We start from the raw sequence: 144179 nt of genomic DNA on the forward strand, positions 1-144179 counted from the left end.
AAAGCACTCATAGCTAAAGCTTTAAAATGGTAGACAGAAATCCACCCAAACGCACAGGAACATTTCGAGAGAGAATGAGCACGCTAATGAAAATGAAGTGGTAAGTCCCTGAACCTCGTACTTTAGGACTGGAGCGCGCGCCTTTGGCCAATGGCACGTGCGCAAGAGTGAGAGAGTGTGAGTGTGTTTGGATGAGGGAGACCGAAGGGGAGGAGGTGAACATAAACACTATACTTGTGTCTTAATTTTCCATTCATTTATTATTACATTCTGTTAAGATTCGAATCATTTCACGATGTTGTTGGGGTTTTGTTTATCTACCACCGCCATTACGTAAACAAAAAAAAGTACATTTAAACGTATAATTTCAATATATATAGGCTATATATATATATATATATATATATATATATATATATATATATATATATATATATATATATATATATATATATATATATATATATATATATATATATATATATATATATATATATATATGTGTGTGTGTGTGTGTGTGTGTGTGTGCGCGTGATATGGCTTGTAATATTACTCCCATTTGCCTGATATTACCCATAATTATGAACAGTTACATTCGTTTTACTGAATGGTGCCCATCTTTTTTTCCAAAGACCTCGTTTTTATAATTGGGTCATTCCTGGGATTCAATGCCTTTATGTGTCCCCTTACTGCCTTAAAATGTTGAACAATATACATTTTAACCACGTCTTAGTCATATATTAACACAATTTGAATTCTAAGCATATGAAGTTGTTAAAATATATATATATATTTTCGAGACATTTTACAGCATTTTGAACCATATATCACAATGTTTCCAATGTCCCCTGGCCAATTGGTAAATAAAACACTTACTATAGGTGTTTTTATTTATTTAGTACATTGTTGGTTATATCAGTAAAGCTTCTCTCTAATGTTCATAATCTTTTCAATTATTACATTTATTTGAGCAATTATAATTACACTTGTCCCTCAATTTATTGTCCATCCTGTTATTTTTGAATACTTTCCCTTTAAATGAAAGTTGGAAAAAAAATCATATCACATCATATCATAAAGCTGTCACTTCTTTGGAGGGAAAACAACTTAGGAAAGTGATTGAGATCCTCTATTTCCTTTATTTATCTTTCAAATGTGATGAAAAAAGCTAGTAGAAAAATTACAAATTTAAACACCACGCAATTGGTTATTACATAAACCTTCTGTTATACACTCTAAAAAAAATAAGGTTGGCACCAAAAATGGTTCTTGGCTCATAATCATAGGGGAACCTTTTTTAGTGCTATATAGCACCAATTTTGGTGCTTCAGTGGTTCTTCAGCGGTTCTTCAGAGGTGCTATATAACACCTTAGTTAAAGAACCGGTGAAGAACCTCTGAAGAACCGCTGAAGAACCACTGAAGCACCAAAATTGGTGCTATATAGCACTAAAAAAGGTTCCCCTATGATTACGAGCCAAGAACCATTTTTGGTGCCATATAGAACCTTTTTTTTTTAGAGTGTAGCCTCTTTTTGCTCAGACGTGGTGCAGTGGCAGATTTTAGTTTTAGATTTAGATTTTAGTATGTCCACTCTGTTAGTGTCCACCCTGTTAAATAAGAAGACCTCACAGAGTGGACACTGAGAGTGTACATATGTAATTGTGAAAGTAATTTATGTATAAAGTTGAAGAAGTAGTGTATTTAACATTCTTTGGTAATGTTTTACATATTGTTCCCCATCTAAGTCCAGTTCAAACTAAAGCAATAATGTAACTGGTTGTATGTGAGAGATAGAAAAATCATCCATCCATCCATTCTTGACCACTTGTCCAACCTGTTTTTTTTTTGTCCACTCTTATATCACTTTGTCCACCCTGTTATTATTACTTTAATAGTATTATTATTCTTTATATTACTCTGCAAATAGCTTACTAATAATTCAGGGGAAAAGAAAATTTACTACAGTATCAATAATGCATTAGCCTACTTTAAAAAGTAAACAAAAACGCCTTTTAGGAATTTGTGAGAAAGTAAGTAATTCATACACAATATTAATAATTTATTAACTGATATGGTTTTAAATTGACAAAGCATGAGTTGTCAAAGATAATGTACATAGTGCCCATAAATTAGAATCATAATTATTTGAAACTGTTGTTCATTTGTCCCTAACAGGGTGGACATTTTTGATCTTCCATTTCATTTATTTTGTTAAATGAAATGTATTTACCCGAGCTTGACCAAAATCATTTTTCAAATGTTTTACATCACCCTATCATGACTACACAAAAATTTGGAGTTGGATTTTCTACATTTTACGATTGTCATTTTGTAAGTTACCTTGAAAAATTTGAATACCAACCCTAATACCACATCTTTAAATGCTTAAAACCCTCAATCAAAAATGTATGTATCCTAAATGAGGGGGGAAAGCTGAGCCAACAAGCCGCCATTATAGACCTTATGTGCCAGAGAAAGAAGTTAAATTTCCTTATTGTAGAGTTAACACAAGTTATCATGAGCATTGTAATGTTTGAAGCCGGTGTTTTAAAATGAGCGGCTCATTCATAAATCCGTAAGATCTTTCCTTCATGTTGTGGAAATACAAACCGGAAGACCGGAGCACATTGCAGAAAAGGGGCGGGGCTAAATATGGTATCTAACACGCAACATAAAATAGGCCTAATCTTAAAGTCCCTGTAAAGTCAAAATTAAACGTGTTCTGAGTTTGTCACACCATAGAAAAATGTGTTATCAACACGCCTTTCCTTCCCGGATATATAAGCGAAAAACTGAAATGTGTTATTATATTGTAACAAAACAAATCTCAGAATTGCCTTTACAGGGACTTTAAACAGTTCATATATAAAAAGTGAGAATTAGACCTTTAATATTCAGACTAACATTTAGCATTGGGCTATTATTATTATTATTATTATTACTATTATTATTATGTGGTGGTTTACAAAAGCAAGCAACGAAGCTGAGACAAAGAGTTTTCACCGCATTTTAAAATAACTCTAGTTTCTTCCCCGTGTAATTCCCGCAGTCTTATCCCATTCTCATCCTGCCTTCCCTGACAAGTAAAGAAATTCTGTTTTAAATAAGCACCAAACACAATCTGTCTGTGGAATGAAACCGCAGCAGATGGCACGATCTTCCAAGGGCTCGTGCTCTTTTTAATTAATGTAGTGGGGATTAAAGGGCCGCGGGTCCGGATCATTAGTGAACAGAGGTATTAAAAGGTTTTGTGAGGCATAATCCAGCCGCTCGGATTGGTTGAGCAGCAGACTACAGGGTTCCCATGATATTCTCCTGCTTTCCATTACCTTAAGTGCATACTAAATGGCATGGAGCCGAGTCGGAAATAAAGCAACTTAAATCAACCTACCAAACAAACACATTTACTCTCATTAATGGCCAAAAAGAGGACACGGATGTGGAGTGGTGTAAACAGTTTTTCTTCATGGTCGTTGTCATTAAGGTCAAGTGGAAAGGAAGTCAGTGATTTTTCACGCCGCTAGTGAATAAGTATTACAGTGATATATAATAATTCATGGTAGTAGCTATTTATATTTTATACAAAATATTGTAAGCGTTACTGTTGCTTACCTTCTAACGCAAACGTGAGTTCCGACTAACTTTTTATTGTTCATAAAGCATTTGAAAATTCTGATATACTGTATCAGGAGGGGATTTAAATTTAATTAGGGGGCTCGGATCCCCCTCCCCCAACCCCCCTTCGCTGCACCCTGTTTAGGGCATTTTAACGCTGAAACAATGCATATAAAACACATTTTGTGAATATTGTTCTTTTTTACTGCAAAAAGCCTAAAAATCTCAATTTGAACTGAGACATACACCTGTATGGGATAAAATGACATTAACAATGTAACCACCCCCACTAATTTTATGGTGTCATGTGGTCCAGACATTAGACTGACACTAATTAAAGGCTCATTTTCTTTCTATCTCTGAATTGATTTTAGGAGAGTGGTTTAATGATTTTAGATTAGTCTGTAGCCTACATTAGCCTTCAGTGAACTCCATAAATGCGGATTGACCTACAACAGCATTAGGCTACACAACCGGGCCACTGTTTGTAATCCAAATAGTCTGAGAAATTGACAATTGAATAAATAGATAGGCTATTTATAGATATTATACATTCAAATAGTCAATAACTTATACTCACCAGACACTATTTAGGTACTCCTGTTCAACTGCTCATTAACGCAAATATCGAATCAGTCAATCACATGACAGCAACTCAATGCATTTTAGGGGCATGGTCAAGAGCAGCGGTTCTCAAATGGGGGTACGCGTACCCCTGGGGGTACGTGAAGGCACTCCAGGGGGTACGTGAGATTTTAAAATATAGCCTACATATATTTAAAAAAATATAAGAAAATATAAGTATAAGTTCATAAAATGTATTTTATATTCAGTAGGCTATTCAATTTCATTATCCTAAAAACCCAGAGTCTCCCCATACCAGGATGGTTTGACCCAACCTGTCATGTGCCGCCTGGCATCACCTGTCAATCACTTTGATCAACGATAGGGTGACCAGCAGACGTCCCCGTTTCCCGGGGACAGTCCCGGTTTTTAATGTTCTGTCCCCGACTGGAGTTGTCCCTGGAAATGTCCCTGTTTTAACAGCTCGTTCCAAACAACCTGCAGATATATAGGAAAAATGCGCCCAACCAACATACAGCTGCTACGCTGACTACTTGGTAGCGCGCGCGAACCGCTACTACTTCATGAAGAACGCACCGAGGCGAGAGCAGACAGAGCGCCATTATCGTCAAATATCAAAAGAAACCTCGTTGTCGCTTTCAAGGTAGTAACATACTAACTATTCGTTTTTAATTTAAAGTAATATTGTATGTGCTTTATAACGGAGCCTCAACAAGGTGCGGGATTGTTTTGTCCCCAAAAGTTCTGCAGTCACAACGCAGTGATTATCATACACATCTGAACTATAACTTAAATATAAAAACCTTAACCCTAACCCCAAACAATTGCACTTGCAACCAATACATGTGCAGAATACATAAACTTTCTGCTTAAAATAATCCTAAAATACTAAATAACAAGACCAATTAAGGACAGTAAGAATTATTTACATAAACGTAACAAAACATCCATCCATCCATCCATCCATCCATCATCTTCCGCTTATCCGGGGCCGGGTCGCGGGGGCAACAGTCTAAGCAGAGACGCCCAGACTTCCCTCTCCCTAGCCACTTCCTCTAGCTCTTCCGGGGGAACCCCGAGGCGTTCCCAGGCCAGCCGGGAGACATAGTCCCTCCAGCGTGTCCTAGGTCTTCCCCGGGGCCTCCTCCCGGTGGGACGTGCCTGGAACACCTCCCTGGGAAGGCGTCCAGGAGGCATCCGAAATAGATGCCCGAGCCACCTCAGCTGGTCCCTCTCGATGTGGAGGAGCAGCGGCTCTACTCCGAGTTCCTCCCGAGTGACTGAGCTCCTCACCCTATCTCTAAGGGAGCGCCCAGCCACCCTGCGGAGAAAGCTCATTTCGGCCGCCTGTATCCGGGATCTTGTCCTTTCGGTCATGACCCACAGCTCATGACCATAGGTGAGGGTAGGAACGTAGATTGACCGGTAAATCGAGAGCTTTGCCTTGCAGCTCAGCTCCTTCTTCACCATGACAGACCGGTACATCGACCGCATTACTGCAGAAGCTGCACCGATCCGTCTGTCAATCTCCCGTTCCATCCTTCCCTCACTCGTGAACAAGACCCCAAGATACCTGAACTCCTCCACTTGAGGCAGGAACTCTCCACCCACCTGAAGCGGGCAAGCCACCCTTTTCCGACTGAGAACCATGGCCTCGGATTTGGAGGTGCTGATTCTCATCCCAGCCGCTTCACACTCGGCCGCAAACCATCCCAGTGCATGCTGAAGGTCCTGGTTAGAGGAAGCCAACACGACAACATCATCTGCAAAAAGCAGTGACGAAATCGTGTGGTTCCCAAACCGGACACTCTCCGGCCCTTGGCTGCGCCTAGAAATTCTGTCCATAAAAATTATGAACAGAACCGGTGACAAAGGGCAGCCCTGCCGGAGTCCAACATGCACCGGGAACAAGTCTGACTTACTGCCGGCAATGCGGACCAAGCTCCTGCTCTGGTTGTACAGGGACTGAACAGCCCTAAGCAGGGGGCCGCCGACCCCATACTCCCAGAGCACCCACCGTAACAAAACATTTGAAGTAAAACAAGTAATTTATATAGTATAAACTTAAAAACAATGATAAAATGTTACAATATTTGTTGAATAGTTTTATTTATCATATTTATGTTTTATTTTTGCAATGTGTTTTTGTTAAGTCATGTTACAATATTGTTTTGAACTGCTTATTTACAATGGTTAGCTTACCAATAACTGCATTGTTTGTTTGTTTTTTGTGTTTTTTTATTGTATTAAAACCAGACCAAAAATCCTAATAATCAAACTAAATCATAATACTTATTTATGTTAATAATAATATACTAATATAATAGGACTCCACAACAACAACAAAAACATTCAAAAATGTATTGTCCCTGTTTTTTAATTAAAATATAATAACAAATGAGATTTGAGTGATATTTTGACCACTCAAATAGGAAATGTCCTCGGTTTCCATTTCAGAAATCTGGTCACTGTTTTCACTACATTAGTTTGAATCACTACATTTTAGTGATGAGAAATATTTGCAATAAATTTAGTCATGGATTATTATCATTTAAAATGTTCAAAATAGTTTTTTTTTTTCAAATGTTTGAATTTTGTATGTTTATCTGTTCCAAAGTTTAATAAATCAGACACTGATGGCACAGTGCTCTGTTTTAAGTATTTTTTTTTTTCAACCAAAAATGCTTTGCGCTGGTTAGGGGGTACTTGGCTGAAAAAATATTTCACAGGGGGTACATCACTGAAAAAAGGTTGAGAACCACTGGCATAGATCATTGAATCGGATTAGACCATTAGCATCGCGCTCAAAAATGACCAAAGACTTTCAATATTTTTCCTATTTAAAACTTTACTCTTATGTAGTTACATCGCGTATTAAGACCGACAGAAAATGAAAAGTTGCGATTTTCTAGACTGATATGGCTAGGAACTATTCTCTCATTCCTGCGTAATAATCAGAAAACTTTGCTGCCGTACCATTGGTTGCAGCGGCGCAATGATATTACGCAGTGCCTGAAAATAGGTTAACTTCCGTCAACATAACCAGCGTGACAACCTGCTTGCACAGAGAGCGTGCCTTGTAACCATGGAGACATTTGTGACAGACTATTCAGAAGATATTTACTTTGGGGCAGATCATGAACCTTATATAATTGAACCGGAATACACTGAAGATGAGCTTTTGGAATGTGAAAGGCAAGAAAGTGTGGCTGAACAGACTGGGGCAGAAGGGAGGAGGAGAGCAGATTCGAACTGGTGAGTCAGAGAAAAGGGTCAACGTTTTTTGAGCGCAAAGCCACGTGCAACATGGATTCGGTCTTCCGACCTTTTGATTTTGATTAACGTAATATGTGAAATATGAGAAAAGTGCTTATTTTGAAGACGGAGAGAGTGCGCGCGTTCTCTCTGTCACTTTCTGCGCCCTGTCACAAGCGCAGCAGTCATCTACATCACTCATAAATCACAATAGCAGATCAAATAAGGCTTTGGCTGGACAAAAATTTGTTTTTCAAAAATCAATGCAGGAAAAAAACCTGCACACGCTCCGAAGCCTCGGCACAGAACGTAACATCACTAGTATTTTTTACCATAGAAACTGTAGATAAACAATACCGACAATTCCACAAGCTTATTTTAATCAAACTATACCTCACCAGAACTCTATAACACAACTACTAACGTTATATACTGTATAAACCAAATGGTTGAGCAAACTACACTCAGTGATTGCATTTCACAGGTAGCTAAAGACAACAGCAGTTCTTTTTCAATCTTGTCGTTCAAGCGAAAAATAATAATGTTATACGTACACCCATGGGTGATGATACACTTGGTCCTGTCTGTCCTCTGAATATTGTTGGGATGACCATATCCTTTAGACGCCGTACCAGGGTACGGGTAACTGTCCATGTTTTCCAAATAGTCATCTGGTCCAAAATGCTTTGAGCAAACACGCAGTTTCTTGATTGAATCTACCAGTGTTTTGATATCCATGTTCAGAGCAGCCAAGTGTCAGTCACATTGGAATTTACCTAGCTGGGGACTACTTTCAGGCGCTGTGTAATATCATTGCGCCGCTGCACTCATGGTACAGCAGCAAAGCTCCTTGATCATTACGCAGGAATGAGAGAATAGTTCCTAGCCATATCTGTCTAGAAAATCACAACTTTTCATTTTCTGTCAGTCCTAGTACACGATGTAACTACAGAAGAGTCAAGTTTTAAACAGGAAAAATATCGAAAGAATGCTAATGGTCTAATCCGATTCAATGATGTATGCTAAGCTATGCTAAAAGTGCTACCGCCAGATAAAGAGATCGGCTGAATGGATTTAAAAACGGTAAAACTCAACTGTTTAACTCTAATGAACTTGGAAAATGAGACTATTTTTAAAAAAAGTGGAGTTTTCCTTTAAGGTTAGGAATAAGCTGGTGTGCTCCAAAACAATGACAAAATTCACATTTAAGAGATATAAGCATTCAAAACTAACAGTCTCTCACTTCCGTTAAAATGGCTCACAGATTTTGATGACATAGTCGCAGACTTCATTTTCTCATCACATCTTCTGTCCAATCAAATGGTCTCTAGAATCTGAAGCATCCCGCCCCCTACACTATAAATAGATGCTAAAGCTGCGGCTGAAATCCGTCAGCACACATTTACTAATTTCTACATGGTGAATGGTACCACTATATATGCGATAGGAAACAATTCAGACAGTGTAAATATGCTTTCAGTTGAGGTGAAAGAAGTCTGTGTAAATATGCTTTCAGTTGAGGTGAAAGAAGTCTGGTTTCAAGTTAGTTTCATGCGCACCGCCGCAGTGCACACACATAGTCTAGACCAGAGCCGTTGACTAGAGACTCGAGAGCGCAGCGCGGATCATGCGCGAGTCGGCGCAGACAACAAAACATATCGGACCCATTTAAATTCTGCACAGAATGCTGTATTTCAAAGCGATATGGAGGAGATTATGATGATAAACGGTTAGAGATTAGGAGGAAACTGTGGCTTTACCAAACATAAAGGTTTTAGTCAAACTGTGATATTAAGGAAACGCTATTGGTTGTTTAAAAAAAGGGGAGGAGCTGCTAACAGCTGGAGCCGTTTCAGGGGAAATTACGTCAACACATTAAATAATGCTGAGCGTTTAAGGCACTTCAGTGGGCCTTTAAAAATGAAAATGTCCTGATAATTTACTCAACCCCATGCCATCCAAGATGTTCATGTCTTTCCTTCTTCAGTGGCAAAGAAATTAAGTTTTTTGAGGAAAACATTTCAGGATTTTTCTCCAGACAATGGACTTAAATGGCAACCAAAATGTTGAAGGTCCAAATCAATGCAGTTTCAAAGCGTTTCGAAGGGCTTCAGAGGCTCTGCACGATCCCAGCTGAATAATAGGGTTTCATCTAGCCCAAACCATCAGTCATTTTCTAAAAATATATATATATATATTGTTTTAACCTAAATTGCTCATCTTGCACTGCTCTGCGACACACCACGGATTGCGCAATTACGTCGGAAAGGTCACACTAGACGTAGGCAGAAGTACCGCCCTGTGTTTACAAAGCGCACATGCGAAGACTAATACAAACACCCTTTAGCAAAAAAAGGTTAAACAACGATGAAGTTGGAGATGGAGTTTTTTTTGTAAAGGGCGTTTGTATTAGTCTTCGCACGTTCGCTTGGGGCGGTACTTCCGTCTACGTCTAGCGTGACCTTTTTCGACGTGATTGCGCAATCCGTGGCACATAGCAGAGTAGCGCAAGAATAGCAATTTAAGTTAAAACATATAAATAAATGTTTTTTTTTTCTTGAAAATGTCCGATGGTTTCGCTAGATAAGATCTCAGCTGGGATCGTGCAGAGCCTCTGAAGCCCTTCGAAGCGCTTTGAAACTGCATTGATTTGGACCTTCAACATATTGGTTGCCATTGAGGTCCATTGTGTGAAGAAAAATCCTGCAATGTTCTCCTCAAAAACTCACAAACATCTTGGATGAGATGGGGGAGAGGAAATTATCAGGAAATGTTCATTTTAAAGTGAACTAATCCTCTAAGTGACTTTGAACAAGGCACGGTTGTTGGTGCCAGACGGGCTGGTCTGAGTCTTTCAGAAACTGCTGATCTATTGGGAATTTCACGCGCAACCATCTGTAAGGTATACAGAGAATGGTCAGAAAAAGAGAAAATATCCAGTGGGTGGCAGTTCTGCAGCCGAAAATGCCTTGTTGAGGTCAGAGGAGGATGACCAGACTGGTTCCAGCTGATAAAAAGGCAACAGTAACTCAAATAACCACTCGTTACAACCGAGGTCTGCAGAAGAGCATCTCTGAATGCACAACAAGTCAAACCTTGAAGCAGAAGAAGAACACACCGGGTGCCACTTCTGTCAGTTAAGAACAGGAAACTGAGGCTACAATTTGCCCAAAATTGGACAATAGAAGATTGGAAAAATGTTACCAGGTCTGATGAGTCTCAATTTCTGCTGCCACTTTCAGATGGTAGGGTCATAATTTGGCATAAATGATATGAACGCATGGAGCCATCCTGCCTTTTATCAACAGTTCAGGCTGCTGGTGGTGTAATGGTGTGAAGGATATTTTCTTGGCACACTTTGGGCCCCTTAGTACCAATTGAACCACGTTTAAACGCCACAGTCTGAGTATTACTGCTGACCATGTCCATCCCTTTATGATCACAGTGCACCCATCTTCTGATGACTACTTCCAGCAGAATAATGCACCATGTTACAAGGCTCTTTTTCAAGGCACCTTTCCAGCACCTTGTTAAATCTATGCCACAAAAAAAACTGGGGCAGGCAAAAGGGGGTAAAAAAAAATCCCCGTAAAATTTACGGTAAAAAAACGGCAGCTGTGGTTGCCAGAACTTTACCGTAAAAAATGCGATAGCAACCTTTTAGGTTTAACGGGACAGCACTTAGTTTACTGTCTATTTTACAGTTCAAAACCGTATAATTTAAAGGTTTATACTGTAATAATTACGTGTACACTGTAAAAATTCATGTTAAATTTACGGTTAAAAAAAACAAATTTTATTAACTGAAATAGTGTTACATTACCAACCTATTGAAATACTAATATCTGTTATGTACCTTTGATATATACTGACAACCACCAAACAGTGGTGATAAGAGTCACATGATGAATCAAAGCTCATCACAAGCAGCTTTTAGGAGAACAACAATAATATATGGAAGGTGTCATTAACACAAACACTAAACACCATCATGGTAACATATTGATGACAATTTAAAAATGCAATAAACATGAATTTAACAACATTAGATATAACACAAAACCGTAATGTACATAACTGATTAGAAAAAAATAAGAGGAAACCGTTATTTCAATGGAAATACATTGAATGTGAAGTGTCACGAAGGGAATTCGGGGAATTTCAATTTACATTTTTTCACTGTAAATTACACAATGACTTGTTCTTTTTCACTTCCAAAAACTGTACATTTTACAGTATTTTAATGTAAAATTAAATTAAATGTAAGACACGATCTATTACAATTATTCACTTAGTACGGAAACTTTCTGTTAAAGGTCCCATGGCATGAAATTTTCATTTTATGAGGTTTTTCAACATGAATATGAGTTCCCCTATCCTGAATATTGTCCCCAAGTGGCTATAAATTTTAATTGGTGTAAACAGAGTTCTGGGTGTCTTTCTCTGCCTTTGAGAAAATGACAGCTCAGACGAGCTGATCTTGAATTTTCCTGTTATGACGTTATAACAGGAACGGTTACCTCCCTTTCCTCCGCCCAGAGAATTTGGCACGCCCATGCAAGCGCTATATTTGTTTGTCCTCGAGAGATCATGGCTTGTGAACGAGTGAATGCTGGCAGTTTCTCAGTGTTTGGATGTACAAATGAAAACAGAAGTCTTTTTTCAGTTCCTTCTGATCTGTGATCAGTGATTTCTGATGTGTAGCTAATTATTCAAGTTCACACAGAACTTTATTATTTCGTGCACACTCTGCGGCTTCTCTCTCTCCCGACACAGCAGGGCCGGCGTTTGCTATAGGTGAGCTAGGCGGTTGCCTAGGGCGACAAATGTGTTGGGGGCGCAGCCAGGCGCCCTCTAGTGGCGCCCTTAAACTTACTTCCCATTAAGCATAGAATTAAAACAAGCGAAATAAAACATACTGTTTATTAAACATGATCATCCTTGGGCGCCCCCTCAGCCGCACGTTTAATTACTTAACCTGATTATTAGATTGAGTTGATAGTGAGTATTGTCGAGCACAGGCATTCAGGCGTTAGGTCAGGCATGTGCTCAGCACTGGCGCGTTCTTTAAAAATGAAGCGTCTAAACCCTCGAGTGCACAGGGATGGAAAAAGAGAAAGGCAGACGATCACAAGAAAGCCCAGTATAGAGGTAAGTCTTCTCATCTCAGCCATAAAGGTGTCAAACGAAATAAATGTACTTTGTATTATCGATATTATCAACTAATATTGGACGGCATTGGACGTTTTATTGCTGTCACTAAGCTATCACTAGCTAGCTGGTTATCTACATATTACTACGCATTTCACTGTCAATAAGGAAATCCAGACGAGCCAAATTTTAATGCTGCGTCAATTTTGAAGGTGAATAGAAATGCCAGAAACAACTGTTCATCTTTTATTATTTAAGATAGGGATAGAGCTACAAGAACTTATATATTTTAATTTTGTAGTGGTAAGTACAGTGTATCAATAATAGCACTTTTGTTTGTAGAGGGTATAGTTAATCCAGTTTATGGGTCATAATTTTCTTAAGTGTCTTTACAGGTGCTTAAGAGAGTTTTTGCACAGTTTATGGAGTTAATATTTGGTAAATATCCTTGAACATTCGTTCTAGCATTTGTGTATGACCAATTTATTGCAGTTGATCCTTTAAGTCTTAATTTTCTTGATTAAGTGTTGGAGTGACTATAAAAGCATTTTTGTTTGTTCATCCATAGTTTGAGTCTTAATTTGTTAAATATCCTCCAACGTTCTTTGTAGCATTTTTGTATGTGCAATTTATTAGAGTGTATCATTTAAGTCATAATTAGCTTTTTAAGTCTTGGAGTAACTAGGAGCATTTTTGTTTGTATAGTTTTTATAAATACTTAACCCATTTGTGCCCAATATTTTCTGAAAAGCATGTTCTGCATTTATTTTCCCAAGGTTTTTGTATTTTTTCTTGAAAATCGTATTTGAATCTGTGGCAGCTATAGTTGCCGGTGGGCAAATATGTTGTATCCACCCCTTCAATGTCAAATATGAATAAGAGGAGAACATTTAGCATCTAACTCAAAATAACTGCTTTCAACAGATCAATCTTTATTCATAATCAAATGTATTATGTTTGACTAAGTATACTAAAAACTATAGATCTGTTGTAAGATTTGTTTTGTTTGGATGATTCTAGAGACCTTCATGATTATGTTGATATATATATGTCAACAAAAAATACTTATTAGTAACATGAAAATAACCTTTCTTTGGGAGGGTTTGCCTTCGTTGTGCTCCCTGGAAGTTAATACTTTTTTTCTTTTCTTGAAATCCTTTATTTGGTTGTCTGCTTGTGTGTCATTAAGATATAAAACATGGATAATATCTAGAAAAATACTTACAGAAGGAAAATGACAAAATGACAACTATACACTGGAAACTATAGTTGCCGGTGGGCTTAACAATTAAGGGGGGGCGCAAAACTTAATCTCGCCTAGGGCAACCAAAGAGCTAGAGCCGGCCCTGCGACACAGAATGGTGTTTTTGTGTTTTCTATCTTGTGAGTCAGTGTTTTTGTCTGTCCTCATCGCGTCTATCTGTTCTATAATGTGCATACAGTCGTGAGTTTCTGCTCAACATCGGCAGAGCCACATCTTTAGTGATAAACCTCACGCACGCCGAAGCTCGGGCTGCACTGACCGTTTCGGCCTTCAACATCACCGACCCCCAGTACTGCATCTGGCCCACAGCGGAGGCACCATGCGCGGCGCATGATTAAGCAGACGGGGGGTAAGCGTGAGGGTATCTGGGCTAGGCTAGCCAGCTATTCCCACAATAAACTGGATTACATCCGATTACTGCTGTTGTCTTTTTTTGTGCTGTGTACTCAATGCGCGTCACTGACGCTTTTCATATGACAGGAAAATTATCTAAAAATAATGCTATAATCAACACTTATTCGTAACTCATTCATCTCGACAGCTAAAATGGTATATTACATGTGTTACAAAGTTGGTAGAATAAGGAGGAAGACGGGCTCGGTGTGACTGGGACTCGTGTTTATTCAGAACTCTCAGATACAAAGCGCTGACAGCGCTCTCACAACTCAGTACAATATAACTTTGATAGCAATCGCTCCGTCTCTGGTCCATTGATGTCCGGTTCGCGAACGAATCGTTCTTTTGAGCCGGTTCTTTTTAGTGAACCGAACCAGTTCACCAAATCGGACTGAATCGTTCTAAACGGCTCGCGTCTCGAGTCAGCGCTGATCCATCATTTACTAAAGTTACTAACTTTCTGACATGAGTGACAGTCCCTCCGACTAGAAATAAACTAATAACCTGAAGTATATGCTAGTAACTACAATAGTTCACTGAACTGAGACGTTCTGAGAGAACTGATGAGAAGTGACATCCGTCTCTCTGGCAGGCTTGTGCCTCGTAGACCTCGTTAAACCACGCCCCCTCCGCTCAAAATTTAAAATGCAAAGATGTCAGCCAATTACAACAGTTTTTTAAAAACGATTCAATTAAAAACGTTTTTACTGAAGTTTCACAGCAGACACGCCTCTTGAAGCAGGGCATTCAGCCAGAGGGCAAACATCAGTATAGAAAAAATGCCTTTATTTCTAAATTATGACATTTTATGATGTTAAAATCATACTAACAATATAAGTACACCTCGAGATACATTATAAAATAAAATAAAAAACCCATGCCATGGGACCTTTAACATAAACTGTTTTTCACCGTAGCATTTTTACAGTCTTTAACCATTAAAATCACAATCATTTTTTACAGGTGTACCGATGTATATAAGGACCGATGACTGTTTGTGTGTGTGTGTTTTCATGTTTTTCTATCCCGGTGGGGACTCGTGACACTTTGGGACCAAAATTGAGGTTCCCATGAGGAAACAAGCTCATAAATCATATAGAATGAGTTTTTCTTCTTTTCTTTTTTTATGTAAAAATGCAAAACATTTGTGTGAAGGGTAGGTTTAGGTGTTAGGGTTAGTGTAGGGGGATAGAATACAGTTTGTACAGTATAAAAACCATTACGTCAATGGCAAGTCCCCACAAAGATAGTGAAGCAGACGTGTGTGTGTGTGTCTTTATTTACAAGACAAATCCCTTGTGTTTATACTTGGCAATAAGTCTCTGATTCTGATTCTAGTTAATGTCAATCACTATTTTCTTTGCTTTCATTGCTTTGCCTATCCATAAGGAAATAGGAGCCAGGACTTGGAGCCTTACAATGGTGAAAAAGAATACTGCAAGAAAAGATTAATCATGAATGCATATGAAATTAAAAATTTTAATCTTCCTTTTTTATAACTATAAGTATACATACATATATATATATATATCAAGAAATTCTAGCTTAAATATTCGCAGAATTTTACAAGAGGAATATCATTAGACATACGGTGTTGCCTTGCAAGCTCTAAATGCATAAACCGAAGCACTAAGCATGGTTCTGACTGCAGATGTAGACCTATATACTAATTGCACCTTCGTGAACTGCCACGGGGTGGAGGCAGAGTCTTCTGCTAATTACCCCATTCCTCTCCGCAGGCCTGCGGCGGCCAATCAGGAGAACAAAGTGTACATTTTCATTTACGCACCAAATCTCTCTCACACACACATACAGGCAGTGCGGAGATGGGGCAGAGTGCCACAGACGGGGAATGTCAAGAATGCTATAGGAATGCGGGCACTGCCCTCACCTCATTCTCACACACACACACACACACACACACATAAACATGCTCCCCCTCACACATTTACACAGATATGGACAAGGTTTGTCATTTTAACATGACTGGTAGAGGAGGATCACTCTGTACTGGTAGGCCTGTTGTATGTGGAGACTGGTGGTGGGGGACAAAAACAACAAGCAAAAGACACAAAATGAAGATAGATTGAAAGAGCAGCTGGAAGGACAGGACTCAGGAGTAGAGAAGACAGTGAAGATGAAGGGAATGGGGGACAGAGGGAGGGCCCATTGAATAACACCTGCTTCTCAGCTGTGTCAACTGAAGGATTCCCACAGAAGACAGACAGATATTTATGGAGTGGCTGAGGAAATTATCCAGCAGCCACACTGCTATTGACACACATGTGATGCTCTGAGCTGTTCCCATCCAAGCCCAACCAACTCACTAAATGCTAAATATGCCAAAAATTACCAAAATATATATTATTATTTTATATTATTTTCCATTTATATATATATATATATATATATATATATATATATATATATATATATATATATATATATATATATATATATATTATATATTTCTCAAACTAAATATATTTATATTTTTCAAAAATGTTTGCTGTTACCAATAATGAACCTTAAAAATGCATTTTCTTTCCCCTGAAGTACATTTTGTATTATTTTGCATTTGGAGGTTTAAACCAATATTTGAAATATATTTTGGCCATAAAAAAAATATGTTGAAAATATAAAATAAATAAACTGAAAATAAATAAACAAATAAATATATATATATTATTTTGTTCATTTTAAATGTATTATATATTTTCATTTCATAAATTATATTATACAAAATTATCTTAACATTTTATTTATACTAAAAATATTTATAATGTACTTTTTTTTTTTACTTTTACCAATAATTAATATTAAGATTTAAGAAATCATGCATTGTCTTTCCTCTTGAAGTACATTTTGTATTATATTTTGTCATTTGGAGGTTTAAACCAACATTTTCAATTATATATATTTTTTTCTCAACATGCTTATGCATATGTTATGTATATATGTGTGTGTGTGTGTGTGTGTGTGTGTGTGTGTGTGTGTGTGTGTGTGTGTGTGTGTGTGTGTGTGTGTGTGTGTGTGTGTGTGTGTGTGTGTGTGTGTGTGTGTGTGTGTGTGTGTGTGTGTGTGTGTGTGTGTGTGTGTGTGTGTGTGTGTGTGTGTGTGTGTGTGTGTGTATTAAATTAATACATTGAAAATAAATAAATAAATGTTATTTTTATTTATTTTAAATGTATTATATATTTAAATATTTAAAATGTTATTATAACTTAATTATTACATACTTAATTATTTATGTATTTGTGTATGCTGTATGGGAAAAAAACCCTTTGTAGATCAGAACGCAACAGTGACTTTCATGACAACAAAATTACAAAACATGTAACCTTTGGACAAACTTTTCCAGCACTTCTCTATACATCCGAAGGGGGGCAGCACTGCTCCTGGCTGAATCTTACTTATTATAAGTGAAAACAGATGAGGCACGTGGCAAAAAGCCACATGTAATGCATTTAAATCAGATTTTGCTCTCAAAATGCTTTAGAGCTAAATGACTATCATACAGTTGTAGTGCTAAACCACAAACTCAGCGAAATCTTATATAAAAATCAGCCTCTAACCCTATTTTATAAAAAATATATATAATTTAATTTAGGATCAAAACACTTGACTTCATGCTTAATTGCATATGAGAGAATTTAATATTGTAAATAGATACACTATCCTGATCTACTTTATTACAGATTAAGCCGTGTGGATTCTCTAATCCTCTAATGACAGGCCTCTAAATAGTTGGATGCATTTGTGAACTGTAGCTGTTTTGATTTACTCAGCTATTGTAAATCAGAATAACACTTACACGGAGTTGCCAGAATCTCTTTTATCTCACATATTTTCACAAAATAGTTGAACATCTCTTTGAACATTGTTTAACGGTGTCAAAACACGTTCTCTCTGAACACTAAATCTACATAATGTGGTGAAAAGCACTGGAAAAGACAACTTTAAGAGCATCGAGTGTTTACGCGCAACATCATCTGCAGGTGGAGCCCAGAGGAAAGCACCACAGACTGACAAATGCACAGCAGGTGCATTAGGATTGACCTTGATAGGGTTCACCGTGTGTGTGTGTGTGTGTGTGAGAGAGTGTGTCCGCAGGGCTGTGCATGCGTGTGTCCTCCCAACATCTGTCAAATGCATTATATTTCATCTATCAAGACTGCTCTACCTGCATAAAACACAACACTCCTACACTGATACTTTATTAAAATGCATTCTTTTTAGAAAACATGGAAGCTGTTTCACATCAAATGTTTCATCCGTTCAGTAGACCAGAGAAATTGCACATTTCTGGTTTCTGTTGTTAAACAGCTAACGACATATATTAGGTTCAAATTAATATCCCTTGTACTTGTTAATAATAATAATAATATATTTTAAAATGAATAATCACAGAAATTTCCGGGCACTTAAATGAGATAAATGTATTAAATTGACTATTTAATTTGAATAAATAATTAAAATACATTATATTTTAATATACTAAATGATTTATTACTGTATATTAAAACAATATTATTATATTATTAAAAAATATATAAATAATAACACTGGTGTCAGATTACGTGAACAGCTAACAACATTGTAAAGTTAAAATCTACATACCTTGTACTGAAATAAGATTTTGATTTCCCTGTAAATTATTATTGTTAATAATAATAAAGCATTTTAAAATTAATAATCACAGCAATTTCCAGGCACTTAAATGAGATAAATGTATTAAATTAACTATTTAATTTGAATAAATAATTAAAATACATTATATTTAATATATTAAATGATTTATTACTGTATATTAAAACAATATTATATTATTAAAAAATTATTATAAATAATAACACTGGTGTCAGATTACGTGAACAGCTAACAACATTGTAAAGTTAAAATCAACATGCCTTGCACTGAAATAAGATTTTGATTTCCCTGTAAATTATTATTGTTAATAATAATAATAATAATAATAATAATAATAATAATGCATTTTAAAATTAATATTCATAGGAATTTCCAGGCACTTAGATGAGGAAAAATGTACTAAAATGACCATTTAATTTAAATAAATAATTCAAATGTATTACATTTTAATATATTAAATTATTTATCATATTAAAACAACATTATGATATTATCAAAGAAATAATAAATAATAATGTGTCAGATTACGTGAACAACTAACAACATTGTAAAGTAAAAATCAACATGCCTTGTACTTAAATATGATTTTGATTTCCCCACATTATTATTATTAATAATACAATTATTAATCATACAAATTTCCAGGCACTTCAATGAGAAAAAAAGTACATAATGTATCATTATAATATGCATTATATAATTATATTATATGTATTATAAGATGTATTATAGAATTTTACAATAAATTAAAGTAAATACATTTAAAAATAATTTGACTGAATTAAATGGATTACATTATAATGTATTATATTTATTTAATAATGTTCAATAATAATAATAAAAGTATTCAAATAACACCTAATGTTATTAATGATAACATATATATGCACACTATGGCTCAGGCTTGCACCTGATCTAATTTTTGTTTATCCAGCTCATATTTCCTCTCGGCCTTCATTCCCTTGAATTCAGGGCAGTTAATCCTTCTGAGTCGACGTTGTTGCTCAAACCGCTGGGTTAAAACAACAGTTCCCCAAAATATACAGTCATACTCTGTAGAATAGCATGTTTGCTAAAGCACCTGGCAGCCGCACAGCTCTTGCAAAACTTGACGATAATGCAACCCAACATTCCAGCATCTGAAAAACACAAAAAACTGCTCCTCACAAGACAAGAAATTTTCCTTTTTTTTCATGCGTGTATGTTTATTTGCCAGGAGCCCTAAGGTCAATGATGTTGTAGCAAATTAAAGGTGAGTGACAGCTGGCTAGCATGGCTGACAGATTTGAGGAATTCGGGCAGTCTGTGAGGACGGCCCTGCCTGAATGTTAAACACTTTTTCCACAAAGCTCAAAGGAACAGTTCTACCTATTAGCAATTCAAACGCACACACATTCTTTTTCCTCTTGCTGCTAACAGAAATGGTTAGATCGAGTTGTTTAAGGCAGCGCCGGTATCATTTTTGCAGGCAGATTGGATTCATTATATGTTGAAAGCACATAATGCGACGATGAGATTCCCTTTTAACCAAAACATGCATAACAATGCATTACGCATATAAAAAGTGAGTATGTATCTATGTGGTTACAAGAGGCTTGTGGGCAGCCTAAAGCAAGCAAACTCATCTCCACTACGCAGAAAGGAGGTAGAGAATGTCCATTTACGTATGTGCAGTTCAGTGGCTGCGGTCATGTGCTTTCGCCAGCGCACAGAGAGAGGAGACCTGTGGTTTTAACCCAGCCAGCTCACACCAGAGAGGAGGGGAAAAGAGAGGGAAGGAGGGAAGGGGAGCGGAGCGATGACAGCTCATGATGTTATACATTGCAAATGCGAGCGGGGAAGTGACCGAGTACGGGTTAATAAGCCGTAGAATGAGGAAAGAGTCCAGAGATGACAATGCAGCGTATATGTAAGGACGCGGGGAAGCTAAAAACAGGCTCGCGAAAACACGCGAGGTATTTGGAAGGCGTTCGGGGGGCGCAATCACCAGCATGATGACATCCATCACAGCTGAGTTTCAAAAGAAATACGATTCGGCGTCGGGTGCGAGCCAAACAGCGTGTTTCTGTTACCTACAGTGACCTTCTTTTCCTTCTCTGTCATTCCACAATCCTCCTCTCCCCCCATTATTCAGCTCCTTGCTTCCTTTTTCCATCGCTCCGTCCCTTTCTTTTCACACTTCACTCCCTTTTACACCTTCTTCTCCCTTCGGTTTGCCGCCGCTTCCCCTTCCTCCCTGGCCTGCTAATCTATTCCAGAAGAAAGGCTACCATGGAGAACGCATAACAAGTGCTCATACTTCAGCACGGGCCAAGAGAGAAATAACACAGAGAAGGAAAAATGGGAGTGGGGTACAGACAGGCAGAAAAAGGAGAGAAAGTGTTTATTCAAACTCAAAGCTAACTCCTTTGTTGTGGTAAGGACCTGTCTTATATTAGAAGTCTGAACTCCCTTCAAAGTCTGGAAAGATGGAAGACGGGCCAAAAGGAAGAGAAAGAACGAGACAGAGGGAGACGAACAGAAGAAGGAGAAACTCCTATTTTGTCTGAAACTGGTAGAATTGGACATGAGAAATGAGTGGAGGATAAAAAAAGGAGCTTGGAGCTCCATTGAGAGAACAGATGAACTATGCTTGGTTTTGGACTGCGCGCACATTCAAACCATTCAGCCAGAGCTTTTACTGAGCCTTTGATTTCAAATATTGATATTCATAAGTAGAGATGCACCGATTGATCGGCCAGGGATCGGAATCGGCCGATTTTCTGCATGATCGGCCTGATCGGTAAAAAAGAGAAAAAGGTCAATTTATAATGTTTTGTTTCATAAAGCAACTGATTTTCAGTTATTTGTTATTTCTACTTCTTTCCAGGCACAGAACACTTATTTTTTGAGAGTAGTTTAAGTAAGAGAAGATCCTGTTGTAATGTTTAATAATTTATTTTAGAATAAAAACATTTTTGCTTTGAAGAAAAAGTGGATTTTTGTTTGTATGTTGTCAATTATAGTTCTTAGAAAGAAAATCGGAATCGGCAAAAATCGGTATCGGCCGATCGTATTAACAAAAAATCGGAAATCGGCCAAGAAAATTGCAATCGGTGCATCTCTATTCATAAGCATTATGGTATCTGAGAAATCGCATAATCGATCTACAGCACTTGTGGCATAATGTTGATGTCCACAAGAATTCATTTCTGGGTTGCAGTGAGGCATTTACAATGGGAGTGAATGGGGGCAATCCAACCTGTTCTCAAGAGAAAAATTGACCTATTATATGAGCTATCGGTTTCATTTTCATATTTTTCACAAAGTATTGACAGTACACCCCTTATGTTTATCATCAATTGGGTGTAAGCAGATTGTATGAATGAGATATGACTACGGATTTGCCACCATTTTAAAATAGTTACGAATTACCAATGTGTGAGTGTGTGGGCCAATCCGTAAATGTTAAAATGCTCACTGTTTCACTACAGCAACAATAGGGATAATTCACCCAAAAATGAAAATTCAAGTTGTTCCAAACCTGTATGAATTTCTTATTTTTCTGTTGAACACAAAAGAAGAACCTGACAGTTGACGGTAGCCATTGACGAGGGAAAAAAATACTATGGAAGTCAATGGCTACCGTCAACATTCTTCAAAATATCTTTTTTTATCATTTTTGGGCAAACTATCCCTTTAATCTGTTCTATGTAAAGTTATGTTCGATTTGTTACTATCGCATCGACAATGCAACGCCATAAACCCTAAAACCTTCAAACAAAAATGATTAATGAAATAGCTTTACAGCTCAAATAATACGCAAGTTTTAAGAGAAAAAAATACCTCAATTGTACACGCCTCTCAATAGAATTAAACGGGCCAATTCTTGAAGGATTTAGAACAGTATAACCTTGATTTTGTGTGTGTGTGTGTGTGTGTGTGTGTGTGTGTGTGTGTGTGTCTGTGTGATAATCAACAAAAATGTTCCTTTTAAAAAAACTAAAACAGAATATACTGAAATTCAAAGAGCTCTGAGAGAAAGTGCATTTGATACCCTTCACATGAAGATCTCTGGACTTCATCTAAAAATTCAATCTGGGTGGAGGGCCTGAAGTCCAGACACTGAAAGACAAAGAGCAGAGAAATGCCGGTAGGCTACAAAAGGTTATACAATCACAACCGTGATCCAGTCAACCAGGCTTTCTAATTCGGTCGAATTAAGCTGTTTGCACACGTTGAATATCAGGTCATTATGACCTGCTAATTGCTCAGTATACTCTCCAGTGGAGCTAAAATATCAAACCATTACACTAATCAAAAATGTTTGTTGTCTCTGGAAATGATGGGACTTTTCAAAAGTGAGAGGAAATGAGTTATAGTTTTTTTTGGAAGTGTGACACAGCTCATTTAGGATGCTCAAACTGCCAAGTGGCCCGTGACCTGTCTAGTTACCCGCTAATTTACATCTGTCTCCTTCACTTGCGCACATCTATTGCTCCTCACGGATGGGGCACAGGGGTGCTGGGGCGAGAAAAGGGGGGTTGAGGAGCATGCAGCGCTGGCGCTTGTTGGCTGACCCTGGTGTCTGCGGTTCTGTCGTGGTCAGAGGAGGGGGGGAAACGGGGCTGTGTTTCTGAAATCCCTGTGAAATGTTAATTTTGGAATGACTTGTTGCTTACATACCTCTCTCACACCCTCTCTTCTATTTTGAAGTGTTCAAATATGGGCTAATATTGCTCTGTACTGCTTTCAGGCTTTACAGAAATCACATTTGTAAAGGATGCGCTAAGTAAGTGTTTGTTTAGGTTTAGCTGGATTTGATTTGCCCCAACATTGCAGTGCGTGTTTTTGGACTTTATACTGACACCTGTTGGTGTGGATGCACGACTAGGTTTGTTTATCTTTATCGTTTTGTGCCTGCTCTGTTGTTTTTCTCTATCTTACACTACACATGTCCATAGTGGACATTCTAGATTTAATCACGACAGATTTTAACGATTGTATTCGCGGGTTGTGCAGTAATTGCATAACACGGCAATGTTGTCAACATGGCGGCGACCATGAGGGGGCGCCCCGCTCCATGTACAATAAACCCCCCCACACACCCCACACACACATGTCTGACAGGACTAGAGTCTCTATCGCACATGGTATTTCTCAAAACACCATTCACGTCGTTAAATTAGCAAACAAAAATATGACTGAATGCAGCCGGGACGTCCGCGAGCCATTTACGGTTCTCTTTAAAGGTCACTCAGTTTATGTAAGCAGTTTTAAAGTGCTGAAAGTTTTGAATTAGGGTATTACTGGAAGGTCGAACCGCTTCTCTTGCATCGCCCCACCTTGGTGATGATAAGTGAGCTTGAAACATCGTCCCATCACCATCCCTGCCCCTGCGCGCCGCGCACCCCGCCCATCTCCGTTCCACTTCAGCTGCGCTTCCTTCTCATTCAGCAAACGCACTGTCCTGTGGCGAGAGAGGGGTCCTTTCCACCCCACAGCCAAACAAAAGAAGCCTGGAAAAGGAGAAAATCTAGCAAAGACTTCTTAAAGGGCAGGAGGACCCCTGAATTCTGCGTTTTTGTGTGAAGATAGCAGCGTTAAGGACATTGCCAGAAGGAACACTGGGAAGCTTTTTAACATCCATCTATTGTCAGTGTGTCATGTGGAGTGTGGGGTCACACAGGAGGATGACCTGTTTTTCACCTGTCGTTCTCCAGTGTACGTCTAAACAGGTTTGCTTGCGAGAAGACTCTCTCTGAACAATCCTCCAACGCGCGCTCAGATGCTCACCTGGGTCTGTGTCCGGTTTTGGCTCCAGTTTTTAACACCATCGCCTCAAAGATCTCACTGTCCGGGGTGATTGAAGCGCTGGAGCGATGCAGTCCATCCTGTCCTCTGCTGTCGTGCTGTAAGTTTCACGTGTAAGATCGTTCAGTATGAGTTGAAGGCATTTTGTAGTTAGTCTCCATCTACTGATAGGTCCAGCCTGAGCATTTGTTGTGTTTCTCATCTCTGCCTCAGACGATATAGCCTCGGCAGATGCTGCGTTCTCATAATAACACGTCCCACCTCAGATAACTGGACTGATGATGATGATGATGATGATGATGATGAGACTTTCTATGTCTGTTCTATAGAAGTCCTGTGTCAGTCAATTAGGCCTACAAGGATGTCTTAAATTAATATAAATAATAAACAAATAAATACTAACATTTTACATAAATTCTTTTTAAAGTACAAAAAGTTATGAATATCACACTGGTTACTCCATTTGACCTGGAAAAATGTAAGTCTTAAATGTCAAAATTGCAACAACAAAAAAAAAAAAAAAAGTAAAACAAATGTTAATCGTGACACAGTAGTCCCTTCTGTTTTATGGTTTTCTTGACACATTGCAACAAAATGGCTTCCTGCATGTTGGTTACACCACAGTGACTTTAATTAAGTGGCCAGATGTTTTCCCCCCAATATTTTATGATAATTACTTTGCTTATTTAAAAAAAAAAATTCATAGTTATACCAAACATGCCAAAATTCTTCAAGTATTTCTGCTTTTTAAATCTCCAGACAGTTACATGACTTCAGAAATTGAAAACATGCTTATAGTTCCTCACAAAACATCGCATTTACCCATATATCAAAATCAGTAAAAATATTTTTTTGAGACCTAAATTGGTTGGATCAGGGTTCACTGATGGGTCATAATCAGGTGCTGTCACAAAATTGTGAAATTTGAGTGTTTGATCCACATTAATAGATTAAAACATGCGAAGGTGAGCGAAGGGTGCGGATTGTGAAATCCACTGCCGCTTCAACTTGTACGACTTTTCATGTCAAAACAAAATAATTAGAGAAAGATAAAATATATGAATGTTGGTTAATAAAGATCTGAGGCAATTTTATCATGGGATAAAATGTGGAGGCCTGTCATACATTATGATGCCTGGCTGACATCATTTAAGAAAAGAGAGTGAGTGAGCTCGGTTGGCATATGTATAAAGCATTATTAACAATTCATAACAGACCTGAACATTGATCTTTAAATACACGCAGACACTCACATGTGGTGTTAGTTTGGGTTAAAATAAACATTTTCATCTTTTTTTTCTTGTTGCCTCCCTCTCAAAACTGTAGTCTTTTAACACTGTGCTAACCAACCCTATAATAAATACATTTAAAAAGGGGGGTGGATTTTGTTTAACAATGTATTCATTCTTTTTTTACTTCAGGGCTTAAGCTTTGCATCTAGGGATATTATCTTAATGTTTGATTCACCAGAAATATCCAACAAAGAATGAAAAGTGTGCTAACCAAGCTTAATCTCCCCTAAAAAGCAACTAAAATGAATGCAAATGTCACAAAATCACATGTCTTTTCTATTTCTCTTTGGCCAGATGCTTCCAGGTCGTGTTACTGTTCTACAGCCCATTACAGGTGCTTATAGTCTGCAATTTGTTACAGATAATAAAACCATATATCAATTGATAGTTCATAAATCAATACAAGTGATTTGTGGCTGACTCCTGTGTTTGTGCAGGTGCTAGCAGTGGAAAATGTTAACTTTGGAGTTCACGTAGAGAATCAGACAGGGGTGCGGGATGGCCTGAGCCGGAAGCACCATCGGGTTTACCAACTATACAGCCGGACCAGCGGAAAACACATCCAGGTGCTCGGGAAGAAAATCACTGCCATGGGAGAGGATGGGGACAAATATGGTAAGAAATAATCTGAATGTGTCTGCTTACTTGTACATTTAGGATTACATTCAATTAACACTCTTTAATTAACCGACTGAATAAATCAAAAGATTATATATATATATATATATATATATATATATATATATATATATATATATATATATATATATATATATATATATATATATATATATATATATATATATATATATATATACACATGTACATGATGAAATAATATATTAATTATATTCTGAATTTAAGTAAAAAATATAATTTTTTTCTGTTCTACCGTTGAAAAGTTGTAAAAGATTAAAAAAAAAATTTTTAAAGTCTCTTCTGCTTATCAAGAAATAAATTATATTTTAAAACATATTCAGATAGAAAACAATTATTTGGAATTGTAAAAATATTTCACAATATTACAGTTTTTGCTGTATTTTGAATCAAATAAACGCAGATTTAGTAAGCACGAGACTTATTTTAAAAAACATAAAAAATCTTACTAATCTTTCTCTCTCTCTCTCTCTCTCTCTCTCTCTCTCTCTCTCTCTCTCTCTCTCTCTCTCTCTATATATATATATATATATATATATAAAATTTATATACGCTGATCGGGCATAACATTATGAAGAGAATAACACTTATCTCTTCATCACGGCACCTGTCAGTGGGTGGGATATATTAGGCAGCAAGTGAACATTTTGTCCTCAAAGTTGATGTGTTAGAACAAGGAAAAATGGGCAAGCGTAAGGATTTGAGCGAGTTTAACAAGAGCCAAATTGTGATGGCTAGACGACTGGGCTGCAGCTCTTGTCGGGTGTTCCCGGTCTGCATTAGTCAGTATCTATCAAAAGTGGTCCAAGGAAGGAACAGTGGCAAACTGGCGACAGGTGGCCAAGACTCATTGATGCACGTGGGGAGCGAAGGCTGGCTCATGTGGTCTGATCAAACAGACAAGCTACTGTAACTCAAATTGCTCAAGAAGTTAATGCTGGTTCTGATAGAAAGGAGTCAGAATACACAGTGCATCACAGTTTGTTGCATTTGGGGCTGCAAAGCCGCAGACCAGTCAGGGTGCCCATACTGACCCCTGTCCACTGCCGAAAGCGCCAACAGTGGGCACGTGAGAACAGGACCACGGAGCAATGTAAGAAGATGGCCTGGTCTGATGAATCACGTTTTCTTTTATATCACGTGGATGGCTGGGTAGTGTGCGTCGCTTACATGGGGAACGCATGGCACCAGGATGCACTATGGGAAGAAGGCAAGCTGGCGGAGGAAGTGTGATGCTTTGGGCTATGTTCTGCTGAGAAACCTTGGGTCCTGCCATCCATCCACCAATCGAGCATCTGTGAGATGTGCTAATCAAACAAGTCCGATCCATGGAGGCCCCACCTCGCAACTTACAGGACTTAAAGGATCTGCTGCTAACATCTTGATGACAGATACCACGGCTCAACATCAGGGGTCGAGTGGGGTCCATGCCTCGACTGGTCAGGGCTGTCTTGGCAGCAAAAGGGGGACCAACACAATATTAGGGACATAATGCCTGATCAGTGTATATAAATATATACTGTATATACATACACACATTTACCACTCTTGAAGTAGCAGCTTTGGATAGTGTCTACTAAATAAATACATCTGTAAATATAGCCTGTTTAAAAAATCCACAACCTTTGTACTACAACCTGAATAAAAAAATCATCTGCCAATTACAGCTGCCTTGCTAAACTCAGTTTCTATGACAATGCATCTGCTGCTTGTAAGTGTCATTTACGCCCTGTTTATATTCCTGTATGTCTGTCTTTTTGTGTTTCTTCACAAGCCCAGCTCGTGGTGGAGGCCGACACCTTTGGGAGTCAAGTTAGAATACGAGGGAAAGAGACGAACTACTACTTGTGCATGAACCGTAAGGGGAAGCTTGTGGGGAAGGTGAGTTAATGAAAAATAAGGGATAGTTCACCCGGAAATGAAAAATCTGTCGTCATTTATTGACCCTCAGGTTGTTCCAAACCTGTATGAATTTCTTTCACAAAAGAAGATGTTTTGAAGAATATGGGTAACCAAACATTTGTGGGGCAACATTGACTTTTATAGTATGGACCATATAGTATGGTCAAAAGAATGAAAAACATTCTTCAAAATATCTTCCTTTGTGTCCAGCAGAAGAAAGAAACTCATACAGGTTTGGAACAACTTGAGGGCGAGTAAATGATGACAGAATTTTCATTTTTGGGTTAACTGTGCCTTTTTGAAACAATTACCAGAAGTCACATGTGAAATCCCCACATCTTTGTTGGGAAAAGCTGGCAAAAACAAGCTTATTTCACAATGATTCCAGTGAAATTTTTTACCATTTCAGAAAGACAGCAGCATAAACGGAGGCTGCGTTTTCATCGAGATCATGCTTGAGAATAACTACACTGCTTGGATGTCGGCACGCTATGTGGGCTGGTACGTGGGCTTCACCAAAAGGGGGCGACCGCGCAGGGGCCCGAACACGTTACCCAACCAGCGGGACGTGCATTTCATGAAACGCTTTCCTCCAGGAGAGCAGCCCGACCTGCAGCCCTGCAGCTTCACCACGGTCAGCAAGAGGAGCAAAAGAGTCCAGCAGACCTCCACCGCTCCTCCACCACTCCCATAATACAACAAACACTTGTGCGCAAAGATCCCTTCCTCACAGAGGATCTAGAGACACTCTTCTTCGAAACGTAAGTAGGTTAGACTTTAGGACCGACCTCTCGGTGGAAGTCACAGTCAAAGGACGAGGTTGCTTAAACACTGTGTAATCATGCAAACATAACCAAAGACTCCTGGGCAAGTGTCCAGTCACTAAACCCTGTCAACAAGGGGACCAAGCACTTCAGAGGCCAAAGAATTCCCCTCTAATGTCCAGTGCCACAGACTTGTCCCGCCATAAAAGAGCAAAGCACTCTACCTGCGTGAAGTTGTATGGCTGGAACACTGGCAAGTGCACGTCATAATATGCATCAGCTGAGACTTGCAGACTTGGATGCTCATGACCAAAAGGGCAATTTAAGGACCTGCTACGTACTCATCAAAATGCCAGCCTTGGGCCTGTGAGGGCCATGAGATTGTAACCAAGAACCAAAGTATTTGTCAGGAAAAACAATATAAGACTCTCCTTTGGTTTTGCCTCAGATACTTTGCCTCGCGTAGCATTGAGAGGCTTTCATATTCATCAGCGTTAAAGGGTTAGTTCACCCAAAAATGAAAATTAGCCCATTTACTCTCCCTCAAGCCATCCTAGGTGTACATGACATTCTTCTTTCAGACGAATAAAATCGGAGTTATATTAAAAATGTCCTGGCTCTTCCAAGCTTTATAATGGCGGTCCTTTTTTAAGTCTATAAAAGGTGCATCTATCCATCATATAACTGCTCCACACGGCTCCCGGGAGTTAATAAAAGCCTTCTAAAGTGAAGTGACGCATTTGTGTAAGAAAAATATCCATATTTAAAACTGGTGGTACTTGAAAACAAAGAAGCTGGTGAACAGCGACCTTTCGAATCGGCTTTGGCCGCGACTCTGGAAGACTTTTTAGTCGAGCTTTTCTTTGAGAAAAGAACAAAGAACGGCACTGAAGTCATTCTTAAAAAAGGAAATTGTGTTCGGAGTTTTGCCGACCGGATACGGCAAAAGTTTAATCTATCAACTAGCTCAGCTTCACCTTCTTCGTTGCTCTGGTTGGTTGTAGCGCTATCCTATTGCGTGCAGAGGGAATTTGAAAGAAAACCGTTTATCCCGCCCCTCGGATTGAGCCCTGCCAATGGTGTGTTCCCAGACCCAACATCTTGATGTGGGTCTGGCTTGTCAGGCTAATGTATAGGAGCATCCCAAGCTTTGCTCTCGCGGATAGTGCTGGGCAACAAACTCAAGCCCCTCTTCTCTTATATCGAAATCCTCTGCCATTTCTCTCATTTTAGACTTCGAATTCATGACCGGTGTTTTGTTTTGCTCTATCCTCTGCTCTTCTGCGTTCGTCAATACGCATGCGTCAAGGGTTCAAGGGTCAAGGGTTACTCTTTCACTTGTGTACTGCTGACCGCCGGAAGCTAGTTATTTTAGTCTATAATGTTTTAAATTTGGATATTTTTCTTACACAAACGCGCCACTTCGCTTTAGAAGGCCATTATTAATCCCCCGGAGCCGTGTGGAGCAGTTATATGATCGATAGATGCCCTTTTATGGACTTCAAAAATGACCCAACAATTCCCTGCCATTATAATGCTTGGAAGAGCAAAGACATTTTTAATATAACTCCGGTTTTATTCATCTTAAAGAAGAATGTCATTTACACCTAGGATGACTTGAGGGTGAGTAAACCATTGGGTAATTTTCATTTTTGGGTGAACTATCCCTTTAAATGATCCAGCAACCAATTAAACAATGAAGTGTAATTTAAAGATAGTGTAATACACTACCATTCAAAAGTTTGGGGTTAAGTTTGAGGGGCTATTTACACAATGCTGTTTTCACAAAAACTTTCATTTACACAGCAACAGCATTTTTTTGCGGCCTTTTTGAAAACGATACCATTATCCTCTCTGACGCGACGTCATTAAGTGTGTCAGTCTGTAGGCACGTGTTTCTTTACAGAGTGATATCGCCAACTACTGGCCTGTCATGGATAATACAGCGTTTTTAGTCATTTTCGCAGATGTGTGTGAACAGGAATGGTTTTGACAGCAATGCTGTCTGTACACGGGAAAGGTCTTTTCTGTTTTTAGTACATCATTTCATGTAAACGTACCTTGAAAGAAGTCTTTTATGCTCACCAAGGCTATATTTGATAAAAAAATACAGTAAAATAGTTATAATTCACAAACTATTCAAATATTACAACTCAGAATAACCATTTTCATATTTAAAAAAAAAAACATTTAATCCTGTGACGTCAAAGCTGAATTTTCAGCACCGTTACTCCAGTCTAAACTTTCAAAAGGACAGCATTTATATGAAATAGAAATCTTTTGTTACAATATAAATGTTGTTATTGTCACTTTTGATCAATTTAATGCATATTTGCAGTATAAAATGTATATAAATATATTACTGACCCCAAACTTTTGAACAGTAGTATATTAGCAGCCCAGAAGGACATATTTAATATTTTGACCACTAAAAAGAGTATATCCATTAGACCATTAGGTATGAAAAAACTGCCTATACGAGACATTTGCCCAAACGTGGCTTTTTCAAAACAAAATATCCAATACAGGCCACAACGGGAGTTGGTTTTCACTCTAGATAGTTAAATGTATGTTATTCGAACTGACCCTGGAGCTTCCAGCCCTGCACGTGTTGTAATGCAAAATGTTGCTGTTACTGTTGCAAATTACTCTGTCCCTAAACCACTTGGGGCTGGTGAAATTGAGAGATATTTTGATACTATTCATGTTATTAAAATATTTATTTTGTGGACGCATTGATCAATGGCTGTTATCCTTCCATGACACCTTTAGCATTTTCTCGCTGCATCTACAACAGTTTTATTGCCACCTGGTGGACCCAGAGGATATAATCTACAGCCCTAATACTCAAACACAAGGTTTGTATAGAAACAGACTACGCAAACCATCTCGTATACACTAGAACTAGTTTAACTTGTCATAAGAAGAGCGCTAAACTCTGTACAGCATAACTGAGAAGTTAGTCAGACATTTTCTCAATAGTAAACACACGAGGACTGCTTTAAGGATTTTGTCTGCTACATTCTTGATTAGCCATATTGGGCACTAGTCATCTCTCTCTCTCCCCTTCTGCAGAATGACTTTGATCCTCCCTCTTTAGAACATCTCAATCTCTCTCACGTCCACCCTTGCATCTCACACTCTGACAGGAGCCCGCCATCATTCATACTAATGCCTTATTCCAATGGAATTCCATTCTGCAGTTTGCACAGGACGGAACTCTGCGATTCTTAAGATTTAAGACTAAAATATTGCTCTGCATTCAAACATTTTTACATCGTTACAGTGCTGAAATGATGTATTGCGGCTGTTGCCATGGTGGCGATCATAAGACGAAAATGACAGCACTGCCAATTTCCACATATTCGGAGCAGGAGGTAAACTTAAATATTTGAACAACGGCCCCGTGCTTTTGGAAGGTCTTGGCAGCCATCACGGCAGGTTACTGAAATTTGGGCCTGTTGGAAAGCCTTTATCTCAAAGGGGCGAATCATGCGTATGAACACACACACTAAAAACACGACGCACTTGTGCAAGCTTCTTAACACTCCTTCACAGTCAAGTACTTTATTCTTATTAATAACGCTTTTTTTTCTTTAAAAAAATCTTTTCAATATACAACACCATTTTAGACAAGACAATTCTGTTTACAACTAAATTCAGATCAGTTATGGGTCATTCAGAACCTAGACGAGCAGACAGTGAAAAGGGGAACGAGACGGACAGCGCTAAAAACGAGAAATGGAAGGACATATCAGAAGTCGAAAAACTACAATTATTCATACGATTTCACAAGAAAAGAAAATATGAAGTCAATTTCCCAACTTAAAAAAAAAAAAAAAAAAAAAAGTCTGACAAATCGAGGAGTTGACCAGCACACATTACACATCCCATCGCTCGCTCATTCATGCAGAACAGTCCTGAGGGAAGGAAGGCACTCAGACCTTGCCTTCTCTCTTTAGTTTTTCTTTTTTTAATCAAAACAAAACAAACAAAAAGATAGATACAGAGTTCATGGGCCCAGGGGGCGGAGCTGGGGCAGCCGTCACTCTGTACGCAGTGGCGGGGGTGAGAGGGGGGCTCCACGCCCACCCTCAGGTTCTCTGCTTAATGGCATTGCTCTCTCCATCTTTTCTCCACCTCCTCCTCCGCAGAGAGGGAGAAGAGAACTGACGCAGTTTGTGTGTCGTGGGGCGGCCCTCAGAATGACCGAAGAGGGGGAGAAATAAAACGGACAGATGGAGAGAGGAGGGTGAAGGGGAGGGGGGTGGTGGTGGCGTTCCTCGACCTTTGATCCTGGCACACTTCCACAGAGACTGGGTCACCCGAACAGTCCCCACACACACTCGCACACACTCCGCACGCCACCAGAGCTTCCCTGTCAAGAGATCACAAGCATACAAGTTAGAGTTTGTACTTTGACGCGTGTGAATTTGAATGAAATCGTACGGGTCAAAACGTGCGCTACCTGCTATCTGGATATATAGGTATACGTGCGGGACGGCGATCGTCCTTCCGTCTGACCGTTGGTTGACACGTTGAGGAAGTCCCAGATTAGGATAGTGTCATCGTGGGAGCTGCTGATGATCTGGAACTCATCGAATTGGAGCCGGAACACTCGGCCAGAATGTTCCTATACGCAGACATACTATTATTGAAGCGACATCGCTGCTGTGGATCAAAATCAGGCACAGACTGGGAATGACGTGATGCAGATCAAACTATCTATGGTGCTATAAATGCGTAACAATGCAGAGGGCTGATTACCTACACATAACAGGGATAATTCACTCCTAACATTCCCTGATCTGTAGAGCAGGTACGAATAAGACCTGGGCGATATGCCAAAAAAAAACAAAAAAAAAAATCATATCTGTATTTTTTTTTTAAATCGGCTTTTAAAAATATATATACATTGTCCATAAACAATGCTCATATTAAAGGCTATGAAAATAAAATGCTACCATGCTACACATTGTGTAAAAAAGGGTTAAAAACCACAATACAATCTAAAAAAAATAATGCTTTTTAAAGCAGAAGTTAAACTAAAAATGATAAATAAAAGCACAGTAAGTCTTCATTGGTAAGAGGAACACGTTGACTCCTCTGAGCTTAATTACATTAGTCCTCATATGAATAACTCATTACAATAGTAACTTTACAGTTATCATAAAAATACACTTACTTGTAGGTTTACAATTCTACATATAGCACATTTAACATCCAACTAATATTTCAGAATTACTGCGCTCCTGTTTTGTCGCGCTACATTGGTTCGACGCTCGTTCACTGAAGTCTGTGAAGTTTAGCGGAGACTCGCTTACATAATAAATCGCCCACTCATGACAACAAAATTGAAATATTTGCAAATTTAACATTTACAGATGGAGAACATACAGTTCTGCTCAAACGTTTACATAACTCCTTGCAGAATCTGTAAAATGGGAATAATTTTAACAAAATAAGAGGGATCATACAAAATGCATTTTTTATTTAGTACCGTCCTGAATAAGATTTTACATAAAAGATGTTTACATATAGTCCACAAGACAAAAATTGATGAATTTATACAAATTACCCCATTCAAAAGTTTATTTGAACTTTTTAGAGCAGAGACTGTATAATTTTGGAGATCCATCTTTTCACACTGAGGAAAGGAAAATACATTAAGAGCTGGGGGGTGAAAACTTTTTGAATTTGTAGATCAAGGTAAATTGTACTTAATTTGTCTTCCGGGAAACACGTATGTATCTTCTGTTGCTTCCGAAGGGCAGTACTAAATGAAAAAAATTGATATTTAAACAAAACAAAAAAAAATCTGACATCCTGTTCAAAAGTTCACCCCACGGCTCTTAATGCATCGTGTTTCTTTCTGGAGCATCAGTGAATGTTTGAACGTTTAACACTAGAATTACCGGAGCTCTATAACTACTAGAATGGCCATAGCAGTCATTCTAACCGCGCATACTGCATCGAATGTAATTGTCGTCATGTCATTTACATTTAACGCATCTATTGAGATTTTAGAATGAAGCTTTATATGCGTTGTCATATTTTATGACGGCATCACCCTAAACAAAATCAAAATCAAAATCCTCAATTTGAATAAAATCAAACAATATGGATTAAATGGAGCACCGATCGCCAAGCGAATGCAGATAGGTCTACATATTACAATCTTTTTTGTAATATATAATTGTGTAAGAGCTACTAGATCACGAGAGAGCAAAGTTCTCTCGCAGCAGTGGAAAATTTGTGAGATAAAAACTGAATTTAGAAACAATTGCCCATGCGGCCCACTTAAGGCAAAAAATCTTTTTTCAATACATTTTGACTTTTGGACTATGCAGCCACCAGCATCATCAAGGCTCTGAAGCAAGGCTAAAACCTCAATGTTAGTCAATCTGTCTTGCTGATATTTCAAAGGTAAAGCTATGTTTTAGCTTAGCAATAGCATATAAAAACAACTAGAAAGTTGCTAGGCAAAAGTGACGTGCATCTTCACTGGCGGGGAAAACTAGCAAACACTAAATTAATACGCAGTATACGGCGTCTGTAATGCATACGGTCAATTAGACTGTTATTATCATTCTAGGTAGAAATATTCAGAACTTGTGTTTTGTAAATAATAAAACAACAATATTAGAACAAAATACGCACATTTAGGAAAAGTCAGGGTACTATAGCTATATGGGTTTAATTTCAAGTTATGAACACAAATGACCGCCTTGGTAGTTCTAGTGTTAATAGTTGTGTTTGAGTCCCTCAATTATTCTGTGTGAAAAGATGGGATATCCAAAATCATACATCAACTATGCAAAAGAAGCTGGAAAACTGAAGAATGGAAGATTTTTATGAAGAACGCTGGGCAGTTTAACAGCTCAGGACAAACAAGGGACTCAAGAACAACCATCACAAAATAAAACAAAAACAGTTGTGGATCATCCAGGTAACGACAATATTAAGAATCAAGGGTTTATAAACTTTTGAACGGGGGTCATTTTTATAAATTAATTTTTTGTTTTGTGGACTATTTGTAAACATCTTTTATGTTAAATATCTCATTCAGGACAGTACTAAACAAAAACATCCCTCTTATTTTGTTAAAATTATTCACATTTACTGCAAAGGGTGTGTAAACTTATATACACACACACACACCAAGGAATTCAGAGTACCCATTTTGCTGTATTGTTTAGAGATAATGAATTGAGACCATACATGTTCTGAAGTGTTTTGTGTCAGGGGGTTGGGAACTCACCACTAGTGTACGTAGACACAGAGTGCTGGCTGGGGCTCGAGGATCGAGAGCAGCTTGTAGGTCCCATACTTTAATTTTACTGCGCACACACAAACATATTAAAGCACATTAGACGATGCATTAAAAATAAAATTACGTTCATAAATCCACAATACATTTGTTAAAAAAAAAAATCCCCCTCTCATTCTTATGTTGTAAAGCAGCTCTACAGCCGCATTTCACACATAATCTACAGATAATCTGTGATTCAATTGTGGGCTTTGTAGGATTAAAATGGACTGCTCCCTCGGCTGTGTGGGTATAGTGTACTGCTCAAGTATCAGATTAATGACTGGAGCACAGGGAGCAGACAAATGCAACTCCGCAATTAAAGATGTGAGAATAAAGAGATTATTCACATTAAGGCCAGGAATAAACCAGCCATAATCCAGACAAATAAAAAATCTGCTCAAAGTTAATCCTTTAGACTACAATGCATTTTTGCAATTGTAGAGCGAGGAGTTTAAGGAGAAAGTTTGCTAATAGATTTATTTTTAAAATGTGTATCTCAATTTATCAAGCCTTCATTTCTCCAACGCTACAAATTTGTAATTTATTTACAGGAACCTCCCCTCCCAATCTTTTTTGGCTGTCGGCAATTGCAAAAATTACTTTTTCCACATTCTGTTATTCTTCAATGCAATGCATTCCAAACAATAAAACTCTTTAACTTATATAGAATATAATATAATAAATCAGATTTGGGCATACCCGTCATACGCTCCGCTCACGATCCGCTTGTTATCAAACCGAATACAGCGAACAAGCTCCTCGTGTCCTTCCAAAACCCGCAAACATGCTCCACACTCAATATCCCACAGCCTGGAGAAAGAGATTAACAAAGATTGAGTGAAAATAAATCAAATGCAAGTAATACTGGGATGAATCTGGGTGAATCCAGGTCACATTATACCCTCCCAAAAAAAGAACAATTATACCAACAAGGAAAAGAAGAATTAGGTTATATTCAGCATTAAGAAAAAGTTTAATATCCTTACATTTTTTTTTTGCATATTTTCAGATGAATAAAGCTCATTTCATATAATTAAAAAATTGCATTTATGAAATAACATTACATTTAAAAAATAATTATACCTAAATTTAGTTAATAGATCATGGTAGCATTTGTTGCATTCTACTTTAATGAAATTGAAAGAATAAATACAAATATTTAAAGAAATTAAATGAGAAACAAAAAGAAAATATTAGGGTGGTAAAAGTGTACTTCAATTGACCCAGGGTAAAATGTGACCTGGATTATTATTTTTTTCACCCGATTACTGTTGCATGTAAACTCAAATTCTTATTTATTCACACACCTGATGGTGTTGTCTGAGGAGCCACTGACCACGAGTCGGTCTCTGTACTGTAGGCAGGCGATTCCTCGCTTATGACCGTTTAGTGTTCGAACAAACTCACAGGTGCTTGTACTCCACACCTGCAAAACGTTACATTACACATTAGATCACACAAAGTTTAAACATTAAACACTTTATGTATATTTTCTAAGCAGTGCCATTTTTTTCTTTAGAATAATCCATTGGCGGATTTATTAAAGTGCCAGTACATTCAAACTCAGGAAGTTGTGTGTGCGCACATGTGAAAACATCCCTAGAAACCCACACACACCAGCCCATACTGCCCTGCCTCATTATTTGGGGAATGTTTTCAGAGGGTGGGGGCTGCAGAATGACTTGGCACCCCTCCCAGAGCGATGGGTGTGCTGGCTCAAGGCTGTCTGTTCCTGGAATCATCATTGCCCCGAATCCAGCATCTAGGAGAGTGGCTGGAGAATACGAGTGCTGAAGAGGGCTCTGGGGCAAGAGCAGCGGACTGTAGTGCTTCTCCAGTCTACAGAGAATTAAGAAGCTATTACACTACTGCCCTCTGCTGGTATTTCTGGCTTTGGACAGATCAAGGGGACACCTGAATAGTCCAAGCCTGGCTGCACGACAATATAGTTTAGTCCATTGCAGCACTAAACCATTGAGCTTTTACTTTGGCGGAAAACCGCAGGGAGACCTTATCGCATCCATGCCTCAAATCCAGTCCTGGAGGGCCATTGCAGTAAAGAGTTTAGTTCCAATCATAAATCAAACACACTTGAACAAGCTAGTCAAGGTCTGAGTTTCTAAAAAATTGCAGGTAGGCAATCATCGTTTGAGCAGGACAGCGGCCCTCCAGGGCTGGATTTGAAGAAACTCACTTTATCGCTTCTCTATGTTGACAACAACAGATTTATAAACTATTTTCGTTGTTCCCAAATGCAAATTATGATCGACTCAAAACGCACAGCACTTGCAATGTAGCATTAACTGTGAATCGAAACTGAAAACAAAGTGCTGTTAAAGTAGTCTGAAATATGCAGCGCATTAGACTATTTATATAATTACATCACAACGTTGCAATGTGATGATCGCACTAAGCCATATCACATTCTCAACCATGCGGTTTCAAAATTCATAAGAAAGTTACCAGGCAACTGTCGATTGACACCGTTTTTACTCGCATTTGAACCCTGACTAACTTTCTAATAGTTCCCCACAGATGGCGACGCGAGCTCATGCAGTGCTGTTAGAGGCAATCCGTGCATTAAAGGTTTTAGAAAATGTTAAATTTTGCAGTTTGTTTAATAACTGTTTTAAGCCATATACCGTAACCAGCACTAGGGCTGTCAAATTAAAATTCTAATTACGAATATTCATTGATTTTAAAAATAAAAATCCACATTCGATTGCAAAAACTGTGCATTCAAATTGTAGGCATGCATCAGGCAGTGGCGCACAAGATGCGATGATGTCATTGTGTTTTAATGTTTTTGTTAGCATATCCATTTCAACCCACTAGATGTGATGCTAGATGCCAAACATTGCAGAAATAGAGAAAAGATCTTGGTCAAAACCGTAACCAAGGCGTTCACACGCAGAACTTGTTTTCTGCGCTGCTTTTCCACAGTTTTCTATGTAAACATGCTCTAGACAAGACATTTTGGACCAGTGCACTTGTGTCACTCTTGTTGTACAAGAGAGACGAATGTTTAGAAAGCCATGTAAAGTTAAAAGAAGTTCAACTTTTAAAAAACATGTCTCGAGACAGAGTTTTTTTTTTCCATTCCACTGCATGTCACGTTTTTAAACTATGCATAATACATGCAAAGTTCATAATTGCTTATGTAATTTACACATTTATATTTGATTTATGAATGTTAGTTTAAAGGTTATGCACTTAACAGAAAGTAATGTTATTGCATTGCTTTGAATAAATGTAATGCAGTGCATTAATATTTTGCACATTGCGCCCTCTTGTGGCATCAGGAGACAAGCCAAAAGCTTTTTTTCTTCTAACTGAAATTATGCCTTTTAAATTTGAATACAATTCAAATATTATATTTAAGTATAACATTTTTATTTCATTTTGCAGCTATTTTGACAGCCCTAACCAGCACACCACCCCCCTCTCTCATCCTCAGATTTACGCAATTCATGTGGGTCATACTTTTCAGGCCGGAAAATACTCCCTGTGATATGTATTGTGTGCAGATACATTTGAAATCAGATACAACTCTAAGAGCATTGATGTGTAGTTTGATTCAGAGATCAGAGCACTGACCTTTATGGTCCGATCACCAGAGGCAGAGACAATGTACTTGTCGTCAAAGTCGACCACATTGACGGCGGCCCTGTGTCCGACGAGGACTCGGCGGAGGCTGATGTCTGTGGGTGAGGCCATGTCCCACACGGCGATGGAGCGATCCTTCGAGCAGGTGACCATCAACCCGTTACAGAATCGCAGGTGAAGCACGGCCTCGTTGTGATGGATCAGAGTGTTCAGAACCTCCCCCGAGTTCACATCCCAAACTCTGGGTAAAAAGAGAAGGCAAGAGAAGTCAGCACTGATTTTTATCAGTCCCTTACTCATTCCAGCTGAACAGACATGTGGAGTGATGGGTGGGGGGAGACTTATGAACAGAGGACTTATAGAAAGCAAGAGAACGATAGAAATCTGACCTGACAGTGGAATCAGAGGAGCCGGTAACAATGACTCTCTCATCGTATTGCAGACACAGCACAGAGCCTGTGTGCCCTGTCAGGATCTTCAAACACTCCAGAGTCTGTTTATCCCATATCTGAATACAAACACACATGACATCTTTTCACATTTGCAAACACCATGAATATCACAATCTCAAATATAAACCTCTTTTAACGGGAACAGACTCATTATTGGACAGCAATTCAAATGTTGAAATGAATGTCACATTGCTAGATGAGATGCACAAATATTTTGTCCAATGTTGTAAGCCAATAATTATTTATATTATGGACAATATCAATTAGAATTTGATTAATATATTAAAATGAAATAACTTTAAAAAATACACTACTTTTCCACAGTTTGAGGTGGGTAAGATGTTTTAATGTTAAAAATAAAACAATTTAAAAGGACCTGTTTTCTATGATTTATACCTGTGATGGCAAAGCCGGATTCAGCATCATTACTCCAGTCTTCAGTATCACATGATCCTTTAGTAATCATTCTAATATGCTGATTTGATGTTTAAGAAACATTTTATTTTCGCTTTAAATGAGATAAAGTTCATAAGAACAGCATATACTGTATATATGAAATAGAGATGCACAGATACTAAATTTCTCCGCCGATACGATAACAAATTATTCAGAATGATATTGGCCAAAGCCGATAAGTTTGATTTTTATGGAGGAAAAAAAAACTCAAACTGCAAACTACACAGAGAACCCTCTCATTTGGTACACAATAATATTGGTTGCAATTAACAACAAAGGCATTATATTAAACTGTTATTTAATTTCAAATATAAAAGGCTAATTACACCCTAATAAAAAAAACTGTAATGTTTGTTTGAGGAGATGACTCACGCTTGAACTGAGGAATTACAGAGATCTGCCACGTCACATTTAGCAGCGTCAAAACAGCATTTATTGTTTGAATTGTGATAGAATGGACATTATTTGAAAGCTGAGACTGTTTCTAACCAGAAGTATTGAGGCACAGTGCTTTGCGATTATTGGATGAGAGGAGCACTACAAATAATGTTAAAAATGCAGACCTGGCAAATCTGGCTTGAACTACAGGTGATTCATATGATCAAATAGAGCTAGTTTTTATGTTGCTATTTTTTTTTACTGTTCAGCTGATACATCAGTGCATCTCTAATTTGAAATGCAAATCTTTTCTAACATAAATATCATTAGTCACTTTTGATCAATTTAATGCATTTCTGCTGAAAAAAATAACAATAACAATGAGCATTCATTGTTACTGATAGTCAACAATGACACATCCCTAGAGGTACACAAGCTGAATTTCTCTCAGATGAGAAAATCAGATGTTCCCACACTCAAGTAAGAGTGTGTAGGGAATTTAAACAAACCCCTAGACACTACACATGAGCAATATAATTAGTCATTCTTGCCTTAGATAAGAGTCACTTGAATCATCTCACTGGTTTCAATACACTAGTTTTAGCATTATAATACAAAAGAGGAGAGTTTCAACTGTGTAAATCTAAAACTCAAGGCATGTTTCCATTTTAAAAGTTTTAAAAGCAACCTTCCATCTGAATGCAGATATCTTGAACCACCAAATCATGCATTTGCAAAGTGTGATTAAACACATCAGTAGCATAATTCACGAGAACGCACTTAATGTCAGATGTGGTTAGCATTTTCAAATGACACCTGCGAAAGGATGAAGTCAGACTGTGGTTTTTACCAGTGATGACTCCGTAAACCCACACGAGATTCACAAGAAATACATAGGCAGAGCGCAGTCACACCTTGATGGAGTTATCTCGTAGACCGCTGATGATCTTCTCATCGTCATACTGGAGGCAGTAAACACCTTTGCTGTTCTCCGACCTACACTGGATCCTCTGCAGGTTATGTCGGCCACACCTCCAGTTCGCCTCGATGGTCTGGGAACAGGAACAGAAAGTCATTTATATTATTTTGCTTGATTTGATCAAAATGATTACACACTGACATCAACTAAAAAAAGTGGACCATTTAATATTACATTTGAAAATGTAATATTTAAATAGCTGATGGCTGCACACTCTGATTACTCAAAGACAGCTAGGTCACATGAGAGCTGCCGCCCACCCCGGAGTTTAAAATCATTGCTTCTGCTTGCTCAGATGAACAAACAAATTCTGAGAGCGGCTACCTCTCCTTTTAAAAACATTGGTTTGTTTTTGGTAGAGCAGATACGAGCTAACATCATATTACACTCATAGAAGGACAAGACAAAAAGAAACAATGGTTGCTTTTGCCCACCTCGATGTCCTGAATGATTTTCGGATAAAGAGAGCGGTAGTACGAGTTCGGAGGAACTTCTGTTGTGCGGTTCTTGAACAGGTATTTTTCCCTGTGAAGCAAAAAGCAACAAACATCCCTGATAAACAAGCCCCTTTGTAATTTAAGGCCAAATAAGACGTACAAGACAGCCTAAATGGAGGTTACCAGCATGTCTGGTGGAGAATTACACCACTGAGAGATAATGACGAGGTTGTTATTAAACCTCATGTATAAATGAGGGGGTTTGGGGGGGGGGGACACCTGAATGTAAACAGTGTAAACAGTCATTTCAGCTCCATGACTCACCACTGGTGTCTCTCTGAAAGTCCTTTCCACAGCGGGTCTGTCCGAACCATCCTCTCGATCAGCTTCTTCCACAACATGCCTTCCGAAATCACACGCTGCCATTCCTTACACACCAGCTCAGCCGAACACAGTGAGCGTGCGTCCAGGAAGGACAAGATATTCTCCGCTATATGATCCAGACCCTGAGCTGGAACACAAAGGAAGATTTATTTTATTTATATATATTTTTATAAATACACAAACATACATACGCACGTATGTATGTATGTATGCATGGCAGGATAAAGAATATTTAACACCAGTCAAAGATTATTTGTGTATAACATCAAAAAAATTACATTCACAACAATTCACTTTTGCAATCTGATTCTGCATTTTCTAGTGAAACAAGATAATGAACAAGAGAAAGTAAAAGGTGTATGCATCAGGAAGTGACTGATAGTAAAAAGTGGGCATTAAATACAAAAATGGAGATTGGAAAAAAACTTTTTTGGTAATGTCAGCTTACAAGAAATGTCTTTAATGCTTACAAAGGATGAAATTATTTGACGAAATACAGTAATATTGTGAAATATTACACTTTAAAATGACTAATCATTACTTGTCTTCAGTGTCACATGATCTAATATGCTGATCTGGTGCTCAAGAAATATTTCTTACTGCGTAATATTTTGAGGAAACTTTTTTCAGAATGCTTTAATGAAAAGGTTCAAAAGAAGAGCATTTAATTGGTAACATTATAAAATGTCTTTATTGTCACTTTTGATCAATTTAAAGCATCCTTGCTAAATAAAAGAATATATATATATATTTTAACTTACATATATATATAACTTACATATTATATATATATATATATATAACTTACTGGCCCCAAACTTTTGAATGGTAGTATATATTTTGATGAAATATGAACGACTTTTATTCTTAGAATAAAATGAACAATAAGACCAGGAACAGGGGTTAAGGGTTAATTTGACTGCAATGAAAGTTTGTTTTCATCTTGTATTTTATATACTAAAATAGGCTTATACAAAACATTGTCTCTCTTTAATCTTAAGGCTAAATTTAACAGGTGCATCCTCCATCAAAAACAGCACTTTCAGAATAAGGACTAGATGTAATACCTGGCAGTGCCGTAATGAAGTCCCTTTGGAGCATGGGTTTGAGGTAGGAGTTTATGTGGCCGTGTTGGTAATGGCACATGCGTGAGATCAGGTGTTCCACAAACTCCACCTGGTCTGCTTCAGACCACTGATCAAAGAGCTGGATGCACACGTCCTTCTCCTTCTCGTAATTTCCTTCCGATGGCCGCTTCCTAGAGCCCGTCAAGGGTCCGTTACTCACCTGAGGACAGATAAAGAAAGGCTGGGAGAATAGTACAAGGAAAAACAAAAACAGATATATTAGACGAGACAAAAACAATTCGGTATTTGAAAGGATGGGGCAAAGGGAGAATGAAAACTATCATAGCATTTCAAGGCAGGTGCGTTTACTCAGAAAAGTGTAAAACTATTAAAAGAGCTGCATAGTTATTTTCTACATGAAATTCACCTGCTTTCAATCACAAACAACTTCTCACTTGCTCTGTACATACAGCCCCAAAAAAATGGACTTGAGCATTTAAAATGACATTTAAAACGCACACAAACTGCAAAATATTTCACAAAAGGATGTTTGTTTCTTTGTTAAAAAAAGACTTAAATCTGGACATTTTCTATTTCTGGTATTCAGATGTGTGATCTAATGTGTGGTTAGTGGTTACTCTTCTATGACATCAGTGCGCACTTCACGGGAACTGATCTCATACATCCAACTTTGGTTTTGTTGAAAGTAAATGCACAAATGTTTCAGATAAGTGAAGTTGAGTGAGAAAAAACAACAAAAAAAGAGGTCTAGCAGATGTTTGCAGATGCCACTTGTTTAAATATCAAATTCAGTGTGACTTGCATGACCGTTCAAAAGTTTGGGGTCAGTTTAATTTTTTTTCAAGAAATGAATACTTTTATTAATCAAGGGTGCATTAAATTGATCAAAGGTGACAGTAAAAACATATTAATGTTACAAAAGATGTCTGAATCAATTTGATAGTTTCTATTAAAAACCAAGCATCAATGATTATAATTGATAATAAGAAATGTTTCGGGAGCACCAAATAAGCAAATTAGAATTTCTGATGGATCATGTGACACTGAGTCGTGGCTGCTTAAAATCTTATTAATGAAATAGAATTGTAATAATATTTCACACTGCTTTTTCTGTATTTTTGTTCAAATAAATGCAGTCTTGGTGAGCATTTCTTTCCAAAACATTACAAAACTGACCCAATCTTTTAAACGGTAGTATCTGTAATAAGTGTCCAGATTTTGGGGGCCACTGTAATCGCTCAGAACCTCTCAAAAATGTAAGAGAGGAAACATTGATCCCAAATACGGATACAATAAAGTCTTGCGGATATGGACACAGAGGTTTTCCAGACACAGATTAGGCCGTGCCCTACAACAAACCCCTAAGTCAACAGTACTTCAATATGGAAAATCCTTCATAGTCCAGGGAGAGGTTACTCCTTATTGTAGTATCTGTTTATTAAGTTTACAGACTTTGACAAACACTGAGGTACGGTTCATCCACCTCACCTTAAACATTGTGATCTGTGGGGAGTGGTCTAAAGTCTGCGAGTCCATGACAGATGTGTTCTGCAGAAGAAAAATCACACCATTATTTCACAATGTCAGCTTTAAAATCAAATTGAACAAAAAATGCAAAGAGAAGACCACAACATAAATTGGAACCACTTCTATACGAGACCTATTGATGCTGTCAAGCGTCCGAACCACCCTTGTATCTCCATAATTCACTTAACCAATGAAAATTATTTAAAAAAAAGAGCTTGTGACTGAACCTCATAACTCCACTGGATCCTCAAACTGTCTGTAAACTCTCATAACTCCAACATGTCTCTATCGTGAATGAAGTGCCGCACACATTGCAAGGGTAAATAATGTACTGTTTTTTTTAATAAGTAGCATTTTCTTTACTCAAGAAACACTACAGAAGTCAGAGTCATAGCCAATATGGTCTTAAACAGCCTGTGCGTAGCACTTCATCTTTCATAACATGAGATTTTGGCCAAATGACAGAAAAAAAATATATGAGCGCACAACCACCCACACAGCTGTAAACTTCATAACCTGCAAGTCGATGAAAGCAAAACGCGATGCACTTACTGCCTTTGTAATGACGGACAAAATACATAGGCCCAAAATTCTCTGGTCAAAAACCTTGTAAGTCAATTGAGCTTGATATGTTAATAACAATGCCATATGCAAGTGTCTGACCAAAAGACAATGTCAACTTTGACAATGCAGTGTTGAATTATTTATTTAAAAAAAAAAAAGAGCTCTCCAATTTCCTGAAAAGCAGCGTTTTTTGGAGATACAAAGTTTCCGCTTTCACCCTTTCATCATCTGCTCACATACGTTCATAATGCCATTGCATTGTTTGTTGTAAAGTAGATGAAAGGACTGAGCAGCAGCCTACGATCTCTGTGTGCTGAATACTTGGACATATTCTCCATCAGCATGCTGTAAAGATGTGGGATCGGGCAGGGTGTGTAGGCGTTCGGGTGTCGTGTCAACAGTAGTCCCCAAGCCAAGGCCACCACAAGGATATGCTTACATCCCAAACACAGGCAAGACAGAGATGATAATGCCATCGATATGGTCGCTCTTAATATCCATGACTGTGCACCTGCTTTAATCCATAATCACCATTCTTACAGTGAATATCAGTCAAACTCTTTACAAACTTGGGCAAAGACTCCCTGGACTAAAAGTGGTGTGATATCAAAGCTAGTAGTAGTATTATATGTCGAATTAGTTTGTTTTTACATTTATTTTGACATTTGTAATATTGGTTTCATTATGAGTCCTCTGAAGTCTATACACAAATGCACGTGGCTTGTCATCTTCAAGCAAAAGCCATCTATCTTTCTCAAGCTTCACAATACAAGTGGACAAACTCAAGAGCATTCACTCCTACCCTTTTCAGTGTATCCATGGCAACAAGAAGCAAATCTATTCTGTAAAACTGATTCTAGAATGATATTTTATTGACTAGCAGATATTGATTCAGAGGCAGCCTTATTAATTAAGAGCACATTTAAACAAGTCAATCTTTTATTTTAAAAAGTTTTAAATTAAGAATATAAGTTGTTTATTGAATTAAAATTGATAATGAGACTATACACAGATGCAAATAATGTCAAATAGGATGTTTAAATGGTGAAAGAAGAACTTGGGGGAATATAGTTAATTTTTATTGTTAGTCTTTTATAAAGGGGCTATTCCTGAAAGTCATAAACAAATCAATGAGTTCAAGAAAATATCGTAATGAGTTCGCGTAGGCTAATGGTTTTTATGCGGTTAGCCACCTAACGTTAGCCGCTTGCTATCGCTTCTTTCTCATCAACAATGACTACTTGCATTTCCCTAAACAGATGCGTGGTTACTAAAACACAAATATTCAATCATATTCAACAACGATTCTGTGTAACAATTAACGATATGTGTATATTTGCTCATCGTTTAGCTCAGAAAGCTCATTTGCAATTGACAGCACGAGCGGTTACTTCCTATTACGCAGATTTAAACTCCAGTTAAAATCTGTCGTGTGAAGTAAACGAGACGTTTGTGTGTGTTAGAAGCGATTGTTTTAAACACTTCAAAACATAATCAAGGATTTTGAGACTTCATATGAACCACAACTCGTCTGCACTACCAAATTATAGGCAGGAGTGAGTGGCGCAGAGGCGCCGCAGTGAAGCTCAAGTCACCGGCTGAAGTCGATGAGACTGGGACTCACCACGATGCCGCGGCAGCTTCCCTTCCCTCCACCTCCGCCTCTAGCTCAAGAAATATCCTCAACCACCACCAAGAACAACTGCTAGTCTTGTCTACTAACGTCGCAGCTGTTGTATCAAAGCGAAGACACGGGGGTGAGACGTAAAAACCACCAAGTGAGCCAGCGATACATAGCAGGGCCCTCCCTGTCATCCGAGCCAGCCATTTCTCTCTCGCTCCTCACCCCTCCTTCCCCCCTCAACACAACCGATCCCTACCCACTCCACAAGCTGGTTATGTTCGACCAGGCTGCCCTTATAACGGGATATGTGGATTTATAAACAGGAAAGTCTTAAGAACATACCAGAAAATCCTTTTCAAAGCACAGCCGAGTACTCACCATCAGCTCTAAGGTTTTGTCCTCCATCTCCGGCTCCATGTTTGTTCCCCGAAACTCGCAGTGAAAATGGAAACCCCGCCCTGCGACACATGCACGTCACGAAAGGAGGCGGAGAGAGAATGCTTGATTCGAACTTTCCAATTGGCCAAAACATGACCAAACGTGACCAAATGGGCGTTGTCCGCGTCGTGATTGGATAATTCCTGCTGCTAAGGTACAAAGCGGGCACAGACACACTACGTCATGATCATAATCTGTAACAACAATCGTGGTTGGTCGCCGAATGACAAAAAGGGTTTTGTCCGGTTTGTAAAACGAACAGCTATTGGCTGCCGGCTGGTGCTAGGGTAAAGAATGGGGTTATCCCCAGTGATTCACATATTAAGAATATGTCTGATTGTATGCTGGTGACAACTATGCCAGAACCATTAAATAGATCGAAACCAATTTTTAAACTAATGCATCAGGAATTCGGAATGCACAAAACACAAATAACCTTCACTTTCCCTTTAAATTGCTCATAATTGACTTCCTCCTCAACATGCACGTGTTAATTTAGCAGGCAAAATAAACTTTTTCAAACTTTGAACCTATAAAACTCATTCAACTTAACATAAAATAGCTTTGCAAAAATAAACAAGCTATAAGTGCAATTTGCAAACAATGAGAACGTTTAATGTCTGTGTCCAGATGTAACAAATGATTTATACAAAATAGTGATGGATAAAAGAAAATGAAAATATACAACATAATATATGCTAACACATTGGCCCGTTTTTTGGAATTTTTTTTCTTCTCTCCTATTACATTATTGGGTTATTTGTTCGTTTTAGTAGACGTCAGAACATCAACCATGCCATAATTGTTAAAGGTCCAAAGCATCCTTGATTTGCAGCTCGTCTTTCTAAAAACCAATCTGCTATTAAAATATGACTGGACAAAATGGAAAGAAGAGGCTTGTAGTCTGTGGCAGGTCACAGGCTCAGGGGTGCGACTTCTAAAAGGGAATTAAACCGCCAAACTGACGTATACTCACTCACACATCACAGTTAACACAGTAACCCTCCCAACCCCCAACCCCACCCCACCCCACAATCGGGCTGAAAGGACATTCCCATGCATGTGTTCTGCCGGTAAAGCCGTCATATACCAATGAGTGCTGAAGGCTTGAACTAAGATTTTGTGTTCTGAAACAGCAGGAGGCTGAAGTTACGGTCCAGATGCTGGTACACTGTGCTCACATCTCGCAAACTGCAAAATTCAGGCACTCGTATAGTTTATTTTCGAGAAGTAGCATCTCCTGGGGGCTGAGGAAAACAAGTGAGGGAAATGTACTGTAAATGACGATTCTCCGTCTTCATGGAAGGATGGGTCCCGTTACTAATATGGTCCATTTGAGAGCAAGACACGCCTCAACGTGGGCACAATGCGATGGGAGGAGCAGGGTGTACCGCTGGCTCAGAGTGCATCACCACCACACTGGTTTACAGCAGAAACAAGGCAACAAATCAAGTCTGGGCTAACCAGGAAATTAAAACGCAGGCCTGGCAATGGGCTTGAGGTGGCTAGGTAAGCAGTACTGATCTAATAGTTTGCTACTGCTTTCTTCATACACTGAATAAAAGAAAATATAATACATTTGAATAAAATACAACAGCAGCAGCAGATGCCATTATAAAAGGAGAGGCAAAAAGAAGAAAGGAGTGAGATTAGAAGGGAAGAAAAAGTAGATCTGAAAGCCTAGAGTGTTTTGTGAAGAGCTGAGGCAGGACAGGCAGACGGGCCACGGCCATGCTGTTGCGATGACCTGCTTATTAGTGGAGAGGAGAAAACTCTGCCACTTCCAGTCCAGAGATGGAGTCGCTGCATTCTAAAGCCAGGGACACGCAGACCATCCGCCATCTTCTCAAATTCTTATTCTCCCTCCTGCTGATTCGATCTCCTTCGCTCCCCTGCCGTTCCCGGGTTAGGTGAAGGGGGGGTGGGGAATCTTATACTGAATTTTTTGCGCAAGTCCCGACTACCTAGTAGTCATCTAAATCAAAGAACTCATCATCCTCCCCCTGGTACTCCATGCCTTGGAAATCCACCCGGTACCTCAAGATTCCTGAAGAAAAAAAAAGAAAAGAAAAAAAAAATGATATTGATAATTTTTTTTACATTTCATAACAAATCGTAATCTGTGGAGAGTGCTTACCACCGATGCCTCCGAAGCCTTTCACAAACTGCGAGCCCTCCTGACTTTTGTCTGTAACAATTTCCAGCGTGGCCCCAAACTTCTTGTAGTTATTGGCAAACCACTCAAGCAGTGGCATGCTCTCGATCAGCTCATGCTCCTGACCCGTCTAAAACAAATATATACGGTACCGTTAACATTACACATGGACAATATGACCTAAAATCAAAACCTCAATTACGATTAATGAACGATTATTTTGTTTTGGCTTTTTTTTGCCCTCATAGTTCACCGACAAGGTTTGTACTGTAAATATGCTTGACTATTAAAAGGTGGGATTTATTTTTTTAATAAATTCGCACCGTGAGAGTAGGCCTACAGTTATTTTAATGCATTAATGAGTAGGGGTGTAACGACACACCAATGCCACGGTTCGGTTCACATCACGGTTTTTGAGCCACGGTTCGGTTCTGTTTGCTGTGGGTCAGGGTTCATGGCAGGGCACCAGCAATAATAACACTAGATTCACTTTTAACCTAATAATAACAACAACAACAATAATTTAACTTATTCATTTTATCTTTATTAACTTTATACATTGGCTTCACGTTTTCTTTAGAGCAGTTAGCAAACCTGAGTAAACTAAAATGAAATCAATGCCTCCACTGTAGACTAGTCTAGACTTGTTATACAATTTTGTTTTTTTTATCGAAAAAAAAAAAAAAAAACGAAGTAATGTCCCACTTTAGCCTATTAAACACACAAATTGTATGAATATGACTAATACTGATGATGAATAAATAGGCCTATAAGTTACCTTGGCAAATACACAACATTAACTGTTAATGAATCATATGACTACTCCTGATTAGCACAGAAGGCATGCAAATCCGGTTATGTGATTTATTGGTACTTTCCTTTTGTTTCATGACTTACGTTGCATGATCGTAGTTTCTCTTGCGCTTAATATATGAAGTGATATACAGCATGCGCTACAAGCACAGTATAACGGCTGACAGGACATGAAAGTTCGGTTTTCTAAGGTGAAATAGACATATAGCCTTACAACATATCATCTGACCGCAGATACTGAATCGGGACGATGCATTTTTCTCAGGCACTCCGTGACCCACTCAGAACAACGGGTCTTCTTGTGGTGCCCCCTCAGCACTTGGTGCCCTACGAGACCATACTTATGCTTTTAGTGCAAAGGGTTCATGAACTGTATCCGTTTTAGTCCCGGTATGCCATTTGTTGGGATTTCTCAAAAGTGGGGGTGCAGGCTAACAGGTTAAAAACATACAATTGACACACTTTCATGAGGACGCTGTCTGCGTGTGGAAGTGTTTCTTCAATACCACTGACTTGACAGGGCGGAGTCAAGTGACCACATGCAGTAGTATCATTTTTTTTTTTTTTTTTTAAGGGGTTAGGTATTAACTGGATTAAAAACCAAAATAACAGACATGGAAAAAAAGTAATCAGTTAGAGGTTCTGAATTTCAGGTTTGATTACTGTGATTAATCGTCCAGCCCCAATACATCGGCACACATTGGTTACAGAGCAAATTAAAAACACAAAAAAGGTGCATGAGGTGAATGTACAGATCCAACACTTGATACACATTTTCATTTAAAATCGCTTGAATGAGAGAGCGAGAGAGGCAGTATAATCACTTTTCAAACTAGTGATTTGATCGGATTTTGTGTGGATTCATCTACTCATCTAACATACATTCAGGCCCTGATTAAAGGATTAGTTCACTCCAGAATTAATATTTCCTGATCATTTACTCACCCCCCACATCATCCGAGATGTTCATGTCTGTCTTTCTTTAGTCAAAAAGAAATTAAGGTTTTTGAGGAAAACATTACAGGATTTTTCTCCATGTAGTGGAATTCAACGGGCACTGGTTGAAAGTCCTGATTGCAGTTTTAATGCAGCTTCAAAAGGGCTCCAGGTGAGGAATAAGGGTCTTATCTAGTGAAACGATCGTTCATGTTACGTCACGCATTACCTTTCCGATGTGATTACATAATGCATGAAGTCGTGGACACGCACCGCAGAGCTAGTGCAAGATGAGCATTTGTGGTAATAAGTAGATTCATTTTTATTACAAATTTTTTTTAGAAAATGATTGATCGTTTTGCTAGACAAGACCCTTATTCCTCACCTGGAGCCCTTTTGAAGCTGCATTGAACTGCAATTTGGACCTTCAACCCATTGGTCCACTATATGGAGACTGAAGAAAAAAAGATATGAACATCTTGGATAACATGGGGGTGAGTTAGTGTTAATTTCGTAAGATGAGACGAGACTAAATATTTTCGTCAACAACCTTTTTTTCCATGACGAAGACGAGACTGCACGAATGTCCAAAAACTCTGACTAAGACTAAATTAACATGCATTATTGTTGACGAAAAAGGACAAGACTAAAATGTTTTGCATAAAATAAAAACTAAGATAAAATCTCTCTTCATTTTCGTCTACAATCGTCTCTACTTTTTCATCATGAGATAGAATATTCAGCTGTTCAAAATATTCCGAAAGAGTTCGCGCTGTTGCTCGAGTAGGCTACAGGTCTCTCTCATACTCCTCCTGTTGCTGCAAGCCTGTCATCTCGCAGCAGCGCGCGCGGTCACGTGGTTCCCGGAGCGCTCAATATTTCTAGTGCTGTGTCAATACATTTGAATGGCTTAAGCCGCGCAAGTTACACAACAGCTTCACTATACAGGTGTTTGCAGCAATTTTTGGTAAACAGTAGCCTACAGCATAGTGTGCATTGATTATTACGTCAGCCACATTCACAGTATCATTTTATTATGGAGAGTGGTAGAGATGCAACATTGTTAACATTAATGTTAATGTTTTTCTTGTATTTAGCTCTCAGCAGTGTTTCCCTTACCATTGTTTTGGTTTTTTTCTTCTAGTATTTGTATTATTTATATTATAATTAGTGTATTAATTAAGGTTAAAAAAGAGAATTCCAAAGCAAAGAGGCAAATTAGAGCCATTTTGTGGCTGGAAAAAATTTTTCTCGCTTGTAATGCCATTACCCACTGGGTGTCTGTATGGCTCTTTAATAAATATACATATAGTCTAGTTGCTCAGAAAAGTATTGCAGATCATAACTGCTTACTTATTTGTGAAATTTTGAAATGTTAATAATAGTGAATAGTAAAGAATGCAAGCAAATATAATATAACCCCAAAAAAGTTTAAAATAGTGCTAAAAGGCAAACTTATTTTTCCTTATAATGTACAATAGGCTATATACATATGAATTCATACTGAATCAAGATCGAAATCAATATTTGTGCCCATCGTCTCATAAACTAATGCTGATTTTAGGCATCTATGCTCTAAATCAACCAGTTAGCTATGGTGTTGTGGCACAAACATTATGAAGGTTATATATATTTTATGTAACTTATTTTGCCACAAAATATATTGAGTTTTCCTTTGACTAAAACTAGACTAAAATGACGAGACTTTTAGTCGACTAAAACTTGACTGACAAAAAAAGATATGTGAATGACTAAATATGACTAAAACTAACAAGGACATTTCGCACAAGACTTAAACTAAATTAAAAATAGGTGACAAAATTAACACTAGGGTGAGTAAATTACCAGAACATTTTTGAGTGAACTAATCATTTAAGCTTTTTTTCTTTTAAACAGATATTTGTGAAACAAATTCCCACAACTTTTGGGTTGGGTTCCAGGCCTGGAAATTGCCATTTTAAAATTCCATAACTTTCCCATACTATAGGTTTACAATTAGGACTTGGTTTAAGCTTAGTTACTAGTAATTATGCATAATGTACTGTTATGTTACTCTAGTAAGTACATGTAATTATGTCACTTAATGAAACAAGTTAAAAAATAAAATAAAAGTTGAACCCATTTTTCTTCTTTAGTTATCAGCATCACGAAAAGTGAAATGTTGAATTGAAAAATCGAATTACAAAATGTTCTGCACTCTTAAATATAATGGTTCATATAAAAGGTTCTTTCTTGAAATCAATGATTCCAAGAACCTTTAACAAACTTTCCATTGCACAAAGGGGTCTTTATAATAGAAAAAAGGTTCTTCAGATCATTAAAATGTTCTTCACACTAAGAACATAATTTATCTTGATAACTGTTCACAGAACGGTTCTTTAGGGAACCCAAAGTAGGTCATCTAGTGCAGGGGTGTCCAATCCTGCTCCTGGAGGGCCACTGTCCTGCAGAGTTTAGCTCCAGCCCCAATTAAACACACCTGATCAAACTTCTAGACAGGTGTGTCGAGCAAGCTAAACTCTGCAGGACAGTGGCCCTCCAGGACCGACTTTGGACACCCCTGATTCTAGTGCATCGCTACAAAAAAAAAAAAAAAAAACTTTGCCGTGAGTATATGGGGGCCTTAAAGATCAAGGGTTTACAACTCAAAAGCTGCTGGTCTCATTTCAAGACATGAGATCATCAATGTTTGCTTGAGTAAGGCCCTTAAACTCCACAAAGTCACTCAGGGGAAAGAGTTCCAGCCATTGGAGAATCTGCACTTCTTTTTATAATAAAAAAAAAAACAATAATCTGCAGTTATCATGGTTTTACTTACCTCTTTGTCAGTGAAATGAGACTTGTCCTTTTCCTGCTCTGGTGTCAGATAAAGTATCTTTTCATCTGATTAAAAAGTATAAAAAAGTGAGAAAGGAATCCTTTTATATTTTGCAAACATTGTGAAATTGCACGTACAGGAGCGAGGGTGCGCATACCGTTTTCTGGTGTAGTATTTTCTCCATGACAACGTAGGACGTAACGCATAGTGTCCAGGTTCTCGTAAACTATAAGAATCTCCACCGCTCCCATTTCCAGCGCTTTGAGTGTGTCTTCAACTCCGAAACAATACTTCCCTGTGTCCTGACTGATCTCATCAAAATATCGGCCTGAAATCAGAGACACACAAGTCACCACACAAGGGGAAATAACACCATAAAATTGCTGAAAGCCCAGTGTTTTAGGCCACAAAAAATGTTCCCAGCATGTCTATCACCTTTATTAAGCCTGTAAATGCTTCTTGGATTAACTACCTATTAGTTTCTTTTCTTGGATGAACTTGACATTGGAGAGCACTTCCGCTGAGAGCTCAATGGCCTGGTTGAAACCGTTCTCTCCTCCGTATGATATGTCAACCAGCTTGAGAACCTTTGCTTGTAACCGCTACATGTGCAGAAGAACCAAAGTCAGAAAAGAACCATAAATCGGAATTAAGTTTGCAAATCATTTGATGCTAAGAAATCAGTTGCAAGTCGCTTTGGATAAAAGCGTCTGCTAAATGCATAAATGTAAATGTAAAACATACCGGATCAAACATGTCTGACTGGCTGAGCTCCGTCTTGAAGTCAGCTGACCCAGCAAGAACCAGTCCTGCCACGTTGACCTTGTCATTGGACACGAAGAGTTGCACAGCCGTCTCCGCTACTTTACGCACATAGTTATGTCTCTTCTCCATCCTCAAACGTGCAAATCGAAGAGCGGACTGTCCTCCTCTACCTAAAGAAAGGTTAGAGGAAACAAGGGGGTGAATTATAAAATTCTGTAAAAGAACATAAGGAGTCCCAGCAAGCAATTTGAAGACATGTTTACCGTGTTTTTTGGGCAGGTCCACAGTAAATTTGTGCAGCACCTCCCTTGTGTTGCCTTGTAAAGTCCCAAACAGGGCACCACTACCATCAATCACAATGAAGCCAAACTTGCTGTCGTCTGACAGCAGAGCCGTTAGAGCCTGTGAAAATAAAACAAATTATAATAGCTGTTATGATTAGATTAGGATATATAGATAGCTAGCTAGATAAAGACAGACAGACAGACTGCGTTTACACTTAGCGTTAACATGCGATCACCGTGATCCAAAAAAGCAGATCGGCCATTCAGGACACGGCCAATAAAACCTTCCCCCTTCAGACAATAATACACAAATGTGGACACGACCTCATTCAAGCATTTCCATGGGCTTAAACAGCTGGCCCTTTTATAGCAGATTTAGTTCACAAATAAATGACAGTTGTGACCTAAATATGATTGTCATTTACAAGAATCCTACAATTCAGCATTCTTAACTTACTTTTTGTGGACCTCAACCCCACAGCAAGAAATTTGTCAATTTTAAAGTTAAATTCATCAATCTGGTGCACCTTGAAAGTTAAAAACCCATGTTCAGTGTTTAAATTTATCAGAGAAAAAAAAATGCATCACCAAAAAAAAATGGTGAATTGACTTATAATGGTATATGAATAATGGTACCTGAACTTTAGAGTCAGGGGACTCTTTTAGTTGTGATATAGTGTCTGTGTCTACATTACATATCACACTGGTGTATTAGGAAGCCGAACAATTATATTGTTTTACTTTACACTACAGTCTGTGAATTATAATACTTTTTTTTCTAATTTCTACAAGGGGTGTGACGAGACGAGACAAGATTTTTGGACAGTATTTTTATGAAATCATGATCGAATTCATGACTGGAAAGAAAGTCTGCAGGTGCATGTTGAAATATTTTAACTAGTCATCTTGTAATGAATGTCATTTCAGTTCTACTTTCCGAGTATGAATTATCCTATGCATTGAAAGACAGCAATACTCAAGCACTGTTAAAGGTTTTGCTACAAATTCAACTGACTGGCTGCTCTCCTGTAGGATTTCACACGAGTCTCTTCAGACCTTACTGTACATGAATTATAAGCTTACAGAACGTTCTGTCTGATTAGGGCTATGTGCGAGCTCCTAATTCAACTGTTCACAAATTGAACACAGAAATAAGTATAAATAACAACAACAAAAAACTTTTTAATCAAAGTACTCTCTCAATATTCAAAGTGCAAACAGAGAGCAAAGCAGAGACAGAGGTGGTTACAACTACACAGCCCAGCATAAGATAGATTTTATATTGAGAAACAGGCTATTGTATGTAGCCTAATTTGCGCAAATCAGGGAGCTCACATTTACTTTTGCTTTCAATTCGCGATCGCACATACTCTGGAGCGGCGGTGTTGAGCGCACATTCTACAAGATAACACTGTCTAAACCGGACGCGAGTGATCAGTGATGTTGTCTACACTGGATGCGGCGTGACGCGACATGACAAATCCCGACAGTAAACCGATGCCTCGTTCTATTTATGACGTACTGACATGAAGGACAAATGCTTTGCAACGGTCACTTTGTCACGTCCAGTAGGGCTGTGCTCAGAATATCGATACAACGATCCATCGTCATGAACTCCTGACGATGCGCGTATCGATACAGCAGCTGCCGTATCGATACTGTGTGCTTTTGAATGTAATCAACGAGACGCGTGCAGCAGTGCAAGACATTCAAAACAGAGAAGAGGTTTTCAGTTAATGAATGAACGGAACATTGCAGAGCGCCTCACATCCATTAAATGCAATACTGTTTGTGCTTTGTTACTATTTATATAAATCAGAAGCGGCCGCGCACAGCGCACGTGAACAGATATTTTTTTCCGCCTTATTACTTAATATCAGTTACAGCGCAAAATAAACATGAATGAACATCTGAACGCGTGTTAAAAGATACAGTAAAATTTACCGAAACCCGTATCATGTCACATGGAATCGCTGTGTTTCAAATGCAGAAAGGGGTCAGTAAAACAGCTTGTAATCAATGTCATGTAACGTCACATTTAAAAAACATTTCCAGTGTCCATAAACTCATTAGTCAGCCAGAATAATTGACTCTAGAGGAGCATTTTGCTAAATATATGCACCATATTCCAAATTCATTGTAATTTTTAATGTTCTTCAATATTTAATGCATGTTTGAATTAATCTGGCAAGTTTTTATGACAGCCACAATTTAGATGTTTATATTTCAAAAAATAGGTATATGATTATGTAATTTGTAAAGTTAATATTATAACTTTATTATTATTAAAAAAAACAATGTAATTTAGTGTAATTTAAGTATTTGTACAAATCAGTTCATTTTTACCTTTAATATTATAGTACAACTGACTCCCATAGTTTACAGCATTAGTTGAGAGATTTGTTTTCTCAAATTTGTTTTAGATTTTAGATTTTTTGCTAGATTTGTTTTACATTCCAAAATTTGCCATGTATTGTACCTGATATATATCCAAAATAATCAATATTGAACCAAGCCTTTCCTTTTTTTTGTGAAAATGTATTCATTTAATTTAAATAGTTTTTTTTAATGACAAAAACAAAATAGTCTTTCAGTTATCCCAACTGTTATAACACTGGTTGTTCAATTTACAGATATTACTGTTACTAAACTCTGCTCAAAAGAAATTTAATTCCAAATTGATCCATATCGTGATATGTATCGTACCGTGACTTCAGTATCGTGATGCGTATCGTATCGTGACATTGTTGGTGATACACAGCCCTAGCGTCCAGTGTAGACAGCTTCTAGCTGATCATCCAGTGTAGACAACATCTCTGATTATAATGGGTTATACGGTCTTGTCATGTCGCTCGCGTCCGGTGTAGACACAGTTTAGACATTTATCAGACACTCTATCAGGCTCTGGTCCTGTCAATCATCTCACCTTACTCTCATCATGTGATCAGTGAACTGATTCCTGCTGCACTGTGTGTGTCTGCAGCTCGTGCTGGGTGAGAAGAGCAGACGTTTACAATCAAATTAAAATTACATAATAATTAAATTATATTTTAAAAAAGCAAAACTCCCATCATGGTGATATCATGAGACAGTTTTTGACTCGACGACAAATTCTCATCACATCTCGTCACACCCCTAATTTCTACACTTGCAAGAGAAAAAGCCTTGAGCTTTTATTTTGGCAAGTTATTATTACGAGTTGATCGTGTGAGCTAAGTGCGCAGTTTGCTTTGAAATGTGCAGCGCAAACAGACTTATTTAGCCACAGCCTTTTGCTGCGATTAGAGGATAAAGCCATATTACGCTGTTAAAGATGTATTATGTGAGAAGTTTAAATATATCTTCGGTATATCTTCATTATGAAACCGTGGCAGGCTGCCACAATCTAGTTAATGAATATGAAAAACTGGGTGTCCCATACTCGGAATTTGTGCTCTGCATTTCCCCCATTCAAGTGCACACACACACACTGCAGAGAGTATTGAACACACACCCAGAGCAGTGGGCAGCCATTTTTGCCGTGCTGCTCGGGGAGCGACTGGTTAGGTAATGAGAGTGGAAGAGAGCACTGTTCATTCACTCCCCCCACCTACATTTCCTGCCGGTACTGAGACTCAAATCAGCGACCTTTGGGTTATAAGTCCGACTCTCTAACCATTAGGCCACAACTAACTGCCCCTAACTGAACACTTGCCTCTGACCAGATCATTTGAAAGAAAACTGATCTAAATGAAAATAATCAGCTTGTTAACGAATCACACACCGCAATTGCATCTCTGAGAAGGGGGCGATTTCTTCAGTTCAAAATAACAAGGAATGACATGTTTTTCCGAAATGTAGTGGAGTAAAAAGTATGCTTTGGAATGTAGTGAAGTAAGTTTCCCAAAATAAAAATACAGATACTGAAGAATGCACAGTAGTACAATAAAATAAAAATACTTTATTACTGTCCACCCACTGGTATCTGGATAACTGATCGGAGCCGTTTCCCACACAATATTTAAAATAAGGCTGTAATTGAAAAACAGTCCTGGTGCAAAGTGGTGGGGTTTCTTTTAAAAACTATTTTCAGTGGCGGGGCTATGAGTTTCAAATCTCAAAACGAGTAGGAGTTTGCAAATAATAACAGGCCTACATTGCATAGATGCTGTGATTGAAACGGTAGAAGGACATATGGGTCCAAAAATCACTGCCAGATGTGGTGGGAAAACGGTGCATTCTTTACAGACAATGCTAACGTTCTACTGTCCTCGGGTGTCTTGCAAAAATACCTAGTTACATGGAGTGGTTCCCATGATGTCAACCTGTGAATGCGGATACAATGGCTAGATTGCGTTTACATTACACTGAGATCTGATCACAATGCGTCCTCGACTACCTCTATACCAAGACACACAGATCAAATAACATTCCGGTCACAAACGCTTTTACAATTGTCTTTAGAATGAGTACGTGGACAACATCCAGATACAGGTCGCATGTTAATGCCAAGTGTAAATGTAAAGATAGATAGATAGATTGATTGATTTACCTCAGTATGAAACTTGTTGTCACATAAATACAAGGATGTGTTGATTGGTTTAAAAGGCTCAAAATCAATGTTTACTTTCTTCTCTTTGCCTTCCTCGGTCACAATGGTGCCACAATACACCACCAGGCCATTAGGAGGCACTGCAAGATAAACAGCAGACTGGTGTGAGGGGATCAGGAGAGACCACACCTAATGAAAAGATTAAATCAGGCGCCACTCTCTATCGTACCCACACACACACACAGCAAATGTGTATCAACTGCCAGTTTAATGTTTAAACAGCACCATTTTGGAAAAGTTAAACATACCAATTCCATCATCTGAGAAGCTAAATAGCTCTTAGATAAAACTAAACCCACATTTTTACCTTTGTTGTAGAGTTTGAGTCTCTGCTGTACGGAGGTAATGGCTCCCAGCACAGACAGTCTGTTGACTCTGCTCTTGATGTTCGAAGCCGTGCCGAACTCATCGGCCAACATCTTCGCAACACGCGAAATCTGATCCTTGGGTGGAATGATGAGGGATATCATACTGGTGCCATTTCTGAGGAAGAGGAGAATAGAACAGTCTGAGACGTTTTCATGAACATACAGTACCGTTGAAAAGTTTGGGGTCAGTAAGATTTGTTTTTATGAACATATTGTAAAATATTACAAATTAAAATAAGGGTTTATTTACGTGAATATACTTATAAATGTAATTTATTCCTGTGATGGCAAAGCTGAATTTTCAGCATCATTACTCCAGTCCTCAGTCACATGATCCTGCAGAAATCATTCTAATATGCTGATTTGCTGCTGAAGAAACATTTCTTATTATCATCATCAATGTTGAAAACAGTTGTGCTGCATATTGTTATTTTACACAATAAAATAAATGTTCAGTATTCTTTGAATAGGAAGCTTAAAAGAACAGCATTTAAAATAGAAATCTTCTGTAACATTATAAATGTCTTTACTGTCCCTTTTGATAAATTGCATGTTCCCTTGAACAGTAGTGTACACGCATCATGCTAACTTGACATCTAAACTGTCTATGAGAATATTTGTCAAAGTATATTCAGTACATTGAGTCGCTTAAAAAAAGAGAAGATAACAGACTGTCATTATGTCTAACATTAACTTTCACTGTAAAAATGGAATAAAATGAATGGTGACTGACACTTAACATTTCATAACACCTTTTATATGCATATATTTATATAGAGAGAAAGAAAGTCGATGGTTTAAAATAGTACATTTTTTGAGGGGGTTGAACTGTGTCTAACGTTTAAGCCCTCATCGCGACTGGTTGAAAACGCCATAATACACTAAGACTTACAACAACAACAACGTTATCACACCGTGATCAAATCTGACATATAAATTAAATAAAAACCGACTAACTTAATCTCTTCATAGAAATACAAAACACCACTGATATTTATCCCATAAAGCACTGTCACCTCCACCAGCCCGTTTTAAGGCGTCATCCCGAAGGGTTTTGACATTTCAAACGACTCCACATATACTTTAGCATTTCCCGCTCTTTATCCTACAACACATTATTTTGGAAATAACGAGCTGTACAATGCGCGGTCTCGTTCTCCATCCACCATGCTGCTCTCTCCAACAGCTGTTAGCAAGCTGGTTAGCGTGTGGTCCCCCCAAAGAACGAATCAAATCGCACACCAGATGTGTTATGGTTTGTCATTCAACAGCTGTATACAAATATGGAGAATCTGACAGAGCGAGCCTCACCCTCTAGCCGCCTCAAGGCTTTTGATCAACTTCTTTATCTTCCAAATTTCCACGTTCCTGTCCGCTGCACTGGGGTCGTCCGCCATCTTCCTCGCGCTGTCTGGACCTGCTGAAAAAGAGAATCCAACTTTAGCTTGCTAGCGCGAAGTGCTTGAATTGTCAGAGATTTTAAAGGCGGGTCGTTCACAGTGAAAAACTGAATGGATCGGACAAAATGGCTACTTGATTCAAAGAAGGCTTATTGTGGGTGGAAGAGAAAAGAGCTACTGAAGTTTGATGCGCTAACTGGCTAACGCAGCCCTGCGCGCGGGCCTCTCGCGCCCGAGAACATCCCTGCTGCCACGCGCCGCTCTTGCAAAACCACCCTTTTGCAATTGTTGTATTTTCAACACGTGACAAAATTAGTCGAGGCAAATTTATTAACAGACATTATTGCAGCATACTCACAGACTAGAATAATCCGCTCCGCCGCGTCCGTACGGCAGTTATTTTGTGGTCCAGAGCTCGCTCACCGCTGTTTCTCAGTGACGTGATACACTTATCGTTAGCAGCCGGTTTGGTCTTGCTGCGCGTGGTGCTTCGATGGAGGCTCACGTGGGGAAAGGCAGAAATTCCATTTAGTATCACTTCCTGAAAACGCCACGCATGGGGTGTAGTTGGGGTTGTGCGATTGGAGGATTTTGCTGTCAAACAAAAAGGGTGGAACGATGACTTTTGGATCTCGTCAGAACACAGCGAGGTGGCGTTTGTGGGTGATTCGTGCGAAAATGTTCCCAAAAGCATCGTAAGCCTAAAATAGCTAGCATTCAACTCATTGGGAGAATTGAATTGGCACCAATAGTCTCTGACTACGATCGACTTCCATCACGATGCTTTTGAGTTTCTCAAAAGCAGCACCGGGGCCCGTTTCAGAAAGGAGGTTAAGTGAAAACTCTGAGTATGTTAACCCTGAAATGAGGGAAACTCTGGGTTTTCTTTGGTAAACCCAGAGTTTCTTTCTGTCTCCTCCCCTTTTTAAAGCGCCAGCAATGTTTAAATACTTTATCCATTCATTCAAACTGCACAAATGCTTTTTTTTTCGTATTTCAAGTACAAATATAAAACAATGATAATCTAAATCTAAAGTAAGCCAAGTTTACTTAAAACAAGTTCAATTATCTGCCACTTGACAAAAATGCAAAGAAAAGCATTCTTTGCTCAATGCTCATATTTCATCATGAGGACATGGTCAAAGTGACAAAAATGGCATGTCCTTTTATACAGGAAGGATCCTGACGTTCACTTGATAAACCTCTAGAAGTAACCTAGTAATTAAATTTTTTCTTTAGGATTTCCAGTGGTTGGACGCATTGCTGACACTCATATTCCCATCATCACACTTTCTGAAAACGGATTATTGTGTGGAATGGAAGAATGCCATGGTAGTACGAGATATATGCCATAACCACAACCAGCTGTTAAATGCATTTATGGTCATCTTTATTTCCCACAAATACTTTATTCTTTTTCCTGCTGGATTTTAATATTCTTCCTCCATCTCCTCTTCATCTGTCAGTGGTGCTGGTGTTTTGCTGGCCTGAGTAGAAGTCAAATGTTAATGTCATTATACCCTAATTAATAAATGTAACAGGTGGGAAGGGAGAACATAGACCCTTTTCACATTTCCGGGTTTCTCCGAGCGGAAGTCGTCATAGTTGGGTTAACTTTTATAGCGGTGAATGAGAGAATACATTAAATATATTTTTATGTTCCCATTTGCTCAAATAGCAAAAGAAAAAGGCACAATAGTGATTTCACAACTTTCAAAAAGAGGGAAAAAATAGAGATTGATAACGGCAGTGAAAAGAGAGAAAGATGTTAATTTTTACCATCACTCCCATAGACGCTGTAGAAACACCCTCACAGCAGCGGTAACTTGTTTTTTTTTTTGTAATTTGATACAAAAGTAATATAATACAAAGTATTAGTATTATAAATGTACATACATTAAAAAAAAAAAGTACAAAAAACGTTACAGGTTTTACGCTATTGATGACTGCTAAAACAGTCAAAGTCTGTGAAAAGGGTCTATGTGGGAAAAGCTGCTGCACATTGAACACTGAATGATATTTATTTAATATGTCAAATGTTTGTAAAGTCATTAAACCTACACCCATGAACCTTTTATGCTTAAAGCTTTACCTGATTGAATTATATTTTTCATTTTAGCTGCTGTCACATACCATGAAAATTAAACTTAATTAAACTAAGGTAACACTTTAGAATAATTGTCATTAGTTAACATTAGTTAACTACATTAGTTAACATGAAATAATAATGAACTGCACTTACAAAGCGTTTATTAATCTTTGTTAATGTTAATTTCAACATTTACTAATGCATTATTAAAATCTTGTTAACATTAGTTAATGCATTGTGAACTAACATGAACAAACCATGAACAGCTGTATTTATATTAATTAACGTTAACAAAGATGAACAAATACAGTAACAAATGTACTGCTCATGGTTAGTTCACGTTAGTTAATACATTAACTAATGTTAACTAATGACCATTAATCTAAAGTGTCACCTAAACTAATTAAGAATTACACTTACATATTGATCTGGAAGTATGTGAATGTCTTTTTGTTGGGTGCTGTTGCCATCATAGTATCATTTACATAATAAAGGCTAGATGTCTCATCCACGCTGCTGGCCAATGGAGGTCGACGTCAGCACCTGGCGGCCATCTTGTCACAGTCAGCTCGCTCACTCGTAACATTGTGTTTTAATGGTGCATGTACTTTTTAAATAACCAAAACTGTCAAACTGTTTGGTTTGTTATAAACGTCAGAGATGCAGTTATGACACTGCATACTTATGAATAATTATTCATAATTTGTTAAAGCATCCAGAATTATAGCCATGTTAATAACGTTTGTTAGAAACCAAACCATTTGTAAATCCGTCAAGATTTCAGGGAGATAAGAGTATTTGTATTTGTGCCGATCACTCACCTTACATCAGGTAGCCTACCATAGATCCCGCCAGAAAGCTTGCCTGTGACAAGATGGCCGCCGGTGACGTCATTAGAGAGTCCGCCGTAAGACATTTAGCCTATGGTTGCCATGGTGATTCATAATTTCGGAGCTCCATTGATCGTGGCTTTTCATAGTTGGGGTGCATGTGCTTAACTCAGAGTCAGTCTACTCAGAGTTGATTGAACTACCTCAATTCAGCTGTTCCGAAACCCAAAACTCAGAGTTGCCCATCTCAGGGTCAGTCAACTCAAGAGTTCAAGTTTAAACCGCCTTATTGAAACGGGCCACAGGTCACGTTTCATCCCATTGTTTCACATTATTTTCCTTATCATGTATTTCCTTTATTACTGTAATGCAGTTTCGCTTAATTGTCATGCAACAATGCCACAACAACGAGAATGAGTAGAAGAGCAATGTGCTTAACAAACAAAATATAGGTTCCAATTTCTTCTTTTAAAGCCACAATATAATTTTTTGCCGCTAGAGGTCGCTTATTATTCAAGACAAAGGACCGTAGCTTGATGACGCCTTGATTTCGCGGAGCTTTTTTATTATGCTTCTGCTTCTTCCGGTCATGCGCATGTATAAGGCAGCGCTGTTTGATCATATTAGATACATTATTTGTGTGTGTTGAAACTTGAAAGTTATGTTGTAATGCTACTCGGTGCGTTCGCTCGGCGGCTACTACAAGTGGTTCCTCTATGATTACGACGAAGAACCATTTTTGGTGCCATAAAGAACTTTTTTTTTTAGAGTGTATGAGACACTTGTTGCACACTGCAGTAAGCTAGATCGATATTAGACAACAACTAACAACTAATAATGGAAAACATGGTACTCGCTGTACTCATCAAGAGAACGAGATTTAAACTATTAGACTGTGTTGAGCTGTATAACAATGATTCATTTTCTGTCCATGAATGCATCCAAACAGTTGCTCACCTAAAAAAACACATAATATATTAAAGTGTCTTTGGTGTCTTCGGAAATTGAGGGTAACGCAGGTATGATGTCATTGATAGGCGACGCATGGATGCGGTCAGTGTCCTGGTTAAAATAGCTTATTTCTCTGGATTTCAACATTTGGGATAATGTAAACACAAGTCAACAAAATATGTAGCATTGTTGTAGGGTTTTTTGGATATTTTAATCCAAAAATCATACGTATTGTACCTTTAAAGTAAATTGACTTGGGATCCTGACAGTTTTTTATTATGCAGTCATTGTGAGAAGCATTTTGTAATTTTTTTTTTATTTTTTTATTTGTTTCAAAAGCTGTTGCTATATTTAACAACCAGAGAAAATGTTACAATATTTTACAAATATTAAATTAAAATTGATTTACACTTTGTACTTTAATTATTGTATCAACAAATGTAAGAACAACCAGGAACTTTCAATATAATTTTATTTTTTATATTGGAAATACATTATAATAATGTTCAGTACTACCACACATAGGCCTGTTGTTTTCATGTTCTATTTGACATAAAAACCAAGCCTACCATTACGATAATTTTGCATTGTGACATTATTTTCCTGAGAAATGAGAATTTTTTTTAAACCTTTTGAAGTCACCATGAAATCAAAATTGACATTTTTTTATGGAATATTGCAGTATTTATTATAAATGACTTGCATCCGTGACTTTCTATCCATGCAAATCATTATTATTAATGTGTCCTCGTAATCTGTAATCAAAATAAATTCTCCTTCTTGCTTTGACATACATCTCTTCTCTTCTCTGATGACGCATTTACTGTTGCATGGTCAGGACAACCTGTCACTCACATCACACCAATAGCAAACCCAGAACACACGACCCGGAGGCCATTCATATTTCTTGAGGGGGCCATTATGTTCCGGGATGGGGGGGATTTGGTGATGAGTGAGTGGGTATGTCCCCACGTTTGCCCCCTTGTAGCGCCGGGTCTGAGCAAACCACAACCATTAAACCATCCACTTAATTCCCCTTCATGGATAAAATCAAGTCCCGCCCTTTTTTTTTTCTGTCTGAGAAGCTGTTTCACTCAGATATACATAACAATAGTGAAAAAAAGACTATCACAACTTTAACAGTCCTTTAAAAAAAGCTTTCATTCTCGTCAGGCAAAATATAATTATGTATTTCTTTCTCATGAGTTTGGGGTAAATTATGACATGTTCTTGACAGGTTTTTTGAAATGTACCCTTGTACATTGTTCTATTTTTGACCTTGCAATGCAGTAGTCGTTGTATAAATATGATTTTAATCAAATAAAAACAAAGAAAAATGCTTTTGCATCTCTGTCCAGGTCCTGGAGTTCCCCATGCACATTTTGGACGTCTTTGTTATATAACACACTTTTATTTATATCATAAGCTCATAAGTCAAGCCTCTAAGACCATAATGTGCAGCACTCAGATACACCAGGACCAGGACTAATGTCATAATGTTCAAAACTAACACATTTAGCTGTATTGTTTCCGTGTTAATAATGGTATAGGTATTGTGGTAATACATTCGGTAACACTTTATTTTGATAGTCCACTTTAGACATTCTACTAACTATAAGTAACTTTGCAACTACATGTCAACTAATTGTTATTAGAGTATTTGTAAACTGTCTGATTAATATTTACTAAAACTTTATTTTGTTGGTCCCCCAACAGACATTCTACTGACTATAAGTAACTTGGCAACTACAATTCAACTTATTCTACTAACCCAAACCCTAACACCTAACCATAACCTACCAGTCTACTGACAGTCAACTAATCCTCTAATGACAGTTAGTTGACATGTAGTTGCAAAGTTACTTATAGGTAGTAGAATGTTTAAAGTGGACTATCAAAATAAAGTGTAACCATACATTCATCTGAATTTATTGGTATTATTATATATCATTACATCTCTCCCGTGTTACTAGAATTGCTTTATTAAATTGCATCCTACACCCAAATAGCAGTCACAAAACTTACCTACTTCACAAACTAATGTCTTGAGAGTATAAAGAGACTTTACATTTTTTGTATCTAAACTAAATATTTCTGCAAATCTGTATTTAATAAGCTACTGTTTCGGCCTAGAACACTTTCAGCTACATTCACAAGAGTTCACTTTTCATGGTCTCTTGGCTCCTTTGCTGAGTTTGTCTCCAAGCTCTTGGATCAGTTCAGCAAGTTCTTCAGTGGCCTGTGACTTTTCCTCCAGGAGCTCATAGCGAAGGCTGGAAATGTCCTGCTTGATTTCCTTCAACTCACCTGTGGAGAACAGGCATGTAAAAAAAACAAGGGTCAAGAAAAAGTGGGCTCAGAAATCACATTTATGGTCCACTATGTTTTTTTCTCTCGTATATTATCTTTCATGTATGCTGTTTGTGAATTTAAAAGCTTTGCAAGGTTTCAATGCTCAAAGTGCTTGATAAATAGATTGGGTAAACCCAGCCTGATCTGCCGGCGATTTGATTTCGCCCTGCAACTCAGTCTGGAAACCTGTACATTAATTCCTACTGCTTCTGTTACACTTTTGCGGGAACCAATCACAGACTGGCTTATCCACCTGGTGCGCTATTGGCGGGTTTAATGCAATGACGGATAGAGAAGCGCTGGGTCATTTCCCGTTGATCACGCCTCTTGTGATCTGATTGTTTGAAGGACTATCCAATTGCGTAGAGTCATTTGAATTGTGCTCGTTTATCACGCCTCTTGTGGTCTGATTGGTCCGATTTCCATGAAACGGATTGGTCCGATTTCCATGAAACGAGTCGTCAGTAATTCCAGTCTTACTTCCTGCACGAACCTACGTAGGTTTGTAACATATTTGCATAATGCACCCTATGATCTTCAACCGTGAACCAAGTGTAATACGCCCTCAAACACTGTAGTTGTAGCTGACGCCTTAAGGAGTTTCGTTCATGTTGTCGAAATTGTTTAAGACGCTGTTTTCGGCCCTGTGAAAGCAAAACCACTTTGCATGCACTTCCAAAGGACTAGCACTCGTCATGGAATTGATACGGTAAAACCAAGCGGCAACCTCCTGCAGTTTCTCTTGAAGCCAATACAGAAGTGACTTAAACTGCAATTCATCGACTGGCCACTAGGGACAGGCTCCAGAAGGGAGCAGAATCTCATTGAGCCCCATGTTAAAATGCCCAACTTTACAGCAGAAAAAAACATGTTTACAGCCTGGTACAAATTGTGGTTTTGGTCTGTACGGCTAATTTTGCCCTTCATGACAACTGTGAGGGGGGTGAATTTTTTCATAACTAATTTGTTTACATTATATAAAGCTTTAAAGTCCTGCATAATTAAGGGCGTGGTCACTTTGAGTGACAGGTGGATAGCCATTTATCTGCTGTCTGTTAGTCATTGCGTCACCTCAGCTCCACCCACGTCCCGCTTCTTTGCCCATTTTCTATTATCCGGGAGTGACGCACGCTGACAAGATGGCAACGGCCAGCTCGTCCCTACTTTGCGCTTTAAAACGGCTCTTCAGAGTCGTATGGGAGATGTCACGGACACTACGTCCATATTTTTTTAACAATCTATGGGTAAAACCAAGTGTGCAACACGAGTCCTGAAAAGTGAAGCCAAAGCGTCTTGATCGCCCTCAGGTGGCTGGATGCAGTATAGGTCATAAACTCCGCCCTCTCCATGAAATGTAATGGGACATAGACAAACTAAACAATAAAAACACACTTCAAATACATTTTTCCAAAGATGGTTTCTGTCATTTTAGGCAGTTTTTAATCACGCTGATGTAAGTTCAAGTGTTCGTTCTTTAAATAAGTTTAGTTTTAGTTAGTTATTTGATGCTATAAAAACTGGGGTTTGAAGTTATGATTGACAGCTGAGATTGACAGCTTCTCTGAGCGAAGTAGTAACTGAGGCACCAACGGACATTTTTTGGGAACTTCGGGAGGAGATTGGAGCTTTAACTTTAATTTCTACATTTCCATAACTGTTTATTTCACAAAAAGTTGTTGATTAGGCAGGAGTGTGGGCGGGACCTTGATATCGCGGCTCCACTTTGCGTTCACTACTGCACAGACTCTTGATCCAAGAGGTCAGCGCCATATTTGGACACTGGCGGCTTCACTTACTTCAATAGAAGAGAGTGGAGGTGCGTCGTCCATCTTTTTTTACAGTTTAAAGGTAAAACCATCGGCCAGTTTTGGGGAAAGTTACTTTGAAAAGTAATGCATTACAACATTGCGATACTCCTTTAAAAAGTAAAAACTAATTATCTTTAAAAACTAATTACGTTACTTAGTTACTTTTTAATAAAAGTAATGCATTATGTTACTTTTGCATTACTTTTTCTCACCTGGACTGGGCTTGTTTTTTTGTTTTAAACAAAAAAGTTCCCTTTCGGGGCAAATGTAAAGGCCCTTTCACACCAAAATTGAAATAATAAGGCTGAAGGAAATGCAAATTCACTCCTGTAGAGGAGAGGGCAAAGCTCAAACAAACCTTTCAGCTGTGCTGTCATTCTGGATTGCAGAAGAATATAATGCAGGAGAAGAAAGTTGAACTTACTTCACAAGTAAAAACAAAAAAAATCTAGTCATTTTTGCTTATGTTTTAACTGAATCATCGAAGGCCAGCAGCAAGTAAATTAAAATGCATAAAAAATATTAGTTTTATTTAACATTTCATTATTGGAGGTTTGCGTAGTATTCTGATTTTTAATTTCACTTGTTTCGTTCATTTTAAAGGAATCTTTTTTTGTGCAAGTGAGATGAGTAAATGCATGCTCACATTTAGTCTAGAACAACAATAACCATCATGTTCACACACAACAACTCCTGATTTTTCTCAACATGGGGACAAGAGAGCTGTCAGTCAATAAATGGGAAAACATATTGGAAAAAGTAACTCAGATATTTTGTTGTAAATTTAAAAGTAATGCGTTGCTTTACTAGTTACTTGAAAAAAGTAACTGTACGTGCACTAAGCAAACGACTCATCACAACAGACTGGGCCATCTGACCAATCAGAGCAGAGTAGCTCTCAGAAAGGAGGGGCTTAGAGAGACTGCATCCTTTATCAAACCATTTCAGACACTGTGGGAAAAGAGGTGATGCTACAATACATTATGAGAAAATTAAAGTGTTTTTATTTTTTTCTTTGAATGCTTTTATACTTTATGGTTTATTGCTTGACATGTGATCTGGCATGTAAAACACCAGTCACTAAAATGCACTATATCGCCAACAGTTTTGGGATGCCTGCCTTTACACGCACATGAACTTTAATGACATCCCATTCTTAATCCGTAGGGTTTAATATGGAGTTGGCCCACCCTTTGCAGCACTTGCTTTGTGCACTGGTGCGCAGTCATGTTGGAACAGTTTTGTGAAATAAACAGGGCCATTCCCAAACTGTTTCCACAAAGTTGGGAGCATAAAATTGTCCAAAATGTCTTGGTATGCTGAAGCATTAAAGGGTTAGTTCACCCAAAAATGAAAATTCTGTCATTAATTACTTACCCTCATGTTGTTCGACACCCGTAAGACCTCCGTTCATCTTCGGAACACAAATGAAGATATTTTAGTTGAAATCTGATGGCTCTGAAAGGCCTCCATTGGCACAATGCACTTTACACTCTCAAGACCCTTAAAAGGTACTAAAGACGTCGTTACAAAGTCCATCTCACTACAGTGGTTCTAAAATAACTTTATGAATCGGCGAGAATAGTTTTTGTGCGCAAAAAACCCCTAAATAACGACTTACATAGTGATGACGATTTCAAAACAAGGCATCATGAAGCTTCGGAGCGTTATGAATCAGCGAGTCGAATCAGCGGTTTGAATCGCCAAATTTCAGCAGTTTGGCGGTTTGACACGCGATCCGAATCATCATTCGGCTCACTGATTCATAACGCTTCGAAGCTTCATGATGCCTTGTTTTGAAATCGTCATCACTATATAAGTCGTTATTTAGGGGTTTTTTGCGCACAAAAACTATTCTCGCCGATTCATAAAGTTATTTTAGAACCACTGTAGTGAGATGGACTTTGTAACGACGTCTTTAGTACCTTTTAAGGGTCTTGAGAGTGTAAAGTGCCATTGTGCCAATGGAGGCCTTTCAGAGCCATCAGATTTCAACTAAAATATCTTAATTTCTGTTCCGAAGATGAACTTACGGGTGTCGAACGACATGAGGGGAAGTAATTAATGACAGAATTTTCATTTTTGGGAGAACTAACCCTTTAAGAGTTCCTCAGGGGCCAAGCCCAACCCCAGAAAACCCCCCACTTTGAGTGACAGGTGGATAGCCATTTTTCTGCTGTCTGTTAGTCATTGCGTCACCTCAGCTCCACCCACGTCCCGCCTCTTTGCCCATTTTCTATTATCAGGGAGTGACGCACGCTGACAAGATGGCAACGGCCAGCTCGTCCCTACTTTGCGCTTTAAAACGGCTCGTCAGAGTCGTATGGGTGATGTCACGGACACTACGTCCATATTTTTTTAACAATCTATGGGTAAAACCAAGTGTGCAACACGAGTCCTGAAAAGTGAAGCCAAAGCGTCTCGATCGCCCTCAGGTGGCTGGATGCAGTATAGGTCATAAACTCCGCCCTCTCCACGAAATGTAATGGGACATAGACAAACTAAACAATAAAAACACACTTCAAATACATTTTTCCAAAGATGGTTTCTGTCATTTTAGGCAGTTTTTAATCACGCTGATGTAAGTTCAAGTGTTCGTTCTTTAAATAAGTTTAGTTTTAGTTAGTTAGTTATTTGATGCTATCAAAACGGGGGTGTGAAGTTATGATTGACAGGGGCCAAGCCCAATCCCAGAAAAACAACCCCAAACCGTAATTTACACTTTACACTAGGCAGAATGCAGTCAGGCACGTACTGTTCTCCTGGCAACCGCCAAACCCAGACTCGTCTATCGGATTGCCAGACAGAAAAGTGTGATTCGTCACTCCAGAGAACACGTCTCCACTGCTCTAGAGTCCAGTAGCGGTGTGCTTTGCACCATTGCATCCGACGCTTTGCATTACACTTGGTGATGTAAGGCTTGGATGCAGCTGCTCGGCCATGGAAACCTATTCAATGAAGCTCTCTACGCACTGTTCTTGAGCTAATCTGAAGGCCACACGAAGTTTGGAGGTCTGTAGCTATTGACTCTGCAGAAAGTTGGTGACTTCTGCGCACTGTGTGCCTCAGCATGCGCTGACCCCGCTCTGTGATTTTACCTACCACTGATTTGGAGGGGTGTCCCAATATTTTTGGCAATATAGTGTATGTTTTAGGGCAAAAGTAAATCACACAAGAGACACTAATGGATGAAGAAACAAGTTAAATCTTACCTTCATTGATCTCATCACTTTCACTGTCAATTTGGGCTTTCAGGACATACCGCTTGATGAGGCGCTTCATAATTTTCTATGAGAGAAGGTTCAAAATAAGGTTTTGCCTGGCAATTCCTGTACAGGAACACTTTAGGATAAAAAAAAATCAATTAGTACCTGATATCTTGTGGGGTGTTTGATGGGATTTCTAACTGTGAATCCCTCTTGTGCATGGTAAGGTCGAAACCGTTGAAGCTGTAAAGATATAAAAAAATTAAGAGTGGCCCTCTCAGTATTTGAACAATCTGAAAGCCCTTGCTGATCTCTGACCTTAGACCGTGAATTGGCCATTCCCATGTCCTGCTGGCTGCTGTTGCTACGGACCCTGGCCTTGCATAAGCTCACTAGGCATGCTTTGGTGCGCTGAGCCATGTAATAGAAGGATTTGGGGCTGGGCATTAGATTAAAGGGGGGTGGAAGAGTGCTGCCTTCATCAAAATAGGAGAGCCAAAGCTTTGCACGAGCAAACTTCCATTCTACATCAGAATCCTCCTGTTCTCACACAAACACAAAATAACCATCTATTATGACAAATGATCATTTTAAGTATTATTATTTGTTTGCAAAATACATTTGTCTCACCTCAATTTCCTGGTATGAGTGGTTAATCATGGCTATGAGCATGTTAAGCAGGACCACCACCATTGTGACATTATAGACCCCATAAAGCACGTAACCAATGTTCTCAATGAACTTATGATCGTACTTCAAGACCACAGAGATCACCTCAGATAAACCGAAGATGGACCAGAACAGCGTTTTAAAGCTTTCCTCTACCCTGCAACAGATACATACATGCAAAATGACAAGGAAATATTCACAAATAGTTCTTAAATTGTCATAATTTAACATTTATTCAAAACCTGTACGACTATCTTTCATAGGTGGAACACAAAAACAGGTATTTTTTAGATGTTGTACGAGCTGCTCTTTTCAAACACCAAAATTTAAGACATTAAAGCTATTATACACTAGCCGTGCCAAAGGTTTGGAGTCTGTAATATTTGTTTTAAGAAGTCTCTAATGCTGACCAAACGTGCATTTATTTCATTGAAAATACAGTAAAAACTGTAATATTGTGAAATATTATTACAATTTAAGATGGCTGTTTTCTATTTGAATATATTTTTAAATGTGATTTATCATCATCATTTTGAATTTTCAGCATCATTACATTCCAGTGTCACATGATCCCTCAGAAATCATTCTAATATGCTGATTTGGTGCTCAAGAAAAAAAATATTATTATTATCAATGTTAAAAACAATTGTGCTGCTAAATATTTGTATGGAAACTGTGATACTCTTTGTTTTAGGATTCTTTGATGAATAGAAAAAAAAACAGTGTTTTTTTTAAATAGGACTTAATTGTTTTTGCACCCTTGCTAAATATTAAAGCATTAATTAAAAAAAACATAGTGCACAAGTCATATAGACTAATTTTATAGTACTTTTATGATTTTTTAAAATGTATTTATTAGCTTGGTCACAAAAGAGCAGCCTGAACATTCAACAAAATATCTCCTTTTTTGTTCCACGGTTGACATTTCTAAAAGCTTTTAATTTGTAACAACATGAGGGTGAGTGAATTTACATTTGTTTGGTGAACTATCGCTTTAACTAGTAAATCTAAAATCGAATAATTTTCATTATGATTTTTATTAATCCTTCTATAAACTTACGTGGTAAAAGCAGGGTTGTATTTTGCTCCTAAATAGTAGGAATACAAATTAAACATGCCGATCATGAAGGCAAGGAAGACCATGATGAAAATGACCATGAATTTAAAAATATCTTTAACAGTGCGCCCAAGGGATATTTGTAAGGGTCCGAAACTCTCGTTGGCTGGCAGAACGTAGGCGATACGAGAGAAACTGAGCACCACAGCGATGGAGTACAACCCCTCAGAGATGAGCTGAGGATCTGAGGGAAGCCACCTGTTCCTGGCTGAGAAAGAGAAAGCACTTTTTGGTGTCACCACTTGATGGCAGCATTTTGTTTCATTTCAGACAGCTGGAAGAAAATCTGCACAACTTTCATTACCAATTTCATTGAGAACAGAAACAGGACTTCTGGTCTTTTAGCTATACTGGTATGTTACAGTTAATTACATTTTTATGTACTGAATATACATTATTTTCGTGACATACCATAAGTGAAGTAGGCCACATCTGCTGGTAATGAGGCATTGATCAAGTCTGCATTGGTCACATGCAAATCCACATACAGCTGTGCATGGGAGGCTCGCAGGAAAGCCATAAGCCTTGCAGTGAATGATGCCACGAAGACCGACAGCATGCCGAAGTCTAAAACATTCCACAAATGCATGATGTACTCGCGCGGCCCCTCAGCCCAAACCTCCTTACACTCCGTCCAGATCATTCCTGTTCAGGGGAATCAAAGACACAAGGGAATTTCATCATGTTTATTTTTAAGCCCTACATGTTTATTTTTGGTGGTGATCTGACAGAAACATTTAGTAGGGAGAGCCTTAGCAAAATTTGTAAATCACATTTTAATAAATATGAAAAAAATATTATAACTAATAAATACACAGATCAGGCATAACATTATGACTATATATTGTCCCCATTTTGCTGCCAAAACAGTCCTGACCCGTCGAGGCATGGACTCCACTAGACACCTGAATGTGTGCTGTGGTATCTGGCACTAAGATCTCAGCAGCAGATCCTTTAAGTCCTGTAAGTTGCAAGGTAGTGGATCGGACTTGTTTGTTCAGCACATCCCACAGATCCTCGATTGGATTGAGATCTGGGGAATTTGGAGGCCAAGTCAACACCTCAGTCTCGTTGTTGTGCTCCTCAAACAATTCCTGAACCATTTTTGCTTTGTGGCAGGGCACATTATCTTGCTGAAAGAGGCCACAGCCAGCAGGGAATATCGTTTCCATGAAACGGTGTACATGGTCTGCAACAATGCTTAGGTAGGTGGTATTTGTCAAAGTAACATCCACATGAATGGCAGGATCCAAGGTTTCCCAGCAGAACATTGCCCAAAGCATCGCACTGCCTCCTCCGGCTTGCCATAGTGCATTCTGGTGCCATGTGTTCCCCAGGTAATCGACGCACACGCACCCGGCCATCAATTCATGCATCAATGAGCCTTGGCCACCAATGACCCTGTCACCGGTTCACCACTTTTGATAGATTCTGACTAGGGCTGCACGATTTGGGGAAAATATCTAATTGCAATTATTCTGGTTAAAATTGTGATTTAAAATGCGATTTATTATTATTATTTTATTTTTACAAATGAAAAGCTAGTATATAACATTTTGTTTATATATTAATATGACTAATAATTATGATTATTATTATTTCTAAATAAAAATAAGAAATATTACTTTAAAAATAACACAAATAGAGCATTTAAGAATAAATATAACAATATAATAATAATAATAATAATATTTATATTTCACAGAAAACTTATTTTACAATAAAAATTATGGGTTACCTGTTTATATGCAGACAGCCTATGACTAAAAATCATTAGAAAGGTCTAAGGTTTTATTGTAAAAAAAAATTATTATTATACAAATCTGTGCTTTTTATCTGTGATATCAATTTCTATTCAAAGTCTGTCTTTAATATGAAATATGAGCCTCTTATGCATCCACTGTGGGGATTAAAACGTGTACATTGTACATTGAAGAAAAACATATGGATTGTCATATAAATTTATTTAGAAGTATTATTTTTCTTATTTTCTACCCAAAAGTTGAATTCATACTGGAAGCCAGAGGGCACTCTAGAGCAGAAACGCCACAGAGGCCTCAGAAAAGTAACCGTTTTTTTGAAATCCCTAATATGAAGCTTGCTCTGTAGCTTCTATCCTCTGTAAACAAAGGTAGAAACGCTTTGACTAATTAAACATGAAGATAATACTTCTGTGACAAGATATGGTGCATTTGAGTTCTTCAAGCCTTCTCGGGTATTATCATAATAATAAAGTATGCAGTGCTGATTGACATTCTGTGATAAGAAGCCACATCAGCTCGACTGACGATATGAAGTGAGTTAAAAACGGTTATTATACGTTGTATTTTGCAAGGTTTATGAATGCTTCGTATTACTAGTTTGTAAAGATGTTTGACGTGGGTTGTTTTTTCAAACGCACGTAATAATAAGCGACTCAAACTCGCAGTGCTCGCAGCGCAGCGCTTACTGATCACAGAGCCGCTCTTCACTAATGCTGCGTTCACACCAAACGCGAATAGAGCGTCAAAATCGCGTCTACCGCGTCTAGTTTGACGCGTGAACATTCTGAATCCATTCACGCGTCCGCAGCGAATTGGACGCGCGTAGAAATCGAGCGTTTGAAGCGAAATAGACGCGCGTTCAAGGCGCTCCAGGAGAAATATGTCATAAAACACCACTCTGCCTCTTTTCATTTTCATTAAAAATATATATTAAGCATTAATAGCCACACAAATGTGGTCCAGACGACTCCTACATTATCGTCACTGCATGTATATTTAAATATCCTTAAAAAATAAAGTTATGAAACTTCTCTTTGCTCTCAGTTCGCCCGTTAGATCTACACAAGATGCACCACTACAGGTCATCAAAGCCAGCGGCAAACGTCAGAAGGACTAGCCGAGGAAAGGCTGCTCTCGCCGGGGTTATGAGCTTTGATTTTCCGTTGATTGCCTGGATCTCACAACTCCAAAAACACAAGATTATTTTTTTAAATAAGCGCTCTCTTTATAAATAAACCACAGATTTGAGCTTTAAACAACTACAATCTCCCCTGAAAAAGTCGTAAAACTACATTTTATGACACAATAGTAGTATTTTTAAATGATGCAGGGTTTCTCATCACGTCACTTTACCACGTGACCGTGGCGAGCAGGCTCCTGATTGGTTAACGCGGCGCGAATTGACGGCAAAGTTCAAATTTTTAAACTCGGGCGTCAGACGCGAATTCGCTTCAAACGTGTGAATGCACAAAAGCACCACTCGCGTGTAACGTGCGTATCCCACAAGACGCTCAATTCGCGTCCAATTCACGTCATTCGTGCGAACTGGACGCGCGAATGAGGCGGATTCGCGTGCTTCGCGCCGCGCGAAACGCGCCTTCCACGCCGCGGATCAACACGCCTTTCCATTGACTTAACATTGAAATCACTCGCACCAGAAGCTCTATTCGCGTTTGGTGTGAACGCAGCATAACACGCTGGGCATTTATTTATTTCATTAAAATTGCAGCCTTTGCGCTTTCATAATCGCACATAACCCAAATCGCGATTGCACTTCGATTTCGATTAATCGTGCAGTCCTAATACTGACCACTGCAGACCGGGAACACCCCACAAGAGCTGCAGTTTTGGAGATGCTCTGACTCAGTCGCCTAGCCATCACAATTTGGCCAAAAATTTGCTCAAATCCTTACGTTTGCCCATTTTTCAACTTTGAGGACAAAATGTTCACTTATACCTAATATATCCCACCCACTAACAGGTGCCGTGATGAAGAGATAATCAGTGTTATTCACTTCACCTGTCATAATGTTATGCCTGATCAGTGTATATATAATATTGACCCATGATTATCTATGATCTAACAACGACCTGAAGGTCATGCTTTTGACTGATACTCACCTAGTACCCACTTCATTATTAACATCTCTGTCCAAGAGAACTGAGTGGTTTTGATGCGAAAGATTTGCCGTGGATGATCAGTGATGGTTTCGTTAGGAAGATTTTTGACTCCTGAGAAACGGTCAGAGGCATTGAGAACCAGAAGACCCAGGAAGAGGGTGAATGAGACTGCGTGAGCTACAAACTTCATAAAGGGACTGCGGAGAACCTGGCCCACCTGGAGAAAAGATCGAATGAAGAAATATATGTAACAATAGAAGAAAGAGGAAGCCTTCCCAATGTTATTAGATGAACTGAATCTACATGATGATGATGTACCTTGCTGCAGGGCATAATCCAATATGCAATAGCCAGAAATGGCAAGCCCACCATCACTCCCAGCACTGTCCAACATTTCACACCAATTGACGTTTGCCTAAGGCCTGATAGATTCTCGTACCACAGCGTCAGTAACTGCTGCTGGCAGTTTGGATGAGCCACAAACTGTAGGAATATCATTGAATTAGACATTGCCTTGCAAGCACTTGGGAAAATATTCCACTTTAGCCTATAAGTAATTTCCCAGTACCCTTTTCACTTCGTACTTAATGGCCAGTTTGACCCGGCTAAGGCAGGGCCGGTGGTGTTCGCTCGGGGGGCTCAGGTCTACATCTCCATTCAGAATGGCCTCCACTTCCTCCGTATTTCTGCAGAGATCCAGAACACCAACCACAAAGTCCTTACACTGCATGGAGAGTTTCCTGTAGTCATTCTAAAACAAAACAGAGCCACAGTATTATGACTTCAGACGGGCTATTAATCACTTGTAAAAAAGAATTCACTCCGACTGGGATGCAAATTGCATCTAGCAAACAGTGAACGCTCCGCTATACAAGACATGGATGTGAGCAACACCTGAACATTCGTGAAAATCCCATGGCGCACCTCTAAATGGAAGTCTGATTGATGTTTGCATCGGACTTTCTCAAACAGAAATGTACCTAATGGAGGGCACCCAAGAGAAGCCCATCCTGCTAATTATAGCATCACATTGTTTTACGAGAACAAACATTTGATGTGGAATTGCAGAAGCAGAATCACTGACACACCATTACAACTGTCGAAAGTGATCATCTGTAGAGAAAAACGGTGATGAGAGAATAATAACGGGGTGATTACTGGAAGCTCTCGATGGAGCAGTTTCAATTAATAGCTCGCTAACCACAATAAGGGGAAAAACTGTCTGGATTTGAGAACTCCTGATTAGATATTTCCCCAGAGTGACTTCCAGTGAAGAACTTCTCCCGTACATATTTAAATATAAAGCAACACACATCGCCGAAGCGCATGAAGCTCTCTGGAGGAACGGTTTCTTTTGGAAAAATGTTGTGAACTGAGATTCTACTGAACCAGAAACTGTCATCGAAAAGCTTCTAATTTATAATGAGGGTAATCTCAAGGGTGGGAAATTGGTTTTCGTGTGGAATATTCTGCTGGTCTATGAGCTGGAATGAGCATTGACGTTTCTCTCAGAGAGACGCAGCTCATTACAGGGCCATGAGCACACTCTTCACGATTGGACACTTCCTAAATTAACTGAGAAGCTGTTTAAAATGTGCTTTGAAATAATCATGAGACCACCTAAAAGGAGTTTGTACTATCCACGAAGTACATGATGTTTCATAGCAGTGATTCAACTCACTGTAGCCACATCATGAGGGGGATGACTGTGAATTTTGTCCGTCTGTCCGTCCATCCATCCATCCATCCATCAATATATCAATCAATCAATCAATTTTAGAAACAATGCAGTTTTCTCAAACAGTATAAATGGTACTGTATATGTGAAAACATACAACTGCCCTATTTTTTATTTTAGGGGATCATCATGAAACCATAATGTAGCCTACTTATTGAATCCATATTTCTTTCAAATAAATTTTAATCATTTAATCATTTTTAAAACATTTACCAAATTTGATATTGTTTATTTTTATAATCATTCTAGTTGGAGATCACATGATAAATCACTATATTATTCTATTAACTGCCCTAGTTTTTAATAAATAAACATATTATTTTATGGCATTACTCTAAAAGAGAGTCCAGGACAGTGACAGTGACAGCTTTAAAATAAAAAAATTAAGTAGAATTTTGAGATAAAAAGAGTAAAACATCAAAATTATGACATACAAAACAATTATAACATATAAGTTAACATTATAAAATAAAATGTCAATTATGGCATAAACAGTTGAACTTTATGAGATAAAAATTATTATTATTATTATGACTTTTTGTCATAGTCTTGTGACTTGTGATTAAAATTATATCATAATTATGATTTTGTAAAAATGTACTTTTTTTCCGTATATGTGAGGAAAATGTTCTTCCATACGCTCTGCGTACTCCATCACAATCCATCACACTCCATCACAAACCCCTACACATCCACATCTAAAAATTCTGCATCTGAGTGACCCCTGGATATGGTGTAAGTGTGCGCCTCCTCACCTTAAACTCAGTCTCAATGTTGGCGAGTTGTGCTAGCTCATTGCTGAGCTCCAGGGCAGTGAGCACAGGGTCTTCACTAGACAGTGACAGATAGGCAGCGCTGGCGAGGCCTTTATAGGCGTTCATCCTTGATCGCGAGTGGCTGAAAGAATCCTGCTTCTGTTTCTCCACACACTCCCCACACTTGCAGAAATAGTCATGGGGTTTCTCAATGCGAGCCCCCTTGAGTAACAAGATGTGCACAATCTCGTACTCCTTACAGTGGGCCGCTAGAATCATAGGTGTGATGTCCTGGGAGAAGCGAGTCCCGTCCTCATCGTAAGCGTAGAAGTCGTCATCTCGTAGCTCTTGCTCCAGGGGGCTCAGAGTCAGACGGAGGCCGCCCTCGAATGCCGGATGGGCCAGGATGGCCTCCACTATCCGCACGTAGCCCTTGCTAATGGCTAAAAGCAGGGCATCACCCACTCGCGCCAGCCCCTCTTTCTTCAGCAACAGTTCTGTGACCTCCAAGTGCTCGTTTCCAACAGCAAGCTGCAATCCATTCTGGCCCATGTAGTCCACACAGTTTACATTCAGCGTCTTGGATTCTTCAAGCATCTTACGGACCACAGGGATGTTTCCGTACTCTGCGGCATCTAGGAAACGCTCCTCCTCTTCGGTCAGGCTGGTGCCTCTCTCGCTGAACATGTACGCGGGGCCACGGACGGCCTGCCTGCGGCCTTTCTCTCTCAGGGTGGTGTGTCTGCGCTGCATGGCCTCAACCCTGCAGAACCCAGAGAATGAGATTGCATTGGTTATATATTGGATTTGGTGAAACTATGAAACCTGAATGCTTTGGGAGAAAATTGGTCCATCACACCAATTCATCTACAAGAACATCTGCACCATTGGTTTTGGCCATTCAAAATTAGCCGTGTATTCTGACAGAATGCATTTTTAAAGCAAAACATACAATACCATCAAAAAGTATTGAAACTACATGTCAACTAACTCCAATTAGAATATTAATAGACTCTCTGCTTAATATCTGCCAACACTTAAAGGAAATGTATGTAAGATTGTGGCCAAAACTGGTACTGCAATCACTTTCAAATTACTGTAGAGCGGTGTATCCCCTCTCCCCTCGCCCTGACTCGAGGTTGCCAGATAGGCTAAAGGATCCAGCAGGAACGTAGGCTATTACAAGGAGCTTCCAATGGCAATTGGCAAGTCATTCACAGCAAGTTTTTTTTTTGTTTGTTCTTTAGGTCTTTTAGGTTTCGTAAAGTTTAATTTTTTATCCAAAAAGTTTGTAGTTGCAGCTGTGGTAACTAGAGCATAGCTGGCAACCCGGATGATAATTTGAAATTAACATGATTTCTTAATGTCTAGTGACATATCAGGGCGATTTTATGATTAATTGAAATACATTTCTAACATACAGTTCCTTTAAAGGGATATTCACTGCTAGAAAAGATGAATGTGTATATAAGTTGGGTCATTTATGTCGTAGAAATGTGAAATTATTATTATATTAGTTGGTGCCTTCTAGACTTAGAAAATATATTTTTGGCTCATGTGGATGAAAGACAACAACTCCCAGAATGCACTTGCTTCGCTGCCCTACGAGGCCACTCCCAAGCCACGCCTAATGGTTACATCCCTTGCCCACCACGGCACCGCCCCCACCGTCATTTTAATTTTTATAGTAATACAATAATTTAGTTCAGTTAGAGAACAGACAATACAATTAAAAACTGAACGTATCTAACTAATACAGCATGAGCCAAATGAGAGTCGCAGCACAAACGCAGCAGGGGTCAGATTTCATTCATCATGAGAGCAAACCGCTGACAGAAAAGAAGAAAAGATGCTCGCGGAAAATTTGGTTTCAAAGCGAAACGCGCCTATTTAAGTGAGTTTGTCATTGTACCGTTTTGTTGTTGTGTTTAAGAATACAGAAATTCTCATTAAGAATAATAGGCTAATGAACCCACAATTCAAGCAACCCGCCCCTGAATAGGCCCTTATTCTAAACCGAAACTAAAATGAGCACAGCCGCATTCATTCACGGCCACACAGTCATTCACGGTGCGTGTCCAGTCTGGCGCGTTTTCAGGTCATGCCTATGGAAGCTTAACTTTCATAGGAATTCATTGAAAACACTCGGTTTGGGGCGAGCACGATCATTCGAATATACTACCGGGTTTCTACTGATACAAAGCCTGATGCTAATCGGAGAAGTAACCCTTTAATATCAACCCGTTCTCACTCCCAAGGCGTCAAAATCCGAAGCATGGTCAATTGCTTTCCGCGTCACAATAAAGACGCTAAAGGTACCCCTAGGCGTCACTATATCGATGCGCTGGGTGCTCCATTAATTTTAATGAGAAACCTTTGGCGTCATACATAGACGCGTTGGGCATGGGAATGTTATCGTCATGATGATCATATATTGGGTTATGATTTTTCCATTATGACATGTTGGAGTGTGATTCTCAATTGAATCAGCCAGCATCATTTTATTTACACTATCTAGACACGTTTTAGCATGTAACCCAACCCCATCCCATCGCTAAACCTACCCATTTTTGTGGTATATAAAACACAGATATAACAGGCAGATACGACTGCATGCACAATTTATTCAAAAAGTACAAATATTCCAAGTGTTCCGAGGCCAAACGATTGATTTGTGTGAAGGAAATCCCCAAAAGAGATCAGCGTCTCCATCCGCCGAAGATCACGAACACATTACATTTCAAATATTGCCGCCCGTTACGTCAGTTTTCATAGTGAAATTGCATTGGCTCTCGTATGTGTCGAGACCAATTGCGTCATTACGTCAGCTTTGATTGTAAAATGTAATTGGCTCTCGTGTGTCTTGTGACCGATTGCGTCATGCTCAAGAGTTGTGTGTATTATTTGAATGAGATATGACTGTGTGCGTTCACTGAGCAACGGGATCATCATTTCAGCGATTAAAACATTAAGATAAACTCTGTTCTTTACATAAAGACATCTTGTGACTGCAGAAGACTTGGAATGCAACATGAGTTAATACTTTTATACTGTTTTTGGTCCGTTTTTGCAATAAATACCTGTGACTGTACTTGTATATGCCTGTTGCGTGTTTTATATTGTTTAGAAGTGGGTAGGTTTAGTGTAGGAGTTGGGTTAGCTGCTCCAAAATATAAAAGTAACCTTTATATATTAATCAAATATTAATAAAATCATGTCTGCTTTTACAAAAGCAAAGAATAAAATCTGACGCATTGGGTAAACAACTGAAATGAATGGAGCACCCAGCGCGTCGATATAGTGACCCCTTGGGTGCACCTTTAGCGTCTTCGTTGTAACGCGGAAGGCACTTGACCATGCTTCGGATTTTAACGCCTTGGGAGTGAGAATGGGTTGTTAATATTGATGGTCTTCGAACAGACATTGCAACTACATGTCAACTTATTAAAAGGATAAAAACAAATTGGAGCAGGACTTTGCAAACCTGAACACCAAACAGGCTTTTCAGCGAGTCAGGTCTCTTACTGGACAAGCATTTAAACAGAATATTTCCGTATCAGATCCTACCATTTTTATACTTGTTTTGATTTTTCAGCAGAGTGTGAAAGCCTTTTAGATTATTTGCCTTCTCAAGAGTTGGGTTATGAGCAGGCCCAGCTCCAGCTTTGGGCCAAGTGACATTCCTGGTGGGCCGGAGTTTTAACATTATTTTAAAGGAGCAGGTCTTAAAGGTAGGGTTTGTTTAAACTTTCTTTATATGTCAATACATCATTAAAATGTAAGTACTCTGAAAAAGAGAGTATAAAAATCGAGTGACTCTAGACTTTTTAATCTGCAATAAACACCGCTCATTATTTTCGTCCCGGACGAAACAAGTGATTGGCTTGGGCAACTGTCAATCTCTCCCGCTACCATGGCTACCACCCCTTTTGCTACAGGATCTGCCCACATGCGCGCACCCCAGTGTTGCCAAGTCGGGCTACTTCAACAGTGTTGCCGCAGGCTGTTTTTCATGTTCGCGGGTTGAAACGACCCCAATTATGTGATATTTTCCCCCGGGATGTGCGAATTTTAGCAGGCAGCCCTACCAAAAAGACACATATTTTATCCCCCAAATGTGATTTTTACCGGAGAAACACGATTGGGCTTGTTTTGGGCTAGTTTTGAGTAGCAATTGGGCGGATTTTGTTGTGAAAACCTGGCAACCCTGGCGCAACCGTTTGATTTGAGGTGTTCAAGAGGCTGTATTTCTGCTGGACAGGTTATCTTTCATTTTGATTATAATTTTTTTTTGGTTTATGTTTTCATGAAGCATGTCTCACTAGCACACGTAGCTGCCTAATATAGCTAACATAACATTACTTAGCATAAAGTTACAATGTTATACACTTAGCGAGCCATTAGTAGAGATGATAAATTCTCAATATGCTTAGCTCAAGTTGATCGCTGTCGTGTTGAATTTCGCAAAATGTAACTTTAGATAACAAAATGCATGTGTAAAAGCTAGTACACCGCATCCAGGAACTTTTTTTTAGAACTAAGTTAGCTTAAGCTACTACCCTCTGTCTAAACTCTTTTACCATGTTCACCAGGAACTTTACCTGCACGTTTATTTCCGCTCTTGGTTTGTTTTTATATTCTCTACCTATGTTTACTGATGTTTTTATCTTGTATCTGTGTGTGTCGTAGACACTGTGTTGTGTGTGTATTTTAAACTTTACCAGTATCGTTATTCTAGCTTGATAGTGAGTACTAAAATACATCTATCATTATGTTTATATTCATAATGATAAAGTTATATTTTTTATTTCATGTGATAAGTGATTCTGACATGATGTCACTACATGCACTCCGCTCCTTCTTCTCTGCTCGTCTCAGGTAAATAATGCGTCTTCCAGCTGAGCGGTCGGCATAGCGCATTCATGTGTTTTTTTGGGCGTGGCTTTGGAAAAAGCCCAGAAGGGAGAAGGTGGAGTGAATGGAAATAATGAGCTGTCTTTAAAACAGTCGTGAGAGGTCTAGAGACACTCAATTTTTATACTTTCTTTTTCAGAGTACTTACATATTAATTATGTATTGATATATAAAGAAAGTTTAAACAAATTTGGAAAAAAAGTTTTTTAACCAAATCTTACCTACCCTACCTTTAAAAGGGACACCACAAAAATAAATAAATAAATAAATAGTATGTAATAAATAATGTAAAATAAAGACTCTTATGAACAAATGACAAGCAATAGCAAAAATAAATACAATAGAACAAAGATACAACTGAAATCAAGGTAGGTCTACCAGTATTCACGTACAGAATTCTATAATGTATCAAATAAATATATATTTATCCTTATTAAAGCTAAAGAAGTTATTCAGTCAATAGTTTTAGGTTTTATATTTAGAGTTTTAGGCTACAGTCACTTTAAGACCAAATGCACGGATCTGACGCAGATTTTCTCCCACTTGTTTACATACATTAAGACTTTTTATTTTTACTCAAGACGAGATACTCGCCAAAACAGGCATTTTTACATAATTCTGAGTGTATTCGCCCCTTTTAGTGCGAGAAGACACAAAAGAGAACTCGTTACATTAAAGGCTCACTGTGTGTGTGATTTGTGTGTATGCGCACTGAAAGCAAACATGACTTTCACGTCTTCTTGCGCGTGAACGGTTTAAAACCATTTGTGAAGTCCGCGGTCACGTTCTAATACTGCTTTCTAGTTTCTAAATAACAAGTGGAATTTTGATACCAAGAGGCTGAAAACCATGATCTTCCCCAAAATCTTGAGCTGAATTGAACATCGCACCAATTTTAAAATTGGTCGTTATTTGGCGTGGGGCCAGGGTGGGCCACACACCTGATTGGAGTCGGGCCTGATCATGAGTCTCTTCTAACCAAGCAGGATGTCTATTTCCAGCTTATTATGTGCAAACCGAATATGGCTTGCAGACCAGATGGAACTCCAGGTCGGGTCTTGAAAAACTGTGCCCTGGAATTAACCCCCATTCTTCATTCTCTTATCCTTCGATGACTTCAACAATACCGGCCATATGGAAAACATCCGTTGTTATTCCTTTCCCCAAAAAAACTAATCCATCAGAGTTAAATCACTACATGCCTGTTTCATTAACCTCTGTCATATTGAAATGCTTTGAGAAAATGATTCAAAACATTATGCTTGCATATGTTTCACCATTTTTGAATTGTCTCCAATTTGCATATAAGCAGAAGAGAGGTACAGAGGATGCAGTGGCTTGTCTCTTGCACTACTGTACCTGGATATCCCTGGAAACTATGCTAGACTTCTTTTAATTTAAGCCCTGCCTTTAATTCAATTCAGCGTCATCAGGTAAAACTACAGTGTCTGCAAGTTCCATCATCACTAATACACTGGATTTATAATTCCCTTTCTAATGGACCACACGTGGTTAAAGGTGGACAAGGCATTATCACCCATCATTGTCCTCAACACTGGCGCCCCTCAGGGGTGTGCACTTCTTTATATTCTCTATACAAATGACTGTCAGAATCCAGTTACCACTACTCATTACTTTAAATAGATATAGTCATTCTTCCACTGCATGCTTAATAAGGACAATGATTCTTTTTTTGGACTTTCAACGCTCCATAGCATATTTTAGTACATGGTGTGATGACAACTTTCATCTATCAAACACCATCTATCAAATTCAAATGTACACTCTAAAAAAAGATGCTTTTTTTAAAGGTTCTTTACACGTATAACAGTTCTATTTAGAACTGTATCGTCCTGAAGAACCCTTTATATGCTGAAATGGTTCTTTGTGTTAGAGTTCAGGGTTTCTTTATTCCCGCCTTTTTGTTTTTTTGTTTCTTTTTGTCACCTCGTTACTGATTTTTTGGAGCTCAACTATGCAACTACACAGACTGTTAACACGCTCTCGACAGGTAAGTCTATACATTTTAACTTTAAATATTGTAAATGGTTTCCTACCAATCTTTTCTCTCTTTAGTTTAAAGGAACATGTGAGCAGCTCTGTTCAAGGATACCCATCTTCTCTTCTCCACAAAGTAAGTAACAGAGATTTATGATCCATATTGTTATAATTTTTTTTATTATTACTTTATGCCTAAACATATACCCAGTCAGAAAAAAAACATTAAAGCTATCCCATGATTTTACGTAACTTGTTACTTTTAAAGGTCCCATGGCATGGCATTTTTATAATTTTTTTTATTATTATTTTATTATTATTTTATAGTGTTTCCTGAGGTATACTTATATTGTTAGTATGATTTTTACATCATAAAATGTCATAATTTAGAAATAAAAGGCATTTTGTCTATACTGCTGTTTGCCCTGTGGCTGAATGCCCTGTTTCAAGAGGCGTGTCTGCTGTGAGACTTCAGTAAAAACGCCCACTGTTGTGATTGGCTGACATCTTTGCATTTGAAATGAGCGGAGGGGGCGTGGTTTAACAAGGTCTACGACGCACGAGATGCTGCCAGAGAGACGGATGGACCTGAGTTCACTTCACATCAGTTCTCAGCATGTCTCAGTTCAGGGTGAACTGTTGTAGTTACTAGAATATACTTCAGGTTATTAGTTTATTTCTAGTTGGAGGGGCTGTCACTCATGTCAGAAAGTTAGTAACTTTAGTAAATATGGATCAGCGCTGACTCGAGACGCGAACCGTTTAGAACGATTCAGTCTGATTTGGTGAACTGGTTCGGTTCACTAAAAAGAACCGGTTCAAAAGAATGATTCGTTCGCGAACCGGACATCACGGAGACGGAGCGATTGCTAACAAAGTTATTTATAGTAACTACTGAGTTGTGAGAGCGCTGTCTGTCAGCACGAGTTTATTGTGTTTGTATCTGAGAGTTCTGAATAAACACGAGTCCCAGTCACGCCGAGTCCATCTTCATCATTATTCTACCAACTTTGTAACACATGCAATGTACCATTACAGCGAGATGAACGAGTTAGTAAGTTTGATTAAAGCATTATTTCTAGATATGTTCCAATCATATGAAAAGTGTCAGTGACGCGCATTGAGTAACTTACACAGCGCAAACAAAGACACAACAGCAGTAATCGAATGTAATCCAGTTTATTGTGGGGAAAGCTGGCTAGCCTAGCCGGATACCCTCACGCTTACCCCCCTTCTGCTTAATCTCACGCCGCGTTTGGTGCCTCCGCTGTGGGCCAGATGCTGTACTGGGGGTCGGGGATGTTGAAGGCCGAGCTTCGGCGTGCGTGAGGTTTATCTCTAAAGATGTGGCTCTGCCAATGTTGAGCAGAAACTCCCGACTGTATGCACATTTAAGAACAGATAGACGCGACGAGGACGTACAAAAACACTGACTCACAAGATAGAAAACACAAAAACACCGTTCTGTCAGGAGAGAGAAGCCGCAGTGTGTGCACGAATAATAAATAATTAGCTACACATCAGAAATCACTGATCACAGATCAGAAGGAACTGAAAAAAGACTTCTGTTTTCATTTGTACATCCAAACACTGAGAAACTGGCAGCATTCACTCGTTCACAAACAATGATCTCTTGAGCATTTGCATGGGCGTGCCAGATTCTCTGGGCGGAGGAAAGGGAGGTAACCGTTCCTGCTTGGACGTCAAACCAGGAGACTTCAGGATTGGCTAGTCTGGCCTGTCATTTTCTCAAAGGCAGAGAAAGACAGCCAGAACTCGGTTTTACACCGATCAACATTTCTATCCACTTGGGGACAATATTCAGGCTAGGGGAACTCATATTAATGTTGAAATACCTCATAAAAAGAAAATTTCATGCCATGGGACCTTTAACACTGTAAAGGGTTGATTTTTGCACATTTTGACCTTCATTAACATAATTGTTTTTACATAATCAAACATACAGACAAACTGTTACTCTAAACTCAATTGTGTATTTCAGACTCAACAGAGAAACCGCAGAGAGTAACTGCCGCTCAAAACACAGACATAATGAAGGATGTAATGACATGATTGTGAAGATATTTCACTGGAATGGTCTTCATTACATCTGTATCGTGTTCAATGTTAATTGTTATTTATTAATGTATTCAGCTAACAGCTGTTGTTAGAGCACTGCCATATTTGGCATATAAAAAATAAAAGTTGTACCTAATTGACAACATGCTGTTTTTTTAATGTAAAACCCAAATAGAGGCAACAAGTTATTATACAGTACGACCAGCCAGATAGAGGACTAAAAAAACTATATTAATAAATAATATATAAAATATTATTAATAATACTAACATTAATGATATTACAAATATTAATGAAAAGGTTATTTATAACACATTAAGGTCCTAACACACATGGTTCTTTATGGAACCTTATAAAAAGGGTTCTATTCAGCACCAAAAAGGGTTATAGACCTTTCTCACAAAAAACGGAAATACGTAATCGTTGCGGAACAGGAGTTCCTGTCAAGCGTCAACACATCAGAAAAGCATACCCGGCCAAAAGAAAATGGATCAGCGAGTCTACACAACTTTGCTAACGGATTTGCCAAATAATTACATTTGATGGAAATTAACAATTAGGCATATTTACATAAGTCTCATATTACGTAGCTATAAAGAACCAGCGTTACATGACGCATCTTCCTTTACCAAGATGATATCTTGTTTGTCCGGACTTTGGCTAAAGTTCAAAATAGTTTAAACATCACGCAGTGTGCACAATTCTATTTTTTAACATACAACATAATACTTTTAATAAAATTATAGATATGTTTTTATTTTAAAAGACAATCTATAATAATATATGTTTACAATATAATAAAAACTAATGTTGATTAACATCACGTTATGTTTTAAAACAAAATAAATTCACAATATGTATGGAGGCATTTTGCACAAGTGAATTTTATATATATTAAATTAAATATCATACATTTTGAAAATAAAAATATATACACGACTCACGAGGCAACCTCCATTTAAGCATGCGTGTTTATTTTAGTAGTTCCGTCAGTGAAATAATACTACAGCCTGAGAAACATTTAAATAGATTTCAATTAATAATGGTAATATATATAAGTTAAATATTAGTTAAAAAAAATATTTGTTTTATATTTCCCCACAGAGGTGCGTCATAAGCCGCTTTGCGTTTAAAGGGTTCTAGGACACGAGCAGGGAAGTTTGGTCCTTCATCCCGCCGGATAGCCTGAATCCATTTCCGCCAAACTCCTCCATCAACAGGGAAGGAATGAAACGACAGATATGGCTGCTTTTGGGAATAACAAGAACAGCCCGGTAAGCTACAATCACACTTGCTCGTTGCTTGCGCCATTTGTTTACAGCTGTAGCCCTACCCGGGGAGGAAGAAGATTACCACGACGATTGCGTATTTCCGGTCGCAAATACGGAAGTGGTGAGAAAGGTCTATTGTTACAGGGCACAATCCAAACAACCATAATCTGGTAGATTAGAACCATAGAACAATTTTTCTTAAGAGTGTACTCTTGATTTTGCTGTCAAAAGTGTTTGCAAAGACAGCAAAAAGTGCAAGCAGTGTAGTCATTTTGTTAAAAACATTTTTTTTTCTTATAAATAATAATGAAAGGTTATTCCAAATAATAATAAGGTTATTTTCCCCAATAATTTCATTATTTTAAAGGTGCACTATGTAACATTTCCGTCCACTAGAGGTCGCCTGTTCCAAACAAAGGTGTAGTTTGATGACGCACGTGTCAGCGCAGAATCTTGGGACATGTGGTCTTCACCTCACAGCCGGTGGAAAAAAATCGGGATAGGACTCAGGCAGAAATCATGTCCATGGATGCGATTATTGACGTTACTGTAGTATGAAGCGGAGCAGGACTGAGTGTTGTGGAGCTGAGCAAGGTCGCTGAAGCGATTGTTAATGAGAAGAGCAGCGGGACTTTTATTATGACACAGTCTCCACCGGGACTTTTATTATGACACAGTCGCCGACGCCACTTCCGGTATTCCGGTCATGAGTATGAGGTAATGCAGCTCTGTTTACCATATTAGACACATTTGAGAGTGTTAAATTATGTTATGACTTTTACTCTGGGCGTTCTCTCGGCGGCTGCTATGACACTTGTTCACACTGCAGTGAGAGTAAAGCGTTTCTGCAGAATAAAACCGGAAACCGAGGATAGCGCAGATATGACGCAATCGACAGGCGACTCCCTCACGCGTCCCGGTTCCTTGGTTAAAATAGCAATTTCTCACGATTTACAAATAGTTGGAAACATTTGGGATATTGTAAGCAGGGCTCCGAACCGGTTCAAGGAACGAAAACGAAAACAGTTAACGAACGGAATTTTAAGAGGAACAAAAACGAAAACAAAAATTTTAATCGTTCTGAACAGAAACTTTAATTTGAAATGACCATTAACCGGTTAATAACGTTATTTTATCGTTCTCTTTTATATTTTTATTTGGCAGTGACCAATCATGAAATGAGTAGTACAGCATGTGACGTTGGCGGATCAAGCGTGAGTGAAATGCCCGCGCACCAGTCATCTATGAATCTACCGTCAGTGCAGAGCGCGCATTTTCATGCCTCAAGTACATTTCTTTCCCCACTGAGGTCTACAATGTATGTGCAGGTATTGGAGGACATTCTTTTCGAACGTTTAAATAAGCAGTATGGTTCACAGTATGGTAAATAAGCAGTATGGTTGGACTTTAAGCTCAAATAGACTGATTTAGGCTAGTTTATGGATTCCGTTTAAGCCTATCCAAGTAGGCTATAGCATCTATCAAACATTTTTCCTATAGTCTTTAAGATTGCCAATACAGGTCAATGTTTTCTATAGACGGTTGATGCTTCGTATTAAATGGTATGTTATATTGCATTAAATGATCAAGCTTTATTAGCTGACTGAATTTGATTATGTGATGCAAGGACGTGTTGCGCAGTGTTTGCTTTGATATTACCAGTTGACGGTGCATTAATGGTTATCAAGTTTATTTATTCTTTATTTATAAATTTTTTAAAAACAAGTCGTGTTGAAAAAGTTATGTAACGTTACAAAGAATGTTATCACTCTTCTGAAAAGAATTAGGCATAAGAGGCCACTTTCGATTGTCTAACGCTCCAAAACAGGTCCGCTGTTTATTCTTTATAATTATTGCATGTATTTCTGTTGTCTTTTTAAAAATGTTATGAAATAAATATTAAGTTTAATTACCATGCGTTATATTATTATTGAGTGAAAATAAGTCTATTCATACATATTTGTTTAAAGTATAGGCTAAATTAAAATAACGTTATTAACCGGTATTTTTTCAAATCAAACCGTTTTCGGAACAGTAATGTTTATTGAGGAACGCAAAAACGGAAACGCGATAATATCGATTCTGCTCGGAGTGAACCAATTGATATTTTTTTCCGTTTTTAAGCCCTGATTGTAAGTACTCAACTGAACAAAATATATAACACTGGCCTAGTGGTTTTGGGATATTTTACTAAAAAAAAATTACATAGTGCACCTTTAAGCTTTTTTTCTTTATTATGAAATAAGGACAGGTTAAAAACATGCTTAACAGTGATATAGTCACGGTATAGGCTATTTTTGAATAAATTAAGAGATAAGACCAAAAATTTGTCACATGACTGACCCATAGTAGATAATGATAACGGTTAGCTTTCTCCAAGTATTACAGATCTCTTTGGGTCAACCACACACTGCATGGCTTTACAGTATAGTACAGTACAGGACCATCAATTACAGTGCTGGTCAATGAGATCAATGCAGATGGACTTCTAATTACACGCATCCTTTACTAGAGCTTCATCTCATTACAGGAACCAACAGATGTTCTTAACAACCTATTACAGTGTGGTCTTCACCTCAGTACTTCATTCATTTACTTTATTGAATTATCCAGAACTGCTTTGTAGTGTCAATTTTCCTTGGACTTAAAAAGGCTTCAAACGCCCTGAACTAAAATCGTAAGCAAGTTATATCCAAACACAAGCCAGGTAGACAGCAAAGGATGAAATCTAATTGTATTGCATTTTGCAAGAGCCTCAGCGCAAATCGTACTGTGTAAAGGATCACAGTTGTGGGTGTCACTTGGAATAAAACTCATTCCTTGCTTCACAACATGATACAATCGAACATTACGATTCTGTAGCGTGCAAAATGGCATTTTGTTCCGCCTCTAAATCTTTACTGATCAGTTTTTGGAGCGCACAGGGGACAAAGAATTGTAAGGCTGCAAATGTATCTGCCAATAGCCCTGAAATTAAACGAGATTGAAATAAACATGCTAAATAATTGATGTTTCAATATGGTCTGTGTGAACTGTGCAAATCTAATAACTGCAATGTTCATTCATGAGAAGGCCAAGCATATTTCTTTTAAGAATCAACTTTGTCTCAGATGAATTCCTAAAAATAGAAACAAGTGAGACAACATTTGACACAAAGTAAGAGTATGAAACTTTAAAATTAACTTAACGACCAGATGATTTGGTATTTATATATATATATATATTAGTGCTGTCAAAATGAGCGCGTTAACGCATGCAATTTTTCCGGTTTAACACGTTAAAAGTAGTTAATGCAATTAACACAGCATCCGTTTTTTCTGTAATCAATGGGCTAGCGTTACATTATTTGATCGCGCTCTTATTCAAGCAAATGCTTTTAAACCTTTCAAGCGACACTAGACAAACGAAAACGCTGTCTGTGAATGTCCTGCAGACACACGATGCTCAGAAAGATGCACAGCAGAATCGCGTTCTCTTTCGCACTTGAACGAACAATAACACAGAATTATGCCAAAATGCCCGAGCAGTCTTAAATTATTTAAATAGCGCCTTAAATGAACTTGTGAGAAAATGAGACGCACGTGACAGATCCGCATCATGAGCGGCAGATCTTAAAGTGACAGCAGCCTATTAAACCAGTTGCTGTGATGTCTGTCATTAATGTTAATCAAAGAACAAAGGTAACAGAGAAAATTGTAGTTTAATAAGAATTTATCTATATTTAATTTATAATTTATGCAGTTAAGACTGTAAAGTGTTTGATAACTTTATTCAATTTCTGTATATTGACTATATATGAAGGCCACAGGTAAATATGACATTTATTATAATGGGTTTATGTGAAGATTGTTTTAAGTTTACTTAAATTAAAAGCTGTTATTTTTGTGAAGCCTAATAAATGGTGAAATTGATATAGATCTCCATTATACTATAACAATGTTTATCATTAATGTTTTTAAAAAATCTACTTCATAGAGACATCAATTCCTCCGGAAAAAAATGTCATTTGGGGGGTAAAATATGTGTTATTTTGGCAGGGCTGCCAGCTAAAATTCGCATTCCTGGTTCTGTATATCACATAATTGGGGTCGCTTCAACCCGCGGACTTGGCGTTGCTCTGATTGGTTGTAGGTCTATCCAATTGAGGTCTTTCCTGGTTCGGTTGAAACACGCCCCATAATCACAGCCCAACGGAGCAGTATCAGACTCATATTCTCACTAGAATTGAGTATGACGACGTCAGACTAGACATCAATAGCAGTATTAGTATCAGTGATACTGGCCTTCATTCATAAAAAACATTACAGCAAATATTTAAAATGTACTGTCTTTAAGTTGTTTCTACAATAATTTGGAGAGTATAATGAAATTATTACAAAATAAAAATATTAAAAACTCGCAATTAATTACAGAAATTTGTATTTTTTTAATCTTTGACAGCACACACACACACACACACACACACACACACACACACACACACACACACACACACACACACACACACACACACACACACACACACACACACACATATATATATATATGTTTGAGCTGTTTTAACTGAAATAAACTTGCACTGGTATATCTTAAAATATATCAATGCCATTGTTTTGTCTTAAGATGCACACCAGTAATGTTTTTTTTCTAGGACACATTTATAAAAGCTACTTAAATGTCCTATATTTAACTACGGTCTAATCCTAGTTTAATCTAAGCGCTGTCTGTAAAACCGGACCATCATGTTGAAGAGTAGAGAATTAAAGGGATATTCCACCCAAAAATGAAAATGAATGCACATATTAAAATGAGCCGAAAGTGTTGGATTTTCATTTAAAAAGTTTAAAATACTAGCATTTTTCTTACACACACCTATCATTTTGCTTCAGAAGTCACTGAATCAACAACTGGGGTCATATGGATATTCGTTGTTTGTTTTGCATGGTTTTTGAAGTGCAACTTTAGGGGTCTCATGGACCCACAGAGATTATTTTTCTAAAAATCTTTGTTTGTGTTCATCTGAAGAAAGAAAGTCATACACAGCTGGGACAGAGGAGGGTGATGAGAGAATTTTCCTTTTTAGATGGAGTATCCCTTTAAGTGCACGGTCTAACAACTTACAGTGACGTTTATTATTCTGTTTAATATTAAGTTTTTATTGTTATTTGATAGAGTAGCCTAAATAACTTGATTTGTTTGTGTCTACATAAAAAACAACAACAAATAAAACTCAATCTATAATTACTTTGCCTTATATATATATAAATCAAACAAATAGGCCTGCCTATTAATAATAAACATAAACTCACTCACTCTATTTATTTATTCATTAATTTATGGCTGCTTTTAGAGTTTTATGCTGGGTTTTTGAGGTAAAACACATGAAAAAGAGGCTTTTAAACAAGAAAATAATAAACTAACTGCAAAATTACCCGAAGTTGAACCCAAACGCATGTAGATCAGACACTATTTTGAACATAGTCATTTCCAATCCAAATGTTCATGATGACGACTGATCACGTGATGTTTTGTAGGCTAGTAAGACTACTTACGAATAGTGCGAGCTGCTATCATGAGGATGCCATTGATTTTGGGCATTATCGTCCAGGTCATCATCGCTGTCGAATAACCTGTGCGCGTGATGGCCAAACTCATGTTTGGATCCCTCAACTTCATGAAGATCTGATAACTCTGTCTTGGTGGGGTCGTTTTCTCCTCTACTGTCTATTAGGGTACCAGGAAGAGTCATGCACCGGTTTAGCATAGGTCCATCAGGGCGACAGCAGGTGTCTCTGTCGCTGTAGGTAAACTCTTGTCCCTGAGTGTCGGATACGCTTCGCGCCGGTGTGCGTCTCGCGCGCTCGGTCTCCGCTGAGGCGACAGCAGCATCTCCCGCTGTAAGCGCGAGCGGTATGGTGCAGAGCGCGGCGTGAGACATGATGAACTGCTCCTTGGCATGCATATCGCGGTCGTCTCTCTCACTCAGCATTTTAATAGCAAAGAAACAGCAGATCAGTAAAAGATCCGGCCCATGTCGTTCTGCAACAAGTGTGACAGCCTGTCCTCACCTTTTTGTAAAATACGCACTTTTTATTCTGGTTCTCCCTATACCCCACCCTTCAGGTTAACACCTCCCACCACTTATATGAACAGTTCACAAAGTAAGCTAAAAAAGTATGTTTCAATACTTTTTATGGTTCTTTATTAAAGGTAACTAAACATCCTTAACACAAAGGTAACTTAACATCCTTAACAAAGATAAAAATTACTTTAATTATATTATATTGAGGACAAATAGGGGTGAATTCTCAAATATATATTTATATATATATATGTATGTATGTATGTATGTATGTATATGTATATATATATGTGTATATATATGGGACAATTTCATTATATATTATATATATTAATATATATAAATCATAAAAAACAATGGGACAATTTATTTTATATATATACGTACATATAATAAAATTGTCCCATATATACACTGTTAGACATTTAGAAGAGATTTTACAGTAACTTACTGGCAACACTGTTGCCAGTAAGTTACTGTATTTGAGATTTACAGTACAATAACCGCATTTCAGTTTACAGTAACTACATGTTACTGTAATTATATAATACAGTAACATTACTGTAAACCTTGGTTAACAGTGCATTAATCCTAATCCTATTCAATCATTAATTTTTACTGAATTACATTAATTCTTACATTAATTTATCCTACAGAAGTTCTAACATTTAATCCAAACAGACACAATTATTATTAAATATAAAATTCTTTATTTAAAACATTGCAAGTGCTTTAACTTAAACATGTACATGTGTGGAAAAAGTTCACTTTAAAACATCCTAGAATCAAATCTTATTTTCAGAAAATCATGTATAAAAGCAATCAGAGTGCATTCTATGTCACTTATTTTACATTTTATTTACATTTATGCATTTGACAGACGCGTTTATCCAAAGCGTCTTGCATTGCATTCAAGATACACATTTTACATTTTGTCAGTTCTTGCTTTCCCTGGGAATTGAACCCATGACCTTGGCGTTACTAGCGCCACACTCTATTGTTTGAGCTACAATTTTAAAAACTCTGCAGAAAATAGTTGAAGAATACTGTAACTTTGGTGCAAAATACTCATATACATGAATAAAATATAAACATAAAAAGCAAATGAATTCTGAAAGTATACACAAGTTTCATGTCTGTACCGATCTGTGCCATCTTGCACATTTGATGATTTCAAACAGGAACCAGGATTCTGCTCCATTATGGCAAGAAGAAGTCCCTCTAGATAAGAATTATATAAAGTTAGTCATACAATTTGATTATACACAAACTTTTTACACTGTTGGAATTTAATCATTATTAAAATAATAATCCCATTACAATTCATCATAATGGTAAAATAGTATATTATGCACAGTTAACACTTTGAGGTACACCTAGCTAAACGTATGCTGTCTAGTCTAATCCAGTCCTGCAATGGCTTCATGAAGATGTGAAATGAAATGTTCAGTTTTTGTTTTAGTTGGTGATTCAATGCTATGAATATTTTGAAGAATGTACTTTGTAGTGATGCTGAACCTGACTGCATATTACAGAGAGGTGTTTCTGTTATTTAGCTTAACAAAATTGATATAAAGTATCAAAGAAAACTGTCAGTACATAATAGTAGCAGCACAAACTACATGCTCCAAAAAAAGTCATATTCCTGAATCACCTCAACACGATTTCACAAACTATTTAATCAAAAACAACAATGTAACCTTTTATTGCAGGATGGATTACATGTATACTGCATTAGCTTTAGTTAGGTATCCTCAAACTTAATGCTGCATTCACACGGGGCGCCAACGTTAACGCTTCTCATTTACTTTGACTTTTTTAACCGGCATGACGCCCTGTGTGAATGCAGCGCAAGTGTCTGTGTACATTACATATCCTATTAAAAAAGTGTCTCACCTAGTCCAAGTTTTTCCATTCAAACTCCATTAGGTGGCGAAGGCAGGATGACACTCTGTTGTTGATTACAGTTGTCTTCCTGTTAACAACTTCTCCAGTCTTCCGACTCACTCCGGTTTTGGTGGTGCATCTTGTACCCTCCTTAAGAGAAAATTAAGTGAGAGAATAAAAATATTTTAAATTTCATCACCCTTCGTGCCTTTGCTTTAAATGTTTTTGGTAACACTTTAGAATAATGGTCCGTCATTTAACGGATAGCTCACCTAAAAAAAAAAAAAAAAAAGTAAAAAAAGTAAAATTCTGTCATTTACTCGCCCTCAAGTTGTTCTAAACCTTTTAAAGAATGTTTGTAACCAAACAATTTTGAGGCACCATTCAGTTCCATAGTAGGAAAAAATTACTATAGAAGTGAATGGTGCCTCAATCTGTTAGGTTACAAACATTCTTCATCTTCTTTTGTGTTCAGAAGAACAAAGAAATGTATTCAGGTTTAGAACAACATTATTCTAAAGTTTTGCCATGTTTTTTTCATAAATTATATTTCATCTGTCAAAATCATCCAAAAATTGTCCAGGACTGCTTAAATTCCAGAAAATAAAATTATATTCTGTCAATCCTGGACAAACACAGTTTTGGATTATTTTAGTATAACGTTAATATAATTTATGAAAAAATGGCTAGTTACAGCTAAAAAGAAGTGGAAAAACTAAATCATTTTGTGATTCAGTTAAACAGACCTGACTAAAACAAACAAGAAAAACATTGAATTAACAGTAATATGTGGAGAAACAAAGAGGGGTAACGTTACTTACCGTTGTATGAGTTCCAGTGTCACACAGCACAGGCAGGCTCCTGGTATTCTTATCTAAAATGTAAAATAAATCATGTCAATCCAAATGTAAAATTTGATAAAGAAACAAAAAAGACCTTGTTTTTTCTCCAGTGACCAACGTTAACTACACGCTGACAGATAATATCTCATTAGCCAAGTTACTTGACTTAATGTTAATGTAATCTTTGCTTGTTAACGACGTTATTTTCGCAACTAGTTAGCGGCCAATGTTAATTTACTAACTAACTTCGTCCTAATGTAAGCTTAATATGCTCAATAAACAAAATCTTCATTTTATTGGTAAGGTTTATTCAATAAACTCACTAAGTCTTTTTAAAAATAAAACGTTAACGTTACCTCAGTTTTTAGCACCAAAGCTGAAGCAAATGATAACCTAACGTTATCAGTATTGTCCGTGCCGTGAGCTCTCTCCTCGGCTCGGGCAAAACTTACGACGCTGCACTGGTTCCTAATCTAATTCAATAAACTCCTTTTTTAAAATAAAACATTAGGTTTAGCTCAGTTTTTAGCACCAAAGCTTAAGCAAATAATAACCTAACGTTATCTAAAGTATGTTGTCCGTGCCGTGCCCGTGAGCTCTCTCCTCGGGCACAACTTACGACGCTGCACTGGTTCCTAATCTAATTCAATAAACTCCTTTTTTAAAATAAAACATTAGGTTTACCTCATTTTTTAGCACCAAAGCTTAAGCAAATAATAACCTAACGTTATCTAAAGTATGTTGTCCGTGCCGTGTCCGTGAGCTCTCTCCTCGGGCAAAACTTACGACGCTGCACTGGTTCCTAATCTAATTCAATAAACTAATTTTAAAAAAATTAAACATTAGGTTTAAGTTACCTCAGTTTTATCACCAATGCTGACAAGCTAAAATTGGGGTGCAGACAACCGCGGCTAGTTCAAATCACACTTACCTTGCTTGTTTGCCGTTCTCACGGGGGATGAAAAAATCTTCGCAGGGTGTCCGGACACAGCTCATATGTTCTCTGGAACCGTGAGCTCTCTCCTCGGGTGAAACTTTCAACGCTGCACTAATGGTTCCTAATATAAATCTAAAACAAATCCTGTCGATCCCAATTGTGCCAAAGAGGCCGTTGTGGTAAATACAGTATTATACTTTATTTTTTTTAAATACAGGAAATCACTGTATTTGGTGTCTAACGTCACAGAAAATTCCCATGATGCAACGGGAATTACAGTTATTTACTGTAAAGAGAATTTACAGTATTATACTGGGTGATATATAGTAAATAACTGTACAAATTACAGAAATGTCTAACAGTGTGTATATATATATATATATATATATATATATATATATATATATATATATATATATATATATATATATATATATATATATATATATATATATATATATATATATTAGGGCTGTCAAAAAATTAATCGCGATTAATCTCATCCAAAATAAAAGTTTGTGTTTACATAATATATGTGTGTGTACTCTGTTAATTATTATTTATATATAAATACACACACATTCATGTATATATTTAAGAAATATTTGCATGTATATACTGTATATACATTTATATAATCTATAATATATATAAATATAAATGTTTTATATATAAAAATAATATTTTTTTCTTAAATATATACATGCTTGTGTGTGTATTTATATATAAATAATAATTAACACACACATATATTATGTAAACACAAACTTTTATTTTGGATGCGATTAATCGCGATTAATCTTTTGACAGCCCTAATATATATATATATATATATATATATATATATATATATATATATATATATATATATATATATATATATATATATATATATATATATATAACATATATTATGTTTATTTATTTTAAAATAATTATTCATTCAGATGAACTTTTTTTTTTTTAGAAATATATATATATTTTAATAGGCTAAGACAAATGTGACAATTTGCCCCAATCTGAAACTGATAAAAAAATGTTTGTTTTATTCTATTTGCATATTATATTTATTATATTATGCAAGTAGAGTTGTATTGTGTTATTGATAATATTGGACATTTATTTGAAATTACCAACTGTTTGTAGTTTATGAGATTATTTATAACAATGACTTTTATTCTATTTGCATTATATTTATTATATTATATTATGCCAGTAGAGTTTTATTGTGTTATTGATAATGTATTAGAAATGACCAAGAACTGTTTTAATTTGTGAGATTTTTTAATTAGGCATTTGAATCGAACATTAGCGAGAACAAGCATTTGCATAATTGGACCTTTGAAATATTGCGTGACAACTAGCCCCAGTCACAAATCCACAATTTCAGATTTGAAACCCCTCCATGCTAAATGCATGCAGCTGTTAGATGGACTGCAGTAGATCACCTGTCGAGGTGCTTTCATGCTTATCAAAGGCTTCGTGCAGGGAGATCTTTCTCTGAGGTCTGGTCCATCTCAGGGATATGACTCTCAAAACTTGATTGTGTGATATCAGAGTTTACAATTCAAAGGGACAGATATGAAGCCAACTGATGCTCAGAAATCAAATATCTAACACAATATCCTACAGATTCCAAATACTACATCTCATGTGGTGACCACAAATAATCCCAGAGACCAGGCCTGATCGATATTCTGTAATAAGTCTGTCACAGTGCTGCTCAAACAATTCTTCTGCAATTGCATGGCGAAATAGAGGTGTCAATCAGGGAAGGGATTGCAGTAGAATCTAATTCAGCAGATGTTGGGATAGTGTATGTGAGATGAGACGTAGGAAGGTTATAAGGGGACATTTACAAGAGACAAAGCAGGATTTTCCCACTGTTTTAGTTGAATGAATAGCAAACAGCAGGAGAGAAATACAGAGAGAGTGTTTTATAATAACCATCATGCACTGGAAGATTAATGCTGTCGGCCGGCTTCAACTGAATTTGCACATAGTTTAACTGGGGACTTCCATCGTAGTAAAAAAAAAAAAATATATATATATATATATACACCAATCAGGCATAACATTATGACTGATGAAGTGAGGGTGGGATATATTAGGCAGCAAGTGAACATTTTGTCCTCAAAGTTTTGTGTTAGAAGCAGGAAAAATGGGCAAGCGTATAAGGATTTGAGTGTGTTTTCTGACACCTTTCGATCAGTACCAGCATTAACTTCTTGAGCAATTTGAGCTACAGTAGCTCGTCTGTTTAATCGGGCCACACAGCCAAGTCTTCACTCCCCATGTGCATCAATGAGCCTTGGCCACCCATGACCCTGTCGCCGGTTCACCACTGTTCCTTCCTTAGACCACTTTTGATAGATACTGACCACTGCAGACCGGGAACACCCCACAAGAGCTGCAGTTTTGGAGATGCTCTGACATATGATAGATCTCACTGTTTGTCTGGACTTTTGTTATATTTCCCGTTGTTCTGTCCCATGTGCCTTTTGTAGTCAGTTTGTAGTTTTTCGCCTTCATTTTCTTCCCCAGGTTTATCTTATCTCGTTACATTGTGTTTCCCTTGTTCCTTGTCAGTCGATGTTAGCTGTTTTGTAGATGGCTCCTGTTTCTTGTGCTCTCCATGTCCCTTTGTTGTTGTTTTTTTGTTTGTTTATGTTTGTTCAATAAAACCCCTTGCAAATAGACATGGTTCTCATCTGCCATCTGTTCTGCTTTCTGACTCATTATAGATAGATGGATGGATGGATGGATGGATAACCATTCAATTCCAATTTTAACCCTTTCATGCATGAATTATGGAAAACATTATCTAGATTTTTTTAAAGATTCTTTTTTAGTACTTTAATATGATGCTAAAATTGAAATCCATTTTCATTTTTACAAAATTCTGTTTTATTTAAAAATGATTTAACTGTCCATGTATGTTGATTTGACACCATGCCAAAAAGGCGTAAAATGGGACAAAAAGTCACAGATGACAATATGGAACATTGTGTTTTTATTATGTCATGTTATGCTATGTATATCAGCTCAGTTATTAAAAACATTAATATTAAAATATAACAACGATAAAACACATATTGTAGGAACTACAACGGTAGTTACATATATGCCGAAACCTAGTAGCAATATGGACTGGGCTTTGCTGGCACACACTCCTCATCAATGCTGTCAATGTCACTTCCACTGTCCTCTGGGATATTCTATATGATTCTGTACTGAGTTTTTGACCTATGCTGTCCCTGTTTGGAAGGCAGAATGCAAATTTGTCTCGTTATGTATGTGAAAAGTTGCCATTTAATGCCGTAATATGTAATTTTGAATGGTTATTATAATGGTTATGTTGATTTGTTAAATGTCTGTTTTATTACAAGACAATTCAAAACATATTTGCAAAACTAGAACAGATACTAGCAGGTTACAGATATCAGACTTTATGCAATCTGATTCCACTGTTGCATGACGTCCACATACGTGGACAGTTAGTTTTTTGGTGTATAAAAACTACATTTTACTCTAAATTTTATTTGATAAAATACAAACATATTCATCATACTTTACTGTACGTGTACATAATATATATTTTTTCTTTTAGCTCAATTGACCTCCTTGAATAAAAGTTTTTCACAGATATGCCTGCATGGGGCATTTGGCACATGGCTATCGCTGTCAGCCATCTTAGATTAACGATGTCATCAAGCAATGAATATTTGGAATACAATATTCCTGTTACAATCTTGCTGTCAATCTACTGACACTGCCCTCAAGTGGTTTGGGGAAAATGACCATGATAAATGAACCCTAAACGGAGTTAAATTAACTGTCCACAATGTGGACACCATGCATGAAAGGGTTAAGAAATATTTATTAATTTATTTTCTGTTAACATTGTTATAAAAGATTTATATTTCAAATAAAAGCTAAACGTTTGAACTTCAATTTCAACAAAAATATTGTTTTCAACATTGATAATAATTAAAAACGTCTCCTGCACAAAATAAGCATATAAGAATATATTAGAATATTAGCCATTTTGAAATCATCTTTTGATTTTCCATTCAAATTCTTCTATTTAAATGTTTTATTTCATACTGTAAACTACAAAAAAATTACCTGAATAACAAAATTAAATATTAAAATTAGTTTTCAGAGAATGCATCTTGAATGGAAGCACATTTTTTCACTTGTTTTAGGCATAGACTCAACTATATTATTTAATTTTTCTAATTAATAATTATTTTTGGTGTCCGGCGACCCTACTGAGTAGAAGAGGTGGAGAATGGATGGATGGATTTTTTTACTGTGTATTTTGAGGTTTGTTGTTAAACTAGCAACAATGTCCAATGGGACAAGGATTACTGATGCAACCATTGCCCAAGTGACACAATAATCCTTTCAGAGAAAAAGGTACGATACACACACCTGTTCTGCCAAAAGGAGAGGGACAGGAAAAAAAATCAGGCCACTCTAGACACAAGCTGCAACTTCTATTAATATTTACACATCAATCTTCTGCTCGCTAGCCTCCCAAAAACTACATATTTATAATCAGGGGAGCGCAGCTATTTTGATGCAGCAACATTGCATGTTAAAATATAAATAAAACATGCCAGATGATGACCACCGCTGTGCTGTTACTCACATGGTGGTTTCATCTACAAACTCTGGCAGATTCAAATTCACAGAAGAATGTAGCAGTTGCCTGAAAAGTTGAAAGAAGAGAAAATACAAAGTGAAAGAAAAATCTTTATTATCTATAGCACATAACATATTGCTCTCTGAAATGCCAAATAAGCGTTGCTTCCTCTCTGCAGCTGTTGAGTGAAAACCATTAATGGCATACAGGGCCACGCAGCAGCCTGGAGTAACCTGTCATTTCGCACAATGTTTACTTTGCTGAGTCATAAGAGGAAGATTTTCTCATACAGCAGAAGCATATAGTTTAAAATTAGCCGAGGCAGACTCACATAAAATACCAGATGTACTGGGAATTGAAAAGGTCAATGGCATTGGATGATAATTACTACTAGAGTTTGGAAGCATTCATTTTTATTATTTGTCACCTGCCATTTTTGCTTTGTTTAACAGATTTTTTTGTTGTTGTTCATAACTGTTTTACCATTTGAAATCAACTGAAAAACCTAAAATAAGATATTTAATGGCAGGTTACAATGTGACAACTTGCCCCACTATTGGTCTACACACAAAAGTTTAATTTGTGGTCGTTTATGTGATCATAAATAGTGAAAAACAATAGTTTTGTGAAATATTATTACAATTTAAAATAAGTGTTTTCTATTTTAATATTTTTTTAAATGTCATTTTCAGCTTCATTAAGTCTTCAGTGTCACACGATCCTTCAGAAATCATTCTAATATGCTGATTTAGTTCTCAAGAAATGTAAATGTCTTATAAAAGTCTTTACTGACACTCAATTTACTGCGTCCTTGCTGAATAAGAGTATTAATTCCTTTAAAAAAAAATACTGTTCAGTTGTCTATTGGGAAATAAAGGTGAAAATGTTCAATAGATTTTTGAAGAATAGCTCTTTCATCTGAGTAAAACGTGTGACAACTAGCCCCGATCTTCTCTATATTGTGTAACTGATAGTAAATAACAAATCATTATAAATCAAAGTCATTTTAAACAGTCTAATAATTCTTATTAAATATGTATCTTCTGAGACAACACTGCCTCCCTCTGGTAGTTCCAATTAGTAGTTTCCAACAAGGGAAAAAGGAATAATACCCTAATTTAAATGCGACCAATGACAGGATTACCTGCATATGCAAATTAATTAACTCCAGATGACCGTAAGCAGGGTGAAGCTTGAAATATGACCCACTATGTCCCACAGTTTTCGATCAAGATGAGCTCATTAATGTGGTATTTGCTTTTTGTGACTTTGATAACCTCTCGAAATGTGCCTGCAATTGAGTCCTTAGCGCAAAATATGAAGGTATTTGACTTTTAAGTGTGGAGTTGTAAAAAAAAAAAAGACGAATCCAGAGCATTAAAGTAATGTTTTAAGCCACAGACTTTTTCATACATGTAATGAAAGTAGCCTAATCGTTTATCACCTTAGGTCGATGTTTGTAATATCACCGGCGTTTGGCGGAATGAGCTGGGCTCCACGCTGCGTGTGAAGGCGGAAGAGTCCGAGGTCAGAGGTGTTTATCAGACCGCAGTGGAGAGCACGAGCGGCGCCTCTGGGTCAAACCGCACGGCTCAAATCATCGGGGTAGTTGGTGATGGGGCTCAACCTACCGTTTCACTCTCCGTGCTGTGGGAGAAAGGTATGCACTTGAAGTAACCACACATTTCCTCAACGATATTTACTTGGTTAGGTGTGACTAAAATGCTACCTATCAGATTGTGCTACCAGCATCATGTGGTTTGAAGATTTATTAACGTCCATTCCTACCCTTAAAACAATGCAAATATAGTGTTAGTAGCATTATTCGCCAGAACAACGGCAACCGGAAGTAAACCGTTCTGCCGTATCTAAACGAAGATTAAAATATAACATTTACAAATTATATATCATTTGTCAAATCAGCTCAGCTGTTTTCGTAGATGTTACAGTAGGCTATATGAAATTTACAGTTCAGTAAATGAAAATTACCTCATGATTTACTCACCCAGCCAGGTGAATTAGGCATACATTCTTCTTTCAGACGAATACAATCAGAGTTCTATTAAAGAATGTCCTGGCTCTTCCAAGCTTTATAATGGCAGCCCAAAATTTGAAGCCCAAAAGTGTATCCATCTATTATAAAAGTACTCCACACAGCTCTGGGTTAATAAAGGCCATAAAGCGATTCAATGGGTTTTTGTAAGAAAAATGAAAAATATCAATATTTAAAACGTTATAAAATAGCTAGCGTCCGCCATACTGCCTTCCGTATTCAACTTGCATAAAAAGCATAACTGGTTTTCTATCTATCTCTCTATCATCTCTCTATCTATTCGTATTTGTCTGAAAGAAGAAAGTCCTCTACACCTAGGGTGGCTTGAACGTGAGTAGATTATGGGATAATTTGGGTGAACTATCCCTTTAACATGGTAACCGCACTGTGCCAAATATTGCTTTTTATTTTAAGATAGATGGGAAAGCTTTTTGACAGCATAATGGTGCAGCATTTATCAGCAGGTCTTTAAAAAGGTGAATCAGTCAGTTCTATATGCTTCCTGCTGGTAAATATGGTAATTTGTCAGAAACTATGTTTGGAGTTCTCTTTGGTTATGTTTATTTCTCTTCTGTATAATTTTGTCGACTTAATCCTTTTGTTTTTGCGTATATTTGCAGGTTCATGTTCTGCTTGGGTTGGTCAGTGCTTTATTTTAGGCGATGGTGCACAAGTGCTGAAAACGTTCTGGATGTTGCGCAGTGTAGCCGACAACTTCGCTAGTGACTGGGGAAGTACCAGGTAAGCTGTGTAAATGCAAGGATTTCTTTGAAGTGCCTATTGAATATTTATGATTCCATGTCTCCCTCTTTTTTGTGTTCTAGGTTGGGGGAAGATCTTTTTTTCAAGACTTGAATTTCAAATGAGCTCTGTAATAGATTCAATGTCATTTAAATTCCTTAAAGGTGTTGGTTTTTCAAGGAGCTTGAGCTTGTAGAGTTTAAATCTACTGAGACATTTAAAAGCCTTGTATTAAACCCTCAAGCTTAATAAAAGACAGAACAAAAAAAGAAACCACTAAATGGTTTGTGACGTTCTTCACAAAGCTGATATTTCTCCACCTTTAGGCTGACAGTACTTGTTTGAGCTTTCAATACTAATTCTATACTAAGCGTTGTTGGGTATAAAAGTGATTTTAATAAAAGTAAAAGTACTTAATTTTAGCTTAACATGCAGACACTAAACAAGTAAACCATTCATAGGTTAATTTCCTTGACGTGTAAACTCTGGTGCTGTGTTTGAGCCTCCCAAACCGGTCCACATATCAATGTTGACTCAATCAGTGGTGTGAGTTTGGTGATTCTAGTGGTTCAGAAATGGAATTGGAAAAATACAGCACAATTGGTTTCCCAATTCCCAAGCACTCCACCGGCTCCTTTCGGCCACCGAAAACTCCAACTTATCTGCAGGTAGTCTAGTGCAGTTTAAATTATGCATGATCTTGTCATGGCAGTTACAAATGCTGCTTCAGCTTGGAGATGGGGAAACCAGAGTAAAAAAATCATCCAGTTTACACAGTGGGAGATGGAGAATATATGATGACCTGCACTACTGTTCAGTTTTTCCAACCTCTCTCTTACAGCCCACCTTCTCCTAACTGATCTAACCTGAGCTGCACATTTCATCCAGCAGCTTCAGGATTTAAAAAGGTTACATAATCCATTTAATTGAAATGACATTCATGCGAAGACTTTAGATGATGCCGGCTGTGGTTCAACATACAAAATCTTCATCTAATTGTAATCGCAATCTGTAATCGTTGCCTAACATGATAGTAACAGTTAGATCATTCATTTGGATGTGATTTTAATTGTTTGACAGCACTAATAAACTTGAATTTTTTTTTTTGATCTTCTAAAACCAAGTATGCACTGCAGCTTTATGGTTTGAGAGTCTTGCCTTGCCTTTTATTTATGATTCCCTAAGCCTGATATTCACATTTTCATTGCCTTATGCATGTTTGGACATTGTGATAATGAGACTGAGTAACTTTTTAATGGCCTAATGAACTCATTTCTACCCACTTTTGGTTCTGTCTCTTTCACATGAACGGCTCTGCAGCCTATTAGTCAAGCTCTCTAAGGCCTTCGGTGTAGCGCACGGCTTAATACAGCTATCAGCGCACTCCCATTGAGAACAGCGTGCTTCAGGTGATGCGCTCTGATGGATCGGAGCCGAAACTATTGCTATATATACCCACAAAATAGGCAGATTTTTAACTGCAGTTGGTATGTAAAGGCTCTTAGTTAAATAAGTCCCAAAAAGGGGCCTAATGTAGCCAATTAATCATTGTATTCTTCAGGCAGTAGACTTCATGAGCATATTAAGTACACAGGTTCTTTGGTGGCTGGTTATAGATGAGAGATGCCAGATATTAAGGCACACGCATTACATTTCAGAAGAATCTTATAAGTATCAGTAAGGTACGCTAACGCTATTGGTGATAGTAATCGTGCAAATGAGTCTTTGGTGGGGCAAGAATGGCTCTTAAAATGTTTTGTTTAACTAATTACACGAGCTAAGTCACAAATCTTGTTGCGCATTTGCGCTAAAATGAAGCTCTGGGTCAATGCTTCTATAATAAATCTGTATGTTTTGTACACGCAAGTTCTTTTGTGTTATTGCCTTGTTATAATTTATTTGTCTTAAATTGGGTCGCACCAAAATTAAAATTGTAACTGGTTGTAATTGTAATTATTAAAGTAAATGGTTATGGCCAATATTAAAATTCAATAATATTTTGTCTAAAAAATATTTTATTGCTAAGGTGCATTTGAACTCCCTTCCATTGATGGGATTTTCCGTCATTTATTACACAACGCTGCCTAGCAATTGGCTAATTTTTCACTGTTATATGGTACTGGGGGCGCTATTATGCATCTTCTGAAATAAGCAGCAGAAACCGAGGCATTGGCTGCGTCCAAAAAGTCATTCTCTTGAGTAGATACTTCTCATGAATAAGTAATTACTTCACAACTGCTAAAGAAAGTATGTGCTATATAGGATGAGTGTGTGTGTAGTATGAATGTAATCCGGACGTACTACAGTTGCCATGTTATCATGTGACCTACCAGCGTCAGTTGTGGGATAGAGAAGTGTCTATCGTATGCACACTTCAGAATCTCATCGGAAGAAGTATGTCATCCGGGTACTTTTTGCCTATTTTTTTTTAAATGTGTGCTGTGAATTCGGACGTACTACTTTTGTAGCATACTCTTTTTCGCTTACTATTGTATATAGTTGAAATTGTCCAATACCCTTAAATGGAGCACTATTTACAGGACAGCCGTTTGTAGTGGTGTCCAAAACCATAGTGGATGGCTAAATCTGAAATCGCATACTTCCCTACTAGTAGGCGATAAAAGTATGTGACAAAAGAGTGTTCGAATTCACAGTACTCGTAAAAGAGTATGCAAAAAGTACCCGGGTGACCTACTTCTTCTGGCGAGATTCAGCATGGACGCTTTACTATCAAGTTATCAAGTGCACTCATTCAATCCCACAAATGCACACTTATGTACACTTAACCGTCTCAGCGGCTAGAGAATACCTATAATTCACTGAGAGTCACGTGCCAAATGAATTCCCAAATTCACTCACTCATTTTAATTCATTCAAGTGGACTATATTAGTGGAGTAATGTAGGGAATGGTGAATGAGGGACAGGTGAAAACTATGAAACTATTCATAGTTTTCATGTGTCGTCACACGCTTATAGGAACGCCCACCTGGAGGGCAAAACAAGGCTCTCCTCCATGGCCCGCTAGTCATTTTACCAGGTTTGTAGTCAGTATTAATGCGGTAAGACAGTGATATTAAAATACCAAATTCAATATACACCTTATTGATGTTGCATACTTTGTACAGGAAAGCAGACGAACACAGAATATTAGTGCAACACAAGGTTTCTCGTTAGATGTTTTCCCCATCGAAACCCATTATAAAGAAAACATTGCGTTCATATTCTTGCCTCGTCTACTCAAAAAGGTGTAAACTGAATTTGATCTTTTAATATCACTGTTTTAGTACATTACAGCACTTTAAGGGTGGGTTGCACTAAGGATTCTTCAGCCTGTCTTTAGTTTACCTCCATCTGCTGCTTGATCAGCTCTATAACGGTTTTACTACGTAATTTATTTTTGTCTAAAATGAAGTGGTGCAACGACTCGATTTAAAATAAAACCCATATCAACAAATCCTTTAAACTTTGCTTAATTTAATCCTTATTGGTGCAACTCGCCCTACAGTGTTTTTCACGTTAAGCGTTTTAAAAACGTCCCGCTGTTTTCAGTGATTGAAATACTGCAGCAGGTGCTGTATATGGATCATAAGTGCCCAAAACGTGCATCTTGTTCACATATTTTTGTTTTAGATGGAAATTTGAATAATTGATGCTGATAGGTCCCATGATAATGACAACATGGCGAATGTAGTACGTCCGGATTACGTTCATACTATATAGAAAAAACTTTTTTTAGCGGTCTTAATTACAAATGTATTAAAAATAAGTATCTACTCGAGAGTATGAGATTTCGGACATAGCCGATGTTATCGAGCGCACTCGTTCAATCCCACAATGCACTGCAATAATGAGTCTACAACACTTGTGTACACTTAACCGGCTTAACGGCTAGAGAATACCTATAATTCACTGTGAGAGTCGCGTGCCGAATGAATTCTCGTGTCTTCGTGTCCGAATTCACTCACTCGTTTTCATTCACTTCTTCAAGTGGAGTATGGGAATGGTGTTAAGTGGGAAAAGTGAATGAGGCTGCATTCGAAATCACATACTTCCCTATTAGAAGGCAAAAAAAAAAGAATGTGACAAAAGTATGTTTGAATTCACAGTACTCCTAAAACAGTAGGCTAAAAGTTCCTGAGTGACCTACTATACTGCTGCCGAGATTCTGAAGTGTGCATACGATGGACACTTTACTATCCCATGAGGCCACGGGAGAGGATTCGTGAATGGCAGTGAAGCGACGCAACTGGCGAACTGGTCTTGTGATAAGGGCAACAATGCCCAGTGTAGTTTGTCCAGATTACATTCATGCTATACATACTTTTTAGCAGTGGTGAAGTAAAAGTACCTATTCGGTGTCAGTGCATGCCTATAGGCGAGCTAAGTGCGGCAAGAAAGACAGGAGACATTTTTCCATTAAATTAATACATTTTTTGGACATCTGTTGGATGTCCAAAATCGATTATCACCCTAGTTATTTTAAATCTAAATTAACTTTCCTTTATTCTTCCTAGTAGAAGAGCGGCAGTGAGCTTGGGCCTAGATAGTATGCGATTTCAGACGCAGCCATTGCTTGCGCTCATGTAAACTAATGTGATCATCAAACATTAAACAGCATATAAATCCAAACTGCCTAACATTGCCGAATGAAATGTTGAATCCATGAAGAGGTAACGACTGCAAGCTTTGTGGTATTGATGGAATTACAACGTTTAAAATATGCTATATTAAAATTGATATTTCGCCATTTGCTGAAGACTAAAAATTTAATAGCATTGATTAAACCGTAAAGATTCAATGTTATTGAGCATTTGAAAATAGGAGAATGTTAAACATTAAAAATAGGAGAAATAATATATAAATGACATTCTATTGTGAGGTATCAAATTAGTGTTAAATGTTAATAGAAATATAATTTCTACTTGTATAATACAGTAATTTTAAGCAATGTGGTAACACAAATATTGTGCATCCATAGCTTTTGCTTGAAAAGTTTTCATTGACCTTCAGATATCCTCTCGCATTTGTGTCCCTGTCAGAATCATCTTTTCTACTACATTGGCACTTTGGTAGTGGAAGCATTGCCTTTGAAATGACAGCTGAGTTGAGAGATTTTATTGAATGTGTTTGGAGATTATATTAAAATCCTTCTAACTAGAGTGATTCACCGCACCACAGGAGTCATTTGATGTTGTGACTCAATATCAGCGGAAACACTTATCTTATTTATAAGTGCTGTGATTAAAAACAGACTGATGCTTAAATAACATTTCATTTTCCATTTTAAAAGGTGTCCAACATTTTAGAATCTTCGAATTGAAAATATCATGAAAGATGTATGAGGTGACAAATTACTTTTTTTTTTTTTTTTTTCTCTGTATTATAGTTCAGCGCATTGCGTTTTGAATACAAAAAGCAAAGAATGATTGAATAGTGTCTGATCCTTTAGTAACCGTGAGACATGTGGGAGTAAGATGCATTCAGTATAGAAAGTAAGAGGAGATACGGTTGCAATACATTCTTTATTCTTCATCAGACCATTTATCCATTGCCGAAAATTAGTTTCGGAGTTTGACTTGTCATAAAGATTTCGGTGACTGTCAGCTCCTCAAAACAACTCATCTCAAATCATTAATTCTGTCATATCTCTGCTGGGTTCTGTCATATAACAGGATTTTGTTTAGTTCCAGTTTCTTTCTAATTAGGTTTTTGCCCTTGGCTCTCAGGATACAAGTAAGAGGTGATCTGTTTAATAAAGATGTAGAAGAATCTGTTTTGCCTGCATTTCCTATCTTCAGCATGTCAACTTCTCCCTGGAGATCCACCACCCAATGTCTTCGAGTCTTTGAATCAGACTGCTCCCATCATTCAGGGGGTTTTTTTTGTGCGGTTTCTTTGAGCTGAAAACGGAGCAAAATTATTTTTGGAAGATAAACTAACAATACCAAAAATGCCTTGAGGATGACAAATGCTCGCAGGCAGGTGTCTCCCTGAATATTCGCTGCTTTGAGAAAATGCCTGACTTTTACTTGTGTTCTGTCTCCTCAGACTGTCACTATAACAGGCTTCTGTCTTGTCACTTGAGTTGGCCTTCTCATCAAGAGCATTAAGCATCTCCTTATGCTTTTTTACTTTTTCAACTTGTTTAGTGTGTAATGTTGCGCTGTGTGAGCATGAAAAAGGTCTGCAAAGTTACGAAGCACAAAGTCCACTCCAAGGGGTGTTATTCTCTATATTAGTAAGCACTGCTTCTCAACTCCCTACAAACCTTGACTGTAGTCTTGAGTTTTCTTCCGGGAACAAACACATCACAATATTCCTAATTTAAATCATTCCCGTCCCAAGGCATATGCAAAAAAAAGGGGCGACGTCTGGTTGAATTGTGTTGAAACCAAGCGGCAACCTCCCCTAGTTTCTCTTGAAGCCAATACGGAAGTGACTTAAACTGCAATTCATCGACTGGACGCTAGGGGCAGGGAGCAGAATCTCACTGAGCCCCATGTTAAAATGCCTAACTTTACAGCAGAAAAAAAACATGTTTACAGCCTGGTACAAATTGTGGTTTTGGTCTATATGGCTAATTTTGCCCCTTCATGAAAACTGTGAGGGGGTGAATTATTTTATTACTCATTCGTTTACATTATATAAAGCTTTAAAATTCTGCATAATTAAGGGCATGGCCACTTTGAGTGACAGGTGGATTGCCGTTTGTCTGCTGTCTGTTAGTCATCAGGTCACCTCAGCTCCAGCCACGTCCTGCCTCTTTGCCCATTTTCTGTTATCCGGGAGTGACGCGCTGCCAAGATGGCAACGGCCGACCTTGAGCCTTCAAAACTTCAGAACCTTATAGGGTGACATCACGGACACTACGTCCATATTTTTTTACAGTCTATGGTTGAAACTCGCAGTTATAGTACTCAAACTGTTGACCAATCACAACACATTGTTCCAGCTGACCAATCAGAGCACATTGTGCTTTTCGGAAGGAGGGGCTTCATAGAGACAGGAACTAAGGAACTGGACATTTATTTAACCATACCAAAAGTACATTTCTTACTTAAGTTTATTTTTCATCTCTGTTTTTTGTGTTTATTTAAAATAAGACAAATCTGATATTATTTTAATCTTATATAGTTTATTTAACAGTTGAGATCGTTCTTTAATGCTGATCTAACCAGTAGAAGACACAAGCCGCGGTTTAAATCCCAGTTGTGCAGGCGGGGTGTTGTAACACTGCGTTACAATGAGCCCCTATTAGAACTACGCTATTATATTCTATACTTTTATGAATTCTTTTGAGAAACCATGACAAAAGGGTGAATAATGACTGAGAGTCAATGTTCAGAAATGATTCCTTATTATTATGTGTTTAACTATGCTGTATAGCTGTATTTAGTGATGTGTTTGTTGTAAACTAAATTTTTTTTTTATTAATTAAAATTAATTAATAATTTTTTTTAATTGATTAAAAAAATGCTATTATTTTATTTTAACAAGTGAATAATTGTATTTTATTGACGAAATATTTTAGTTTGTCTTGGATATTTTTTTTTATTATATCAGGTAACATTTTAAGCTGTCATTTGGTCATGTTATAATGTGCCCCTCACATGTTACAATGTGCCCCACCTATGAGGCATGTTGTCACATTTCACTTCCATTCTTTCGGGGTAAATTAAGAAAAAAGTATACACTGTATTAATGAAACAAAACCTCATAATTGTAATAGACGTGTGAAATTAATGTGGGGAAAAAAGAAATACTCTGAACCCCAAGTGGATTTACACAAACTGAGACAGTCAAAAAGCGTTAGGTTGTGCCCCGCTCTCCCCTATATATTTTATTTTGATATACAAATGTCGTTTACGTCTTGTTTGTCAAGTTTGTGTGTGCATGTGCATATGTGCTCCAGTATGTAAGAATGAGCCTATGAATGAATTTGGAAATAAAGCAAAATAACAGAAAAATGAGATTTAGCCCTTAGATGCCGTGTCTGTAATTTATAGCAAATAATCTAGCATTAATTTGACCTCAAAAGGATTCCTTAAAAGAAGTTATTACTCCACCACCTGCGTGACATTGAACAATACATTTGCGACACTACTGCCGTGTTCCAGGTAACCTGTGTTTTTCCAACCTTCTACCCGTGAAAGTGCACTGGAACGGCAGTCAAACCCGTGACTTCCCACCGGTGAACTCGTACTAGATCCATGTACTCCCAGTTACGAGCTTGGATGTCACATAGCCCCCGAAACAACAATGGCAGCCCCCACGGATGTGTAAAATAAAAGGTATAACGGCTTATCTTGCCTTATGCACCATTTTGTCTCCCCTGTTTCCCTCAAATAAGCAAGGAGTAAGCACCTTTGGTGATAGAAATGATTGTAAATGAGCATAAGCCCTGTGCGGTCCGCCATGCTCTGTTTACATCTAGCTACCACAATTCCGTGGGATCAGGCAGTTTTGCGTGACTTTGCCTGGAATGCTACAAAGTCTTGAGTCGCGGTTTGAAGGCTTAAACACCTGCCTGGAAAGCAGCATACGGTTTCGGGAAACTGGCGTGGCTAGCTAGTTGATTTCTTCAACGATGCATCGTACTATGGTAGTTTAACAGCGAGTTGCGCTGAAACGCACCCCAGAGCGTTACAGACAGACTGGGAAGAAAAAATTCATGAAAACCTATTCTAACAAAATCAAGACTTTGTAAAAGGGCATAAAATGTAAATGTTTATAGAGAAACTTTAAAACTGATTGTGCTCATTTATGAAGCTACCGGATCAGTACTTGCTTTTGTCCACCACTAGAATGAATAATATCACAGGAGAACTTTGCCTCAGGCTAATTCACCTCAGGCGGCAGGTTCACAGTTTGTCGTCACTAGAGACCTCACATGGACGGGCCACACAGCCACCATGTTCACTGTCTGACTTTAGATTTGAAGCAGATTGGAAAGAACAGCTTGAGAGAGAGTAATCTAATGGAACAGTACGTCACAGTCTATTAGTGTACAAGTGCGATAGCACGGTTGTATTATACTTTACAGAGCTACCGAGTTTGCCTTTTAGTGCTGCAGGGCTTTGCTGGAGTATTTGAAATTTTGTTCTGTTACACATAATGGTACATTTATTCTACCTTATTTTTGTTGAATCTTCACTGGTGTCTCGTTAAAGAGTTTTCATACATTTTGGTTGCTCAAGGCTTTTTACGTTTATGGTAAGATCCATCATTACTGCATGAACCTTGATAGTGTTGGACCTGATCCTCAGGGCATCTGTTCACACATTCCGAGCTGAAATTTGAAGCTCTTAAAAAAAAAAATTTAAGCACTCCCCCTCAAGCATACTCAACATTCTTCACTTGCACTTGCCCAGTGCTTTTCTCACTGATGGTCATTCTTTTTTTCCCCCTGAATGTAAAAAAAAAAAAGAAGCAAAAAATTGACTGAATATTGATCGATTTCAATAGTTCAAGGCTGCTTTTTTGCATTCTCTCAGGAGAAGTACTGCTTGGCTGTGCTAAACTTCCTGCAACTTTTTCAGTATTCTCTACACTAAACTAAAAGTTTGGGGTCAGTAAGTTTAAAAAAAAATACATTATCCAGCAAGGGCACATTAAGTTGATCAAAAATTAAACAAACAAAAAACAATGATACAAAAGATTTGTTATAAATATTAATTATTTTAATATTCAAAAAAAGAATCCTGAAAAAGACAAAAAATGGATAAACATTGATAACAATAAGAAATATGTATTGAGCACTGAATCAGCATATTAGAATGATTTTGAAGGATCATGTGACACTGAAGCCTGGAGTAATGATGTATATTTCATTTTAAAATATAGTAAACTAGAAAAGTTATTTAAAATGTTAATAATACAGTAATTCTCAATATTTCTGTTTTATTGATCAAGCAAATGTAGCTTTAAGCATAAGAAACATAGTTCAAAAACATTACAAAACAAAAACTAATAAAAATGACAAAGGCACATTACAAATGAACTAAAATTAGACTGAAGTGAAAAATAAAAATACAAGCTTAATATTAATATTAATATTTTATTTATTTCAAATAATAATAAATACTGTAATTTTACATTAATAATACTAAAAAAATAGTCGATAGTCCATAGCTCAAACATAAATCAAAACAAAAAATAAAAATGATGCAGAACACATTCCTACATTTCTTCAGCTTTTCCATTTTCCACAGTTTGATTTTAACCTTTGAGTCATTCAGCTGTGCGGAGTGGTCAGCCAGCTGGCTCTCTCTGACCCACCAGCTTGGGTCCAGACCTCACACCTTTGTCCTCTGACCTGGCCAGCCCCTTGCTGCACCACCTGCCCCACTATCACGGCCTGCTGCCACGCCACCTCCACCTCTCCAGCTTCCAGTGACACATCTATCTTACTTGGCTATCCAGAAACTTCCCCGGAGTCATTATTAGCCTCCTGACCCTCATCTTCTGCCCAGGTGTTGGTTTTGCTCATTGATGCTACAGAAGTTGTTCAACTTGAAATCTCCTTTAATGGCTTTGTTTTGGGCTTCGCCTGCCATTTCAGATGAGTTGGCGTTAACGGCTCTTGCTGTTTAAAGGTACAATCCAGATCACACAGTGCACAGCAACACCTCATTTTCCAACCAGATGGATGATCATCCATTTTCCCAGTACACCCTTCATAAGTATTCAAACTGTCATTGCATATAGTGGCCCTATTTGGATATTTAAACTACATTTTAAAAACATTTTGACCTGGTTTCACAGACATGACTTAAGCCAGGATAAGGTCTTAGTTAAATTAGGACATTTAACTTTTTTATAAACATGCCTTAGAAAAAACATTACTGGTGTGCATCTTGAGACAAAACAATGGCACTGGCCTGTTTTAAGATACACATTACATGCACATGAACTTTAATGACATCCCATTCTTAATCCGTTTAATATGGAGTTGGCCCATCCTTTGCAACTATAACAGCTTCAACTCTTCTGGGAAGGCTTTTCATTAAGGTTTATGAGTGTTTATGGGAATTTTTGACCATTCTTCGAGAAGCGCATTTGTGAGGTCAGGCACGGATGTTGGACGAGAAGGCCTGGCTCGCAGTCTCCGCTCTAATTCATCCCAAAGGTGTTCTAACGGGATGATGTTAGGCCAGTCAAGTTCCTCCACAACAAACTCGCTCATCCATTTCTTTATGGGCCTTGTTGGAACAGGAAGGGGCCATTCCCAAACTGTTCCCACAAAGTTGGGAGCATGAAATTGTCCAAAATGTCTTGGTATGCTGAAGCATTAAGAGTTCCTTTCACTGGAACTAAGGGGACAAGCCCAACCCCTGAAAAACAACCCCACACCATAATCCCACCTCCATCAAACTTTACACTTGGCAGAATGCAGTCAGGGAAGTACCGTTCTCCTGGCAACTGCCAAACCCAGACTCGTCCATTGGCTTGCCAGACAGAGAAGTGTGATTTGCCACTCCAAGGAACACGTCTCCACTGCTCTAGAGTCTAGTGGCGGTGTGCTTTACACTACTGCATCCGACAATTTGCATTGCACTTGGTGATGTAAGGCTCGAATGCAGCTGCTTGGCCATGGAAACCCATTCCATGAAGCTCTCTGCACTGTTCTTGAGCTAATCTGAAGGCCATACGAAGTTTGGAGGTCTGTAGCTATTGACTCTGCAGAAAGTTGGCGACTTCTGCGCACTGTGTGCCTCAGCATGCACTGACCCCGCTTTTTTGTGGCCTACCACTTCATGGCTGAGTTGCTGTTGTTTAAACCTGGTCTGTGAAACCGGGGGACGAGTTTCATTGAGTTTTTTTTTTTTTTTAAACAGCTGGTGTCAAGCTGAAATTTATTTTTAGGATGCAAGTCAGTTCACTTTAATTTCATGCATGGAATGTTTTGCTTGAAGTGCCTTTTTCCTTTTAAAATGAATGCTCAATTTGATATTTTGTTATCCAGTGCAATGAAAATGTTGTAAGGCTTAAATGTTCAGACACGTTTCGGTGCCACATTGTGCTGCACTCTCTTTGACAGTTTTAAATATGACTCTTGAGCCTTCAATGTCAGTGTCTCGGTCAGGAGGCTTTTATGTTGTGGTTTTGGATGAAGATAAAATGTTTTCCCTTCTTTCCACCCTAAATTTACCTCTATAAACACACATGCCTATCAGATTGACCCTTTGATCTACTAATGAGCCCATTGTATATAGGGCTTGACGTGAGCTTTTTTGCTCACCATCCACTGTGGCTAGTGATTTTCCAAAGTTACTAGTCACTCAGCATTTTCACTGGCCACAATTTTGACATCGATACCATGGGGAACAACTGCCATATAGATATTTTTAATATCATCTTATAATTTGGAAGCAGGTATATTAGGCTGCAGTCACTTTAAGACCTGACACATAGATCCGTTGACTTAAAACATAACTGTTTACGTGAATACTCACCAAGATCTGCATTTTGTCATTATTGTGAATGTATTTGACCGTTTAAGCACAATATACAATATAAGCAAGGAAAAATAACTAAATTTAGTACGAGGAGTATTTATGTGTGCACACTTTGGGTGTGAGCACAAAATCTGCAGGAATGAGTAAAATTATGCACAATACGCGCAATCCCACCCCAAAATTTAAGTCAATACCAACAATATTTATCCAGAGCAAATGAAACGAGTGAGTGAGAGGGGGCGGGTTTGTGTGTCAACTCGCTGACGGAGAGATGAGAGAGCGAGAAAGCACAGCTGGTATTGTGTATGTATTCTGTGGAAGATGATTATTGGAACCGTTATTTCAGTATCGATATGTATCGAAACATTTATATTTTTGACATTACTACGTAGCACATAGTTTGTTACTTTAGATGCCTTTTTTAAAGACTACAATTGAAAAATGTAAAGCCTGTATTATATATAAACTTCAACACACCAAAGTGGATAATAGGAGTGACTGCGTTAAACGCCACTGCTGAAATCCACCCGCAATTGGCTGGTGTTAATGTCAAGGCCTTAAACATAACCCTGACAAGAGAAAAAAGATACAAATGAAACACACAGTGCTTTTCGGGGGTTTCATGTCGGTATAACAATAGCCTACAGATATTGAATAAAATAATCAAATTTAAAATAACATATAATCTTCATTGTATAAATTCAAGATTAATCCATATGAAAGTTACAAAAGCACTGATTCTGGCCTCCTCTTTTTTACTATTTCATTTTATCATTTTATTTTATTTTCAGTTGGTTAGTTAGTTAATTAGTTAGTTGCGCCCCTACACTGTTTTTGTAGTTTTGTGTTTTTCCTCACTGCCCTCTTTCCTTTTTTTTCTTTTAGGGCAAGCAGGTTTTAATTTCTTTCTTTATGATGTGACTCTTTGTACGACCTGAAACCAGTGAAACAAAACTACTTGCATCACGTACAGATTGATTTAGACACAAAACACCTTTAATTAACCATTATCTTCACCATTTTTAGTATTACAAAACACTAAGCTCATCTGGATGCTTCAAAATGCTCCATAAATGTATGTTTGTAAATGGAGACTTTGACTGAAGATTTTGAGTGTCTATGGCTGAATGTCGTTGGGATGCTGAGGGCATTGTGACCTCTTTCTATCAGTAATATTACAGTCCCACTGATGCTCCTGTCACACCTGTGACTAGACTCATACTGCAGTCTGATGCTCTGATTGTTTGCATATTACAGATAATGTCCCAATAAAAGTCTGTTTTCCTTATTTTGGGTTGAATGACTGGTAATCTAAGCCATATCTGCCCTGGGTAAATAAGTATGTAAATATATTGTTTATCTGAGCTCAGAGGGACGGATGCCTCGTTCACCTGCTGCCTACTGCTCAGATGCTCCTTCCAGCAGTATTCAGAGCCAAACTGTAAGCTGAAATATCATAAAACATAGAACTAAACTGCTCTCAGAGGCCTCTCCTAGGAAAATGTCAGTGGCCACATAACTCAAGGTCATAGGTCTGTGCTACTCAAACATTGAAGCCCATGGTGTTTTATTCATGAGTTTTTTGGACAGAACTGTTTAAATAGTCCCACACTGCACAAGTTTGGAAATATGGTTTGATAATAGCTGCAAGCAGCAGGGGGCAAAGTCTGTTGATAGCTAACATGAGCTTAACTGTGCCTGTGCCAGCTATGGGAAACTAGAGACTTGAGAGAGAAAAAAGACAAATTGTGTGAAAAATTCTTGAGGAGCAGCATTTTGGATCTCAAGGGATTGTAGAGGGATTTGGCAGGAAAGCAAATGGCGAGTAATATGGGTATGGGTAAATATCAATTAATAATTGTGGTCTGTGGGTATAACGGTAGAAACTAAGTAAACCATATTTTCTCATGTAAAATTAAAGAGGTATGTTTTAATAAAACTGGATGTAGCCTAAAACCACTTCATCTAGTGATTAATTTTGCAGTTTGCACCTCAGGGAAGTCATTTGCCATAACACTGTTGAGTGCAAGCTTTTTATTTAATGTGCTAACTGTTATGTTTCGATGTACTTTAAACGGACAATTTTACAAAATAAGCTGCAGTGCGACTGAACCGCGGTCTAGTGGTTATAGTGTGTGCACAACATGTTTCGGGGTTAAACGTAATTGGGGTAATGCTAATTCACACCAAGAATGATAACTATAGCATCCACACCAACAGATGACAATGTTCCGTTTAGTATATGCTGCAAATCTGACACTTAAAAAGCTCAGTTCTGATTGGCTGTTAATGTTTTTATCATTCATCAGCTGGAAAAATCGTATTGAAAGCGATTCAAATTATAAAAAATTTTAATGCGTCGTTAACATGGACCCTTTTCACAGACTGTGAGGATGCATTTTAAAAGTCATCGGACTGCAAAGTTTTTAAAACTATTTTCATTAAAAAAAAGTAACAATACTTTGTATTATATTACCTTCGCATAGCCCCCCCCCCCCCATTTGAAAGTTGTGACAACACAATTGTGGAGTTTTTCTTTTGCTATTTGAGCAAATTGGAACACATAAAATGTATTTAATGTATTCTCTCACTCACCGCTAGCAGTTTACCCAACTATGACGACTTACCGCTTCCGAGAAACCCAGAAATGTGAAAAGGGTCAATTATAGTTTTGCTGTGGACTTCACTATTCACATAGTATTAGAACGATTATTAAATCTTTATAGTTATCACTATAGTTATCGTTTTGTGAAGTATAACCGAGTGAAACGGCTTCTCGAATAAGAAAAAATTTAGGGCAGGACTTGATTTTGTCCGTGGAGAATTGATTGGATTGTTGTGGTTTGCTATTGGTCGATCTCGTGACAGGTTGTCCCGCCCTTGTGCCAGTAGACACATCACTTACTTTGATTAATAGCAATATTTCATAAATATAAAATTGTCCATTTTTATTTGGTGACTTCAAAGAATAGTGTAAAATGGTAAGTAATGGCCTCAACTAGCGAATATTATTGCGCTACATCAGATTCATATTTTCTTGTGCTTTTGTTAATTCCAAAACAGAGTTGAACTATTGAGCTTGAAAAGGCCAATGTCAATGTACATGTAATGAAATACTAATAAAGAACCATGTGGTTATTTTTTATAATTTTGTTGCAATATTGTCACCCCATGTCAACATTCTTAAAGGTAAAAATGTCACAGCACAATGAGGATGAACTGAACATGCATACATTATTTTAGACAACAATTCCAAAATACTAAATATTTAAAATAAAACAAATTAATATTTCTAATAAAGTGACATAATTATTAGTTTTATTTATTATAACCCATTTGACTGTACTGTATGAATGAGGACATCAACGCTATCTCACGACCAATTCGTACTAATTCATCCGAGTGAATAAAAGGTGTCTAATTCGTACGAATTTGTACGACCTCACTCGTACGAATTCGTACGATTTGTCTAAACCCACGTGATGGGTAGGTTTAGGGGCGGGGTCAGGGGTAGGTAATTCGCATGAATTCATACGAATTTTGTAACTCGTAAAATATGTACGAATTAGCAAAAATCGTATGAATTCATACGAGTGAGGTCGTATCAATTCGTACGAATTAGCCACCTCGTAAAATTAGTACGAATTGCCGTGAGATCGGGCTAGCTAGCTGGCTGATATGTATATGAAAAAAACATTTAAAGAAAAAAATATATATTAATTTTAAGTATCACTTTTGCATTGCACAATAACATGGCATCATATCTAACAACACTGGACACACAGTAATCAGATCTGTGATCATATATAAATACAGGTGTGTTTTGGGGTGTTAAAAATGTTTAAGTCCTGTTTTAATTTGAAAAACTGCATCTGTGGTTCAGCGCAGACGTCATTTTTTTTGGTGCTTTTGTGTGAATAACAGAAGACTGCACTGTCACTGACAATCCTCGTCTGCTGTCTCTCCGGTAGACGTCCTGTAGAGCTGCACGTCTCATCAAGTGCCTAATCACACAAGAGTCTGACAGTCATCCAGATCTAAGACTCTAATAATTTAGCATAACAGTGTCAGATACAATGTTAAGTAAAAAAAATCAGCGTTAAATAAATATCAAGTGTTTGTGAATGATTCTATTCTCTGATATTATTATTATTTGATGTCAGAACATTAATTAGAGCATATCTGATCCAGGTTATTACAGTCAGTTCGTTTTTTCAGTCATTAAGCCTATGAGCAAAGTTTCTTGCTCATCTGGGGGACTCCAGGTGAATTTTGATTGGTTCTCCAGGGGTTTCAGACCAACTGCCTGAGCTTACCTTGAAATTGTACTGGGTAAATTAGATGGTAGAACAAAAGTATTGAACTGCTGGTGTTTTAACTCACATAATGAAAAGTTATATTGTTTAAATAAATGTGTCTGCTGCACTTGGATCCAACGCTCATTAGTTTCTGAAACAGCCATGTTATATGCGCACAAAAACTTATTTAAAAAATGTTCAAAAAGAAATTTGAAAAGCATCACACTGCCTCTGCCGGCTTGCCTTCTTCCCATAGTGCATCCTGGTGCCATGTTTTCCCCAAGTAAGTAACGCACATGCACCAGGCCATCCATTTTGTGTTAAAGAAAACATGATTCATCAGACCACCTTCTTCCATTGCTCTGTGGACCAGTTCTGATGCTAACGTGCCAACTGTTGGCACTTTCGGCGGTGGACAGGGGTCAGTATGGGCACCCTGACTGGTCTGCGGCTATGCAGCCCCATACGCAACAAACTGCGATGCACTGTGTATTCTGACAGCTTTCTATCAGAACCAGCATTAACTTCTTGAACAATTTGAGCTACAGTAGCTCGTTTGATTGATCAGACCACACGGGCCAGCCTTCTCTCCCCACATGCATCAATGAGCTTCGGCCACCCATGACCCTGTCGCCGGTTCATCACTGTTCCTTCCTTGGACCACTTTTGATAGATACTGACCACTGCAGACCAGAACACCCCACAAGAGCTGCAGTTTTGGAGATTTCGAGATAAATATATTTAATAGAAGTAAATAATTAAATTATAAATACTAAAATAATAAAATAATAAATAGGCCTACACTATATACTGTTCAAAAGTTTGTGGTGGGAAATATTTATTTTTAAATATTTTTGAAAGAAGTGTTTGTGCTTATGTAACATGGCTGTTTCAGAAACGAATAAGAGCAGACACATTTATTTAACCCTTGTATGGTGTTCAGGTTCTGTTGGACCCGTTTTCATTTTTTATCAAAAGAAAAATGATACGATTAATTATTTTTTCAAACTGAGACTCATTGGCCTTGGCTCATTTTCTGTGAGGAATATATATCAGAACACAGAAATTGTAGGTCCTGTGTACCTTTACTCTGTCCTCCTCCTGTCAGGGCCTGCTGTTAGTGTGTGTATGTTCATGTATATGGTTTATGAGGACACAAATGTGTATAATGACATGGGTATTACAACGTAAACATGGTTTATGACGACATCTGTGTCCTCATACTAAAACATGCTAAAGGGTAGGTGTAGGGGTAGGGTTAGTGTAGGGGGATAGATTATACAGTTTGTACATTAGAAAAACCATTATGCCTATGGAGAGTAACCATACACCACATATCCAAGTGAGTGTGTGTGTGTGTGTGGTGTGTGTGTGTGTTATGGGTGTGTGTGTGTGCGTGCGTGTGTGAGAGATTGTGTGTAAGTGTGAGAGAGTGCCAGAGTGAGTTTTGTTTCTACCCCTGCCGTTCCCACACGAGGTTGCAATTCTTAAATGTGATCTAACAAAGGTAAAGAGAAAATATTAACCATATATGCTGTTTATATTGCTTGTAATTGGGATGAAGTAAACATCTGTTGAGTATTTTAAAGGTCCCATGGCATGAAATTTTCATTTTATGAGGTTTTTCAACATTAATATGAGTTCCCCTAGCCTGAATATTGTCCCCAAGTGGATAGAAATGTTGATTGGTGTAAAACCGAGTTCTGGCTGTCTTTCTCTGCCTTTGAGAAAATGACAGGCCAGACGAGCCAATCCTGAAGTCTCCTGGTTTGACGTCCAAGCAGGAACGGTTACCTCCCTTTCCTCCGCCCAGAGAATCTGGCCCATGCAAGCGCTCGAGAGATCATGGGTTTTGAACGAGTGAACGCTGGCAGTTTCTCAGTGTTTGGATGTACAAATGAAAACAGAAGTCTTTTTTCAGTTCATTCTGATCTGTGATCAGTGATTTCTTATGTGTAGCTAATTATTTATTATTCGTGCACACGCTGCGGCTTCTCTCTCTCCCGACAGAGCGGTGTTTTCGTGTTTTCTATCTTGTGAGTCAGTGTTTTTGTACGTCCTCGTCGCGTCTATCTGTTCTACAATGTGCATACAGTCGTTTCTGCTCAACATCAGGCAGAGTAACATCTTTAGAGATAAACCTCACGCACGCCGAGGCTCGGGCTGCACTCACAGGTCGGCCTTCAACATCCCCGACCCCCAGTACTGCATCTGGCCCACAGCGGAGGCGCCTTACGCGGCGCGAGATTAAGCAGAAGGGGGGTAAGCGTGAGGGTATCCGGGCTAGGCTAGCCAGCTATTCCCACAATAAACTGGATTACATTCGATTACTGCTGTTGTGTCTTTGTTTGCGCTGTGTACTCAATGCGCGTCACTGACGCTTTCCATATGATAGGAACATGTCTAAAAATAATGGTATTATCAACACTTACTCATAACTCGTTCATCTCGACAGCTGTAATGGTATATTGCATGTGTTACAAAGTTGGTAATAATGATGAAGACGGACTCGGCGTGACTGGGACTGGTTTATTCAGAACTCTCAAATACAAACACAATAAACTCGCGCTGACTGACAGCGCTCTCATAACTCAGTAGTTACTATAAATAACTTTGTTAGCAATCGATGAGCTCAGTCTCTGGTACATTAGTGATGTCCGGTTCGCGAACGATCTTTCTTTTGAACCGGTTCTTTTTAGTGAACCGAATCAGTTCACCAAATCGGACTGAATCGTTCTAAACGGTTCGCGTCTCCAGTCAGCGCTGATCCATAATTTACTAAAGTTACTAACTTTCTGACATGAGTGACAGCCCCTCCGACTAGAAATAGACTAATAACCTGAAGTATATGCTGTAACTAAAACAGTTCACTGAACTGAGACTGACAGAATCGATGTGAAGTGAACTCAGGTCCATCCGTCTCTCTGGCAGCAGCTCGTGGCTGCTCGTGCCTCGTAGACCTCGTTAAACCACGCCCCCTCCGCTCATATCAAATGCAAAGATGTCAGCCAATCACAACAGTGGGCGTTTTTACTGAAGTCTCACAGCAGACACGCCTCTTGTAACAGGGCCTTCAGCCACAGGGCAAACAGCAGTATAGAAAAAATGCCTTTTATTTCTAAATTATGACATTTTATGATGTAAAAAGCATACTAACAATATAAGTACACCTCAGGAAACATTATAAAATAATAGAAAAATGCCATGCCATGGGACCTTTAACATAACATTTTTGATTGTGTTGAATTAAAACCCCAAAAATGCAGTGGGTCCACCAGACCCACGAACACTGGCTGAATAACAAAAATATGAACACCACACAAGGGTTAAACAAAATTGAGGCAGAAACTGAATTTTCCAGACACAGGTAAAACCAAAACTGAACCAAACACACACATGACATCTATCAAGGACAAAACTAGACAAAGATCATGGGAAACACTGGGGTATAATGCTGCCTTCACATACTCTCTGATAGCCCTTTTCCACCAGAATGAACCGGGTGCTAGTTCAAAGCCAGTTCTAGTGCCAGTTCAGAGTTGGTTCGACTGATGAGCCTTCTAAGAACCGGTTTGCCTTTCCACATGCTAGAGAGCCACCACAGAGCCAGGTCTTACGTCACTGTATACGTCAACGAACGCTAGCGAGGCAGCGGGAAACACAAACACACCAGGCTTGTTCGTGAAGCATCGGAGCTGCGTAGATCGATCAGCGTATGATATCAAAGTACCACAAGAGAGATTCAAAAGCATAAGGAGTAGTATGATCTCGCTGTACTTTTTTTAATGTCATATTGTGCGATCAGTCTGCACAGCCCCTATGCATCTCGAACAAGCCTTCCATTAACGATGGCGAACGTTGCGTTACTATTGATGCGCATGTCTTTACGATCCTACATCGGCATCAAAACACAGCGAATCCAATGCATTCGTGCAGCTCACCGTAATTTGTATAGACGGAGATTACAATCGAGCAGCTATTTAGCTCGATTAGCTGCTATTTCAAAAATGGCGGTCACAAGTTTGTGTTCGTCTTGTTGGTCTCGGTATCCCCGCTCCCAGCCCCTGACGCAAGCAGTTCTTAATTCTAGACCAGCAATGTTTTGGTGCTACTTCAGAACCACTTTTCCTGGTTCAGAGCTGGTGCTTTGGGTGCGGAAAGACAAAGAACCAATTTGAAACTAGGCTCTGGCTCCGAACCAGCACCAGCACTGCCTTGGTGGAAAAGGGGTATGAATGATCGTGAATAAAAGTTAGTGAAAAACTGGACATGAACTCCCTGGAACAAGGAACAGGTGAAAGTGATTAGTAATGGAGATTAATAAGTGTAACCATGGAAACAAACCAGGGACTAAGGAAACAAGGCAAAACCAGGAAGTAAAACTTAGGAACCATGAGATCAGAAACTATACATCACAATAAGAGTCATAAAACAGGGGAACACAAAACAGGTTTGCCAAGTTTTTACTGTATTTGATTAAAAATACATTTAATTGTTACAATTTTCAGCATCATTAGAGTCTTCAGTGTCACATGATCCTTCAGAAATCATTCTAATATGCTGATTTGCTGCTCAAGATTTTTTTTTATTATAATCAATGCTGAAAACACTTCATATTTTTGTTCAAAAGAACAGCATTTAAAAAAAAGTCTTTACTGTCACTTTTGATCATTTTAAAGCATCCTTGCTGAATAAATGTGTTAATTTCTTGCATTAATTAAATAACGTTCTATTAATTTGTTCTTTTCTTAAATCTTTTGAATTTGACCCAAGCTTTTGAAAGGTACACTCTAAAAAAAAAAAAAGGTTCTATATTGCACCAAAAATGGTTCTTGGCTCGTAATCATAGGGGAACCTTTTTTAGTGCTATATAGCACCAATTTTGGTGCTTCAGTGGTTCTTTAGCGGTTCTTCAGAGGTTCTTCAGCGGTTCTTCAGAGGTTCTTCACCAGTTCTTTGACTAAGGTGCTATATAGCACCTCTGAAGAACCGCTGAAGAACCACTGAAGCACCAAAATTGGTGCTATATAGCACTAAAAAAGGTTCCCCTATGATTACAAGCCTTTTTTTTTAGAGTGTAGTGTAAGCATTTATCTAATTCTGAGCTGAAAAGGCTTCCGTTTCTTCCATTGTTTGAGGAAAAAAAAAACCCTCCATCAGGATAAACAATGAATATATGAGCATGCAGACATTGAGTGATGGTGTTAAACACCTGAGGCCTGTCTGTTAAGTTCCTGCACTCTAGCTGTCATCTCAATTTCGTCTTGCTGCCTTCCTCTCCAACGAGTTTGACCTCACTTCAAGAGATTTCAATGCCTGTGTGGGTGAGCTAAAGACTCCCAGCACACGTGTCGTTTGGAAACCGAACAGACGAGCACAAACGCAGGAATTCAGAGCCTGAGCTGACCTCCCAATTACCTGCCCTGGCTTTCTTAAGCTCTTACAATGAGCTCCACCGCTGGAGATCTGTGTACTCGCCCTAATGAGGCAGAGGGAGACAAAAGCAGCTCTCCTGGGAATTATGCAGTCCTTCTATATTTTAAGCAAATGACTCAGGTAATTACAGAGCTTGGGGGGAAAACTCCATCCTCATTAAACATGAATGAGTAGAATCAGGCCACCGCTGGTACTGTATACAATGTCTAACGTGCATTTATCTGGACGTCGGTTGTGGTTGTTTATTTTAAAAACTGCCTTTGAATGGACTTTTTTTACAACCTGTTTTATACTTCATTATTTATTTAAAGATTCCAAAAGGGGGTTTTCGCAGCGATGCCAAAGTAGAACCGATTTGTGTTCTCCAAAAAACCTTTTAGTGAACTAAAAAGAACCATGTTTTTCTTAGTAAATCGTTTTCCACTATTAAGAATCTTTTGTGCAATGGAAGGGTTTAGTGGATGTTAAAGGTCCCCCATGGAACCATATGCCAATAAAGAAACTATATTTTTAAGCCTCATCCGTCCCTCACTCTCTATAACAAATCAGTCCCTCGCGGGTCAAAATGACCCGAAGCCCTGAAATTAGACTTTTTTTTTCTCTGGAAAAAAGAAAGAAAGCTTATATCATAAAATTGTTGAAATATTTTTTTTCTATTTTTAAAGTTTCTTTCTATTTTAAGTTTTTTTTTGTGGAGATTTTTATTTTTAAATGACTAGATTTGATCAATAAATAATATAATTGAATCACATTTTTCATATTCTTTTAACTTAAATTCAAAATAACTCAACATTTCATGCATAACCCTGTTAATTCAGTTCAGAATATCTGACATTGGGTGTCTCTGCCGACCTCTTGTGGAAAATGTTTTATATAATATGATATTTCATGACTCTTGCTACTATATGGGCCTCTATATGGAGCAAATGAGCTGTACTGCTGGGTCCTAAAGTTAGTTCTTTGAGTTTACCTCTTCAGTATGCATTCGGATACACATGTAGACATTATAAAACAAATGTTTGGTAAAATTTTGTTTTAATTTTGAGCATTTTTGAGGATTTTCTATGCATACTGAAGCATTTTTCACATTCCATTAATTCCTAAGGGGGTCAAATTGACCCGTGAGGGACTGATTTTTTACTTTTTATTTCAACCACATAAACTCCTCGGATCTAGTATTTGTGTGTGTGTGTGTGTGTGTGTGTGTGTGTGTGTGTGTGTATTCGTGCTTCAAGTGCTACAAAAGTCCTAAGGTCTCCAATGAACACTACTTTTTTTTTCTTCTTCTTCTTCTTCAGAACTTCATTTCGGGTCAAAATGACTCAAGGAATGTTTGATTTATGCTTGATCTCTTACTCAATGTAGTTTCTTTACCAAAAAGCATAACACAAGGAAATACAAAAAAAAGGTCTCAGACTATATGAGTAGGGTGTCTCACTGAGGTCCTTGTCAACTCACTGGGCCCAAAAAGGTTGTACAAGGTTTGGACATGGTACTCTTTACCATGGTATTCTTTGGAGTACCTTATAGAACATCATTAGTGCAGTAATTACTATGTAATTACAATGTAATAGATACTAAGCAGAACCTTAACCTAAACTTAACTCAAGTTATGCTTCCATAAATTACACAGTACTTTAATAAAATACAATCACGCAAATAAGTAGGCTATACACTCTAAAGAAAATCGTGCTATATAGTACTAAAAGTGGTTATTTGGCTTAATATAGTGCTGTATAGCACCAAATCTTGGTGCTTCAGTTGTTCTTAACTGGTTCTTTGGGATGAATGAGGTGCTATAGCACCGCTACCGTATATATACAGAACCTGTTAAGCCCCTGTATGGTTCTTCAGCAGTCCTTCAGTGGTTCTTTGGGGTGGTTAAGGTGTTATATAGTACAATTGCAGTACAAAGAACCTGTTAAGTCCCTTTGAAGGTTATTTAGGAGCCAAAGAACCACTGTTGATGCTGTTTAGCAGTGTAGATAACTGTGGCAGTACCATGGTTTAGTGATAGTAACAGAAGATAATAATATGGTACTTTGAATTAAACCATCTCTTACAAACATCATGCTACTATCATTGTTCAGTACCATGGTATATTTCAATGTACCAATCTTTGATACTATCACTGTACCAGTATACTGCCACCTTGTATTAAGGGAATATACTTAAATCTCTGTACCATGGCATTTACTCCAGGGTACCATACTAAAAATACCATATTAGATGACCATAAACCAAGGTGCATTTTTGGATTTAAATTCTATGGTACATGAATGGTTATCATGATAGTGCCATGATGATACTGTACAGCGAGATATGTGTTGCACCACTAAGTTAATGATAACCCGCTAACTCTGTCCTCAACTCAACCAGCTCACTCTCTAGCTTCCACAGCTTGTTATGTTGTTTTTCAGACAGACTCTCAGTGGAATAACACTTTGTAGAGTCTCCATGTCCAAGGCCTGGGCTACCATCAAGATTTAAGGCTTATAACAGCTTCAAGATTTGACAACAAATGAGCAGCACTCGAATTCAGCAAAACAGTTGCTCATTAGCCGGGCTTATTAGTATGACTTGCTGAACTTTTTGAGAGATTAGGACACAGCTTGTATTATATATTTTTTTTATTTGTCCACGTTTTATAACCTTCGATCAATTTTTCTATATTTTATTTCTCTGCCAGACACAATTTACTGAAAATGCAAATCCATTGGCCACTAGAGGACACTGGAGAGCTAAGAGAGAACTTCAGTTTGATGATCATGAATCTCTGCATCAAAGCTATATATATATTTAGGTTTATATTATGACTGCATGTATGAATCTGTGTTTTTCAGTGATGTTTTCAGTTCTATCAACACAACCCCATTTGTAAATCCCCATGAAAAAGAATAAAGCAATGTCAAGATGCTTTATCAAAACTGGTAAAGCAAGCCAAATGCACACTTTCACGTCATATCTAGTCTTTTATTTGGACTGAATTCAATGGACGAGTCTGTGCTGTCACGCCAGCGGATGGTTGTAGAAAACCAGTAGCTTTTGTTGTTCGGCGAGTACGCAGTCTGTGAGCACAAAAAGACTCTTTCATCTCTTTCTGGCCTGTCATGAGCTGTTTGTGTGTGATGCAGTAAACAGAACGGAATAACAGAGTATGTTTTACCTGTGCTCGCTCTCGGTTTCTTTTCCTCTGCTTTGAGCTCTTGCGGTGCGGACGTCTGTTTTTCTGTCTGAATTTGTGAGTAGAGCTGTTGTTGACTAGACCTGGAGTCTGGGCTGTAGACACTAAAACGCTTGTGATGTGAGGTAGGAAATGTGATAACTGTGACAATTAAACAACATCACACTGTTCTACTGGATTCAGCCATATGAACGAGACTGCAGGTTATCACAAGGCAATAGGCTATTAAAATCCAGCCCGATAACAATAAACCTATTAATTTTATGCTTTTAAATGCCGGACATGCTTTGTATAGACTTTAAAACCATTCTGCAAGTGAATTTAGGCATCACAACATTATGTACAGTATGAAAAATGGATATCCATCTTAATATTGTGTCTTAATGAGTGTTATTATGTAGGTAATCTAAATATAAAAATCTAAAGAACGAGCACAAACCATTAAATAATAACAACTGACATTATAAAGAAATAAATGATTTAAAAAAAACACTAATTTCATTACTGATACATTGTGCATTTCTAACGAAAAGAGTTCTAACTTTTAGTCTTAAATTAGACAAAAAGCAGAGAACAGAAAGACATACAGTTGTCTCTCCTCAGCTGCTTAACATTCAGAGCTGCGTTTGAGCAACATCATTGCTTTTCTGTATAGATTTATGCTGTAAATCTGAAATGTAGCCCGTGTAATAATGTTTAAAATGTAGAAAGGGAAAGTCAAAACTAGATTTGTGTATTTTCTGAAGAAAACAGGAGTGCTGTTTATCCATGCAAATGTTGCTGCCAGAATGCTAAGGTGTTCTGGATGCTTGCAGGGGTGTTATGCGGTTGCTAAGGTATTCGAAAAAGGATTATAGTGCATCGCTCAGCTGTTGTTAGGGCCATGTCAAGAAAGCACATTCCCAATTTATCTAATTTTTTATAAAATACAGTTCCCCAAGCCACAATAAAAATGTGTATAAATAATTGACACGTATAAACTATATTGCCAAAAGTTTTGGGACGCCTATACATGTACATGAACTTTAATGACATCCCATTCTTTATCCGTAGGGTTTAATATGGAGTTGGCCCACCCTTTGCAGCTATAACAAATTCACTTGCTTTCCACAAGGTTTAAGAGTGTGTTTATGGGAATTCTTCTTCTAGAAGTGCATTTGTGAGGTCAGGCACTGATGTTGGACGAGAAGGCCTGGCTTGTAGTCTCCGCTCTAATTCATCCCAAAGGTGTTCTTTTGGGTTGAGGTCAGGACCCTGTGCAGGCCAGTCAAGTTCCTATACACCAAACTCGCTCATCCATCTCTTTATGGACCTTACTTTGTGCACTGGCGCGCAGTCATGTTGGAACAGGAACATCCCCAAACTATTCCCACAAAGTTGGGAGAATGAAATTGTCCAAAATGTCTTGGTTTGCTGAAGCATTAAGAGCTGTCTTCAATATTTCAATATTTAGGGTTATAGGTTTGTGTAAAAAAAAAAAAACTGCAATAGTAATATTGATGCTTTCCTATCACATTAAGTGTTTTACTTCAATCTTTATCTCATTTAATTTGGTCTGCCAGACCTGTAGTAATGTTCTCGGGCCACAGTAGATTGTAACCTGTGACTGACGGCCTCAAGGTCTAATTCTTGTGCTTGAAACAAGAAATTATGAAATAAATTCTTGACTGAATACCTTACTTCTTATGTTTCAGCAGCTCTGCGATGCATGCACTCCTACGCTTTCATTCTGCCCTCCAGACCTTGGAAGTTCAGTTTACTGTGCTGAAATAAAAACACACACACACACACACACACACACACACACACACACACACACACACACACACACACACACACACACACACACACACACACACACACACACTTCGTTGTAAACATCTTATCAAAGCAGAGCCTAATTTCTGTGCTCTCTCATTACCGGTATGCTCCATCTGCATTCACTGACTCGGCTCTTGCTGGTATTCAGTCTGGCCTTTATGACTGCAGTGACATTGGCATCAATTAAATTAAAATATGTTCAGAGCAAAATGAAATGAGACCGTGTTAGTTCAATTAAAAACATTCTCAATTGTAAGAGGCAGGAAGGTGAGAAAATAAGCTCGAATGTAAACCGAGTGAAAATTATACAGCATTTATATCTTTACTTCATATGTCAAGAGATGATGCTCAAACCCCGTTCACAAGGTGGTTGAAGCATTGTTGACCTTTACCCCTGTTTTTCCTATTCTGATTCATCCTTTTAATGCATATATTGTGATATAAATATTAGCTATCATAACAAAGAGATTGTTAAGTGCTACTCTGCTGAAGAACAAGTCGTTTCACTGCATTCACACCTCTGAGCTGCTCCATCTGGGTCCTGGCTCATTCCTGCAGCTCCCGGGTCACTTCCTCACTGACTTCCTGTCAGGAATCCAGCTGGTGTCACTTCTGAATTAGAGTCACTAGACTCCAAAACCTGTTACACAGTCTTGGTCTTCGGCTGTCGGATCATGGCCCTCTACCTGGCGCCTCCTCTGCCTCCTCTGGCTCTGGTTGATGCCAGGTCAGATTTGACCACAGTTCCCAGCTGAGGCACAATAGACCTTATTCACATCAGCACCCTCTTTGATTTTTGAATGGGAATGAAAGCAAGGCTGTGAGGGATAGACATATATTACTTCAATGGGTTGTACTGTTATTTACCCCTTAAATGCATGAATGTTTCGCCAATCATTATTAGATATGCGGGTCTTTAGCAACCCGGATCTGTATCTAACATGGACGGATCTCTACCTGACGTGATAATGTAAAACTCTCCTGATATTAGAGTAACACTCACAGAAGAATGTAATAAATCATATTTTGTTACCTTTTGGAGCTTGACAGGGTTCAGTTTGAGCAGATGTTTTATACTATCATCACTGTCCTCTTCAGAGCTCATTTCAGCATCTGGTTCATATTCGCAATCTCAAACATATTCTCAAAAGTATCATTTTCAGCATCTTAAAAATCAATATTTTGATCGCTGACAGGCTCTTCACCAGATCCACCATCAAGTTACAGTGACACTAATATTTGACTGCGTTCAGTTCTTGCTCTGCAGTAAAACTTAAAAATCATTTTAAGTTTTGCTGATGATACTTCCTATTCTTTTGTTTTCTGCCTGCAGTAACTATGAGTGAAACTGAAACTGTGGTTCCTTACCAGGTGGGGGCTTTAATAGTTGAGGTTTACCATGAGAACAGTGATGAATAAAAACAGTTGTTATTGACCGACATGGTGTTCAGTCTAACTTATTACAGAAAAGTCACTTCATCATTGGATATCAGAATTGCACTTCAGTCCGATCCACTTAAGTCAAAAACACCATAGATAAACTTTTAGTCATCTTTTTCAAATTTACATTTGCCGATATGGCTCTTCTAAATTGCCCGTCATTTTCTTGAGCTCCATGAAATGCCAAGACTGGGAACAGCAGCGGCTTCTGGGGACAACCTCCTATTTTTTAACTGGGAGGGCAGCGTAAATCCCCATTGACAACAGAGCATGACAACAGAATGTCATTGATTAAGTTAAACACAGTTTAAGGAGGAGCTGGGGAGAAGGTGGGTTGCAAAGCAGCGTGCAGTGAAAGCAGTCAAGCAGGCAGACTGAACTAAAGCTGTGCTTAAGTAAGGCGCCCTGTTTGAGAGTTGCCAATTGAGTGCATAGGAATCGGATAGCGGAGCTTGACTACGTGGCCTGCCTGAACTAACGCAGAATGATTGATTTATTCAATCATCAAAGATTCAATTATTGTTGTCTAGAACAAATATACTTACACTGTTACACACCTCGGGGCGTTAGCGACCCGATACAATAATAAAAAAAATGAATAGAAAAACAGGCATTCTTTTATATATTTTTTTCTTGTTATTTTGTTTATAATGAATTGATTGAGGAATACTAAGAAGGTTGACGTCTAACTTGAATGAATGAAGAGGAGGGGGTCACTTCTGGGTCATTTCACGTTCACACAGGAGATCACAAAAGGTCGCATTTAATTGGAAATGTGAACGGCCTTGCAAAAAAATCGCATACTATAGTGAATGACGTCCCAAGTCACTAAAGACCCGAGGTATGCCAGGGCTCCAGACGCTACTTGTTTGAGCTGTGCTGCGTGGACCGTTTATCAGCTTGGAGCAATAACAGACATCGCAGCGCAAGCTCATACATGGGCCGATCACGTTCACGCAACACCGTTACTAAACAGCACTGGGAGATCCAGTGATAACGCATTTGAATTCACCACAGTATTAATAGCATCGCTACTGCGAGACCTAGTGGGGAGCATTTGGTGCAGAATTCTCTGTTATAAACCACATATGTCAGAGCAAACAGAGCTGACGCGGAGAGCAGGAGAAACATGGGCTTCAGGAGTTTCAGTCCACAAATCATAAACCATGGATTTAATGTAGTAACACCCCATGGTATGTGGAAGAAACAGTCAAATGTTTTTTCATCTTTTTTTATTTTTTATTACATTATTCATTTCAGGGTTCGTACAACCTTTTGAGAGTGAAATTCAAGCACTTTTCAAGGGTTTCACACTTTTTCTAGCACTTCAAAGCTCTAAATATTATCCAATTTTAATATTATTTTTAGTGTGATGATTAGTAAAACTAAAAGTGTAAAGGTCCTGGACACTTTATGGCAAACAAACAAACAAACAAACAAACAAACAAATAAACACTATAACCATTAGGTGGTGGCATAGGAGCACTTATTTGACTCATTAGACATTTCCACTCCTTAATATATGGAGAAAAAAAAGTCAAGGTCTCATGAAAAACTTAACATTTTCTTCAAATTGTGACTGGATTACATAGAAAACAAGTAAAGAGTGTTCCTTTTAGTTCAGTATGATACTATAGAAGAACAATAGTACATTTAATAAGAGTGGAATATCACAATTTTCCTTATAAAAATTTGTTTTTTGCTCATTACTGTTGTTAATAAAAGTATTTTTTTCTGCATAACAATTCAAGCTCAGCGCTTCACAGTTAAATTTCCAAATAATAAACAAACATGTACTATTATTAGTAACTGCACTTATTAACAAAACAATGCAAAACAATAGTAATTTTATGATTAAATTAACCTTTTGATACATTTTCTTCCAGCGCCACCATCTGTAGAACTTAGTGGCGCTAGTGCCACTGCTCTCAGATGTTAGTCTGGAGCCCTGTATTATCAAAGTGTTTATTTGTAATACAGTGGAAATTAGTAGATTTGGTTAGCATGTTGATTTACAGTGTGCGCCCCTACATTTTCTGGTTGTGCCCCTAAAATGTTCAGTTGGGGGCCACTGTGCTCCTAGTGAAACAAGTTAGTCTGGAACCCTGTATGCACTTAAGGGTTAATGTATTTTTGGATTGTTCTGCTGACGAAACATTGCAAAAATATCTAATTCCAGACAACATGAGCTGTGGAAAAGTATAAGTAATCAAGGAGCTTTATACAGCTTTTGGTAACTCTTTATTTTACAGTATCCTTGTTACATATGTTATATGTACTTACCATAGTAATAACAGTAAATCATGCATAATTACATGTAACTAACCCTCAACCAAACCCTAATCCTACCCCTATAGTAAATACATGTTGTTCATTAATATTACTCAGTACTTAAATATATTATTACACTGTAACAATGACCTTAAAATAAAGTGTAACCCAGCTTTTTTACAGCGGATGCCATTGAAAACATGGTAAGTCTATCCCTCACAGCCTTGCTTTCATACCTGTCATGGCGCTGCTCTGAATAAGGTCTATAGCTTGCCTTAGCCAGGGTTTGTAAAAGCTCTCCGGTCCAGCTGGCTCTTCAGAGCCTCAGCTTTAGTAATCAAACTTCCATTTGCATGTCTGCATGTGTGCCCTACAAAAGACTTAGTGTCAGTAAAATCCAAGGTAATACTTTCTTTTGATGGCCCACTTTAGATATTATACTAACTCTAGGTATCTTTGCAACTACATGTCAACTAGCAGTCGATATATAGTATCTGCTAACACTTTATTGTGATGTTCCCCCAACAGCCATTCTAGTAATTTTGAAACTACATGTCAACTTATTCTACAAATTATTCTACGAACCCTAACCCACAGTCTACTAATACTCTAGTTGCAAAGTGACTTAGGCTGCGTTCACACTGCAGGCTGAAACGACCCAATTCCGATTTTTTTGCCCTTATGCGACCTGTATCTGATCTTTTCATGACAGTCTGAACGACACAGATCCGATCTTTTCAAATGCGACCCAGGCCACTTGGGTGTGTGGTCCAAATCCGATACATATCCGATCTTTTGAAATGCGTCTTCTGTCTGAACTGCCAGGTCACATGTATCTGACCCGCACGTCGTTGATACGCGACAAACGTCATCATTGTACGTTGAATGCACAAGAAATAGTTGCTAACAGCCAATAAAAGAAGAAGTACGCACCTGTTGCTAGCCAACTCCAACTTCAACACGTTTCTGCACTGTTATGGGCCGCCGCAGACGTGTCTCTTCCCGTGACAAAGTTAGTTGAAGGCGCTCACAAACATAATTGAAGGTGGATCTGGTCATTCTGAAGTTACTGACGAATTCGGTATCAGTAAAGCCACTCACATCAGTCTCCCACCACTCCTGGTTGCGACTCCGCACCCACACGTTTCTCTGTACCGACGTTGCTACCACTGCTCCACAAAACGCCATGGCCAAAAACCTTGCTCTCCTCCTCTTTTTTAATTTTCTTCTTAACATGAGAAGGTTGTAATGGTGCTGGCTCCGTTGCGAAAATAACTTTAATAAAGCTAAACGAACTCCAATGCTGACACCCATATTTGGCTACTTCCGTAAACAACAAGTGACGTAGTTGACCGTTGAGTACTCTTCTGCGCATGCGGGTCACTTCTGGGTCATTTCACGTTCACACAGGAGATCACAAAAGGTCGCATTTAATTGGAAATGTGAACGGCCTTGCAAAAAAATCGCATTTTTTCAAAAAATCGGAATTGAGCATTAAGCCCTGCAGTGTGAACGCAGCCTTATAATCAGTAGAATGTCCAAAGTGGACTATCGGAATAAAATGTATCCGAATCCTCAAATGAAAATGGCCACCATTTCTTCCAGTGTTGTTTTAGACCACATTTACTTGTATTATTACACGGACAAAACAGCTGAAACATTTTTTTTTTTATTTTTTTTTGTTCCACAGAAGAGAGAAAGTCATAAAAGTGTTTTCATTTTTGGTGAACTATCCCTTAAAATATCTCAGGTTTTTCTTCTAAAATTCATTGGGAAATAAATATGTGACAATTGTTGACATAGACTATAGATGTATATGTGGATGACTGATGATGAAATATTTGAGTTCATATTGAAATATTTTGATCATAGAATTTGTTGGCATATCTGAGCACAGTTTGTGACAGAGATTTTGAAATATCATGGGACATGGGACAAATTTTTCTCTAATAGTGGTTCAAAAATACACCATATTGCCAAAAGTTTTGGGATGCCTGCCTTTACATGCACATGAACTTTAATGACATCCCTTTCTTAATCCGTAGGGTTTAATATGGAGTTGGCCCTCCCTTTGCAGCTATAACAGCTTCAACTCTTCTGGGAAGGCTTTCCACAAGGTTTAGGAGTGTGTTTATGGGAATTTTTGACCATTCTTCTAGAAGTGCATTTGTTAGGACAGGCACAGATGTTGAACGAGAAGGCCCTGCAGTCTCCGCTCTAATTCATCCCAAAGGTGTTCTATCGGGTTGAGGTCAGGACTCTGTGCAGGCCAGTCAAGTTCCTCCACACCAAACTCGCTCATCCATGTCTTTATGACCGTGCTTTGTGCACTGTTGCGTACTCAAATTGAAACCGGAAGGGGCCATCCACAAAATGTTCCCACAAAGTTGGGAGCATGAAACTGTCCAAAATGTTTTGGTATGCTGAAGAATTAAGAGTTATTTTCACTGGCACTAAGGGCCCATGCCCAACGCTTGAAAAACAACCCCACACCATAATCCCACCTCCACCAAACTTTACACTTGACACAGTACCGTTCTCCTAGCAACCGCCAAACTCAGACTCGTCCATCGGATTGCCAGACAGAGAAGCGTGATTTGTCACTCCAGAGAACACGTCTCAACTGCTCTAGAGTCCAGTGGTGGCGTGCTTTACACCACTGCATCCAACACTTTGCATTGCACTTGTTGATGTCAGGCTTGGATGCAGCTGCTTGGCCATGGAAACCCATTCCATGAATCTCTCTACGCACTGTTCTTGAGCTAATCTGAAGGCCACATGAAGCTTGGAGGTCTGTAGCCATTGACTCTGCAGAAAGTCACTTTGTTTTAATTCCATTAACAGTTGACTGTGGAATATTTAGTAGTGAGGAAATTTCATGAATGGACTTATTGCACAGGTGGCAACCTATCACGGTACCACTGAGCTCCTGAGAGCGACCCATTCTTTCACAAATGTTTGTAGAAGCGTCTGCATGCCTAGGTGCTTGATTTTATACACCTGTGGCCATGGAAGTGATTGAAACACCTGAATTCAATGATTTGGAGGGGTCTTTATATTTTGGCAATATAAAAATCCAATTATTTATTTCTATTGTATCTCTATAGATATCTATAATCATTTAATACTATAGTATACATGAGTCTTTGTACATGAAAACATATAGCTGCAGTTAAATTTTAGGATGGAAAACCCCTGCAATAGAAGACATTTGTAAGATTGTAAGGCTCTGAAGTCTCTATTTGAATCTAAAGGGTGAACAGGAGAAACATTTGAGTCATATTTAATATATAAAGGTCTTCTATGTTGGTATGTTTGAAATAAATGTCCCCTGTTGTCGTTTAAACAGTGTGTTTGAGAAAAAGATCATTTTATATTGACAAATTTCACTCTGTTCAACCAACCTATTAGTTTCAGACTCTCTGTGGGGAAAAAAACAAACATGTTTTTGTTCTCAGCCATCTGTGCAGTGTGGCTGTACCTTATCTCTCACCTGCAAGCTTCCCAAAAAGGAATATGTGAGCACAACAGCGAGATTTATCTGAGACTAAAAGCTGTGTTCGACTGTTTCCACATTCACATTCAGTAACATGATAGCTGGTTGTGAAATTGAATAGCATAGATGATTATAGGCTTTTTATAGACACTAGTTTCACTGCAGCAAAATGGTCAAGAACATGCAAACCATTCCAGGCCTTCCATGCAAAATAACTTA

The 144179-nt window shown here is 38.0% G+C and overlaps 4 protein-coding genes across 17 annotated transcripts; 1 reads left to right on the forward strand and 3 right to left on the reverse strand.

Annotated features, from left to right (window-relative positions):
• Window positions 1-24779: 24779 nt before the first annotated feature.
• Window positions 24780-29256, forward strand: fgf18b (fibroblast growth factor 18b; the record flags this gene model as incomplete). The annotated part of the gene is made up of 5 exons (XM_079803900.1): window positions 24780-24811; window positions 26298-26337; window positions 26441-26618; window positions 28435-28541; window positions 28972-29256. 5 exons carry the CDS (start codon window positions 24780-24782, stop codon window positions 29254-29256), a joined length of 642 nt encoding a protein of 213 aa, XP_079660026.1.
• A 3600-nt stretch (window positions 29257-32856) lies between these two features.
• fbxw11b (F-box and WD repeat domain containing 11b) lies at window positions 32857-48592 on the reverse strand. Of its 2 annotated transcripts, none has more exons than XM_079805441.1 (13): window positions 48512-48592; window positions 45907-45966; window positions 44398-44617; window positions 43271-43457; window positions 42944-43034; window positions 42445-42582; window positions 40634-40752; window positions 40236-40485; window positions 37946-38064; window positions 37338-37448; window positions 36588-36666; window positions 33795-33959; window positions 32857-33704 (listed from the first exon to the last, which is right to left on the reverse strand). In XM_079805441.1, exons 1-12 carry the CDS (start codon window positions 48548-48550, stop codon window positions 33798-33800), a joined length of 1575 nt encoding a protein of 524 aa, XP_079661567.1. In that variant the 5' UTR covers window positions 48551-48592; the 3' UTR covers window positions 32857-33704; window positions 33795-33797. The 2 variants fall into 2 exon arrangements, with proteins under 2 accessions (XP_079661567.1, XP_079661566.1); XM_079805440.1 differs by having other exon boundaries at window positions 44398-44638; window positions 48512-48586.
• A 572-nt stretch (window positions 48593-49164) lies between these two features.
• etf1b (eukaryotic translation termination factor 1b) lies at window positions 49165-63239 on the reverse strand. 13 transcript variants are annotated; one of them, XM_079803808.1, is made up of 12 exons: window positions 63060-63234; window positions 62613-62721; window positions 61552-61637; window positions 61241-61416; window positions 60874-61013; window positions 56322-56460; window positions 56038-56228; window positions 55766-55895; window positions 55451-55621; window positions 55294-55358; window positions 50709-50856; window positions 49165-50618 (listed from the first exon to the last, which is right to left on the reverse strand). In XM_079803808.1, exons 4-12 carry the CDS (start codon window positions 61401-61403, stop codon window positions 50536-50538), a joined length of 1230 nt encoding a protein of 409 aa, XP_079659934.1. In that variant the 5' UTR covers window positions 61404-61416; window positions 61552-61637; window positions 62613-62721; window positions 63060-63234; the 3' UTR covers window positions 49165-50535. The 13 variants fall into 13 exon arrangements, with proteins under 13 accessions (XP_079659934.1, XP_079659924.1, XP_079659935.1 ...); XM_079803798.1 differs by having other exon boundaries at window positions 61562-61667; window positions 63060-63213; XM_079803809.1 differs by having other exon boundaries at window positions 61562-61670; window positions 63060-63208.
• Window positions 63240-67026: 3787 nt separating this feature from the next.
• trpc7a (transient receptor potential cation channel, subfamily C, member 7a) lies at window positions 67027-98425 on the reverse strand. Its single transcript, XM_079804360.1, has 12 exons — window positions 97915-98425; window positions 82101-82863; window positions 80176-80358; window positions 79926-80090; window positions 79608-79824; window positions 76135-76368; window positions 75667-75931; window positions 74568-74763; window positions 74256-74477; window positions 74103-74180; window positions 73944-74019; window positions 67027-68878 (listed from the first exon to the last, which is right to left on the reverse strand). Exons 1-12 carry the CDS (start codon window positions 98349-98351, stop codon window positions 68739-68741), a joined length of 2976 nt encoding a protein of 991 aa, XP_079660486.1. The 5' UTR covers window positions 98352-98425; the 3' UTR covers window positions 67027-68738.
• Window positions 98426-144179: the final 45754 nt, after the last annotated feature.

The sequence above is a fragment of the Gobio gobio genome (assembly GCF_949357685.1).
Source record: "Gobio gobio genome assembly, chromosome: 22".
NCBI classification, from domain to species: Eukaryota; Metazoa; Chordata; class Actinopteri; order Cypriniformes; family Gobionidae; genus Gobio; species Gobio gobio.

Excerpts from the sequence above, each read along its gene's own strand:
- etf1b (XM_079803797.1), bottom strand. The coding sequence starts at position 62,698 with ATGGCGGACGACCCCAGTGCAGCGGACAGGAACGTGGAAATTTGGAAG. Across the intron at positions 61,014-61,240 it reads ACTCAAACTCTACAACAAAG|TGCCTCCTAATGGCCTGGTG; the intron begins GTAAAAATGTGG and ends TTTATCTTGCAG. Across the intron at positions 55,359-55,450 it reads AAATACTACACCAGAAAACG|ATGAAAAGATACTTTATCTG; the intron begins GTATGCGCACCC and ends CTTTTTAATCAG.
- fbxw11b (XM_079805440.1), bottom strand. The coding sequence starts at position 48,550 with ATGGAGCCGGAGATGGAGGACAAAACCTTAGAGCTGATG. Across the intron at positions 37,449-37,945 it reads TCCTCAGACAACACCATCAG|GCTGTGGGATATTGAGTGTG; the intron begins GTGTGTGAATAA and ends CTCTTTCTCCAG. Across the intron at positions 33,960-36,587 it reads TGTGTCTACGTACACTAGTG|GAACATTCTGGCCGAGTGTT; the intron begins GTGAGTTCCCAA and ends GTCTGCGTATAG.
- trpc7a (XM_079804360.1), bottom strand. The coding sequence starts at position 98,351 with ATGCTGAGTGAGAGAGACGACCGCGATATGCATGCCAAGGAGCAGTTC. Across the intron at positions 74,478-74,567 it reads ACTCATACCAGGAAATTGAG|GAGGATTCTGATGTAGAATG; the intron begins GTGAGACAAATG and ends GTGTGAGAACAG. Across the intron at positions 74,020-74,102 it reads AACACCCCACAAGATATCAG|AAAATTATGAAGCGCCTCAT; the intron begins GTACTAATTGAT and ends CTTCTCTCATAG.